This window comes from Giraffa tippelskirchi, chromosome 5, assembly GCF_054371585.1.
Source record: "Giraffa tippelskirchi isolate mGirTip1 chromosome 5, T2T-mGirTip1v1.2.pri, whole genome shotgun sequence".
Lineage (NCBI taxonomy): Eukaryota > Metazoa > Chordata > Mammalia > Artiodactyla > Giraffidae > Giraffa > Giraffa tippelskirchi.
In genome coordinates, this window is record NC_137279.1 from 166845737 (window position 1) to 166950147 (window position 104411).

Here is a 104411-nt window from a genome sequence, read left to right on the forward strand (position 1 = left end):
AAGTATGATTGACAATAAGCTATACATATTTAAAATATACTTTCATAAGTTTTGGGACACATGCATACCCATGAAACTATCACATAATTTCATGTCCATTGTGAACATGTCCATCACCTTCACGAGTCCTTGTGCCACTTGGTAATCCTTCATTCTCACCCCACCCTGATCCTCACTTCCATATTTAGACAACCACTGCAGAGTACATCATGAGAAACGCTGGGCTGGAAGAAGCACAAGCTGGAATCAAGATTGCCGGGAGAAATATCAATAACCTCAGATATGCAGATGACACCACCCTTATGGCAGAAAGTGAAGAGGAACTAAAGAGCCTCTTGATGAAAGTATAAGAGGAGAGTGAAAAAGTTGGCTTAAAGCTCAACATTCAGAAGACTAAGATCATGGCATCAGGTCCCATTACTTCATGGCAAATAGATGGGGAAACAGTGGAAACAGTGGCTGACTTTATTTTGGGGGGCTCCAAAATCACTGCAGATGGTGACTGAAGCCATGAAATTAAAAGACACTTACTCCTTAGAAGGAAAGTTATGACCAACCTAGACAGCATATTAAAAAGCAAAGATATTACTTTGTCAACAAAGGTCCATCTAGTCACGGCTATGATTTTTCCAGTAGTCATGTATGGATGTGAGAGTTGGACTACAAAGAAAGCTGAGTGCAGAATTGATGCTTTTGAACTGTGGTGTTGGAGAAGACTCTTGAGAGTCCCTTGGACTGCAAGGAGATCCAACCAGTCCATCCTAAAGCAGATCAGTCCTGGGTGTTCATTGGAAGGACTGATGTTGAAGCTGAAACTCCAATATTTTGGCCACCTGATGCGAAGAGCTGACTCATTTGAAAAGACCCTGATGCTGGGAAAGATTGAGGGCAGAAGGAGAAGGAGGTGACAGAGGATGAGAAGGTTGAATGGCATCACCGACTCAATGGACATGAGTTTGGGTAAACTCTGGGAGTTGGTGATGGACAGGGAGGCCTGGCGTGCTGTGGTTCATGGGGTCACAAAGAGTTGGACATGACTGGGTGACTGAACTGAACTGATTTTCCATCAGTATAGGTTAGTTTGTACTTTTCTAGAATATTATGTAAGGGAAATCATACTGCATATACTTTTTTTTTTTTTGGTCTCTCTGACTTCTTTCACTCAGAATAGTTCTTATGAGATTCATTCACATTGTAACATGCCCACAGCCACTCCTTTTTATTGCTGAGTAGTATTCCATTGTATGGATGTACCATCATTTGTGAATTCCAGGCAAGAGATGCACTCTCCATTTATCCATTCATTTGCTGATAGATTTTAGGTTATTCTCAGTTTGGGCTATTACAAATGAAGCTGCTCTGAATATTTTTGTATAAATCTTCGTATAGACATATACTTTCATTTATCTTGGAAAATAGAATGGCTGGATGTGGTAGGTGTATGTTTAACTGTTTATGAAACAGTCTGTTTTCCAAAGTGGTTGTATCATATTCTTACCGACACTTGTTAAGATGGGTCTTTATTTAATTTTAGCTGTTCTAATGGGTAGGTGGTAACATCTCATTGTTTTGCTGTTATTTGTGTGGTTTGTGGGTTTTTTGGCTGTGCTACTGGACCTGCAGGATCTTAGTCCCTGACCAGGGATAAACCAGTGCCTCCTGCAGCACAAGTGTGGAGTCTTAACCACTGGACCACCAGGGAAGTCCTAGCAGCATCTCAGTGTGATTTAACTTTGCATTTCCCTAATGACTAATGATGTTGAGTATCTTTTCATGCGCTTATTTGCCATCCATATATCTCCATTGATGAAAAGTTTGTTCAAACAGTTTCTAATTGCTTGTTTTTTCATTACTGGGTTTTTTAATTTTTTTTAAATTTATTTTTGGCTGTGCTGGGTCTTCGTTGCTGCACGGGCTCTTTCTCTACTTGCAATGAGCTGGGGCCACCCTTTGTTGAGGTGCTAGGGCTTCTCATTGCTGCGGCTTCTCCCATTGTGGAGCACAGGCTCCCAGGCATGCAAACTTCAGTAGCTGCGGCACATGGGCTCAGTAACTACAGTTCCCGGGCTCGAGAGCACAGGCTCAGCGGTTGTGGTGCTTGGGCCTAGCCCCTCCACAGCATGTGGGATCTTCCCAGATCAGGGATCAAACTCGTGTCTCCTGCATTGGTGGACTCTACCACTGTGCCAACAGGGAAACCCCATTACTAGGTTTTGAAAGTTCTTTATATACGCGGAACACACACCCTCTATTAGATTATCATTTGCAAATACATCTTCCAGTCTATGGCTTGTCTTTTCATTCCCTTAACAGTGTCTTTCAAAGGGCAAGTTTTTTATTTTGATAAAGTTCAATTTGTCAAATTTTTTCTTTTATGGATCATGCTTCTGGTTGCTGTGTTTAAGAAATAATTACCTAATGCAGGTCACAAAGGTTTTATACTATATGTTATTCTAGGATGTTTATAATTTTAGGGTTTTTTTCTTTCCAAGAAAAACTCCATTTTATAGTGGAATGATAAAAAAGCTCCATTCTTTTGTTTAGACAAATCTCAGTAGTGTCTAAGCTGATTTCTCCACACGGAAAAAAAGATACTCTTTCTTTGAAAAGTCATTGACACAAAAAGATTCAAGTTCAATTTGGTTTCATCCTGAAGGTCTAAAGTAAAACAATTATTTGCAAGGATTTATAAATTAGACATTCATTAGTTAAACTTCAAAATATCACTTTGAAGTGAATAATAGTGAATTCTCTTAACTGCTGGTGCTGCTGCTGCTGCTAAGTCGCTTAAGTCGTGTCCGACTCTGTGCGACCCCATAGACGGCAGCCCAATAGGCTCCGCTGTCCCTGAGATTCTCCAGGCAAGAACACTGGAGTGGGTTGCCATTTCCTTCTCTAGTGCATGAAAATGAAAAGTGAAAGTGAAGTCATTCAGTCGTGTCCGACTCTTAGCGACCTCATGGACTGCAGCCTACCAGGTTCCTCCGTCCATGGGATTTTCCCGGTAAGAGTACTGGAGTGGGGTGCCATTGCCTTCTCCGAACCACTGGTGAGATTCTGGCAAATAAACTGAGCAACTAGACTTGTTCAGTAAAGCCATTTTTAAAGCCTAGAAAAAGAATCCAGGAGTTTCCAACAACTCATCCTCCATGTTGAATTACTCTCAGTTTTGGAATCAAATATTCAGCATGTAGTTGCAGTAAGGGAATTCTGCTGTGACCTAGGTAGAACTGTAAGTATAACTTAGATAACCTACTTCTAGCATCAGTATTTCCTATTTGCAATAGCTATCCAATACATATAACATCTGGAAGAAGAGTCTCCTGGGAAGTCCATGAGTGCTTTCAGAGTTCTTTCACAGAGCTGAACACCTGTCCTGACTTCTTCTCCAGTTCTGAGGCAACCTCAGTGTTTTAGGTTTTATAATTCAGTTCAGTTCAGTCGCTCAGTCGTGTTTGACTCTTTGCGACCCCATGAACCACAGCACGTCAGGCCTCCGTGTCCATCACCAACTCCCTGAGTCCACCCAAACCCATGTCCATCGAGTCGGTGATGCCATCCAGCCATTTCATCCTCTGTCGTCCCCTTCTCCTCCTGCCCCCCAATCTTTCCCAGCATCAGGGTCTTTTCCAATGAGTCAGCTCTTCGTATCAGGTGGCCAAAGTATTGGAGTTTCAGCTTCAACATCAGTCCTTCCAATGAACACCCAGGACTGATCTGCTTTAGGATGGACTGGTTGGATCTCCTTGCAGTCCAAGGGACTCTCAAGAGTCTTCTCCAACACCACAGTTCAAAAGCATCAGTTTAGGTCTACGATTAACTTTGAGTTAAATTTTGTATATGGTGCGAATAATGAATCAAAATTATTTTTGTTTTGTATTCACACATGGGATCCAATTTTTCCAGCACCATTTGTTGAAAAGACAGTTCTTTTCTCTATTTGATTGTTCTTGGTGGTGGTTTAGTCGCTAAGTTGTGTCCGACTCATGTGACCCCGTGGACTATAGCCCACCAGGCTCCTCTGTTCATGGGATTTCCCAGGCAAAAATACTGAAGTGGATTGCCATTCCCTTCTCCAAGGGATCTTCTCAACCCAAGGATCGAACCCAGGTCTCCTGAACTACAGGCAGTCTCCTGCATTGCAGTCTCCTGAATTGCAAGCAGTCTCCTGCATTGTAGGCAATCCCCTGCATTGTAGGCAATCCCCTGCATTGCAGGTAATCTCCTACATTGCAGGTGGCTTCTTTACTGATTAAACCACCAGGGAAGCCCTTGGATTTGTCCTTGCATCTCTGTTAAAATACGGTGATTCATATACTTGTGATCTATTTGTTCCATTGACTTATTTGTCAATCTTGATACCAATACCACATTGTCTTGATTCTGGTTGCTTTACAATAATACTTGAAATCATATCGTCTGTGAATAAAGATAGTTTTCTTTCTTTTTAATCTGGATGGCTTTTATTTCTTCTCATTTCAGGCCATTATAACCTGCCGTTAATGTCAATAATGTATTTTCATTTTATACAATGTTGTTTTCATTCCGAGGAGCTTGATTTGGGTCTTTCCTGTATCCTCCATGCCTCTAGTTAACTCTTCCAACACATAGAACACAATTACTTTTAATGTCCCTCTCTGATGATTCTAATATCTGTCAGTTCTGGGTAAATTTAGACAGATTTTTCTTCTCACTATGCTGTGCTTAGTCAGTTGTGTCTGACTCTTTACGACCCCATTATATTTTCTTTCTTTTCATGCCTGGTAATTTTACTTTTCATATACTGTAACAGCTATATTGTGGTATAATTTACATATCATTCAACTCACTGCTTTAAAATGTGCAATGCTGCTGCTGCTGCTAAGTCGCGTCAGTCGTGTCCGACTCTGTGCAACCCCATAGATGGCAGCCCACCGGGCTCTGCCATCCCTGGGATTCTTCAGGCAAGAACACTGGAGTGGGTTGCCATTTCCTTCTCCAATGCATGAAAGTGAAAAGTGAAAGTGAGGTCGCTCAGTCGTGTCCGACTCTTAGCGACCCCATGGACTGCAGCCTACCAGGCTCCTCCGTCTATGGGATTTTCCAGGCAACAGTACTGGAGTGGGTCGCCAGTGCCTTCTCCTAAAATATGCAATAATCTTTAGTATATTCACAGAGTTGTGTAACCATCAAAGTTGTATAATCACTTTTAAAACATTTTCATTACCCAAAAAAGAATCCTCGCACCCATTAGCTGTCTTTTCTACCCAGCCTCTCTTCCCTAGGCAACCACTACTCTGTCTCTATAGATTTGCCTATTTGGGGCACTCCGTATAAATGAAATCATACAAAATTTGGGGGTTTTTTGGTGGCTAATTTCTTTCACTTAACATATTTTTGAAGTTCATCCATTTAGTACTATGTATCAGGACTTTATTCCTTTTTATTGCTGAGAAATATTCCACTATGTGAGTATATATCACATTTTGTTTATCAGTTCCTCAGTTGATGGACATTCGGGTTGTTTCTACTTTCGAGCTACTGTGAACATTTATGTACGATTTCATATGAACACTTTAATTTCTCTAGGAGTGGGACTGCTGGGTCATATGTTTAACCTTTAAACATATTTATGCTGGGTCATAAATATGTTTAACCTTCTGAGGAAGTGCCAGACTGTTTTCTACAGTGGTTGTACCATATTACATTCCCACCAGTAGTGTATGTACAAAGGTTACAATTTCTCCACCTCCTCACCAACACTTGTTATTGTCTCTTTCTTATTATAACCATCCTAGCGGGTGTGAAGTGGCATCTCATGTGGATTGTGATTTTGATTTGCATTTCCCTGATAACTGATTATGTTGAGCATATTTTAATGTGTTCATTGTCCACCTGCATATCTTATTTGGAGAAATGTCTACTCAGCTACTTTGCCACTTTTTTAGTAATTTATTTTATTGTTGAGTTGTAAGAATTCTTTATATATTCTGGATACTAAAGACCTTATCAAATACACGCTTTGCAAATATTTTCTGCCATTCTATAAGCTGTCTTTTCACTGCTGTCCATAGAAGCATAGATGATTTTAGCTTGGATATAGTCTAACTTTTTGTCTTTAATTTTCATTTTTGGTCAATTGTGCTTTTGGTGTCATAGCTGAAGAGACTTTGCCTAACCCAAAGTCATGAAGATTTATGCCTATACTTTCTTCCAAGAGTTTTATAGTTTTAGCCCTTACATTTAGGTCTATGATCCAATTTTAGATAAATTTTATATTTGGTATAAGGAAAGGGTTTAATTTTATTCTTTGCTTGTGGCTATCAAGATGCCTGGCACCATTTGTAGAAAAGACTATCCTTTCCCCATTGAATTATTTTGGCACCCTTGTCAAAAATCAATTAACTGTCAATTGAGGGTTTATTTCTAGACTTTACCTGCTAAATTTTTATTGGATGCTAGACATTGCGAATTTTAGTTTGTTGAGTGTTCCATTTTTTGATTTCCTGTATTCTTGATATGGCTCTGAAATGTCGTTAAGTTACTTATAACACTTGATTCTTTAAGGTCTTGCTTTTAAGACTTACTGTGCAGGACTAGAGCCATGTTTAGGTGAGTGCACGCTAAGTCGCTTCAGTCATGTTCAACTCTTTGGACTGTAACCCACCAGGTTCCTCTGTCCATGGGATTCTCCAGGCAAGAATACTCAAAAAGGTTGCCATTTCCTCCACCAGGGGATCTTCCCAACTCAGGGAGTGAACCCAGATCTCCTGCACTGCAGGCAGATTCTTTACCGTCTGAGCCACCAAGGAAGCCCAGAGCTATGTTTAGTCTCTGCTAATTACTCTCTGGGACTAATTATTCTCCACTACGGAGGTAAGAATTTTCTGAATTCAATACCGTGGATAATGAGGTTTTTCTACTATTCCTAGTCCTGTGTGGCCATCAAGTACTGCTTCCTCTAATCCTTCTGGGTGGTTCTTTCTCTGGCCTGAAGTAGTTTCCTTACATGCAAGTGCTGATCAGTACTCTCTGGAATTCTTGAGGGGCACTCTCTGCATATCTCCAGAGTTCTCTGTGTCTGTAGCTTTTTCCTCTCTGCTGCTCTGTCCTGTGAACTCTAGCTGCCTTGTTTTCTCCTGAACTCTAACTCAATTCATGGATTGTTAGACTCTGCCTGGATTCCCTGACCCTTTGCTGCAGTCTAGAAAATCTCTCTAGGCAGTAACCTGGAGCAATCATAGGGCTCATGTTGTTTCCTGTCTCTTGGGAGTCACTGTCCTTTATTGCTAGTGTTTCTAAACTGTTGCTTCATATATTCTGTCTGCTTTTTTGGTTGTTTCAGGCAGGAAAGAAAAGCTGGGCCAATTATTGCATTGTGACTGCCTTCTGAACCCTTTGAGTAAGGCAGAGGGATCCCAGAGTTTTTCAGCCCCACCAGGCCAGAGGTCTATACCTCCAGATTTGTCCTACCTCATTCACTGAGAAGACAAGGTCCAACCATCATTGTTTCATTTTACAGGTTGGGAAACTTAGGCAATGACTCAAACTTCCTATTCTTTTCATATGGGAATGAATGAGATTAAGGCCTACAAACTTCTCCCTTTTGGCCTGCACTCTGCTGTGGGGAAATACTGAACCTGAGAATCAATCTGAGATTACATCTTGATCTTCCCAAAAAGGACCTGCCCCCCTCACATCTCTGAGACTAGTTTCCCATCTTCTAAGCACATTGAAATTACAGAGCATTTTACTTAGAAGATCATTGTTACCCTCATCCCATCATCTTCATTCAGTGTCTCAAAAAGGAGTCCTGGGATCTGCCACATCAGAGTCTTGGGAGGGGTGGGAATGTGCTGATTAATTAAAATGCATACTCCTGGGGCCAATTCACTTTCCAGAATCAGAATGGAGGGGTGGAGGTTATCTGCACTTTTTTCAAGATTTTTTTTTTGTGGATCATTTTTAAAGTCTTCATTGAATTTGTTACAATATTGCTTCTGTTTTATGTTCTGGTTTTTTGGCCGCAAGGCATGTGGGATCTTAACTCCTCAACCAAGGATGTAACCTTTACCTCCTGCATTGGAAGGTAAAGTCTTAACCACTGGACTACCAGGGAGATCCCTGCTTTTTTTTTTTCCTACAGGCTCGTTGAGTGATGGTAACCAACTCCAGTACTCTTGCCCGGAAAATTCCACGGACGGAGGAGCCTGGTAGGCTACAGTCCATGGGGTTGCAAAGAGTCGGACACGACTGAGTGACTTCACTTGAGTGATCTCTGGGAACTTCAGGGAACAATGATCCAAACTCTTATGTCAGCAATTTTCCTCCCAAGATGTACAACACTTGGTGGATGTGTTATCTTGTTATCCCTTTCTGTTCCTAACCTCATAAGCATAATGTGACTTGATTTAAAAATATATATATAAATCAAAAGAGTCTTTTTGATTATTTCACAGAATTCTTTGAGATGACCAGGGAAATCTAAGTGTTTGAGATTTCCAAGCCTGGAAAGGACTTTGAAAGTCATCTAATCCAACCCCCACCTGATGTTTGCATTGTCTATGTACCAGTCTTGCCAAATAATCACCCAGCTTTTGCATGCACACTTCAGAGGACCTTGCTATTCCTTCCCATAGCTGTGCTACTGAATCAAATCTCTTTTAATTAGTTCTGGATCCAGAAAAATTATGTTCCCTCTGCCCCAGGGAAGCCCTTCCTCTGAAAACAGTCTTGTATTTATTAATACAAGACTCCAGATGATCAAAGCTGTGTTTAACACTAAAAAGGCAGCGGGGAGAATCTCAAGACCAGAGAAAGAGCTACAAGCTAACTCTGTGAAACTTGTCAAGATGTTAAATTGTCCCAAGCATTTCCATGATTGGAAAGCATTTTTTAAACACTCCCCATGCTTTCTCATTATCATGTATTTTCCCTCTGTCTGGAGGCTTCAGAGGGAGAATCTATTTCTCTGCCTTCATCAGCATCTAGAGGCCACCTGTCCTCCTTGGTTTTTGGTCCCTTCACTGTAATACTCTGACCTCTTGGGTCTGTCTTCACATCTCTCACTTTTGAATCTGATCTTCCTGCCTCCCTCTTAGAATGACCCTTGTGATGACAGGATAATCTCCCTGTCTCAATATTTTTGCTTTCAGCACATCTACAGTCGCTGTTGCCATGTAAAGTAACATTTCCAGAGGTTATGATCTGAACATCTTTGAGGAGGTCATTATTTAGCCTATCACAATGAGTAATGAGTATATGAGGGTTTGTTCTATTCTTTTAAATGTTTGAATGAAAAAACTGAAAGAAAATACTCCTTTGACCATAAGACTCCAATTACTAAAAGAATTTGGAATTTATACTCCTTTATGTAGTACAGATGGAAAAGAGACATGGCTTGGGAATTTCTCCTGTAGTTCTTATTACCACCTTATCTCCCATTCTCTTTAATCTACTCCAGTTGGGTTTTTAATATTCACCTCTCCCCACAACCCAATCAAAGCCACAGACAATCTCCAGCTTGTTAAATAATTTGTCCTCATCCAAACTGAAGTATTCAATTCACTACTCTCTTCTTGTAGCACTTTCACGTCTAGGCTCATACTCTCCTGGTTTTACCTCTGTCTTCAACAACCATTCCTCCTCCTTTGCATGATCTTAAGTGTTGGAAGGATTGGGGGCAGGAGGAGAAGGGGACAACAGAGGATGAGATGGCCTGGATGGCATCACCAACTCGATGGACATGAGTTTGGGTAAACTCCGGGAGTTGGTGATGGACAGGAAGACCTGGCATGCTGCGATTCATGGGGTCTCAAAGAGTCAGACATGACTGAGCGACTGAACTGAAGTGTGGGAAGGCCCTAGGCTGTGTCTCTTTTCTAGCTACACTTCCCCTAGGTAATTCTATACTCTCATGGACTCCAGATGTCAACCCTATACTGTAGAACCCCAACTTTATTTATACCTTCAGTCCTGATGACTTCTCTGAGCTCCAGACCCAAATGTTTGTGACTGCCTAATCGAGCATCTCATTACGCCTCTCAAACTTACCTAAAACAGAACTCTTGATTTCCCCACCCACCCCATATCTATTCCTCTCCTGCATTTTCCCATCCATTCAGATGCTCAGGTAAAACCTTAGGAAGAAGTCACCTTTTATTCCCTCTGTTCTTTCACTATCTGACATTAAATGCATCAACACAACCTATCAGCTCTACCTCCAAAACAGCCTTCTAGCTAACCTTTCATCATCATCATCATCACTGCTATTACTATCATCTGGTCCAAGCTGCCAGAATCTCTCACTTGGGCTCCTTTAATGGTCCTGATTGCACTCCCCTACTCTACTCTTGCCCGCCCGCCCCCCACCCATGATCCATGATCCACACACTGGACCCATCAAGCAGCAAGGATTCACTCTGCAAATTATAAATCAGATGACATGATTTACCTTTAATCAGAGGCTTTCTGTTACACTGAAGTAAAAGCCAAATTCCATGACCACAAGGCCTAGATGATCTGCCACGTGTCTCTCTCACCTTTTACCACTTGTTCACTGTACACAAGCCACCTGGCCTTCACTCTTCTTCTTCTGTCCCTAGAATGTGCCAAGCATTTGCCATCTCAGGCTCCACACTTGTTCTTTCCTCAGAACCCTTTTACCTAGATGTTTGTATCACTAGCTCCTTCTTGTCATACTTCTCAGCTCAAATGTCTCTTCCTCAGAGGCCTTCTGCAATCCCTAATTAAAAACTTAACTCTCGCCGTCTCCCTCCCCTAGTATTTCATTACCAGCTCTACTTGATCACTATGTGAACTTAGCCTGCTGACCTACTTCCTGTTAACTTACAAGTCTGTCTCACTTCCCTTGAGTGGAAGCTCCTTTAAGGCAAATACTGTCTTTTGTCTTGTTCAGTGCTAAATCCCCAGCACTAGGCACAGGTTAAAAGTTCGATGGATACTTCTTCAAATGAATAGCTCAGCATTTTTTGGAGTAAATGTATGAAAGGAAACTTGGCCTAATGTCAGATCATGTAATCCTAACAAACTAAAAAGTTCTGATTCAGTAAATATGGATGGGGTACAGGAATTTTTATTTTAACAAATCCTTAGAAGACTCTGGGGCAGGGAATCCTCACCATAGTTTTGGGGTAACACTGGTTTCCCTGGTGGCTCAGACAGTAAAGAATCCACCCGCAATGCAGGAGACCAGGGTTCAATCGTTGGGTTGGGAAGATCCCCTGAAGAAGGGAATGGCTACCCACTTCAGTATTCTTGCCTGGAGAATTTCATGGACAGAAGAGCCTGGCGGGCTACAGTCTATTGATTTATTCACTCTTGCAAACTTTATGTAGGTAAGATGGCTTAGTTTTAAAGAGTAAGCCAAGTATTAGCAGAACTGAATCACTTGCCAAAAGTTCATAATTAGTCAGCAAGTGAATTCTAGAAACAAGAAAGTCTATAATAAAACGCAAATCTTACAAGTTAAAACACACACAGAGATTACCTCATCTATTTTATGCTAGTCATAATTTCTTGACCTTCCTCATTTCAGTCATTAAAACAAGGGCTAGACTTTCATAACTCTATCTGAAAGACTACAATGAACTGTTTGGATCAAACAAAATATATATATATTTAAAGGACTCACCAGCAAGGGAAAATGAGAAACTTGAAAGGAAAAAAAAGCTGAAGAAAGTGAGATCTTAGTTTCAAAAGTACACTGTGTTTATAAAAGAAAAGTAATCAGATGTTGCTTTGAAAGGTTTGCCCTGCAAAATGATCAGAATAGGTGGGATGTTGGACGAGTAATCAGATGCCACTTCGTGCCATAGCATTACACCACAGCAACAGAAGCCTGGTGATGGTGGGCAGTGATCAAACTAGATTCACGTTTGACTAACAATACATGCTAAGTTTGACAAGTAAAGCTAGTTGTATGTACTAAGAATCTGGCCAGGTATGCTACCGTTCACCCAAGTGATGATACATTGAAGTTCAACTCTACCTCCACAACAAAAAATCTGCACTGAATCTGCCTTTTCACTGGATAAATTTCAGATAGCAGAGCTTTTGATACGACCCTAGGCAATAGGCAGCCACATTTACAAAGGGAGCATCCTGCCTTGCTCTGAATAGCAGATAGAACACGTCAGACCCAAGATCTAATTTGATTAAAATCCTGGTTAAACTCCAGAGCATTTCCAGATGTCAAATCTGTTACACCAAGTTCCTAATTCATTAAGGTATTCTCTCCCTTCCTTTTACTAGCCAGTAGGGCTTGCTTTAAGCTCACCTTTGATGGATAGAATATGGTCTGGAGCAACACTGTCCAACAGAAATACAACGCAAATCACAAAAGCAAGTCATGTAAATTTTCTAGTAGCCACATTAGAAAACTTATCACTTTAACATATAATCAACACTGAAAAATGGAGATATTTTTCATTCATACTTTTAGGCTCTGATTCTGATATCCAGAATGCATTTTACAGAACACTTCAATTTGGACTAGCTGCAATTCAAGTGGTCAAGGGTCACATGTGAGTAGAGGCCACTGTATTGGACAGTGAACGTCTAGAGCCTTGTTACTCCATGTGTAGCCTACAAATTAGAAGCCTTAGCATCATCTGGAAATCTGTTAGAAATGTTGACTGTCAAGTCTAACTCCAGATCTACTGAATCAGAATCTACAGTTTAAAAAGATCCCCAGGCAATTTGCACATACAATAAAGCTTGAGAAATATTGGTTTAAGGAGTCATGGGTCTCAGGTTCTTTACCTGTCAAATGGAGGTGATAATCCTTACTTGCCAGGAGTACTGTGAAGATTCTTGGTTTACTTAATAAACTTTTCATAGTTGAGATTTTAATGAATGGTAACTCTTACTTAAGAAGGCAGTGTAATACAATGGACCTTAGAGCTGGACAGGATGGAATATAAATTCGGGTTCTAAAAAGCTCTGGACCTTCAACAACTTGTTGAACTTGAGGCTGAGTTTTCGTAACTATCTAAATTAGGGTTAATACCTACCTTCAACAACTTACTGTTGCTGTCAGGCTGGGGCATGGCACATAGGAGGCATTCAATAGTGGCAGCTATTCATATACATATTTATATGTATATCCTACTGGCTGGGCCAAACTAGAGTAGTAACAAATGACACTAAGCTGCCTTAGTTCACATGGCCTTCCATCCCAAACCAAAGTGTTACTTCTTGTGGCTTCAGTGTATATTTCACAAGGAGACCCTAAGGACAGCAAAAACGTTTATTTGAAAAAATTACTATGTATTGAAAATATACATTAGAAATTATTACAGACTTCCATAGCATTCCCCTCCCCCACCACAAAAGTAGAAATATCTGCTTGCTATGCTAATGCCATAGGTAAATTCAAACAAAAAGGAAAACATTATCAGCCCCCCTTCCTCATACATTAGCATTGGAGGGGGAGAAGGTCAACTTATATTTGCCAATCAATACGAATTTAACAAGTCCCAGTCTTCAACAGCAAGACACACATATTTCTGCTTTGAAGACTGTGAAGAGCTGCTCTGTTCCTTCTCTGGCTCCTCGAAAGCTCTCTTCTTGCTCTTCTTTGACTCCTGGCTTGAGAGGGCTTCGTGTTTCAACAGTGGCCCATGGCAGTCTGCGGCCTTCTCTTTATAGAACTGGAGCTTCTCAGAAGAGTTCATGTGGGCATCTGTCAGGGGATACTTCCCTAGGGCTTCTGTCCGAGCCCGCTTCCCATCTGTAAGGGTGACAGAGGGAAGGGTGATGAGCTTACTATGCTGGCTGCTAATGCCTGCCCAAGCCCACAAAAATGATCCAATAGAAGTGACAAGAGGCCCAGACAGGGTGAGTTTGGATTTATTTTCCCCCCCTTTTGTGTGCCTTATAAAGTAATTTACAGCATATGCACCAGCACAGGTTGAAGGTATGTACTCACAGAGTATCACAGATTTACAGTCAAATCTCAGATCTGCCACTTCTTGGATAAATGACCATGGGCAAGTGACTTCTCTAAGATTCAGTTTTCTCAGATAGGGATATAAAACCTACTTCATAAGGGTGATGTGAAGATATAGGAAGTAATACATGGTGCTTAGGACAATGCTTAACAGTGAAAGCTCAAAAAATGTCAGCTATTACCTCTCAGAATCTGTACTTGACTCTGTCTTCTAAGACAGCCAAGTTTGCAGCACAATTTTAGCAAATGATACAACTTTATTCTGTATCTTTTGGTATAGAATAAATTTTTCTTATTTTTCTACTTTTATTTTCTCTTCACTTCAATTTTATCCTTTAACTCTTTTCAGAAAAAATTATGGTAAAATACACATAACATAAATTTAGCATTTTAATCGTCTTTGAGTGTATAGTTCTGTGGCATCAAGCACATTCACATTACTATGTAAACATCACCACTATTCATCTGCAGAACTTTTTCAGCTTGGCAAAACTGAAACTTGGTACCTGTTAAACAGTAACTCCCTACCACCCCTCACCTCAGTCCCAGCAACCATCATTCCACTTTCTGTCACTACAAACTTGACTACTCTAGGAACCTCCTAAGACTCACACAACATCTGTCCTTTTTTTTTTTTGGCCACAGCACGCAGCATGTGGAATCTTAGTTCCCTGACCAGGGATTGAATTGTGCTGGCTGCACTGGAAGCGCAGATTTTTAACCACTGGACCACCAGGGAAGTCCCAACATTTGTCTTCTTTGACGGTGTATTTTACTTAGCAGGATGTCTCTATAAATTTCACCCATGTTATAGCAAGTGTTACAATTTCCTTCCTCCTTAAGGCTGAATGATATTCCATTGTATGTAAATACTACATTTTGTTTACCCATTCATCTGTCGGTGGACACTTGGGTTGCTTCTACTTTTGGCTACATTTTAATTCCTTTCTAATGCTCTGTATTCTATTTTTGTATCACTGCAAATCTTTTCTGGAACAAGATGGGATGTATATAAACACATTATGTACATACATACATACGCTTAATAAGTTATTTTCCTGGTGCTGGTGCTCAAAGCTAAGTGTGAACTTACACTATAAGCTATGCTGACAGAGTATAAATCTTGGTGATCTAATTAAGTCAATACCATCATAATTAATCTTCCCACTGAGGGAAGACGAGCTAAGTGCCCAAATAACCTAAGGGCAAAACACTCCAAAAGAAAGGGAATTTCTCACAAAAGTGCTGAGCTGCTGTTCGAGACTCCAAGGTTTCTTGCGGCTTCATAGCTTCCAAAGTCACACGCTCCCACTGCAGAACAATCTAATAAAATGTATTTGGAAAGATGTGAATCCAAACAAAATCTCGAGTTTTTAACCTCAAGCCTTCTTTGTTCCCAACCCCTCTCTTTCCATAAACACAACCCCCCTATGGTAATCTTCAGACTATGATGAGTCTCTATTCCAATCTACAAATAGACTGTATATACTTTACTAAAATTTGAAACCTTAGTCATAATACTTTTCACACATTCTTAGGCCCATTTTCACACCTTAGACTATACCAACCGTAATTCAAACTCTTGGATGTGTGTAAAATAACTACATTTTCATACTCTCAGGATACTTCATGATCAGTTTCCATTTTTTAAGGCTGCTACAAATGTATTAATATTTTTGTTATAAGCTACTACAAATTCTTTTGAAAATTTGACTTAGTAGAAACTACACATAAATAAAGAAAAATCAACAATTATTAATATTTCACATATACCATAAGTAACAAGAACTTTAAATTCCATATCCTCATTATGGTATGCAATGAAATGATCATAAAGACAGACAAACATTTGCAAGACACAGAAGCAGCACAACACATAGTTTAAGAACTCAGTTCCAGAGTTAGCTCTACCGTTTATTAGCCAGGGGACCCTCGGCAAGGGATTTAATGGAGAAATTTTGAGACAGACATGGGGAAGTAAAGGGACTCCTGTTAGATGGCCTTATTTTTCTGTGTCACCTGCTGAGAATGAGGCAGAAGAATGGAGTCAGCCTGAAACAGTTTCAGTAAGAGATCAACAGAAGATAGATAAAGCACCGCTGCCACGTCCTAGGGGCCTAGCTGAGGCTGAATGGTGCGAAGCTGTGTGGAGCCTCAACTTGCTTTCAGTCCAAGCTGCTAGCTATTTTACTTCATCCTGAGCTCTGCAAGAAAGGTCCTGGTTTCTCCATTTTAGAGATGAATAAACAGAGACCCAGAGCTGCCTTAAGTTGTATACCTATTGGGTTGCCAAGCCAGGACCCCAAACTCAGGCTTCTGACTCTCCAGTCTATGCTCTTTCCACCACGTCACCTGCCCCAAGTCCACCGGATGTATCCAGGACTCTTTCAGCGCTACTAACTTAGTCTGACAATGGACGCCTGTAATGATTTCAGCATGCATTTTCTGGACAAACTTCAAAGTACTTCTGAAACACTGACTCACCAGCACTTCTTCTTGCTTACCTATAAGGAAGTGATGCTATCATGAGGTGGCTGGATAGGTCCACCAAGGTCCACCAAGAGTGCAGCCAAGGAAGGATCCAGAACAAAAAGCTCAATGGGTCCTCCAGGCCTCCTCCAATCAAGACTGGTTTAAAGTATCTGAAGGAAACAGGCACCAACCACAGGCAAGCTGGCATCTACTGTTGCTTTACTACTTGGTTACCTTCTGAGTGCCTACTTGAGTCTGTACTTTACCAACTTGAGGAAGACCATCAAGAAGGTAAGATAGCATCAAAGGAAAGTTCAGCAAAGAAGCTGAAAATGGGAGGGCTCAGTCTGCTCAAACTAGCATGGTCAGATCTGAAAATATGGCCTTAATACGTGCCATGAGTGTTTCCACCAATACATGAATGGTATCGGCTTCAATAAGTTGGACTAAGTGAACTTCCCTGAATGGGTCATCCACGACTTCTACCTTCCCAGAAACAATGCTAGCTCTCTGTACATAAAATACAATTTTTAAACTTAAAACAAGAAAGAAAGAAAGAGAATGGGGGTGCTAAGGATACAAAAAAAAAAAAAAAAAAGACATTTCCTTACTAAGGAGAGTTAAGAAATTTGCCCCCTAAATGGGAAAGAGTTAGACTTGAATTTTTATCAGTGCAACTTGTTCTCTTTTTCTGGTACACACACAGCTAAGAGAATCTCTCCTTCTGAAGTTGGATCATACTGTTTTTTTTGCATAGCAAGCAAGAATTCATTTATTTTCTGAGTCACTTATAAGAAGGCATTTTCTTCTAGGTCCAGTAAGGATGAAGCACAGTCTAGCGACTAGAGCATGAGATGTAAGGACTAGCATCTAACAACTTTCCTCAAGTAACTGGGTTAGTTACAAGTCATCAGTGTCTCGAGTTTGACTGAAGATGACAGTTCAGCCAAAGAATACCAAGAGGATTAGCATCTATTCGAATGTTGAGTAAGACACTTGGAATTTATGAAGCCATATTAACTGTAGGGGAGAAAAATCTGCCTTACCTGATCAGCCCAGCCCTCTGTCTTGCAGTTACTGTGATCAAATTCCTTCAAAGGCACTTTGGAGTGAACGAGGCCAATGTGAGTCTGAAGCTTCTGTTTGACAGCTTTGATGTCCTAGTAAGGGAAAAACAGAACATGAATGCACACACATGGTCAACACTTAACTTGCTCTCAGTAGGAAATAAACACTGTCATAGATACCAGCCCTTTCTAAATGTCAATTAGCAGAAGCAAAATATCAAACTGTATGTTTGTGAAAGTAAGAGAAGGGAACAGAAATCCTACCTTGAGTCCCGTCCCAGAGATATCTAAGCAGTTAAGTTTTCTAAAAGAAAAGAGGTATCCAATTCCTGCATCTGTTATCTCAGGGTTACCTAGATGTCAAAAACATAGGCAGTATTCTGTTACAGTTATAAGTACTGTTCAAATGCCAACAACAAGCTCAAGAAAAAAGGCCAAACAATGATAAAATATAAAATATTGAGAGAACAAACTTTTCAGAGTAAATTAAACATGGGAATCTATCTTTCCTATGAAGAGCCACACGAGATGATCCTTAAGATCTTTTATAGCTCTAAACTTTCTAGGAGTTGGGGATTAGCAGAGAAATTAATGAACCAGATAAGCTACTCCAAAGAGTTTAATTTGGAACCACATAAAAACAGTATATTCTAAACATGTATATTTTATATACATTAGACTTTGTTCATAGTCATTTCACCTCCAAAGTAAAAGATTTCAATAAGATTTTCAAGAATATTTAGACACAAAGACTATCACCGTCTTACTAACCTGCATTAAAAAAAAAAAAAAATTTATTTTTGGCTGTGCTGGGTCTTTGTTGCGGCATGGGTTTTTCCCCAGTTGTGGCAAGGTGGGGCTACTCTCCAGTCAGTGTGTGGGCTGCTCAATGCAGTGGCTTCTCTTGCTGTGGAGCACAGGTTCTAGGGCATGCAGGCTTCAGCAACTGTGGTACACGGGCTCAGTAGTTGTGGCCATCGGGCTCCAGAGCACAGGCTCAGTAACTGTGGCACATGGGCTTAGATGCTCAGCAGTATGTGAGATCTCACAAACCCGTATCTCCTGCATTGGCAGGTGGATTCTTTACCACTGGGCCACCAGGGAAGCCCTGCATTTTTTAAAAAAAATCCTCAGGTGGAATCTTCTCATATCAGAGGTACTGCATTTAGCACTGGGTCCTTAAGATCATGAGCACAGTGCTGGCACATTTGCCAATGAATACACTTCCCGGGGAGGAGGGGAGGGCGTTATTATCTTCATCTTACAGAAGCCAAAACCAAGAATCAGCGAGTTTAAAGAACTTGCCCAAGGGCACACAGTAGCAGAGCAAGGAGTGTCCTCTGACCTCAAATGCCTGCTCTTTCTACTCTTTTGACACCAACCAACCAACATCATGCCACATATTCAATACATGCCCAGTTAAATCATAACTGATCTTATAATCTTTTTACTACTGGAATCAGTATCTGGTTCATATTGAATAAGTATCAAAATTGTAAATTTATCCAGATCTTCACCAAGCAATTATTGATAAAAAATGACCTAGTTGACAGACACTATCAATCAACAACTCAAAGATAAGAAAAGATGAGCCAAATGTCCTCTATTCTGTGACTATACAGCGAATATGACCAGAGATCTCTGCAGAGAATAAGCGACATGAGTAAATCCATAAGGGCTTTTACTACCCTACAGAGTGGTACCACATCAGGAAAGACATCTGGCCAGGAGATAACAGCCTCCGGCTTTAGTCCTGCTCTGCCACTAACTTAACTGGGGCACCTAAGAATCACCCCTCAATTTTATCACCTCTCAGACAAAGGGAAAGAACTAGATGATTTCTCAGTCCACTCTTGCAACATTAATTATCTATAACTTCTAACAGAACTTACAGGATAAATCTAATAACGATAGATTTTCAAGGCCTCTCTTCATCACTCGAACTGGTGCCGTCATTTTCCGCACCCCGGCATCAGATAAACAATTATCCTTCAGGCGGAGTTGAGTTACACTAGGAAACAAAGTCCATGAGTAAATTACTTAAAAAGTGTTTGAGAAAATTGAGTTATGAGAACGTTTTCATAAATTTCATTTAAAAATATATCTTCTAACCCTTGCTATTTCACACTTAATGCATTTAACAGCATTAAAGATCCTTTGATGCTATTTCAGTTACTACGTGAGGGTTAACTTGAGACCAAAGAAGCATGTAGTACCAGCCTCAGATGGTAGAGGGCACTAAAGGTATATGGTGGAATAAGGTAAGCAGGGACTTCATTAAGATAGATACACTTATTTCACACAAAAACCACATTCTTGACAAACGTTGTGTAAAAAACATTCTAAATGTTGGGATAGTCTGCTCAAGAACTCCTATGAGAATTCTCCATATAAAGCACAATTCCTTCATTCTAATATTTTATAAACCCAATTTTCAGAATGGATTTATAACTGGAGTGTTAATGTGCTCCACTGTCCCACATGCAAGAAACCCGAACTTTTATCAACCTCACATAAAAATACCTTTCTACAGGGCAGTACGTCGGTGTCACTTTCTAAGCAGGCCTGAGAGAAAAGATTAGACTCAGGTTTGTAGTGCTTTTGTCCTTCTGGGTATTTATGAAACCATAAAGGAATCCATCTGGACTTCTCTTTGCAAGCCAGACTGGGATCAGTCAGACTATTTATGAAGGGTGTGACCTGGGTGATCTCTTTCAATTATGGTTCTTGAAAAGAATTTCTATGGCTGTCTTTTAACAGTTCACTTTTTAAATGATTTATAGCTCATTGACAGTTAAAATAGAAAATGATAATGACTGCAAAAATTATATAACTTCTCATTTCTTGCTAGAATAAATCAGGGCAAAATCATTTTTCAACCCAGGTAGTGTCAAGTACTGTATGTCAAAATAAATTTTATTTAGATAAACGAACCTACTGACTTACTTTCCTGAGATGTCCAGTCAACATTGCTTGTACCAAGTAAATGGAGATTGAAAATGTTTTAGAAAAAAAAGTTAGCAAGTAAACACAGGACTGGGAAGTAATTAACATCCTTCAAGATCATCCCACTGGATCATCCTTTAAAAAACAAAACAATTCATTTACAAATGGTGGCAGGTCAATACCTAGACAGGGCCTCATTGGTGAGATGTTCTAGAAGTTCATGCTCATCTCCAAGCTTGCAACAGGAAAGATCCAGACAGGTCAGCTCCCGGAAAGACTTAATCTCCTCGAGTTTTTCTGAAATCACCAGGTATCTATGGGGCATAGAGAGCAATCAACAGCTTTTCTTTTCCTTCCTTTAAAACATCACCATGTGTGGCTTTGTAATACATCAACATTCCATCAGGACAAGATATTATGTAATAAGCAGACTTTACTGATTACTATGTAGGCACAGGTTATAAAAACTTTAAATAAATACATAAAAACATACAAGCAAAGGCAAGACACAAGAGAAAATAACTGCTTTGTTAGAAGTCAGACCTTAGGGTCAGTGTTGGGACTTTTTCAGAGAATTTCCAAACTTTAGGATACTCATCATTTTAATCACTCATTCTTTTAAGGTTGCTTTTTACTTAATGCTAAATATCTAGTGCTTTGGAGGGGAACAAGGTCGTGAGGTAAGGATCACGCGGTTTGCAGCCGCCATTTCTGCCGTCTTCAGTCTCTGGATCTTTTGTAGAGCTTCCAACAGCGCTATGTTGGGACAGAGCATCCGGAGGTTCACAACCTCTGTGGTTCGTCGGAGCCACTACGAGGAGGGTCCAGGGAAGAATATACCATTTTCAGTGGAAAACAAGTGGAGGTTACTAGCTATGATGACTTTGTTCTTTGGGTCTGGATTTGCTGCACCTTTCTTTATAGTAAGACACCAACTGCTTAAAAAGTAATCCATGAGACAGATAGGAAGAGGAGCATATTAAGAGGTGCAGTCTCTTAAAAGGATCAAACCCTTGAACTCAGCATCCTGGATATGTTTGTAAATAAACTTATGGCATAAATCCTTAAAAAATAAATAAATAAATAAATAAATATCTAGTGCTTTGGAAACTGGAACAAGCCAAGAATTCTGGGTTCTAACATGTACATGCCCAACAACATACCACATCAAAGATTTATTTGTCACATCAGGTTTTATCTTTCCTACTTGTTTAAGTAGCTGCCCACTCCCCAGTGCCACTGTTAGCCTGCTAACTTTACTCCAAAGTTATGTGCAGCATGACTACAACAAGAACTCACTCCAAACTAGATGGTTATTAAGACAAACCTGTGAGCATGAACACTTTAATTACACTGGGCACCAAGCCAGACTGCTATCATGGAGTATCAGAAGGCCTCTGGAGAGGAAGAGAAGATTAAAAAGACACTGCTGTGGTCTCCACCCTGCTTTCTAGTTGTCCATCTATTTCATATGAGGTCAGCAAGAAAAAATGAAAAGGGATTAGAAGTGACAGGAAACAGGAGAGGAGCCTAAAAAAAACAGGGAAAGGGAAACGCTTGTGGAAAGAGCATGCCTTTCTCATCCATTTTCCTCATAGATGCTTATATTTAAAAGTGTTCACATTTCTGTCACCAGGATCGTAATTATCAAAAACAGCACCGAATAATCCAAGGATAAGAAGGGCGTCAGATCTCTTTTCTGCCTACTTCCAATCAGAATAAGATACATTGAAGCTGATCACTGGCCTGATTGCTGGGTACAGATGGCCTGGGGCATTGATACCCCCTCTAAGCTGCCTGGTGACCGAGCTCAGCTGGGTACACAAATGAGCCTTATTTACTCAGACATATTTTAATTACACTGTAAATAGAGCTTCTGTTTTCCATCTTCCAATCACAGAGTTGAAGTGGGTTAATGGGGATTTGGGGGATTAATGGCAATTAGAGAAAGGAAAACACACATCCTTTGATCAATTAACTAAAAGATTTTTAGTAATTGTGAGACACGGGTTATCTGGGAAGGACACAATGATGTATAAAATGATTCACAAACATTACAAAAATCAAGACTAAGAAATGAAATGTGCAAAGCCACAGATACTACTAGATGCTTATCTAGGACATAAATGAAGCTCTACGGTCTTGCTGAAAATTAATCTTCCAACTTCCCCTTTAAAAAGTTCAGAAGAATGTAATGGAGAAGCAACAGAAAGAACACAGTTTAGTGTCAGACCTGAGTTTGGATTTTAGCAAGGCTAATTACTTGTATGACTGTAAGAAAGTTATTTAACCTCTGCAAGTCTTAATTTCTCCACCTAGAAAATGGAGCTGATGATTATTTTCTTTAAGGATTATTAAGAAAATTAGAAAAAAAATGTTTCAAAAGTAAACAGCATCTCATAGGCCCTCATTAAATAGTGTATGGGCTTGTACTCAGTCATGTCCAATTCTTTGTGAGGGTATGCACTGCAGCCTGCCACTTCTCTGTCCAGGGGATTTCCTAGGCAATAATACTGGAGTGGGTTGCCATTTCCACCTCCAGGGGGTTTTCCCTACCTGGGTCGAGCCCAAGTCGCCTGTGTCTCCTGCATTGGCAGGCATATGCTTTATCACTGAGGCACCTGGGAGGCCCCATTAAATGGTAGCTATTATAATGACTTCAGTTACAAAGGGTGATATTTTAAGGAAAACATACTTGCCTCCTGTGACCACCAGTGGGATTAAAAATCAGAGGGAAGAGAGGTTTTATAGGTTGAAACGTGTAGACAGTTTTCTCCTCTTGGCAGGCAGCTTTGTGACCCAACCCCAAACAGCAAGTGCCTGTACTTAACCAATTACCTTCTTTTTCAATTATTTTCTCAAGCTCTGTCCCGTAACTTGAACCCTTTCATGCTGGTAAAACCTTTGCTGCTGCAGCTTCAGCTGGGAATTGCAAATGCAAACCCAAATCTCCTGCCCTCTTCCTATTTCCCTTGGGGGATTCAAAAGGAGAAGGGAAGTTTTCAATCACAACTGAAAATCCTACCCTTATATTTGGATAAGACAGCAATGTCTTATTACATATTTGGAATTGTTGCAATAAAATGAGTGGAAGATTGTTAAAAATGTTTCTTACATTTTTCTGATTATAAGGAAAACATATTCCTTGGAAAAAAACTAAAATCTAGAAAATTATAAAGAAGATTAAAACCAATTTCAATTCCATTATCTAAATTACACTTCAGTGAGCTTCCCTCTTTCCCCCCTATATATACAATGCATATACAATTTTCTATTTTTTCAAAAACAAAATTGGGATCATATATTTTAGTTATTCTTTTTCATTTGCTATATAATGAACATTTTACCACATCATTTTAAATGATCTTTGGATATTATCTTAACAGTTACACGATTAATTTCCTCTTGTTGGATATTCAGCTTCCAGATTTTCACTATTACAAGTAGTACTACAATGAACATCCTTATGTAAAGTATTTGTTCTCATATTTGATTATCACATTAGAAATTAGAACAGACTCTTAATAAATGGAATTACTGAGTCAAACAAATGATATGGATATTTTTAAGGCTTTTGCTACATATTGCCAAGTTGCTTTCCAGAAATGCCACATTATGTGCTCATTAAATGTGAATGAAAGTGCTATTCTCATCCAATTTGACCAGTGGAACAGTATGCAGACATCACATGGGACAAGAAGCATTTTCCCCATTGTGAGGAATACCTAAGCTATAACGGTAAATGAAGGAAAAAGCAGAATACAAGCTTTAGAGTATACTCACAAATGTACAAAGATACATTATTTGAAAATGATTACCATGAATGATCTCCAGTATTCCTGCCTGGGAAATTCCATGGAGAGAGAAGCCTTGCAAGCTACAGTCCCACGGGATTGCAACGAATCTGATACGACTTAGCCAACTAAACCACCACCACCATGAATGATGGAACTATAAACTTTATTAAACAGTTTTATGTTTCTCAAATAGTATGTATTTGCCTTTATAAAATAATTTTAAAACAATTTTTATATCATAACTATTTTTCATTGTTCTAATTTTTCCACAATGAACATAAATAACTTGGAATAAAAAAATGAAGGAGTAAAATGTACTTTTTCCCTTCTATCATATGCCTTTTGGTTCAGTTCAGTCGCTCAGTCATGTCTGACTCTTTGCGACCCCATGAACCGCAGCACGCCAGGCCTGCCTGTCCATCACCAACTCCAAAAGTTCACCCTAACTCATGTCCATTGAGTCGGTGATGCCATTCAACCATCTCATCCTCTGTCGTCTCCTTCACCTCCTGCCCTCAATCTTTCCCAGCATCAGGTGGCCAAAGTATTGGAGTCTCAGCTTCAACATCAGTCCTTCAAATGAACACTCAGGGCTGATCTCCTTTAGGATGGACTGGTTGGATCTCCTTGCAGTCCAAGGGACTCTCAAGAGTCTTCCCCAATACTACAGTTCAAAAGCATCAATTCTTTTGCACTCAGCTTTCTTTAATAGTCCAACTCTCACATCCATACATGACTACTGGAAAGACTACAGCCTTGAATAGACAGACCTTTGTGGACAAAGTAATGTCTCTGCTTTTTAATATGCTGTCTAGGTTGGTCATAACCTTCCTTCCAAGGAGTAAGCGTCTTTTAATTTCATGGCTGCAATCACCATCAGCAGTGATTTTGGAGCCCAAAAAAATAAAGTCTGACACTGTTTCCTCATCTATTTGCCATGAAGTGATGGGACCAGATGCCATGATCATAGTCTTCTGAATGTTGAGTTTTAAGCCAACTTTTTCACTCTCCTCTTTAACTTTCAAGAGGCTCTTTAGTTTTTCACTTTCTGCCATAAGGGTGGTGTCATCTTCATATCTCAGGTTATTGATATTTCTCCTGGCAATCTTGATTCTAGCCTGTGCTTCTTCCAGCCCAGTGTTTCTCATGATGTACTCTGCATATAAGTTAAATAAGCAGGGTGACAATATACAGCCTTGACATACTTTTTCCTATTTGGAACCAGTCTGTTGTTCCATGTCCAGTTCTAACTGTTGCTTCCTGACCTGCATACAGGTTTCTCAAGAGGCAGGTCAGGTGGTCTGGTATTCCCATCTCTTGAAGAATTTTATTGTGATCCACACAGTCAAAGGCTTTGGCATAGTCAATAAAGCAGAAATAGATGTTTTTTTCGGGAACTCTCTTGCTTTTTCGATGATCCAGCGGATGGTGGCAATTTGATCTCTCTCTGGTTCCTCTGCCTTTTCTAAAACCATCTTGAACATCTGGAAGTTCACGAGTCACGTATTGCTGAAGCCTGGCTTGGAAAATTTTGAGCATTACTTTACTAGCATGTGAGATGAGTGCAATTGTGTGGTAGTTTGAGCATTTTTTGGCATTGCCTTTCTTTGGGACTGCAATGAAAACTGACCTTTTCCAGTCCTGTGACCACTGCTGAGTTTTCCAAATTTGCTGACATATTGAGCGCAACACTTTCACAGCATCATCTTTTAGGATTTGAAACAGCTCAACTGGAATTCCATCACCTCCACTAGCTTTGTTTGTGGTAATGCTTCCTAAGGCCCACTTGACTTCACATTCTAGGATGTCTGGCTCCAGGTGAGTGATCACACCATCGTGATTATCTGGGTCGTGAAGATCTTTTTTGTACAGTTCTTCTGTGTATTCTTGTCACCTTTTCTTAATATCTTCTGCTTCTGTTAGGTCCATACCATTTCTGTCCTTTATTGAGCCCATCTTTGCATGAAATGTTCCCTTGGTATCTCTAATTTTCTTGAAGAGATCTCTAGTCTTGCCCATTCTATTGTTTCCTCTATTTCTTTGCATTGATCGCTTTTGGTTAGCCTTGTTTTAATGGTCATATTGATTGTGCATCTGAATAGTAAGCTGCCTTTCCCATTTTCCCATTTTGAATGACAGAAATTCATAACGGTATACTATCCAGCTATTTTAAAAATCTACACATACTGATGGCAAATAATTTTGAAAATATGTGAAAGAGCAAAGTGCTTACGAGTGTGAGCACTGTGCTGCGTTTGTATAACGAAGAGGAGAGCTATACATGCACGGGTACGTACACAGTATTTCTGGAATTATGTAAAAAAAACTGGTAACAGTCGTTGCCTCTGGGAAAGAGCAAAGGAGAGAGATGGGAGGAAGGCTTATGTTTCACTTTACACCCTTTTGTGTTTGTGTTTAAGTCCTTTTCTGTGTAATTTTTTTCAAGTTTTTCTTTTTAATTAGTAGATGCCTTGAAAGTTATTTTACATGATAGTGGTATAAACAATTTAAATAAGTCAATAAAAATATATGAGCAAAGGCAATCATAAGAGAAAACATATGCTCTGTTAGTATTTTCTATTTAATGAAAGAGCTGTGGCAATCAACTAATCCTTACAAAGTGTTTTCAAAATAAATTAATTAAAAAACAAAAACAGTAACAAAAACAAAAAACAAAATAAAGCTAAGTGTTGTCTGGGAGGGTGAGGGAAGGGAGAAAGACAATGATTTTTCTCAAAATGGCCTACCACTTCATGTTTGAAAATTCTAAACTCAAGTGCTGTTTGATGGGGGAAGCCCCCAAGCCCACTAAATCCCAGAAGCTGACAGAATTCACACACACAATAAAACACTCCCTATCCTAATCAGAACACCCACCTGTTTCGCAAACACAAGGAGCAAAGCACCAGACTTCCATAGGCCTCAGTGAATTTCTGTAAAGCCCTCAGCCCCGCACCGGGCTCTGTGAATTTCTGTCTGGCTTCAGCAGCAGAGAACAGCTTTTCAGCAATCTGCTCAGGAAAGCCAATAAGGGAATCAATGTGGTCAACATTGTCAGAGATGAAGCCCAGGACAAGGCTGAACAGGGATTTGGCCGAGTACCGAAGATTTCCCTCCCGGGTGTAGGTGAAGATGAAATGATCAGTCTTCTCCTTCTGTGCAGTGTCATCTTCCCTGTTCATGCAAAGCTCCACAGAAAAGCCTTTGGGAAACAGTCTGAAAGGCCTTGGCTTCTGCAGGCTACTCCTAACGTCATCCAAGGCCAGATTGACCATGTGCAGTTGCCCATTTTCTCGCATGTAGATGGGCCCTGAGTCCAGATGGTTTTCTGAGTTGAGGTAGTAAGACATTGCCTTGGTTGTGACTGTAAAAGCAAAGTACAAGGGAAAAAAACCCAATTAAAATGCCATTTGTTAACTGTAACTTCACCATGCTGTGCCCAGAGCTTTATGAGCCTACCAGGCAGGCCCTCTGGCTGCTTTGGGGAATTGAAGCTTACCAGTTGCCTGTGAACCCTGGCACTGGAGGTTGCCTCTGTTACCTTGACCTGGAATGCCCTTTCCTTGTCTTCCCCTTTTCTTGTCTGTCTGGTAAACTCCTATTCATCTTTCAAAAACCAGCTCAAATCTCATTTCTAAAATTCACTCTAGGGTTTCCCTGGTGGTTCAGTGGTTAAGAAACCGCCTGCAGATGCAGGGGGCATGGTTTTAATCCCTGGTCTAGGAAGATGCCACATGTCTCAGGGCAATTAACCCATACACTGCAACTACTGAGCCCGCATATCCTACAGTCCATGCTTCTCAACAGGAGAAGCCACCACAGTGAGAAGCCTGAGCACCACAACAAGAGAGGAGCCCCAGCTTGCCACAACTGGAGAAAAGTCCACTTAGCAACGAAGACCCAGCACAGCCAAAAATAAATAAGTAAATAAATAAAATTCACTCTAAGAGAGTTATCAGAGAAGTGGAAGACAGTCACTGGTAAGGAAAGTCATGGTAGCACAGCTGACATTAGCAAAACCACTGAAAATAATCCCAGTGTCCAACAAGGGTGTTATTACATAAATGTTATATCCACACCATGGAATGTTATGCATCCATTAAAATGATAAAATTTTTATTGACTTGCAAGTTACAAATATTAATACTAACATGTAGAATTTACTATTTGTATTTTAAAATATGTTTTCACATAGACCAAAGGCTAGAAACTAATAACTCCCTTCCTTGCTACCCTGGCACCTCCCACACATTTTTTTATTACACTTAGCTCCCATTTCTGCTACTGATTTATTTCTAGGCGTGTTCTGCTGATTTGAGCTCCTTGAGAGCAGAGATCATGTTTAATTCATTCACCCTAACATAGTGCTCTGGCATGTAATGGTCCCTGAGTAGATAGTCATGGAACTAAAGTTCACTCTTTCGCAAAACTTTACACAGAACACAAGCAACACATTTTTTTTTTTGGATCCACAAACAAAGACCTCCATCACAAGAGCTAACTAAAAGCTATTAAGCTGAGATGCTAGATCCAAGGGCTAGAATAGTTAGCTCTCATTCCTTAATTTCTTCAGTTAACTGGCACTTCTGAGGTGAGGCAAAATATCAAAAACAGCAGGGTATTTATGCAATCATGTGGATGACATTTTATGCCCAAGTACTAATTGGAATAAATATTTGCTTTCCCGAGGAACCGTGAGTTCAAAATATTTGAGAAATTGCCACGCTAAATAAAATGAAGTATGATTATCACTGCTACAATTTTTAGGTAAAATTTAATGTAATACAGGTCAAATAGCTGCTATTATCTCTAAAAGACTGACTGACTTTTAGAGTGAACCAACCCAGCTTTGTCTGCATTAATGCAGGGCTAGAATGTAGCTCTGAAATCAGCCACTTAAAAGTGTCAATCTATCAAGTCAGTGATCAAAAATGCTGAGGCTGGGAAGATCAAACAGTGATCCTGTTGCAGGCATCAGTATGATCCATGTTTCTCCAGAGGATAATTATGTGTGTAAAAGTACACCAGAAAAGAGGGCCCTGCCACGCCACGCCCAAGAGCCTCATTCTTCCCTGCTCATCTTATGCCTTACTCTCTGGCCAAGCCATACTACCCAGGTTAAGTTGGCTGTGTTCTCTTGTCCCACTGGCCTTTGCACATCCTGCTCCCTTTGGCTGGAACATCCTTCTCAGCTTCCCTGACCTAGCTGATCCCTAGTTCTCACTAACAGCTCAACCACATCCCTCTCCTGGGAAAAATTCCTAACCCCTGCACTAATGCACATGTCTGTCTGGTTTTTCCAGAGCACCAATGTCTCTTTCTATATAGCACTTAGCACTGTGTACTGTCTGTTCACTTGTTAATATTTCCAAAGTTGTGAGCTCTTTGAGGGCAAGGCACTTGTTTGATTCATCTCTTTTTTCAGGCCAACACAATGCCTAGCTTGAGTAAGCCCTCAGTAGATATTTGCTGAACAAAATGAGAGGAAGAGTGAGACCTCAGAAGAACAGACTTAGGGCTCTGAGCTGCAGGGCCTGCTGATACTGTTGCTAGGAGCCAGCTCCTCTTCCAGGCAACAGCTGCAGGCTCCTCCCCCAACTCACCAGACCCTTTTGCAGGTGGTAGAAGCAAAGAGGATGATGGGAGTATATTGTTACTGGTACTACCAGGGAGGGGGAAAAACAGAATAAAAAAAATCCTGTCATGGTGCCAACTCTCATAACCCATACTCTTGGCAGTATTCAGTGCCTCTGCTAAGGTGATAATTTTACTTATTCTAAGCTTTTCTTCCAGGGGTAAGCACGTGGTTCCTTCAATCTCACAGAGTTTAATCCTGATGAGGAGAGAAAGCAGATCCCCTTTGGTCTTCTTCTCTGGACTTGAACATTCATAGTCCTTCTCTACCTGTAGACCTGGAAGTAGATACCAGGCACAGCCCCATGTAAGAATGACCTGATTTTTAAAAGTGGAAAGACAAATTCTGTGGAAGTTAACACACGGAATCAGCACACTATAAACCCCCTGGCAATGAAACAGGGTCTGCTCATATGTAGCACCCCTAGCCATCACTCCTAATAGTGCTGCCCATAGATTCTAGGGTAAAACGGACAAATGGATGAATGGAGGACCACTTCTGGCGAAAACCAGAAAACTGATTCCATCCAGCAGAGGGCACAAGAAGTCGGGGACCAAAGTGAAGATACTAACCCAGGCTGCCCAAAATCTCAGCAGCTTCTGCTTCCACAGATTTTTTTTTGGGGGGGATCTTAGTTCCCTGATGAGGGACTGAACCTGCGCCCCTGCATTGGGAGTGCCGAGTCTTAACCACTGGACTCCCAGCGAAGTCTCACATGGATCATTTTCAAAACAGACATAGTTCTGGCTACATTTTACCTTTTTTACTTAAATTACTCATCAAATGCTAGTTCTCTTTCTAAATGATGAAAAAATCAAATAATTCCTGACGAGTAAAACCTACATCATTTGTCCAGAGATGCCAAGGGCTCTCTGTTCTTCAACTATGGTACCTGAGGAACGGACCATGATCAAGAAATTCCAGTGACCTTTGATTTCTACTACTAAATTTGTGCATCTTGCTCCCAACAAGGAGCAAGCTTCCTAAGAGTTTGTGAGGTACCATAAAATGACCTAAGAATTATGTCAATGTTTAAGCCTTTCAAAGTTAAGAACTGTAAAGGCAAGAAAATTCCAAAGTTTCTGTAACTTGGCTCTGCTTGTTCCTGGCTATTATACAGAGTGGTCTATTATAAGGGAGCCCCTCAAGAGACAGAGCCTGTTCTATATCATGGCAAAAATCCAAATGAACTGGAAAATTAAAGTAATTAGTATGTGAAAGAATAACAATGTTCAGTGAAGGTCTGTATTAGCTATATTTCGTATTAGAGCAACAGAATAACAAGGTAGCCTCTGATAGTTTTCCAGCCTGTCTCTGGAGAGGTGGTTCTGTAACCCATAAAATCTCACAGAAAACTATTACAACAGTACATGTTCCAGTATTTGGTCACCACAAATGAGCCAAAGTTACCATGAACATGTCATTTCATCAAGTGAATAAAATGTAGCCTTACATTAAAAATTCAGTTCTCTACTACCTCTTTGAGTAAGAGGCAAGATAAAATAAGTGATAACTAAACGTGACTTTTTAGAACTTGAAGCCAGTTCACCAAGCAAGAACCATGACTATCCAGTAGAGGGGACTGGAAAGATGGAGTCAGGGAAGCAGACTACAGGAGACAATTAAAATTGTGAGCTGAGCCTACAGTTATGCAATTTGAACAGAAAAAGAAGAAAACACCTAACTTTAGCAAGTAAAATAAGGTAGCAATCTCTCAGAAATAATAAACTATAGTAAGACTATGATGATAATAGCGGGTGTGATAGCTCCCACTGAGTTGCCAAGCACTGTTAGGTACTATATTAAATGCAATTTTCAACAATCCTATGAGGTAAGGTTCTCCATTTAATAGATAATGGGGCTCAGAGACTAAAAGTAACTTACTTAAGAAACAGAACTAGTAAGTGGCAGGGCCAGAATTCAATCTCAAAGCTGTATCACTCCAAAGCTCAAGCTCTTTCCACTGCATGATGCTGTCTCTCAAGAATAAAAATATGACATCAGCTTTAAGGATAAAAAAAATGTTAAAAATTAATCTCACCCACCTGTTTGAGCCCTCTGGCATTCACTGACTCAAGCTGGGGAGGGGGGCTGAGAGAGGGCAGAGATAAAAAAAACAAGTGGACATCTGAGGAAAGAGTTGGTGGGAACTGAGCCAGGACAATAGCTACACTGAAGCTTTACCTCTTTCCTCTGCCAGGGCAGAAATTACCCATATCCACACACCAGGAGAACATCTGTCACCCCATGGCCTTCATCCCAAGGCTGCAGACACCTTCGGTTTATTTGAAAATGCAGTATTCTTAAGCAAATGTCTAACATAAAAACATGATCGGAAACTAGTTCCAAACCACCAATAACCAAGTAACAATCTTAGGTTTATTGTTCTGGATCACCACCATTATTCAATTTTCAATTCATTTCTTTTGTTTTATAACTTGTACTTGCCTACCTGCCTTCTCTCCCATACCTAGCTCCTTATTTGCCTCTTAGGAGAGGCCCATCTCTCCTACATCCTGACATCTGACAGTTTTTCTACCTGCCAACTGTAGAGCTTCTCACACAAAATCCAATCTCTGCACCAAAAATCCTAATCCTCTCCTTTCACCCATTCCCAATTCCCCTGCCCTCAACTCTCAAACCTCACGCCCTTCCAATCTTTCCATGATCCTTCTGAATGTGGCTCCTGGTGGTCCAGATCCAATCACACCTTCACCTGGCTCTCCCTCCTTCCACCGCATCATTCCACCCCCACCCTCCTTAACCCCCCTGCACTCTTTCTCTGTCCTTTATCTTGTCGTCTTCCCTTCCTCCCATTCTCTGAGATTCCCTCTCCTGGGACTCCAAACTCTCCATCTTTTTCCTCGTCTTCTGCCCTCAACCTTCAAAATCTCCTTCCTTCACGACTCACAATGTCCAACTTCACAGTCCACAGCCCCAACTTTTCTCCCCTGCCCCCCAAACCCCACCCCCCTCTTATTCCAATCCTAGATCCTTTACTCCTAGCGCTCCTCAAATCCATCCCCTCTCCCCCTCCCCACGACTGCAATTCTCCATTTCTCCCTAAATTCCCAGGCGTGACCCTCCCCAAGTGCACCCAAGCTAATCCTGCTCCCTCTTCCCACCCAGGCCCCGAACGAACCTCAATTCTCACACGCCCCATACCCTAGCCCAGCATCAACTCCACCCTTAAAAACCCGTCTCTGACACCCCTAGATCCTCACCCTGACATCTTTCACCCAACCACACCCCAGCGCCGACCCTCTCGGTCTTCCCCTCCCCCCACCCCTCCCTCAAACCCCACACCCGCCCCCACTCGTAACCCCGGGCACCGTGAGCGGCCCAGCCCGCGGCCGCCACCTACCTGTGCCCCTGTCTGGGGCAGCCAGCGACAGCTCCTCTGTGGCGGCTCCCTCCTCCTGCCGCGCGGCTGAGGCGGGGAAGCGGTTCCGCGCCCCCGGCACAAAGCTAGGGAGGGTGGGACACAGAGTGGGCGGGAGGAAGGAGGGGGCTGGGGGCGACCTGGCGCCGAGAGACCGCGGGGCCGGCGGGGGCGGAGGGAAGACTGGGCAGGGGAGGCGCGCTTGCGCGAGACCCGGCATGAGGGGCGGGGTCGGGCTTGGAGGCGGGGCCGGGCCCAAGGCCGGCGACCTGGGGACCGAGGGCTCCGAGCTGGGAGATATGAGGCTTGCGCGTGCGTGCTCGCGCGAGGGCGGGTCGCGTGGGTCTCACAGGCCCCAGGGATCTAGCTTTGCTCGAGGAGGGAAGGTTACGCGTGCTTCGGCCCTTGCCTAGGGAAAGGCCCTTGGGCGGGGCTACGGAGCTCAACCCGCGCGGTAAAGAGCACGGGGGCGTGGTCTGGGGGCGGGGCCTGCAGGCGAGGTGGCGCGTAGGAGCCGGGAGTACAGCTGTGCGCGACCGGATCTCGACGGCTAGGCGTGAGGGGGCGGACCGGGGGCGGGGCTGAGGGCGGGTACCCAGCGCAGCGGGGCGGGGGGAGGGCGGAGCCTGTGGGGCGGGGTGGAGCGAAGAGCCGGGAATAGGACTTGCTCGCCAGCGAAGTCCTTGGAGGCCTGCGGAGATGGGGGGGAGGGGGCGGGGCTGAAGGCGGGGCTGTAGGGAGATCCCGACTCTCCGCGTTCCGCGAGCTTGGAGCTAACCGGAAGCTGAGGCGAGTAGGGCGGTGCGGCCAGCACTGGGGGAGGTGGGATCTTGGCTGGACGAGGTCGTAAGAGGGGGATGCTGGTGGGGGAGGGAGCGACCGAGCGTAGCGGGTTATTGTGAGGAGACGCGCGGAGAGGAGGCGGAGGACGGCGGGCGGGTGCTGAGGGGACCCGGATGGTGGAAGCCTGACGCAGGTCTGTTCTCTGAGTCCTGGAGACAGTAGTGGCAGCCCACGAACTTTTTGGAAGGCAGAAATAATGTTTTGACTCCCCGCAAAAGGGGAAATCAATTCCGAATCGAAATTAATAAATGTATCAAGATGTAACCTATCAACTGGAACGTAACCCGTATACTTAAGAGTTATATGTGATGTATTAATAGGATGTGGGCTCGTATATTTCATGTAATTGGGGCTGGGCGTCCAAAAGTATGTGTTTGGGGCTCTTGGAGGTCTTGAAATGGCTTTAAACTAGAGGTGAAAGAGTGGCTAAGTGGCACTGGGTTTAGAGGAGGATAGGCATCAAGGAAGTCCAGGGTCAGGGAATTTTAAAAATGCAAAGGGTGGCATCCCAGAGTTCACCGCCTTTAATGAACTGAGGCCCTGAGTGAACACGAATTAAGTAAGGCCTCCCAGGATGAGAAGTTAGACTACATCCTGAACCTGCATTTTGGAGTTTATGGAAGTAGCATATCTGCTGAGTTCTTTTTTGGGTTTCTTTGGGACTGGTTTGCCTCTTTCTCGTTAACCACAACAAAAAAGCTTTAAAGTGAACCCAAATTCTGCCACTTCTTAACTTGTTATTTGAATAATTCCACACAACAGAGGAAAAAGGAAGGATATTGGTGGCTATAGGAGGTATGAAATGAGTTTTGTATTAAAGTTTGCTTTCTTCAGACAACTTAGGTGGTAAGAATATGAGGTTAGAAGAAAACATTTGGAGATTACACTCTCTTCCTTATTCATCTACTACATGCACATCAATGCTAGATATAATTCCCTAAAATAACGCTTTTGTAAAGCAAGTTCTCTCCTTGCTTTACAAGTCTCCAACCCCCACGTTTCCACCCCCAAATAGATTACCGCAGGGCTTTCCCACCTCTACCCTAGTCACATTTTCAGTCAGATAATTATTTGTTTTGGGGGAGTGTCCTGTGCATTATGGGGTATTTAGTAGCATCATGAAATGCCCAAATGCTACTAGATGACAGTAGCATCACCCCATCCCCCCACTATGGGCTTCCCTGGTGGCTCAGATGTAAAGACTGCCTGCAATGCAAGAGACCAGAGTTTGATTCCTGGGTAGGGAAGATCCCCGAGAAAAGGGAATGGCTGCCGACTCCAGTATTCTTGCCTGGAGAATTCCATGGACCGAGGAGCCTGGCAGAGTACAGTCCATGGGGTCGCAAATAGTTGGACACAACTGAGCGACTAACACACGGCCCCCAGTATGACGGCCAGACTGTCTCCAGAAATGGACAGATGTCCCCTGAGGGGGCTAAATCATGCCCAGTCCAATTGAGAACCGCTGGACAACAGGCTGAAGCCCACCGTCTTTCTCTGGCTTTCAGTTTCATCATCTCCGTGTTCTGGAATTTGGTTCCAGCTGAAGGAACTCCAGTGTGACTTTCTTCCCAGAGAATCACTTAGGCGTCTTGGACACTTTAAAGGGTGGGAAAGATTAAAAATCCACTTTGTAGGAAAGTTCTTATATCTATCATGTCTTCTTAAAATTCATACTAGAGTTGCATTCTAATCCTCGTTCTATTTATGAATCCTTGTGGTATTAAAACTTATAGTCACATTTCTTTCACTAAATTAGCTCTTCTTGAAACAATATTCTTTCAGCTTTCTCCATATTAACATAGTTTATAGATCATCATGAACTTTTTGTTCTGCTCTGAACAATATCAAGCCTGGCAATGTCCTGCTTAAGTTGTACTGTCTAGAACTGAACACAGTGTTCTAGATGTGGATCACACTGTTTGCACATAGCAAATTATTAGTTTCATGTTTGGCCATCTTCCTTGACTCTGAGCTTAAAGGCAAAAACCAAGTCTTAGTCACCATCTTTGTCTTAGGGTTACATAGTGAAAGATTACTACATAGTATCTTTGCATTACTAGCACAGTCCCTGGCCCTTAGTTGGTTCTCTTTCTTTTTTTTTTTTTTGCATTACTTTTTTTTTTTTTTTCATAGCCAAAACAAACTTTATTTATTTTTTTTAATAAATTTATTTATTTCAGTTGGGGGCTAATTACTTTACAATATTGTAATAGTTTTTGCCATACATTGACATGAATCAGCCATGGGTCCACATGTGTTCCCCTTCCTGGACCCCCCACCCACCCCCCTCCCCATCCCATCCCTCTGGGTCATCCCATTGCCCCGGCCCTGAGCCCCCGTCTCATGCATCGAACATGGAATGGTGTTCTGTTTCACATACGATAATATACATGTTTCAATGCTATTCTCCCAGAACGTCCCACCCTCACCTTCTCCCTCAGAGTCCATAAAATTGTTCCATGCATCTGTGTCTCTTATTCTGACTCGCATATAGGGTTATCGTTACCATCTTTCAAATTCCATATATATGCATTAGTATACTGTATTGTTGTTTTTCTTTCTGGCATACTTCACTCTGTATAATGGGCTCCAGTTTCATCCATCTCAGTAGAACCGGTTCTCAAAGATTTTGATAGAATATAGTTCCTTCATAACTCTGTTAATACAATTTAAAGTAACATTCCTTTGCCTTTGGGGGTAGATACAGTACCCTCTTGCCTTATAGTGAGTTTGCAGTCAACTGATCCTCTACCTTTTATACGTATAGGTGAAAGGTTGGCAAACTTTTCCTCTTAACGGGCCAGATAATAAATATTTTAGGTTTTATGAGCCTTATGATTTGTCACAGCTATTCTGCTCTGTCACTATAGCACAAAAGTAGCCACAGACAGTCTACAGATGAATGTGTGTGGCCATTTACAATAAAACTATCCATGGACACTGAACTGTATGCATTTCATATTTCATATAATTTTCATGTGGCACAAAATATTTTTATTTTGAAAAATATTTTAAAATGTAAAAAGCATTCTTAGTTCATGGACCATACAAAAACAGATGTCAGGGTTCTCAGGCAGTAGTCTGCCAATCCCTGATCAAGACCATTCCTGGTGTGATTGACTTTTTTAAGTCTGAGTATAGGCCTTTACTATTCTTATTAAATATCTTATTCATTGCAGTCTATCTTTCTAGCTTGCTCAGATCTTTTTGTGTGCTAATTGTGTCATCTAGCATATTAGCTGACATCCCAGCTTTGTGTCATCTGCAACATTGATAAACATTTTTTCCATCCTTAATGAATAAAAATATTGAATGCGATAAGCATAGAGGTCTTCACAATTCATTCTGTTCCATTAATCATTATTCTTTGAGTATAACCATTCTGAGAAATAAATATCTACCTAAAGTACTGCCTATCACCCATCCATGTTTATTCGTCTAGTCCACAGGGTATCTTGAGATACCTGGTCTGAAGTTTGTTGAAATGTTCAGAAATATCTGTGATAGGTAGTAACTCTATCAAACAAACAAAAAGAAATATATAAGTTTGGTATAACTTTTGAATTAATGTTACTGTTGCTTTCCAGTTTTGCTACTTTCTTGTTTAGATTTTCAAAGCCATGCTTTTAATAGCAATAAAATTTAGTAATTTTAGAATTTTGTTGAAAATATCCAAGTACCTCAATCTTTATTTCCAGGAATTTACCAGATTTCTTGTCCTCAAACTAAGGGTTAACAATGTTCATGCAAACCAGTTCCCTGGTATTAATAGTATTAAAAGCTGTTATAAAGTTGGCAAGAAAAAAGGAAAATAAAAACATATTAGCATATATACCTTTTTTCTTGACCAATCTTACCCCAGTTTTTTAATAGTATCAATACTAGATTTTATCAATAGAATTACAATAGAAAATGAACTTCGTGCCAATAAACAAAACTAGGAAGAAATAGATAATTTTGTCAGAATATAAATTTCAAAATTGACTCAAGAAGGTATAGAAAGCCTGAAAAGAACTGGTGAAATAATAAAAAAAATCTACACACAAACATTACTAGACTTATAGGATCCAATAACCTAGCAAACAGAAAAATAAGGGAAACTTTCTGTGACTTCTTTATGTTAGGGGTACAGTCTAAATTCCAAATCCAGACATGGACTAAATAACAACAACAACAAAAATTATAGGCAAATTTCACTTAGAAATATATTTGCAAAATTTCTAAAAATACTAGCAAACTAAATCCAACTATGGATAAAAATACTAATATTATACCTTGGCCATGTAGATAGATTTTATGCTATAAGCTGGGAACGCTATAACATTAGAAAAATCTTGATTTATCACATTAGCAACATGTATAAACATCTATATGATCACTTTAGTAAATGTTAGAGCATTTGATAAAATCCAGTGTTCATTTGTGTTTAAAAGAAAAAAAAAAACAAACAAACTAAAGGAATTTCTGTAACCCAGTGAACAGTGTCTGACAGAAATCTTCAGTAAGCATCCCATTTAATGGTGAAATGTTAGAAATATTCCTTGTATGGTAAAGAATAAGACTTTTAAAAAAATAGTTTTCTTTTAAGATCCCATTTATGTAATAATGGAAACCATAAGGTGTCTAAGAGTGAAACCTATAATATAGGTGAAGATATGTTTGTAGGAAACTATATAGTTTAAGGACTTAAAAGACGTCTTAATGAAAAGATATTCCAGATCCAAGTATTTGAAAACTCATTATCATAAACATGTCTCTTCTCTCCAATTTAGTCTATAATGGAATTGAATCCACAGCAGATTGAATTTGCTCTATAATGGATGTAATCCACATCTCAAAAAATATTTTAATATAATTTAATAAAACTTTGTAATAATGTATAAAGGAGAGAACCAAAAAACATTTGGTTTTAAATAGGGGAATTTACCTGATGAGATACTAAGATTTTATTCTACCTTATACTGTCCTTTTACTTTCTTATTTAGAGTATGTCTCTTGAAAAGGGTATTTGGTTGTTTTTTTTCCTTCAATCTGATAATACAGTATTTGATTTACTAACATTTAATGGAATAATCTGTGTATTTGTACTTATATCTGTCTTCTAGTAATTTATTTTCAATTTGTCCCATCTTAATTCTTTTTTTCTTTTCTGCCTTTCAGATTTATCAAATATTTGATGGTATTCCAATTTTTCTTCTCTGTTGACCTCCTTCCTATAACTCTTTATGTTTTTTTAGTGGTTGCATTGTCCTAATTCTAGGATTATAACATGTATCCTCACCATATTACTGTACTTTGAATTAATAGCATATCACTTCATGTTCAACATTAGAACTTTACAAAAGTACTTTACAAAAAGTGCAGCCTCATTTGTCTTTCTCTTTTGTGTTATTATTGTATCTATTACTTTCATCTGTTAAATTTCTACTGGTCCTTGATATTATTTTTACTTCAGTCAGTAGTCTTTTATTTTTTTGGCCCCACCACACAGCAGTGCAGGATCTTAATAACCTGACACACAGGGATCAAACCTGTGCCCCCTTGGGACTTCCCTGGCAGTCCAGTGGTTAAGACTCTGTGCTTTCAATGCAGGGCATGGCTTTGATTTCTGGTCAAGGAGCTGAGACCCCACATTCTGTGTAGTACAGCCAACAGATTTTTTAAAAAAAAGGAAAAAAGAATGTTTGAAAAAAGCACTGCACCTCCTGCAGTGGAAGCATGGAGTCTTAACCACTGGACCACCATGGAAGTCCCCTAGTCAGTAGTCTTTTAGAAATTTTAATAATATTCTTTATTTTAGAAATAAATATATTTACCATCTTTAGTGCTCTTCATTCCTTCCCACAGATCCAGAATTCAACTAAGAGTCATCAAGTACTTCATTTAATATTTTTTGTACTGTGGGTCTGCGTGTGTGCTAAGTTACTTCAGTTGTGTCCACCTCTTTGCACTGGTAACAAATATTTTCAGTTTTTGTCTTTATTTTGCTGTCACTTTTAGAGGATATTTTTATTGAATATAAGATTCTATATTTTTTCTTTCGGCACATCAAAGATGTCATTCCATTGTTTTTTGGCTTCCACTGGTAATGATAAGAAGTCAGTTTTGATTCTTCTTGTTGTTTTCCTGCATATAAGATGTTTCTTGCTTGACTGCTTTAAATTTTTTCTCTTTCTTTAATTTTCAGCAGTCAACTAAGGTGTGCCTTGGTGGGATCTTCTTTGTATTTATCCAACTTATGGTTCACTGAACTTCCTGGATCTGTGGGTTTATGTCTTTCATAGATTTTGGGTATTTTTCAGCCATATCACCTTAAATTATTCGTCTATATTATCCTCTTTGTCCTCCTCTTCTGGGATTTTAATTACATGTATTGATATTTCAGACTTGATATTGTTTCACAGGTACATGATGCTCTGTTTTCAGTTTCCCCCTACTCTGTTTCATATTAGATTATTTCTATTGACCTGTCTTTTAAAGTTCACTGACCTTTTCTTGTGTTGTATCTAATATGATGTTAAAACCCATCAAGTGAATTCTTTATTTCAGATATGATATTTTTTCAGTTCTAGAATTTCCATTATGTTTCTTTTAATAGTTTACATTTCTCTGCTAATTCCCTTTCTGTTCACCCATTTTGTCCATCTTATCACTGAATTTGCTAGTCAAGTTATAATTCTAGCACCTGGGTCATCTGTAGATCTGCTTCAAATGACTTTTTTTTGCTAAGTTTTTGTTTTTAGAAAAGGTTTTATTTTTTACTTTTTATTGAAGTATAGTTGATTTACAAAATTATTTTAATCTCAGATGGATAGCATAGTGGTTCAGTATTCTTATAGATTATAAGTTATAACATAACTCCATTAAAAGTTATTAAAAGATAATGGTTATAATTCCCTGTGCTATTCAAGTGACTTTGTGTGTTTGACACTGTGCTTGAGAGCAACAGATACTGAAGTAGGTGATTTTTTTCCCAGAGAGAACACAACATTTTCTTTGTCCAATAGCTAGGATAAGAGATCACATCAGCCCAACTAAGGGTTATACTAGGATTGGATCAAGTTGTAGTTTTATTTTAATAGTTTCAGCTTACCTCGGATTTCACATATTTGAGAGTGAGATCAGTTCCTTCCTTCATCAGAGCTTAATCTAAGTACCCAAGACCATAGAAACCTTTTTTTGCTTTTTAGCTCACGCCCAGTTTCCTGTGAAACTCCACTTAGGGGTTGATTTCCTTGATCTTATTTGGAGTTGAGCTGGGTGGGGACTGGGATACTCAGTTGCACTTCAACTCTGCTACATATGACAACATGGGTAAATCTCAGACACATTATGACGAGTGAAAGAAGCCAGATATAAGTGAGCACCAACTGTATGATTCCATTTACATGAAGTTAAGGCAAAACTTATTGTGTTAGAAATAAGGACCATGCTACCTTTGGGAAGGAGAAAGGGGTAGTGACTAGGAAGGGACATCAGAAGGGCCTGTCTCAAGTGCTTGTGACACTCTGTTCCTTTATCTGGGTGGTGGTTAACTGGGTGTGTTTACCTTGTGAAAATCTATTGGACCATATACTTATGATTTGTGTTCTTTTCTGTATGTATGTTGTAGTTCAAAAACAAAGAAGCTGTGTATGATGGAGGAGGAGCTCTTGCACACACACAAAAAATGACAGCAAAAAACAAAGTTAGAAAGAAAAATCAACCTATAGTATAGAAGATATTTGCAATGCTATAACAATGTATTTGTATCCAGGATATTTTGTTTTAAAATTTTCTACAAATCAAAAAAGGGCAGAAGGAAAAGTAGAAATCCAATAGAAAATGAGCAAAAGATAAGAAAAAGCAAATAAAAAGAGGCCTGAGTGGCCTGTGAACATGAAAAGGTATTCAACCTCATTAGTAATCATGGAAATACAAGTTAAAACCGTGTTGAGATACCACTTCACACCAACGAGATTGACCAAAACTGTCTAACAATACCAAGTTGGTGGGAATATGAGGGAACAGAAACTTTCATACACTGCAAGTGATACTGTATTAGATTTAGAGACCAATCATCAATTATTTACTTGGAGATATACCAATTCTAAACTTCTACAATTTTACTTCTACAAAGAAAAATACGCTTTATTATAAAGATTTTCTCCCACATGTGCCCATGGATACATGCACAAAGATGTGCATGACAAATTTGTTTATAATAGCAAAGAGTTGGAAACAGACCTAAATAACCATCATTAGAAAAATGGAGAAATATCTTATAGCAGTTAAAATGAATAAAGTAGATTTACATCAACATAATAAAATCTTGAAGGCATAATATTGAATGAACAAAGCAAGTAGCAAGGGATATATACACCATGAAAACATCTAAATTTTAAAAGAACAGTCCATACTGATGTATACTCAGTTGCTCAGTCATGTCTCACTCTTTTGACCCTATAGTCTACCAGGCTTCTCTGTCCATGGAATTTTCCAGGCAAGAATACTGGAGTGGGTTGCCATTTCCTTCTCCAGGGGATCTTCTTGACCATATATGATAAAAGTATAAAAATAATAGTCAGGGACTCCCTTGGCGATCCAGTGGTTAAGACTCCACACTTCATGGGGAATTAAGATCCTGCGTGCCACAGAGCATGGCCAATAAATAAATAAAAATATAGTCAGGAAGAATATTCCCCAATTTCAGAATAGCTATTACCACTGGGCAAGGAAAGGAAGAAGGACAATAAAAAGTACATATGGCAAAACACTAACATTTATTAAATCTAGGAAGTTGGTATATAGTTATTTAATATATGTACTATTCACTGTACCCTCTTGTTTATTTGAAATAGTTGTGTTTTTTTTAAAGTTAGACACTTGGGCCAGCATATGAAGTGTATTGGAAGCCTTTCTCTCTTTTCCAAACACTATTCATCTTTTTAATTCTTCACAGATACAGCTTTCACTGTCACTTTGCATCTATATATTGCTCTGTGCCCTATCACCAGCAGATCAAGTAGGAAGGTGAGTTTTGATGTAATCTCCTCTGGTCTTCTGTCTTACCCTCCAGGGTTCATGGAAGAGCTCAACAATATCTTTTCAATATGCTTTTTTATCAAACTTCTAATGTTACTCTCCAACAGAAATGTCTTTAAGTTCATGAACCAAGTGACTGATTTAGAATTTAAAAATAAATGAGAAGTTGCCTTCTCTCTTATTTCACATTTCTGCTAAAAAAATGATGATAGGTATTTTTTAAGATTTAAATAATGTTGCTTACTACTTCAGTTGATAAGTGTATGGATAAATAGCTACAAAGTCTATTTTTATGCTCTGCACTTTTTAAATTTCAGAAATATAACAATACAAATACTTTTTAAAATCTTAACTTACCAAGTCATATTATTCTAGCTTATTAACTGTTTCCAGATAATTATTGAGGATTTTTAATTTTAGAAGCAGAAAAATTATGTCAGTGTCAGGGACTTGTTTCCTGGAGTAGAGTATTGGAAATACTCATATCTTACAGATTATTCCTGGGAGAAGTCAGAAGTTTACTTATGTAAATAAACATGCTAGAATCCCTCCCACTGGTTGAATAACTTGGTTATTAAGCTGTGTGCTAGGCAACAGACTTTCTGTCTCTTCCTTTTCTCAGATGAAGTTCAGAGAATAAAAAAGTTGTTTTTGTTGTTATCGTTTTGTTACTGTTTTACTTGCAGATTAAACACCTTACGATGAGAAAAGTTGATCTTTGTTTGAGCTCTGAAGGGACTGAAGTTATTTTAGCTACATCAAGTGATGAAAAACACCCACCTGAAAATATGATTGATGGGTAAGAGTTACTCTTTTATTCTTTCTTAAAGTCTTAACATTAGGTCAGTGAAGCCTATGAATATTGAGATTACGTATTTTACAACAACTAGCACTGTTAAGCATAGTTTAATAAATGTTTGGTGAACTAAATTACTTGATTACCCACTTTAGTACCATCCTGGAGCTAATTCAGTTGCGTGTATTTAGGTTTTTTATTGTTTTCTTTATAATTCCTAAGCTGAACATTTACTGAAAATAGTTATTTAAAATGTGGTCTGTCAAGGCAAAACTTCAAACAACAGCTATCTCACTTTTTGGAAGTATACATTTTAATATCTGGTTTTATTCCAAATTTTTATTGGTAAATAGGAACGTAAACATTACAACTTCCTACCTACTGCCTGTTTTCTTTCTAGTCTAAGCAATTTTTGCTGAATTGAATGCTTCACTTCTTGCTATCCATCTGCATTTTTCAGTTCTTAGTTTCTTGATATCATTCCAGTTATCACTCTTCACTGTGCTAGAGCTTATTCTAGATAGAGACACATGTCATTCTCAGACTTTTAAGTTCTAAGAAAAAGGTAAATGGAAGAACTCCTTAAAAATAAAAACAAAACTGAGGTATATAGGACTTCCCTCATGGTCCAGTGGTTATTACTCCTTGCTTCCCTATAGGGGCCAAGAGTTTGATCCCTAGCTGGGGAACTAAGACCCCACATGTCATATGGTGCAGCAAAAAACACAAATTTTTAATTTTAATTGAGGTATAATTGATATACAGTATCATGTAAGTTCAGGTGTACAGTGTAGTGATTCACAATTTTAAAGCTTATATTCATGTATAGTTATTATAAAATTTTGGCTATAATTGCCATGTTACACAGTATATCCTTGGAGCTTATTTATTTTATTCATAGTAGTTTGTACCTCTTAGTCCCTACCCTATCTTTCCGCTCCCCAATTTCCTCTCCCCACCAGTTTGTTCTCTTTATCTGTAAGTCTCTTTCTTTTTTGTTATATTCACTAGTTTGTTTTATTTTTTAGATTCCACATGTAAGAGGTTCACAATATTTGTCTTTCTCTGTCTGACTTATTTCACTAAGCAATTAACATCCAAATCCATCCAGGAAGAACTCCTTTTTTAATAGTTCTGTCTACTTTATTACCCTCTTGAGTTCTCTTTCTTGGTATTTGTACAGTGATCTGAGTTTGACTCATAGAATCATATAATTTTAGAGCAGGAAGAAATTATGCATTCATCTTATCTAAACCTTTCATTTAGACTTGTGGTAAGAGAGGTCTAGAGAGGTCAGGTACTAGTGCTAACTATTAAAAGCAGAGCCAGTTGTAACATAGATCTTGTGGCTGTTTGTGTTCTATTGTGAAGCCCATGTATCTGGATAAAATTCTAGTAAATGGACCTGTTCTTTAAGCCCAGTTGTTATCTCCTCTCTGACATCTGTCCCTTCCTTCAGGTAGGCTGCTTTACCTTATTGTTTAGCTCCAGTAGCATTTGATATTTACTTCTATTACCTTATTTATTCTTTTGTTGTATAGTTATTTATTTTTAATGTACCACTCCTCTCTCAACTGGAAGTTTCTAGAAATCATGACACTATGACTTCTTCATCTTTGACTCCACAGTGTCTTAAAATATTTGTTGAGTAGCTTGTGAATTAGATCATCAAAGATTAGTCACATACAGTCACACATACTTACATATATACATCTGTTAATGTACATTTGCACAGAGCTTTATAGTTTCATAGATGTTATGCTGTTTGACCCTCACAGTAAGCTTGGGGAATAAGAGGCCAAAAAAAAAAAAACATTATAAAGACAACAAAAAAATGACTAGAGGTAAAATGGTTTTCTGAAAATCGCACAGATAAGCAAGTGGCAGAATCAAAACTAACACTCATGTCTTCTAACTCCCAATTTCTCAGACTTAAGGTTTGAATAAAAAACTTAATATACATGCCTCTTAATCCTTAACTTTTTACTTTCTGAAATTCAGGTAATAGTTATTTAACCCCGCTCTGCCTTAGAAAAGAGATATAAATGTGGAAACTGCTATGAGGGTCACAGACCTATAGAAATTTACCTTAAGTTGTTTGCCAGAAATGGCGATCTTCCTGAAAACACTTCTTGTCTTTGACTGGAGGTAAATCACATTTACAAGGTAATATTAATTTATCTTACACTTTTTTGTGACCTTTCTTTCTTGGGAGTATGTCTGTAGATCATTTAGATTGGCTATTACACATAATGGATAATATATAGTATAGCTTTATCAATCCATGCTAATGAATAAGTATGTAATATTTTTTAGATTAGACAAAACTCCTTAGTATAGCAGGGTTTTGCCAAGAGAACGCACTGGTCATAGCAAACATGCTCTTCCAACAACACAAGAGTTGATTCTACGTATGGACATCACCAGATGGTCAATACTGAAATCAGATTGATTACATTCTTTGCAGCCAAAGATGGAGAAGCTCTATACAGTCAGCAAAAACAAGACCAGGAGCTGACTGTGGCTCAGATCATGAATTCCTTATTGCCAAATTGAGACTTAAATTGAAGAAAGTAGGGAAAAACCACTAGACCATCCAGGTATGACCTAAATCAAATCCCTTACGATTATGCAGTGGAAGTGACAAACAGATTCAAGGGATTAGATCTGATAGAGTGCCTGAAGAACTATGGGCAGAGATTCGTGACATTGTACAGGAGGCAGTGATCAAGACCATCCCCAAGAAAAAAAAATTCAAAAAGGCAAAATGGCTGTCTGAGGAGACCTTACAAATAACTGAGAAAAGAAGAGAAGCTAAAGGCAAAGGAGAAAAGGAAAGATATACCCATCTGAATGCAGAGTGCCAAAGAATAGCAAAGAGATAAAAAATCCTTCCTCGGTGATCAGTGCAAACAAATAGAGGAAAACAACAGAATGGGAAAGACTAGAGATCTCTTCAAGAAAATTAGAGATACCAAGGGAACATTTCAAGCAAAGATGGGCACAATAAAGGACAGAAATGGTATGGACCTAACAGAAGCAGAAGATATTAAGAAGAGGTGGCAAGAATACACAGAAGAACTATACAAAAAAGATCTTCACAACCCAGATAACCATGATGTTGTGATCATTCACCTAGAGCCAGACATCCTGGAGTCAAATCAAGTGGGCCTTAGAAAGCATCACTGCGAACAAAGCTAGTGGAGGTGATGGAATTCCAGTTGAGCTATTTCACATCCTAGAAGATGATGCTGTTAAAGTGCTGCACTCAGTATGCCAGCAAATTTGAAAAACTCAGCAGTGGCACAAGGATGGAACAGGTCAGTTTTCACTCCAATCCCAAAGAAAGGCAATGCCAAAGAATGTTCAAACTACCACACAATTGCACTCATCTGACATGCTAGCAAAGTAATGCTCAAAAATCTCTAAGCCAGGCTTCAACAGTTCGTGAACCGAGAACTTCCAGATGTTCAAACTGCATTTAGAAAAGGCAGAGGAACCAGAGATCAAATTGCAAACATCTATTGGATCATCGAAAAACCAAGAGAGTTCCAGAAAAACATCTATTTCTGCTTTATTGACTACTCCAAAGCCTTTGACTGAGTTGCTGCTGCTGCTGCTAAGTCGCTTCAGTCGTGTCCGACTCTGTGCGACCCCATAGACGGCAGCCCACCAGGCTCCGCCATCCCTGGGATTCTCCAGGCAAGAACACTGGAGTGGGTTGCCATTTCCTTCTCCAATGCAGGAAAGTGAAAAGTGAAAGTGAAGTCGCTCAGTCGTGTCCGACTCTTCGCGACCCCATGGACTGTAACCTACCAGGCTCTTCCGTCCATAGGATTTTCCAGGCAAGAGTACTGGAGTAGGGTGCCATTGCCTTCTCCGTTTGACTGAGTGGATCACAACAAACTGTGGAAAATTCTTCAAGAGATGGGAATACCAGACCACCTTACCTGCCTCCTGAGAAGTCTGTATGCAGATCAAGAAGTAACAGTTAGAACTGGACATGGAACAACAGACTGGTTCCAAATTGGGAAAGGAGCACGTCAAGGCTATATGTTGTCACCCTGCTTATTTAACTTATATGCAGAGTACATCATGAGAAATGCCAGGCTGCAAGAAGCACAAGATAGAAACAAGATTGCCAGAAGAGATATCAATAACCTTAGATATGCAGATGACACCCCCCCCTTATGGCAGAAAGCTAAGAAGAACTAAAGAGCCTCTTGATGAAAGTGAAAGAGGAGAGTGAAAAAGCTGGCTTAAAGCTCAACATTCAAAAAACTAAGATCATGTCATCGAGTCCCATGACTTCATGGCAAATAGATGGGGAAACAACGGTAACAGTGACAGACTTTATTTTCTTGGGCTCTAGAATCACTGCAGATGGTGACTGCAGATGCAGCCATAAAATTAAAAGATTCTTGCTCCTTGGAAGAAAAGCTATGACAAACCTAGACAGCATATTCAAAAGCAGAGACATTACTTTGCTGACAAAGGTCCGTCTAGTCAAAGCTATGGTTCTTCCAGTAGTTATGTATGGATGTGAGAGTTGGACCATAAAGAAAGCTGAGCACCGAAGAATTGATGCATTTGAACTGTGGTATTGGAGAAGACTCTTGAGAGTCCCTTGGACTGCAAGGAGATCCAACCAGTCCATCCTAAAGGAGATCAGTCCTGGGTGTTCATTGGAATGACTGATGTTGAGGCTGAAACTCCAATACTTTGGCCACCTGATGCTAAGAGCTGACTCATTTGAAAAGTCCCTGATGCTGGGAAGGATTGAGGGCAGGAGGAGAAGGGGATGACAGAGGATGAGATGGTTGGATGGCATTACCAGCCCGATGGACGTGAGTTAGAGCAAGCTGCAGGACTTGGTGATGGACAGGGAAGCCTGGCATGCTGTGGTCCATGGTGTCACAAAGAGTCGGACATGACTGAGCGACTGAACTGAACTGATAGAAAACTATATGGAATAAAGTAGTTACTGACCTGATATCTGAACAGAGCATATCAGAGACTTAATTCATATCCATTTCCAACAAATACAAATAGACTTTATATGGTAGATAGTAAAATTTATTAGAGAAGGCAATGGCAACCCACTCCAGTACTCTTGCCTGGAAAATCCCATGGACTGAGGGGCCTGGTAGGCTGCAGTCCATGGGGTCGCGAAGAGTCAGACATGACTGAGTGACTTCACTTTCACTTTTCATTTTCATGCATTGGAGACGGAAATGGCAACCCACTCCAGTGTTCTTGCCTGGAGAATCCCAGGGATGGCAGAGCCTGGTGGGTTGCCGTCTGTGGGGTCGCACAGAGTCAGACACGACTGAAGCGACTTAGCAGCAGCAGCAGCAGCAGTAAAATTTATTATCTGCTCATAAGTTGATTTATCTAAATGGAAGTAACCATAGAGTTATTTGGAGAAAACAATACTATAAATATGCCCCTAATGGACAGTGTCCCCAATTCTTAATTTCCCCAGAAATAGTTTTTAAAAGTGATTATATTTCTACTTCCTCTTGACTCTATTTTTGACCCTTGGTATTTAACGTATCAATGAAAAGGAGACAAATTCTACACAAGAAACAAATGAGTTAAGAAAAAGTAGGAGAGAGAATTGGTTCCTTTCGCATAATGTAGAAGAATGGTAGATTTGCAGTTAAAATTCCTGAGTGAGTGAACTGTGTGTGTTACTTTGGACTAAGAATATATGTTATTCTTTAAGTCTCAGTTTCCTGGGGTGAAAAATGGGGCTAATAACACCTTTCCTGACTCTGCTGCTGCTGCTGCTGCTAAGTCGCTTCAGTCGTGTCCGACTCTGTGCGACCCCATAGACGGCAGCCCACCAGGCTCCGCCGTCCCTGGGATTCTCCAGGCAAGAATACTGGAGTGGATTGCCATTTCCTTCTCTAGTGCATGAAAGGGAAAAGTGAAAGTGAAGTTGCTCAGTCGTGTCCGACTCTTCGCGACCCCATGGACTGTAGCCTACCAGGCTCCTCCATCCATGGGATTTTCCAGGCAAGAGTGGGGTGCCATTGCCTTCTCCGTCCCTGACTCAGAGTTGTGAAAAAAAATTCCATGACTTTTTTCTTATTATCACATAGAGATAATAGATGTTGAGTAGTCAATAGCCATAAGGCCTTATTTTAAAGGAAACTACTATTTTAAAGACGTCATTATACTTAATTATGGCGATTCAGTTATATGTTATTTTAAAACCCAAGTGCATCTCTATATATCTTTGGTATTATTATATTGATCATGTTCATTAAAAGCACCCAAGAGAAAGCATAGGGCAAATAAAAATTATTAAACTTAACTTAAATGAATAAAATTTTAAACCATTTAAATGTAAATAAAATTAAATTGTAAAATATTAAACATAGTATTAAAAAATCAAGAATTGTGAGTTAGGAGACCCCAATTCTATTCTTTTCTTTTTTGTAATAGCTTTATTGACATACTATTCTCATACCATAAAATTCACCCATTTAGGATATACAATTCAATGGCTTCCAACATATTCAGAATTATGCAGCCATCTGCACAATCCATTTTAGAACATTTCAGCATTCCAAAAGAAAACCTCATACCCCTTCACAACCACCCCCTCTCTCCACCAGCCCTAGGCAACCACTAGTCTACTTTTGTCCCTATATACTTGCTTATACAGACATTTCATGTCAATGGAATAATACATATATGGTCTTTGGATTCACAGTCAAGGTGTTGGAGATTTTAACATCTTTCAGGAATGAAAGAGCAGCTAGACAAAAAAAATAGTAAAAATTAGATGATCCACATAACATTATTGGTTACCTTGACTTTTGCATTTATAGAACATTATAATCAGCAATGATACATGTATATTGAACATTCACTGAAATGAACCAGGCCATTAAATAAATCTCGATAAATTTCAAAAGACTGAAATCTTAAAGAATATATTCTCCCCCAAAATGGTAGTTATGTGAGGTGATGTATGTGTTAACTAACTTTATTGGGTAATCATTTTACAGTATATGTGTTATATCAAATCATAGTGTTTGTTCGGGCTTCCCTTGTGGTTCAGCTGGTGAAGAATCCGCCTGCAATGCAGGAGAGCTGGATTCGATCCCAGGTCTGGGAAGATCACCTGGAGAAGGGATAGGCTGCCCACTCCAGTATTCTGACCTAGAGAATTCCATCGACTATGTAGTCCATGGGGTTGCAAAGAGTCGGACATGACTGAGCGACTTTCACACACAGTGTTTGTACACCTTGAAGTTACATAATGTTACATGTCAATTATATCTCAGTTAAGCTGGGAAGGAAAAGAATATGTTCTCTGACTATTATGTAACTAAATTAGAAAGAAATAACAGAAAGGCATCTAGATACACCGAAAACTTAGAAATTAAACATGGCACTTCAAAATAACCAATGGGTCAAAAAAGAAATCACAAGGGATATTAGAAAATATTTATAACTCAATGATAGTGAAAGATTATATGTAGCCACATTTGTGAGATGTAGCTAAATCAATGCATTAAAGGAAGGTAATAGCATAAATACTTAAATTAAAATGGAGAATGTTTTAAAAACCAATAACTTCTACTTTAGGAAGCTAGGTAACAACAAGCAAATTATACCAAAAGAAAGTAGAAAACAACAATAACAACGATAAGAGCAGAAATCAATGAAATAGAAAATAGATGGAATAGAAAAAATTATCAAAGCCAGAAGTTCATTATGTGAAAAGATTAATAAAAGGTATAAACCTCTAGCAAGACTGACTAAAATAAAAAGAAAAAATGCAAATTACCAGTATCAGAATTGAAACAATCATTAGAGATTCTAAGAGAATAGTAAGTCAATATCAAGAACAAATTTAGGCCAATAAACTTGACAACTTAGATGAAATGGACAGATTCTTTGAAAAACTCCAGCTATAAAAATGACATAAGATGAAATTTAGAAATCTGAATAGCTTATATCAATTATAGAAATTAAATTATATAAAATGTTTAGAGAGAAAATAGTACCAATCTTCCATAGATTCTTTCAAAAACAGAGGAGGAGAAACATTTTCAAAATTGTTTTATGAGAACAACATAACCCTGATCCCAAAACCTTACAAAGATGTTACAAGAAAGGACAATTAAAAAACAATATCCTTTATAAACATAGATATAAAACCATTATAAATTGAATTCAGCAAATGGAGTTTATCATAAAAATGCAAGATTGGCCTATTCACCATATTATCACAGGAGTACAGACTGAGTGTAATTTACCGTATTGCCAGAGCAAGAGAAAAAAATCATATGGTCATTCCAGAAAACCATTAGAATTCAGCATCCAAACATGATAACAATTCTCAAAAAATTAAAAGAGAAGGGAACTTTCTCAGTCTGATAAAGACATCTACTAAAAATTTTCAACTTAATGGTAAGTAGTAAGTGCTTTCCCAATAAAACAAATGAGTGTATATAACAAAACAGAAGTAGACTCACAGATACAGAAGACAAACTAGTGGATTTAAGTGGAGAGAGGGAAGCAGGGAGGGGCATGATAGGGGTATGAGATTAAGAGATACAAACTACTACATATAAAATCGATAAGCAAGGAGAATATTTTGTATAGCACAGGGAAATGTAACCATTATTTTGTAATAACCTGACATGGAGTATAATCTATAAAAATATTGAATCACTATGCTGTATACTTGAAACTAATATAATACTACAAATCACCTGTATTGAATATCAAAAAATGCTTCCTCCCCAAGATTGGAAACAAATCAAGGATGTTCTCACCATTTCTATTCAATATTGTCCTGGAAGTCTTGGCCAATGCAGTAAGGCAAGAAAAGACATAGAAATCAGAAAGGCTGAAAAGAAAGGAAAATTGTTTTTGTTCAGTATAGTTTGATATTACTTATATGTGGAATGTAAAAACTTAGTGGACTAGTGAATATAACAAAATGAGAAGCAGACTCACAGATACAAAGAACAAACTAGTGTTTACCAGTAGGGAGAGAAGAGAGGGGCAAACTATTGGATATAAAATAAGCTCAAGGATATATTGTACAACATGGGTAATATAGCCAATATTTTATAATAACTGTAGATGGAAAATAACCTTTAAAATTAAATAAAAATTTTTAAAAGAAAATTAGTAGATTTATTATAATGAGGATAATGATCAAAATGCACCCGTACAGTATTTCCCCAAAGAGTGTTCCTATTCTTGATTGCAACAAGGAAAATAAGTTTTGGAATGAGGCCTCTTAACATGTATCTTGTGATGAAGTAGCCTTTTAACTATTCATAGTATTTATTTGAGTTTCAGTTTCTCCAGGGGTGTGTGTGTGTGTTTATAAAACAGGGGCTGTTGACTACTTAAAGAAAATCATCTTTGTTCACATATTATATGAATCTACATAACCTTAAGGAATCTACAAATATCTGCTAGAGCTAATAAGTGGATTTAGCAAAATTAATACACAAAAATCAATTGTATTACTATATACTAGCAGGAAACATTTAGACAGTGAAATTTTTTAAAATTCCATTTATATTAGCAGTTAAATAGACATGAAATAGTTAATAAATTTAATAAGACACTCAAGATCTTTACACTCAAAACTATAAAACATTGCTGAGAGAAATGAAAGAACTAAATAAATTAAAAGATATACTGCATTCATGATTGGAAAACTCATTATTGTTACAATGGCAGTTTCTCCCTAAAACGACTCTTTGTTGTTCTTGTAGTAATGTATATGGAAATGCAAACTAATCTTGAAAAAGTAATCTTGTTACATCTTGAAAAAGAAGAAAGTTGCCCCCCTTAAATTATTTGATTTCAAGATAAATACATAGTAATCAAAACAGCATGGCATTTTAGTAAAGATAGACTATATAGATCAGTGCAACAGACTAGAGGGCCCAGAATAGATCCATGCATGTAAAGTCAATTAATTTTCAACAAAAGGCAAAGGATACAGAAACAGATCAGTGGAATAAAATGGAGGGGCAGAAATACATACACCTATAACTAGTCCTTTAATTTTAGAATAAGACACTAAGGTAATTTAATAGGAAAAAGAGTCTTTTAACATGTGATGCTGGAACAACTGAATAAACATATGGATAAAAGTAAACCTCAACCCCTACCTCATACTAAACACAAAAATTAATTCTATATGGATCATAGAACTAAATTCAAAGCTAAAATATTTAAGCTTGTAAAAGAAAACATAAGAAAGTACTTCTGTGACAATGAGGTAGGCAAAGATTTCTTAATAAAGACACAAAAATTATAACCAAAAAAGGGTAATGAAACTGTACTTCATCAAAAATAAGACTAATGCTCATTGAAAAACAAATAAGAAAATGAAAAGGCAAACTGAAGACCGGGAGAAAATGCTCACAATACACATGTCTGACAAAGGACTCCTACAAGTATGTAGTAAAAGTGGAAAGAACATTTAAATTTATTTATTTTTAATTGAAGGATAATTGCTTTACAATATTGTGTTGATTTCTGTCATACATCAACATGAATCAGCCATAGGTGTACATATTTCCCCTCCCTTTTGAATCTCCCACCTCCCACCCCATCCCAACCCTCTAGGTTGTCACCAGTTTGAGCTCCTTGAGTCATACAGCAAATTTCCACTAGCTATCTATTTTACATATCATAGTTTTTATCTTTCCATGCTTCTTCTTCTTCAGTCGCTCAGTCACATCCGACTCTGCGCCCGCATGGACTACAGCATGCCAGGCTTCCCTGTCTTTCACCATTACCTGGAGTTTGCTCATATTGATGTCCATTGAGTAGGTGATGCCATCCAACCATCTCATTCTCTGTCATCCCCTTCTCCTCTTGCTTTCAACCTTTCCCAGCATCAGGGTCTTTTCCAGTGAGTCGGCTCTTTGCATCAGGTGACCAAAGTACTGGAGCTTCAGCTTCAGCATCAATCATCCAATGAATATTCAGGATTGATTTCCTTTAGGATTGACTGGTTTGATCTCCTTGCTGTCCAGCGGACTCTCAAGAGTCTTCTCCAGCACTGCAGTTCAAAGGCATCAATTCTTTGGTGCTCAGCCTTTTTTATTGTCCAGCTCTCTACTCTGTCCATTTGTCCCACCCTCTAAAATGGAAAGAACTTTTTAAAAAATGAGAAAATACTTAGTAGACACTTCACAAAAGAAACTGTACGAATGACCAGAAAGCAGATGAAAACAGGCTTAGCATCATTTGTCATCAGGAAAATGCAAATTAATACCATAGTCAGACACCATTTCACATCCACTAGAATAGCTAAGAAGCCTGACAACAGAATGTTGGCAAGAACGTGGAACAACTAGAATTCCCTTACATTTCTGTTAGGAATGTAAAATGGCACAGCCACTTTGGAAGTCTGACATTTTCTTATAAAATTAAATATACCTCTACCTTATGACTCAGCAATTCCACTCCTAGTAATTATCCAAGAGAAATGAAAACATTTCCACAAAAACACCTGTACAAGAATGTTTATAGAAGTTTTATTCATAATGGTAAAAAACTGAAAACAATTCAGATATTCAACAAAAATATCAAGCAAGCAACTTCCCTGGTGGTCTACTGGTTAAGAATCCACCTTGCAATGCAGGGGACGCTGGTTCAATCCCTGGTCTAGGAAGAACCCATATGCCGTGGGGCAGCTAAGCCCATGCAGCACAACAACTGAGCCTGCACTCTGGAGCCTGCGAGCCACAACTGCTGAGCCCACATGCAGCAACTACTGAGGCCCACACACCCGAGAGCCCATGATCTGCAACAAGAGAAGCCACTGCAGTGAGAAACCCATACACTGCAACTAGAGAAAGCCCCTGCACAGCAGCAAAGACTCAATGCAGCCAAAAATAAATAAATGTTTTTTTAAAAAATCAAACAAAAAATGAATAAACAAATTATAGCATAGTCTATGGTAATAAGAATCAGAGCAGTGGTTGCCTAAAGGAGGTAGGGATTGTCTGGAGAGAAGGAGAAAGGATACTTCTAGAGTAATGGAAGTGTTCTTTATCTTGATTAGGCTATTAGTTACCTTGATGTATTGGTTAGAAAAGCATATACATTTATCAAAACTCATTGAATTGTACATTTAAGAGAAATTTCCCAGTAGGTAAATTTTACCTCCAAATAAGAAATAAAAAATCTTATATAATTAAATGATTATTTATATAGTCAATACTATAAGTGTGTGTGTATGTGTGTGTAATTTTTTATATTATATAGCTAACCCTTGAGTGCATGTTTTGATATTTTTTCAACAAGCGTCTACTGTGTATCTACTGTTGGTCAGCCATTGTGATAGTTGCTGGGGATGTAAAGGTAAGAGAAAGTAACTGGACTTAAAGAAGGCATAGCTGGAGTAATAAAAATACATGAAAAAAGTGCTAATATAAACTGGGTGCTGTTTATGAGGTGAGTGCAAAGGAGGGAGAAAGTGATTGTGGTTTGGTGGGCTTGGAGAGATGTGACCAAAAAGTGAATAAACTTTTGCAAGGGAAGAAAGGCTTTTTAGGTCAAGAGAATCTCATGAACTAAGGCACAGAGGAATGAGTCTGCATGACGTGTTTGCAGAATTTTAATCAGTCCAATGTGACTACAGTAATGAGAGAGGATATCATGATGGGGGACAGTATACTTAATGATGGGACCAGATTGTACAGGATCATTAAATGCCATACTAAGGAGTTTAGATTTATAGGCAATAAGGGATCACTGTAAGATTTTAGACAAGAGTGACATCAATTCCATGTTTTAAAGAATATATCTGGTGGTTGTAAAGAATTGTTAAAGTTGGGGAGAGATACTAGAGGCAGAATAAACAGAAAGGGATTGTAAGAATCCAATGGTGGTTTATTTTTTTTAGTATTTATTCACTAAAATTTGTGATTAAGCATTTCTAAACATTTGGCTGTTCTTTTCTCTTTTTCTTTAAAATTAACAATAGAAATCCAGAAACTTTTTGGACCACCACAGGAATGTTTCCCCAAGAGTTCATTATATGTTTTCACAAACATGTGAGGATTGAAAAGCTTGTAATCCAGAGTTACTTTGGTAAGCATGATATTTTCATTTCATTTCATTAATTTTCATCTTTCAGTTTTTCCATAGGCAGAATGCACATACGTAAACTTTTGGCAAAACACTTGATTGTTTTTACAGCATGGAATCCAGTTTTATTGCTGGGGTTGATGGGTGGAGAGTATGGGTTAACTGTCTTGAGCACAGTTAACTTCTCTGAAACTGCAAATTTGAAACCCTTCCAAAGCACATAATAATTTCCATGCAATTTACTATGTGAAAGCCTTTGGCAAAAGATCCTATGATGAATTTAAGAAGCCAACTTGCCAGAACACTAGGTTTCTTCACATCTTTATTCCAGATTCTTTTGGCTAGGGGTTCTCTGTCAAATTCTTTCTGAAAATCGGACAACCCTGATTATTTGCATTTGGTAACTTTGATTCTTTTATTAATGTGGCCATTTTCTGAGGGATTTAGGAAGAGTATCTTCCACTAGAACATCATCCTAATCCTGTTTTATGTTTGTTTAAGGACAAAGTATATCAGACAAAATCATGGTAGGGAACAGGATACATCCCAGGTGGCTCAAATGAAGAAACATTATGGATGGGACCACTTACAGAATTATGGCCTGGGTTAAGGGAACAAGCTAGGGATGGTAAGACACCCAGAACTGGTTATAGCAGTAAGCCATTACCTCCCTGGGCCAAAGGAAGGAAATAGTATTTGCTGGAGCCCAAGGAGAACTGGAGCCTATACATAAGGGCCTGCCCAATAGGAGCTGTAACCAGGGAGGAGCATAACCACTGCCAAAGACAGAACACTGAAGCAGGAAGGGAATAGAGAAAACACAACCTGATCTCAGTTCCCTACTGCCCTTCAGTTTCCTCCCAGTCCCTGCAGTTGGCCAAATCCAACCAGTAGGCAGTGGGAAAGTAAATCCAGGAGGTTCAGTCCCCAGGGATCCTCCCTCAGGGTGGAGAACAGAGAAGAAGAATGTATTTGGAGTGAAGGGAACTGGTTTAGGGGTAAAGGAGAAAAATCAGTGCAGAAGGAAGATGACTGCATTCTTTTCTTCTCTCCATTAATTGTGAAGGCTCTGGAGTTGGACCTAAAGTTTGAATTCTAGTTCTGGTATTTACTAGCTCTGTATCACTGAACATTTTGCTTGACTTCTCTAAGTTGTCTGATTTATTTAAGCCTGTTTTCTCACCAGTAAAGCAGGTTAATAATACCTTTCTCCTAAGGTTGAAGTCAAGAGTGAATGAATATGTCTGACTTATAGTAGTTTCTGCGTAAAGTTTTATGATCAAGACCACTAATAGTATTATTTACCAGTGTACCAAAAAAAAAATAAACAAAAACAAACCAGATGGTCAAAAAGGCTCTGTTAGCTTTGTGTTATAGGCTTGCAAACACTTGTAGGGTAACAGTTACCCAGACTGTACTTTACCGTAGGGATTTATGGAAAAACGGTGAGTGATTTTCAGAACATGATGTTCCTGATCCCAGTCCTTTGTGCATTCCCACTAATGCCTGCCAGTCTTAGACAGAGGGAAAAAGAAATCAAGGGACAGCAACATAGAATTAAGTAGATAATTTAGATAATTAACACTTTATTTTCGTTTATTTACAATGTCAGTGCGGACCTTGAGGATTGAAAAGAGTACTTCTAAAGAGCCAGTTGATTTTGAGCAGTGGATTGAAAGAGGTATGTGCTTGTTTCACCAGCATTATTTTGATCATGAGCAGGTAGAGAATTGTGCTTTAGTCTATATTTCCAACTGGGCTTCATTTTGGGGAAGAAAGATGGCCTGAATGATTCTTATGACGTATTTAGATAAACCTAGAAAAATTCAAATTTGAGTACCAAGATGCTTCTTCACTTCCTGTTTATGTAATGGTTAACTTGTTACTTAATTTTTCTGAGTTTCAGAATCCTTACCTGAAAAATAGAGATGATATCACCATTTAAAGTTTTTGTGAACACAGTGTCTGGCATATGGTAGACAAGCAATAAATATTAGTTTTTAATCTTTCTTTCCTTCCTGATTAATGGTATTATTTAAATATTATTGGCAGAATTGGTGGCCTCCCATAAAAGACAGCATGTTGCCTTTATGTGTCTATCTCTATTCCTTCCCAAAATACCATGAAAATAATAATAAAGGAGTAAAATGAGTCATAAACCTACAAGGGCAAAAAATAAAAATGAACAGAGAACCAGGAATTCAAAACAGATATGAGAGGTCAATATATATTATGGAAGAAGGGAAGCAGTTGGAGGAGTAGTAACTTCTGTAGCAGAATTGAGTAGATTATAGTTTAAGTACCTGACAAGGAAGTTTTTCCAATAGAATCCCAGAAACTTGAAGGCAAAGGTACCATGGAAAGTTTGAATGAGGCATGGACAAGAAAAGTGATTGGTGGAACATCTATTTACAAAGTGTAAAAGACTTTAGGTACCGTCCTCCCACAAACTACCCCCAAGAGGTGACTAGGAACTTTGAATGCTGAGTCTTAGGACTCAGGGAGACCAGTCATAGTAAAGAGAATGAGTGAGACATCGAGTGGAAAACAGGAGATTGAAGTGGAAGCCTATATAATGAATAGTGGGAACTCTAGCCTCCTTCCTGTGGTCTGCTCAGTGACCAGAAATATAGCCCCAGCCAGAAGATTGGAGGATTCATCTTTGGAGAAACTGAATGGTCCCAAAAGATCTGTGGATACAGAGAAAGGCTAGTTCATTCGTGGTCACCCTATGGAAATCTGGTAGTCAGTGAGTCTGGCTCATGTACTGTTTTCCAGTGATCTATTCATAAGTAGCAAAAGATAGCCCCAAGTCACCAGACATATGGTAAAGACCTAAATATAATCAGGCCTTTAGCTGTAACTCCATCCGTAGGAAAAGAGGGTAGAAAACAAATGAAATCACAAGGAGGCAATATGAGAAAATGTGGGATGTTTTATGATACAACTGACTTGGTCTCTTCAGTAAGTCAATGGTATGGGGGGAAAATGTGTGTGTGGGAGACAAAGAAGTTCAAGATTAAAAGAGGCTTAATTCTGATTTGAATAAACCAACCATAAAAAGACATTTAGAGGGACAATGGGGTTAGAGGGACAATGGGGACCTTTGATGGGGTAGGAAATAGCAACCCACTCCAGTATTCTTGCTTGGAAAATTCCATGGGCAGAGGAGCCTGGCAGGCTACAGTCCATGGGGTTGCAAAGTATCGGAAACAACTGAGTGACTGAGCAGGCACACATGGGGACCTTTGAATATATACTGGGTATATGATATTAAAGCATTTTTAAAATGTCGTATGATAGTAGCATTGCAGTTACACAAGAAAATATTCTTCTTTAGAGATGGATAATCAAATATTTAAAGGTGAAATATCATGATGTCTCAGACTTTCTTTAAAATACCTAAACAAAAAAAATTAGATAAATCAAGTATGGTGAAATGTTAATTGTAAATTCAAGAGAATGGTATATAAGAGTGATATCCTGTCTTTTTTATGTATGTTTGAGAGTTTTCAATTTTTCATAATTAAAAAGAAAACTAAGCAAATGAAAGAAGTTACTAATTTCTAGTGGAGGAGGAGTTGTATAAGAAAGAAAATGTGTCATAATTTATTACTTATTTCAGCAGTAAATAACATATAGACAATAGTGTAACCATCAAGTATTGATTTCAAAATTGAGAGGATGGCAGGAAGGAAAATTTGTAGGAAGAGGAGGAAGAGAATACTGGTCCAAGAGACATAAATTTTCACCTACTATAATATAAAGTCAGTAAAAAATGGATAAATCAAGAAAAGGAGCATGAAACATATTATAATTCCAGGAAAAATAACTTAAACAGTTGAAAACATTTACCTCTGGGGAGCAGGATTGGAGGAAAAGGGGTCAAGCAGGGGATTACTATTTTGCATTACCTCAGAGAAAGGTTAGGAAACAGAAAGAAAGTCATCCATAATTTTACTTCCCAGAGACTTCCCTTTTTGTGCTGCCTGCCTTTTAAAATTATGTACACTATTTTGATATTGGGGCTTCCCTGGTGGCTCAGCTGGTAAAGAATCCGCTGGCAATGCAGGAGATCTGCGTTCAATCCCTGGGTTGGGAAGATCCCCTGGAGAAGGGAAAAGCTACCCACTCTGGTATTCTGGCCTGGAAGAATTCCATGGACTTAATAGTCCATGGGGTTTCAAAGAGTCGGACACAACTGAGCAACTTTCGCTTTTCACATTTTGATGTAAGTAAAATTAATTTCTAAATACTGTCAATATTATTTTTTAAGTTGTGAATTTCTTTTTTTAAAACTTTTTATTTTTTATTGGGGTATAGCTGGTTAACAATGTTGTGATAGTTTCAAGTGAACAGGAAAGGGGGTCAGCTATGCATACACATGCATCCATTCTCCCCCAAACTGCCCTCCCATCCAGGCTGCCACATAACAATACTGTGAATATTATTATATCAATGAAATATTTCATGTTTCCAAAAGAATGTTTGATATGATTAACTCATGACCAAATAAGTTAATCTGTCCTAAAATTACACTAATAAAAGGTTTTCTGAAGCTGGGTACCAGAAAAGATCGATTCATGGGTGGCATAACTCAGCATCATAGTGAAACTTCATTGTGAGAAACTGAGCCCTAATCAGAACCCATGAGAATGGTGAGACAGCTTTCAGGCCTGCAGTACCTGTTAGTAACTTGATCCTTAAAAAGGACTTTCATATTTTATTAATTCTTCACTTGATATTCCTTTACTATAATTTATATTTACTTTTATTTATACTCACAGATATTTTATAGCTCATAAATAGTTTAGCTTTTATATCTTTTTATCAAATATCTCTATTTTTATGTTGGATTTCATATACCAAAACACTGGTATACCTGGTCTAACTACAATTTTATCATATATCACGTTTTGCTAAAAATAAATTTCAATATATCCTGATGCAGTTTGAGCCCTACCTCAATTCTATTAAATTTGTGTTTTAGATCTAGGACATACAGAGGGGCAGCTTCAAAATGAAGAAATTTTGGTAAGTAAATATACTTTGAAGATACATACATTATCTTTAGCCAGCACAATGTATTTAAATTTTAAACCTATCTCCATAGTCGTAAAATTACTAAATACCCTCATAATATTGTAGGTTCTATGTCTAACCAACCAATAGAGGCAGTTATTCTCAGTAATATTATGATCTAAACATAGCTTTCATAAGTTAGGCTCTTTTCTGTCATAGACAGGATGACAGCCAAGCTAAAACAGAATTCACTTATTTTTGTTTTATTTTGTTTGTTCATTATTTTGAAGTATTTATTTGCTTTCCTTTTTTCATTTGATTCTGTAGTCCTTATGGAATAGGAATCAAAACAGGTCGAGATGCCAAAATTGGATGTTAATTTAAGCATGAAGGGACAGGGAGATTCAGATAAGGGAACTGGAGTATAGGATCAGCAACAAATAAGCCAAAGAGAGATGAGGTGAAAAGGGAACCAGCATTTTCTGACAGCATTCCACTGGGCTTTGCTTGTCAAGTGAAATGAATGGCCGCTGATGGGGAAGCTGCTGCCTCATCACGAGTTCCTCTGTCCCTAGCTTGTCAGGCCCTGGTTTTAGACAAACACAGTGAAACAACTGAGAATGTTTTTAAGGTGGTAGTGCTTATTAAGATTTCTCTAAATAAGGGTTAAAGACGTACCTTGTCCATTAAGTTTCACTCTTCACAATTTACTGGCAGCTGCTATGAAATCAGTGTTTCAAAATATTTTGTAGTTTTTGAAGCCTATTAATTATCTTCTCTACCACCCAGTTGTGCCCACTGACTGGGAAGGCTGCGCATGCGTGTTAAGTCACTCCAGTCAGGTCCAGCTCTGTGCAACCCTATGGACTGTAGACCCCGCCAGGCTCCGCGGTCCATGGGAATTCTCTAGGCAAGAAGACTAGAGTGGGTTGCTGTGCCCTCCTCCAGGGGATCTTCCCAACCCAGGGATCAAACCCGTGTCTCTTACGTCTGCTTGCATGGCACTCAGGTTCTTTACCACTAGCACCAGCTGGGAAGCCCAAGGAGGCCAGTATGGAACAGAAAAATGATTAATTAGATTGAATTTTATCTTCCTGTTTTTCTCCATATTGTTTAATTGATTATGGTGAGTAAGCCTCTGCTAAGGATTTTGTTTCAGGAGTCATTGTGTGTCAAGGAGGGTGGCAGCATCATAGAACTTTTGGAGAAGAGTAAGGGGGAATGGAGCCTTCCCTGGGGGCTCAGTGGTCAAGAATGTACCTGCAATACAGGAAAGGCAAATTCGATCCCTGGGTGAGGAAGATCCCCTGGAGAAGGAAATGGCAACCCACTGCAGTATTCTTGCCTGGGAAATCCCATGGAGGAGCCTGGTGGGCTATAGTCCATGGGGGTCAAAAAAAGAGTTGGACATGACTTAGCAACTAAACAACAAGGGAGAATGGAAGGCAGTAAATCATCCATAGTTTTAGCACCTGTCACAATAGCCTTTGCCATACTTATTTTCTTCTAATTGTTAACCAAATGTATTACATAGTTACAATAGTGTACATAAAAAAACTTTGTATTTTTTTTAATTTAATGTTATATCAAATGCTTCATAATTATGATTTAAAAATTAAATGTATTCAGATAGAAGTTAACTGATTTCCTTTTTTCCTCACTCTGTCGTTATAACTACTACTACAGAGGACATCTTATGCCTGTTCCTGCTATCATGGTGTTCACTTTTTTAGTTATTTTCTATAATTAAATTTCAAGAAATGGAAATACTGGGTCCGTGGGTATAGACACATTTATAGCTTCTTACATATATTGCCAGATTGCTTTTCAGAGAAAATATATAAATGTAAAAGTATAATAATGTTTTAGGGTAGTGAATTCTGAGGCATCATCCAACAAATGAAATCTTTTATCATGAAAAATACTTTAGAAAAATACTTTAAAAATTAATCAGAATTGTACAGTGCAGTTTTTAGCTCCACCTGCATTCTTCCTCAAACCAAGGCTGATGTTTGGCTGTTACATGTCACAGCAGCCATATTGTTATATGTGGCTGGCTTCTCTTCTGAACATTGTATCTTATAAATCATTATATACTTAGAATATTATTCTTGTATCAAACCCTTTCATCTGCTAACTGCTTGTTTAGCAGTTAACTAGAATTGCTAAATCACCTGTGTTTATTTTTTCCCTTACAGGCACGTGATGGCCATGTCACTTACTTGAGATTCATTATTGTATCAGCCTTTGATCATTTTGCATCTGTGCATAGCATTTCTGCAGAGGGAATAGCAGTCTCAGATCTTTCTTAGTAATTATAATATACCCATGCACTATTTTTTAACAGTATATTTATTTAAACATGAAGTTGTCATTATTAAAGGAATTTGTATCAATCTGTTTCAGTTTTATTTTTCACTTCAACATTTTGTAGGAATTTGGTTCATCAGACAGCAGTGATGGCCAACATGTAGGTCATAAGAGAGCTTTTGCAAAAAAAAAAAAAGCTTTTGTTTCAGTATACAGCTTAACCAAGTACGTAACTAGACATGAAAACAACTGGTACTACATTGTGACTCCACAGCATCTAACATGGTACCCTTCAGATATCAGTGCATTAACTGTAAAATTTATTGATTGATGCAAAGGGCTAAATGAAAAATATGGACTTTAAACAACATACAAGTTCAAAAAAGAGAAAATATTTATGGGAACATTTCCTTGAGGTCATGGAATTTGAGTTGGACCCTGTGGGACAAATCATTTTATTTTTTTCTTTTAATTTTATTTTGTCTTGATTTGAAGATTTCAGAGAAGAGTTAAGAAACATAATCTTATTTCCCAGAGGCAACCATTATTGATATTATTTGATTTTTTTTTTTTTTACATTTTGAGGATGTAAGAAACAAGACAGGACATTTTGTGGAGATATAAGACATCTCTGAATATATCTTTTTATACAACTTGAAATAAAAAATGTAAATAATATAGCCAAAAGTTAAAATGACAAAGCAATTCTAAAATGTTGAAAATAGAAAGGCATGAACCTACATTTATTACAATTGATCAACTCATAGAAAAAAAATGGCATTAGAATATAGTATTTTATCTGTGCAGTCTATATTAGTTTCCTATGGCTTCTGTAATAAAGTACCACAAACTTGGTGGTTTAAAACAATAAAAATTTATTCTCTCACTGTTCTGGAGACTAGAAGTCAGAAATAGAGGTATTGGTAGGGTTTTTTTCTATTGGAGTTTTTGAGGGAGAATATATTCTTTGCCTTTCTCTTAATTTCTGGTGTTGCTGGCAGTCCTTGGCATTCCTTGACTTGTGGCACCATAGCTCCAGTTTCTGCCTCTATCATCATATGGCATTCTTTCTGTGTTTCTTTGTATCATCTTCCCTCAATGTGTATATTTTTCTGTGTCTTCTCTTCTTATAAGGACATCATATTGAACTAAAGACCCTTACTCCAGCGTTATCTTAACTAATTACATCTGCTGTGACTGTCTCCAAGACAGGTTGCATTCACAGATACCAGGGGGTTATAGACCTTTCAAAGCTCTTTTCTCTCTCCCACAATGACCAGCAGTGATGTTTCTCTACACAGGAACTATTTCATCATTCTGGGTCTGCAGTGAGACTGATGATAACAGGTAGTAGAGCTCTCAGTCAATCCAAGGGAGACATATAGAAGGAGAAATAAAGCTTCATTTAGTTTGGGAGTGGGGTGGGGGTTGCTGCATCACGCCACTTGCAGAATTTTAGTTCCCTAACCAGGGACCAAACCTGGGCACCCTTCAGTGGAAGGCCAGAGTCCTAACCTACTGGACTGTAAAGAGTTCACAAATCAGTGATATTTTAGAGTTGCTTTTTACCCCAGCATAACCTGGCCTATCCTGACTGATATACAGACAAATGTAGAATATAGCTCATCCTAGAGGACAAGTGACCTGGTTTCTTCAACAAGTCAGTGATGCAAAAAATGTTAATTAAGGAAGGGGGTCCACTCTAGATTCAAAGAGATAGAAGAGGCCCCCAAGGGCCCCCAAAATACATGCCACGGGTAAATCTTATTTGGATGCTAATATGAGCAAACGAATTGAAAAAAAAAAAAGACATTTTAAAGATAATTGGGAAAATCTGCTTATGGATTGTGTAGTATTCATTTGCTTTTGCATGGATTAGGTGTGATCCTGGCTTTAAGATTATATAAGAAAAGGCCCATATTTTTCAGAGATATATTTAGTAGATTAAGAGATACAAGTATGTAGGTTTATTACATGGTATCTGGGCTTTGCTTAAAATAATTGAGCATATTTTTTTTTATGGGAGAAAAGTTTAGTTGAAGCAAATGGAGCAGTAAATTGGTGGGTCTCGGTTATAGATATACAGGGCTTCATTGTACTAGTCTTTCTAATGTATGCTTGGAATTCTTCATAATAGACAAAAATAATGCCACAGAGGATATCTTTGTGCAAAAATCTTTGCCTACCCCTCAGATGATTTTTTTTTAGAAGAGATTCCCAGAAGGGAACTAGTCAAAGTTAAGAATAGTTCTAAGAGGCTTCCCTGGTGGCTCAGTGGTAAAGTATCCACCTGCAATGCAGTAGACCTGGGTTCGATCCCTGGGTCAAGAAGATCCCCTGGAGAAGGGAGTGGTAACTCACTCCAGTATTCTTGCCTGGAGAATCCCATGGACAGAAGAGCCTGCAGGCTACAGTCCATAATGTTGCAAAGAGTTGGACATGAACTGAACAACTAAGAATGCATGCATGCACTGGTGGTTCAGTGGTGAAGAATCTACCTTGCAATGCAAGGGATACCAGTTCAATCCCTGGTCCAGGAAGATCCCACATGCTGCAGAGCAACTAAGCCCACTCCCCACAACTACTGAAGCCCCTTTCGCCTAGAGCCTGTGCTCCATAACAGGAGAAGCCACTGCAACGAGAAGACCACCCACCGCAATGAAGGGTAGCCCCTGCTTGTCACAACTAGAGAAAACTCACGTGTAGCAACAAAAATCCACTACAGCAAAAAAAATAAATAAATCTTTTTTTTTTAAGAAAAGTTTTAAGGCTTTTGATATTTTCTGATAATTTGCTCACCAAGATTTGTTGCACAAATTTACTCTTGGAAAGGTTACTTTTAGATAAATGGAGGAAAGTAGAAAAGGTACTTCAGTAGTGACAATGGTGCCATCAGAGACATGAAAGTGTATTTAAGGAGTGATGAATATATATATCTGACTGGGGCAAAGCAGGCTGAAATAGTACATTACAGCCAGATCACAGAGAGCCTTTAATGCTTTCAGATATTTTCCCTATAGTGCAGGAGCTATTTAAGGTTTTTGAAAAGGGAGGTGACCTAGAGCAATTGTGTTCATGTTCAATAAAATGAAACATTGAGTATTTTCTTTTTCCCAAACTTCCTCAACTGGAATGTCAATAATTCTTCATTTAAGGAACATTGAGTTAAGGCTTACAGATCACTGGAAGGCGTTTCCAGAAGTTATCTGAATGATCTCTTTGGCACAGGCCTACTAAATTATCTTTAAGTCTTTTTTCTCTGTTTCTCTCCTGTGAATGCAGAGAACAAGTTCTCAGTGTAGTGCTTGTAATACCACTTCATGGTATTTGAAAACCGCATCCTTCAACCTTTATTTTCCTAGGCTTCAAAAACCCATTTTCACTTGAGAAAACCACTCTCTTAAGTCTCAAGCAGTAGATAGGCCAATATGTGGCTTTATCTTTTTTGTTTTTCACTGCTGAACCTCATTGTAGGAAAGGGGCAATTGGCCAAGATGGCAGTGTTCAGGCTCTCTCACCCCATGTCCTCCTGCTCTCTCCCCACCTTTTGTAAATAATGACTTTACATGGTTATGTAACAGCTGAGATCATTTATAGCACTGCACACATGCATATAAGCACCACCTGAAAAGCTGTTGAGTTGCATTGCAGTGCGTTAGCCACTAGAGAATAAAGCATGTCTGTCTTGCTGCAACGGAGAAGGCAATGGCAAGCCACTCCAGTACTCTTGCCTGGAAAATCCCATGGCTGGAGGAGCCTAGTAGGCTGCAGTCCATGGGGTCGCTAAGAGTCGGACACAGCTGAGCGACTTGACTTTCACTTTTCACTTTCATGCACTGGAGAAGGAAATGGCAACCCACTCCAGTGTTCTTGCTTGGAGAATCCCAGGGACAGTGGAGCCTGGTGGGGTCGCACAGAGTTGGACACGACTGAAGCGACTTAGCAGCAGCAGCAGCAGCCTTGCTGCAAATAAAGCATGTCTGCAGTTCCTACAGCTCCTCGAATCTTCTTCCAGGTTCTTCTTATCTGCTTCCTAGCCTTGCCTAGCCTGGGTTCAGTAATCAGTGAGACAATTGGCAGAGTCGGCAGGGTTCCCAGCATGTAGAGGAGCCTGAGGCTCCAATGGAAGGAGGAAGCCAGTGGCCACCACGTAGCATGTGGTACCCAGTGGCTGGGGTCCTCTCGGCATGGGCCCCAGTGGAAGACTGGGAGGTGGTGGACAGGTTACTGGATGGCACTGAAAAGGCATTACAAGCAGTGAATTCCCATTTGCTGGACAAGGCAGCATGGACTGCTGCTGGTACTGTAATGTGGGTATTACTGACTGCCCTGAAGGCGAATATGAATAGTGCCCTACATGATGCTATGCAGGTCTGTGATGTGCAGAGATGCTTGGAAGAATTAGAGCAATGTATATTGACATAAAGCAAGAAGTACGTGGCCTTGAAGAACCCAGTGTCTCTGACAGCTAGGTGATAAGGGACAGTAACGATGAAGTTATGAGACTAAGGAACGTTATGAGACTGTGGGTCCCTGCTTTTTAGAGAGGCCTGTCCTGCAGCAGAAGGATGGGGCCAACAAGGCATGGAAGTCCCGGGAGGCCTCGGACATCAAGGAGGCCAAAGAGAAGAGGAGCGGCACTGACTCTGCAGCCGGGACAAAGTCCAGGAAGACCAGCAAGGAGCAAGGACCAACCCCAGTGGAGAAAAGGAAAGGAAAGAGGGAAAGTGAAACCACAGTGGAGAGTTTAGAGCTGTATCGGGGCCTGCTGAACCCATACCTGCAGAGCCCCGAGTAGTCTACTGAGTCTGCAGACAGCCAGAAATGCTGTGAAGGACAGCAAGTGAAGTGCAGAAAATACAAGGACCTGGACTTCAAGGTGGTGGATGATGACGGGAAAACTATCCCAGGGCTTGGAGTTGGCCGGACATCTGCCCTCTCAGCTCCTACACTGGCCTGGCAGTACTTTGGAATCATGGTGCTGGAGAATACTCGAGAATCCGTTGGACAGCAAGGAGATCAAACTAGTCAATCCTAAAGGAAATCAATCCTGAACATTCATGAAGGACTGATGCTGAAGCTGAAGCCCCAAACTTTGGCCACCTGATGTGAAGACCCTGATGCTAGGAAGATTAAGGGCAGGAGGAGAAGGGGGCGATAAAGGATGAGATCACTGACTACCTATGACATGAGTTTGAGTAAATTCAAGGAGATAGTGAAGGACAAAGAAGCCTAGTGTACTGCAGTCCATGGGGTCACAAAGAGTCTGACAAGACTTAGTGATTGAACAAGAAGTTCCTGATGGTTCTATCTCCAAATACAGTCCCATTGGGGCTTATGGCTTCAACATCTGAAGGGGGTTGCACAATTAAGTCCAGAGCAGGTGGTGAGAAGGCAGCCAAAGCTGAGTGTGACTGACAGGGATTTCTAGGAGCCCCATTGCAAAGGAAACAATAAACTTAATGAGAGCATTCAAAACAACTAATGTAAATCAAAGTTGCAGGTTGCCCTAGCTTACTCCTCCTCCTTCTGTATTTATGTTTCAACCAACAACTAGCCCTACTAAAGAAAAGTAATCTGAAAAGTCCCAGAAGGGGATTGCTTTAGGTCTAGGTCTCTAGAAACAGAGCTTTAGAGAGGAATTCCTGTAAGAGTTATTTCTTGAGAGAGCACTCTCAGGAAGTGGGATAGATCACGGGAGAAAGTTAACCAAAGACGGTTTTGCTTGAAGTCTGGCCTCAGCCTGAGCCCACAAGGAGCTCTAGAGCATGAATGACACCAGAGAGGTATCCTTCCCACTCTTGAGGCAAGGGACCAGGCCTCTGTGCTCTCAAACCCTTCAGTCAATGGCCATGGGCCACCCGCAGGGGAACATAACCTCTCAGGCATTGCTGAGTAAAGAAGCTTCTGTCACTTAGGGCAATTCTCAGGAGAAGCAACACCTGAGCCATTAGCTGCCAATATCACAGTAGCTGGCATATGGACATAGAGATCTGGAAAAGAGATCTCGGCAGAACACCAATAACATTTATTATAGCGGTAGTTCTCAAAGTGTGGTCCCTGGTACAGCAACCTCCTCCTTTCATGAAACTTGTTAGAAATGCAAATTCCCTAGCCCAACTCCAAATCTATGGAATCAGAAACTCTGATGGTATGACTTTTGAATCCATATTTTGACAAGCCCTCCAGGTGTTTTTGATGCATGTCTAAGTTTGAGAATCATTGTGCTATAGGGACCTATGACTAGAAAGTGAAACAAAAAGAGGGGAGGGGGCCAGAAAAATAAGGCAGTTACAGAACATTCGTTGCAGGAGAACTTACACAAAGAATACATCAAGAATGGAGACCCATGCTGCTGCTGCTGCTGCTGCTGCTGCTAAGTCGCGTCAGTCGTGTCCAACTCTGTGCAACCCCATAGACGGCAGCCCACCAGGCTCCTCCGTCCCTGGGATTCTCCCGGCAAGAATACTGGAGTGGGCTGCCATTTCCTTCTCCAGTGCATGAAAGTGAAAAGTGAAAGTGAAGTCGCTCAGTCGTGTCCAACTCTTAGCAACCCCATGAACTGTAGCCCACCAGGCTCCTCCAGCCATGGGGTTCTCCAGGCAAGAGTACTGGAGTGGGTTGCCATTGCCTTCTCCAATGGAGACCCATAGTTACCTCTCAAATAAGAAAAAAAGAACTCAAAAAAGAGATACAAAAGATTTCAAGAAAAAAGAAGTCACAAAAGATGGAAAGTGATCTGGCAGAGCTAAGAAAAAACATGGAAGAGAAAAAGAAAATTGATTCAGAGGTGAAAGCCATGTAAGAAGCAAAGGGATGATGATGGCAATTGTAGCTGTCAGTGTTCAATTAGGAAAACTGAAATCAGTCTAGATTCAGAACGAAAGCAGGGAGGTAAATAATGCACGGAATCTGTTACAAAGGTATTGAAATGGCTGGGAAAACAAACAGAAGATAGTAGTGTCATCCAGAGTGGGAGCCCATGGGCCACACTCACTGTTGACCAGTGGGAGCAGCATTACTGTCTCTAAATAGAAGCTACTCTACCACCATGGCTGGGGATCCCAAAACAACTGCCGTGCACAGTGTCCTGCAATTCCTACAGCAAGAAGTGGAGAAAATAACTTCTCCCTTCTGTTCACCGTTAATCTCCATCAGGGCTCCCCATCTGCAGAACCTGACGGGAATGCAACGTTCAGGCCTCCAGCTCCTGAAATCCAGAGGACAGTGGAGAGAGTCAGAACCAAGCCATATCTGGAACAATAATAAACCCAACTTAAGGAGAATTGGGATCAGAGGAAAGAGCTTGAGAAAAATCACAGCATGGAATTGAAAAGAACAAAGATTTTTAAAGTTATGGAAAAGATAATAGTTATGGAAGAAAGGACCCAACGTACCCATCACTGTAGTCCCTAAGATAATAGGACAAAATGTAGCAAGAAAGATGTTCAAAGCAATAAAAGATACCCCTGAAATTTAAAAAATAAGAAATCTTAAGATCAAAAGAAGTTTTTGTATTTACCTTAGTCTGTTCAAGCTACTGTAACAAAAATACCATAGAATGGGGTGGCCTAGAGACCACAGAGACAGGCTTGCCTGCTGGCTCAGTGGTAAAGAATCTGCCTGCCAGCACAGGAGATGTGGATTCAATCCCTGGGTCGGGAAGATTCCCCCGGAGTAGGAAATGGCAACCCACTCCAGTATTGTTGCCTGGAGAATCCCAGGGACGGAGGAGCCTGGCGGGCTGCAGTTCATGGGGTCGCTAAGAGTCCGACACGACTGAGCAACTGAGCACACACATAGTTGACAGAAATTTATTTCCTACAGTTCTGGAGGCTGAAAGTCTGAAATTACGGTATCAGCAAGGTTGCATAAGGGCCCTTTTCCAGGGTTTCAGACTTCCTGTATCCTCAAATGGTGGAAGAGGGCAAACCAGCTCACAGGAGCCTCTTTTATAAGGGCACTAATCCCATTCATGAAGACTCCACTCTCATGACCTAATCACCTACCAAAGGCCCCACCTCCTGACACTATCACACTAGGCTGTTTAAGATTCAGCATATGGATTCTGAGAGGACACAAACATTCAGACCACAGCAGTATTCCAAGGAAAGTTCAACACTGGGCTAGGTCTTGGTGAAGTTACTCAATTTCAAACAGCAAGAAAGAATCTGACAAGTTTCCAGGTAGAATGAAGACAATTAAGTGCCAGGGGAAATAAATTAGGCTGGTCTCAGACTTTTCCTCTCATGACTGCTAGATGACTGTAAAACAATGTCCACAAATCTCTGAGGTAAAAGAACTAAACCATAAGATTCTGAAGCCCAGCCGGGTATCCTCCAGGTTTAAAGGACAGCAGTGGGTCATTAGAGGCTTGTAGGACTTCAGGGAATACAGGATCCACATGCCCTTCTTCAGAAAATTGCATACTTGAGACTTTGAATGATGCAATCTATATGGCCGATTGGGTATCCTGGACTCCTTCCTCAATTGAACATGCTGGATAAAATATTTCAATACACCTTTGGAAACTAATGGCTGAGTTTACTCAAATAAAGTTGTCTGTGGCCAGGAGCAATTGAGAACCTGACTATGGGCAGGTGAACAAACATTAAAGTCACTGGGCCTCTCTAAGGACATCTGCCAATTTCTGAATTGGAGCCTGGGTTTCCTGGGCCTCCTGCCAGGCCATAAGGCCAGTCTTGCAGCAGCTAGAATGGACGGTAGGCTCAGAGTCCTACATAAAGCCAGGTACCACAGAGGGCATCACCCTTAGAGCAGGGGTCCCCAGCCTCTGGGATCTAATGTCTAATGATCTGAGGTGAAGCTGATGTAATAATAATAATAGAAACAAAGTGCACAATAAATGTAATGTTCTTGAATCACCCTGAAACCATCCCCCCAACTCCCAGTCCATGGAAAAATTGTCTTCCATGAAACTGGTCTCTAGTGCCAAAAAGGCTGGGAACTGTTAGGGAGCTTAGAGAACAGGTGAACTAAAGATAAATCTTTCCTTTGAAAGCAGACAAACAGGTGGTTTTGAAAAATCTTCAAATCAGTTGATATTCTGAATGCAACCTGTACTTGGAGTGAAACAAGATATACTAACAAGCTTCTTTTACTTTACTCGTACTTTCCAATGCTAGTCAAGCAGAGTCAGTTCATTCTTGGTAACCACACCCAGAGAGGTCACCTTCTAAGAGAAAAGATCTTTCTTCATCATAAATTAAAACTGGGCTCAAACCTTTTGCAGTCTCCTGGGCAGGTTTTCCCCCCGCCTTTGCCCACATTGTTTTGTCCACTTGAAGGCTATTCTCCCTTCTCTTGTTCTTTGGGCTTGCATCCCAGATTATAGACTTCCTGGGCATCTTTGAAGACCAGGCTCAAAGGTCACCACTTCCACAAAGCTTTCCTAGAGGCACCCAGCTCAGATAGACTGCTTTCTCCTCTGTGCTCTCTGAGCTTTAGCCTTCCCCTCAGCTCTAACCGACTTCCCTGGTGGCTCAGAGGTTAAAGCGTCTGCCTCCAATGCGAGAGACCTGGGTTCGATCCCTGGGTCGGGAAGATCCCCTGGAGAAGGAAATGTCAAACCACTCCAGTATTCTTGCCTGGAGAATCCCATGGGCGGAGGAGCCTGGTAGGCTACAGTCCACGGGGTCGCAAAGAGTCGGACATGACTGAGCGACTTCCCTTTCAGCTCTAACCTGGGCTTTCCTGGTAGCTGGTAAAGAATCTGTCTGCAATGCAGGAGATCCTGATTCAATTCCTGGATTGGGAAGATCTGCTAGAGAAGGGATAGGCAACCCACTCCAGTATTCTTGGGTTTCCCTGGCAGCTCAGATGGTAAAGAATCTGCCTGCAATTCTGGAGGCCTGGGTTTGATCTCTGGGTTGGAAAATCCCCTGGAGGAGAGCATGGAAACCCACTCCAGTATTCTTGCCTGGAGAATCCCCATGGACAGAGGAGCCTGATGGGCTACAGTCCATGGGGTTGCAAAGAGTCAGACACGACTAAGCACAACACAGTACAACTCTAACCTGTCATATTTGACCTTGAATTATGTTTATTGCAGTGTATGTCCACCCCTGTCCCCCCTGCCCCAGGCGGTTAAGCTGCTGGAGGACCAAAGTTGGACTTTGTCATCTTTGCATCATCTCTCAGCACCCAGAGAAGAAATCAGGGCTCAATTAATGTCTGAAGCATTACATTGAGGAAAATTTAATTGGATTGTTTGGGATCTATTTTAGCTTTCTGAAAACTCCTCCGTTCCAGCTATTATTATTTGTTTAAAACTGGGAGATTTCTAGGCATTTATAGGCGTGAGTTGAAGGACCACCTGAGAAGTGATTCAGAGGAGCACAGCTTTATACGCTGCCTCTTTTTGTGGAATTTAGTGTTTAGGAAGGGCTTCCCTGATGGTTCAGTGTATCTGAATGCTGTAATGAATCTGCCTGCGATGCAGGAGGCTTGGGTTTGATCCCTGGGTCAGGAAGATTCCCTGGAGGAGGAATGGCAACCCACTCCAGTATTCTTGCCTGGAAAAAAATCCCATGGACAGAGGAGGCTGGTGGGCTACAGTCCTTGGGGTCATACAGAATCAAATACTATTGAGAGACTAAGCAACACTGCTTACAAAGGACAGTGCTCAGCTGTGCTTTATACCCACTGTTTCACAGCTACTCGTCCTCCGTATCCTCTTACAAACTCACGCCAGTATCGGTCAGTTGCTTTGGCAGGATGAAGAGTTTCATTCAGTGTCTCTACTATCCTGTATTTTTTTCCCATCTCCCAGCACCTAAAAAGGGAGCACAAGGAGGCAGTTGTAGAGCAGTAATGCTGGTAATAATAGTAGCCAACATTTCGATGGCATTTTTTCCCAGCCAGGCACAGTTCTGAGTGCTTTACTCATGAGTCCTCTGTAGGGTAGTCACTGTTGATACCTTGTTTTGTAGTTCAAGATACCAATGCAGCTTTAACCAAAATCACACAGCCAGCAGGGAGCAGAGCTGGGATTCTGGTTTGAAGTTAGGGATGAGGTTTGAATCTCAGCTTGTTGCTTACTGGGTCTGAGGCCTTCCATAAGTTACTTAATTCTGAGCCTTTGTTTCCTCATCTGTAAAATGGGTCTAATAATCTCCTCTTTGAGCTGTGAAAGTGAAGTCGCTCAGTCGTGTCCGACTCTGCGACCCCATGGACTGTAGCCTACCAGGCTCCTCAGTCCATGGAATTTTCCAGGCAAGAGTACTGGAGTGGGTTGCCATTTCCTTCTCCGGGGGATCTTCCCAACCCAAGGACTGAACCAGAGATTAAATAAGACTGCATATCTAAAAGTGCCTGTGCCTGATAAATGATTAACAACTATTTTTAAAAGTTCCTTGGCAGGTAAGACAGAGACAAGAAAAATATGTTTTCATGTTAGAAAAATGCCTCCCAAGTCTTTTCTGTCATGTCATGTTGTGAAGGTAATTTGATTTGATTTCAATGTGGACATTCTCTGGCAAGGAGTTTATGAGACAGAACCAGGTTAGACAGGTAACACATAGAGACTGAGTATTCTTCCCACCAAAGGAGGGCCTTCCAGCATATGGTATTTTTTGCTCATCAGATTACGTTGGTCTACAATAAAAAATAGAACAAGCTGACACACATTAGAAAAGACAATGTAAAGATCACACTGAAGCCATCCAAAATAGCCTGATAGTTTTTAATCATTCTATGTTAGCTTGCTGCATCTTAAAACATTTTCTTTCAAATCAAGTCACAGCTGTGTGTACTTTAGGCTGTGGCCGTCATGAACAAATATGAAAAGAGGCAGAGTTAAAACAGCTCAATACCAATGGTTATCCATTAGTCTGAGGTAATCTAACGCAAATGACCTTTTAGGAGACTTGTGAAGAAATCAGAGAAACAGGATTTCAGATATGAGTTTCTGCATAAGTGAATGACAGCTCTGTAGTATCTGTTGTCCAGTTTGGTCACAGTTATAGTGGTTTTAGGAAGCCAGTCCTCCCACCAAGTGACTCGTTATAATTGAAAATAGAAGAAGATTCCCAGGTACGGAGAGCAAGACGTCTATGAAATATATTCAAAGATGGTAAAGTGAGCACCCTCCTCTTCTACTGTAGAACTGAAAATATATTACTGTGGAAACTCACCCATCACTGCCATCATCCTTTTTTAAATGTTTTGGCAAGAAAAGGATTACCATCTGTACTGTCTGCTCCCATTCTCTTTGAATTCCTTTGAAAACCTGGAGTTCTCCCCATGCTTAGTTCTAAAAGCCAATTTAGTGTCTTAAATTATCAATTCTTTAAATGGCAAGTTTGGTACAGTGAATTTACTTCATTTAAGGAATGCCATATTAGAGTGGCTGGATACTCAGAAGGAAACGCAGAGTGTACCTGATCTCATTCTTAGAATGCTGCGCAGTGAACACGGTCTCCATGGTGGGAGCAGAATGGAATTATACCTTCTTTAATACTCGGCTTATTTGTGGCTTCATTTGCTCATTGCAACCATTGTTTGCTTGGATCAGAAGAATCCAGGCTAGTGATTCAACTGGGAACACAGGTCAAGAGGTAAATGTCAGCTGGGATGGGAGTCAAACCAAGCCTTAAGGGGCCCTCATGTTGGGCACCTAGAACTGGGCAATCCGTCCAGATTAACTGTGGAGCTTTTCCAGAACAGCACGAACTTCCTCTGGATGGTAGTTCCAAGGACCAGGTTTACCCTGCAAGAGAAATGAGTCAGCATTTCCAGATTTCCAACTTGCGGGAATATGTAGGTCTAGAGCTGAGCTGAGCTGAGAGATTTGAGCTGGTGACATCTGTGTGGAAGTCATCAGGATGGTGCAGTCAAGGGCAGATGTCCATGAGATAGATGAGAGCACCCAGGGAAAGCATGTGGAATGGCACCAACATGTAATGGGAAGACTGGACAAAGAAGCAGGAGGAAAACCAGAGCAGGTAAAGAGGATAGTTTCAAAAGGCGAAAGGGTCTAGACAAATAAGCTTCTCTTCCACAGCTGGACCTTCAGACCAGCCACCTCTCACATCAAGTTCTGCTCACTTTACATCAAACCACCTCTGCTTGTCTAATCCCACAGCCTCAGTTCAGCCCTCTTCATCTCCTGTTTGGGCAACTACCACCCCAGCTCCTTCAGTCCTTTCTTTTTTTTTTTTGGAGTATATTTGCTTTACAGTGTTGTGTTTGTTTCCTCCAGTCTGTTCTTTACCTAGTAGTCCACGATCTTTCTAAAGTATAGATCTGATTTGTGCTTCTCCCTGGCTCACAACTCTTCAGTGGCTCTTTGCTCTCAGATGTAGGCTGAACTCCTCCATCCAGAATGAACCTTTTATAATGGAAATGGCCCAACCCTCCACACCCTGCCCGAACATAACCTCAGTGCTTCTGTCTCTCCTTCCTGTATTTGCAAAAGGTTTTACTCACCATGTTCACCTGGCAGCCTCCTTATCCTTTACGGCCTAAGCAGGTGTCACCTCCTCTGAAAAGCCTGCCCTTCCTCAGGGTTCAGGAAATTTATCTCTGAGAGCCAAATCTATCCTGATGTCTCACATCCTTTCCTCTACATATTGTCTATGCTGGTTTTGTGCTATAATAGCAAAACTGAAGCGTTTCAGCAGGATTATTTGGCCCACGGAGTCATATTTCCTATCTGGCTCTCTGCACAACAGCTTTGCTAATCCCTGCCCTGGAGTCTCACAGCACCCAGGAAGCTGTAACACTCTGTTTATGCCTTCCTTATTCCCTGCTCCTCCAATCGTGAGTACTTTGAAGTAAGTTGTGGCTCCTTTTAAACTTGCGCTTATGTTTCTAGTACTTGCACAGGGCCTAACCCCAGGTAGGGAATCGGTACCCAGCTTGTCTCAACCAGGCCACCTCAGTACTGTGTCACAGGGGACGGGAAAGGAAGAAGGACTCGAATCCTCGTGCTGTGACCCTTAGCATTCTATGAATTCATGAGCAGGTTGTTGCTTGTTTCACCGGCATGCGTGAGGCCCGCCTGACCCACAGACAGAGAGGCACGGCAGAGCTGGGCTTCATATGCTCCCCCAGGTTTGAATACCTTCAGCAGATGTAAAACCTAATTTCTATCCTCTCAGGGGAGGCTAGTGATTCCCAGGTGGCACTAGTGGTAAAGAATCTGCCTGCCAACACAGAAACCACAGGAGACACAGTTTTGATCCCTGGGTTGGGAAGATCCGCTGGAGAAGAAAATGGCAACCCACTCCAGTATTCTTGCTTGGAAAATCCCATGGACCGAGGAGCCTGGCAGGCTACAGTCCACGGGGCTTTAGAGAGTCAGACAAGACTGAGTGACTGAGCACCGCACAGCACACAGCAGGGGAGGCTCACAGTGCCCCCAGGATCAGAAGTTGTGCTCCCTTCCTTCACCCTCACCAAGCCGGAAGCATGGAAGGGGTATATGATCACCAGGAAAGCAGACTGGGCTCAGTTCCTGCCTCAGCATTTCCCTCTCCAAACTACACAGGAGATGGTCTTCTAGCCTCTACACCCATTTCCAGGTTCAGGCCTGTCTCAGGAATTAGCAGCTTCAGACCCTCCCACTCCCATCCCATCCCAGAGGATTTAGAATTGAAATAGGAGCCTTGTGCAACTTGGCCTTAGACAAGTCCATTTCCTCCTCTGAGCACTGTTCACGAAATAGAAACATTGTCTCTCAAAGCAAACCAGGCCTGGGCCAGTCTTCTGGATTCAGAAGGCACCCGGGAAGCTGCAACTCCAGTCCAAACGCTAGGGCCTTTCTTGTGCATTATTTCATACCCTGTGAGGTGCGGATCCATGTCTCCATTTTAGAGAAGAAACTGAAGCTCCAAGAGGGGAAAGGACTTGCCTGTGGTCACGTGGCTGGTAAATGACCAGGCAGCGATTTGACACATGGTCCTCCCTCTGCCCTTACCCTGCCCTCCCTGGATCCCCTGCTGCAAGTCCCCACCTTGTACAGGATCCTGCCCTCCTGGAGCACATAGAGCCGCTCTGGCAGTGCTGCGTAGCGCGAGCTGCTGTGGTTCTTCATTGTGTCTACCACCACGGGGCACTGGGGGCTCCTGTCCAGCAGCAGGTGGGCTGCCCGCAGGCGGTCCTGGAGATTCCGGTGATTCTTGATGTCCATGTTGTTCTTGAAAGCCCAGCCATCTGTAACAGAAAGCCTGGGCAGTGGACCCTACAGGCATGGGACATATTTCCTGCAGGTCAGATACCTCCCCCACTTTTAACTGAGGGTGCCAGATGGAGAACTTCTCAACTTTGGCACTACTGACAATTTGGGCTGGATAATTCTTTGTTGTGGGTGCTGTTTTGTGTGTTGTAAGGTGTTAAGCAGCATCTTTGGCCACTACACACTAGATGTCAGTAGTGTCACCTTTCCTTCAGCTTGTGGCAACCAAAAATGTCTCAGACATTGCCAAATGCCCTCTGCGGGACAAAAATTACCCTTGGTTGAGAATCACTGTTGTCACACCATCTCCTCCAGGAAGCCTTCTTTGATACACTCAGCTGTGTGATACTGGGCAGGCTCTTTAAATCTTTTTAAATTCTCAGTTTTCCCATCTGCTACATGGATTAATAGAACCCACATTTCAGTTGGCTGTAAGGCTTACCTGAGATAATTCTGTAGAATTCCCAGTATTCCACCTGGTTCATTGTAGCTGCTTAAAAACTATTGACTTACCTTACCTGATTGCCCCCAAATATCAGATAAGTAGAGAAGAAGCCAGTTTTCATTCTTTTTTTTTTTTCTTCAGTTTTCATTCTATGCTACAGGTATTCTACTATTTTCCTCTGGAGATGCCCCACCCCCACCCCAAACGAAATCTATTTAAGATTGCTTCACTTTAAGTCAGCAGTCCCCAACATTTTTGGCACTAGGGACCGGATTTTGGAAGGCAGTTTTTCCATGGACTGGGTGGTGGGTGGGGGGATGATTTGGGGATGATTCAAGTGCATAACATTAATTGTGCACTTTATTTCTATTATTATTATATCAGCTACACCTCAGATCATCAGGCATTAGATCCTAGAGGTTGGGGACCCCTGCTTTAAAGGGAAGGGGATTTTCAATTGGCTTCATTGGTTGAGATGCCCATCTGCCAACTTAAAAGAGTTGGTACTCATTAGTGAATGGGCCCACAGGTTGAAAAAATATCCATAAACTGGTACTGGCCTTGCCCTTCTACTTTCCCCATATCTGGGGAGATTGGAACCCAGATAATGTGGTATGGGTTCTTTCAGAAGCCATGGGGCCTGCATTTATAATAGTTGCCTCCCAGGGTAATGTAAGTTGCTGAAGTCGACCAGCAAAACTGGCTCCTCCTTCTTGTGCTTCAAAGTCCTCTCAAAGTACTCTTCCCCTAGGAAAACCCAGGATCAGAAGAAATTCACATCCAGTTACAACAGCCTGGACTCAGTTTAAAGTATTTATTAACTGCTCCAAGACAGCTAAACTTTGTTGATGACAGTAACACCAACTTATACGTGTGTCATGTCTAGGCGGGCAGTCTTTTCCACCCATTAGCTCCCTGGCGCTTCATAGGATGTTCTTCTCATCCCCACCCTGCAGCTGGGAATGTGGAGGCCCAGAGAGCAGCAGCAGTGACCTGCCTCCCACCTTTAACTGTGAGTGCTTTAGAGACAGGCGCTGCATGTACCTTTCATCTCTATGTATCCCTTGGCCCAGCACAGGGCTGGACACATAGTAGGTACTCAGTAAATTCTGTTGAGTGGGTTATTCTGGGAGACATGTGCGTGCGTGCTTAGTCATGTCTGACTCTTTGCAAACCTATGGACCATAGGCTGCCAGGCTCCTCTGTCCATGGGATTCTCCAGGGAAGAATACTGGAGTAGGTTGCCATGCCCTCCTCCAGGGGATCTTCCCGACCCAGGGACTGAATGTCTCTTATGTCTCCTGCATTGGCAGGCGAGTTCTTAACCACTAATGCCACGTGGGGAGACTTGTTCTGGGAGATAGGTGCTATTATTCTATTTTAGTGGCACAGAAGTGGGCATGGAAAGTAAGCTGTCCAGGTCACACGGCCAGTACATGATGCAGCTAGGGCACTCTACCTACCACAACTCATGTCTCCCTGTAATTTACCTGGACAGACACGTGGTATGTGGGGGAAAAGGAAGTCAACTCATTGGCTCAGACCTCCTAGGATTGGTGGACACCGGCTCTGTGCATTTTAGTTCTGGGATTCAGGCCTTACCTACTTCTGACTGATGGAGTTAGTACCTTGGGGAAGGAGTTGGGGAGGAAGAAGAAATGCTTGAACTAGGAGTGGCACAGCACAGAGGGTACACAGCACAGAAACCAGTGTGGGTCAGGGCTGGAATAGGAAGCCTTTCCCTCAGTGGCTTGAGATGGACAGCCCTGGGTCCAGGAAAGGGTTAAACCTGCTCAGTCGGATTCCAGGAGAAAGCAGGGGAGGAGACAGGTATCAGGAAAGTTCTGTGATGATCCAACCGCTCTTGTTGCACTTTGCAACTTGTTCTTTTAGAGATTAAAGCTGGATTCTCTACGACCTTATTACTCCAAGCATGGTCCCTGGACCAGCAGGCTCAACATTACCTGGGGGCATGATTTAAAGTGCCAAGTCTCAGGCCGCCCCTCTGCTGCCCTGTGATCCAGAACCTGTATCTTAATAAGATCACCAGGTGACTCGAGTGCACGGTAAAGACTGAGCAGCACTGCCCCCAGAGTTCAATCAGCTTTGGCAGAGCTTCCACCATCAACTGTGCGAACATCAAGGCATCGCCTCCTCTCAGCCATGGAGACCGCTGACACCTGCAGGTGCCCGAGTTCTCTTTTCTTTCATTGATGGCTGCTGCTCTCCCAAAGGGTATTTAACAAAGAAACACATGGTGCTTGACTTTGCTCTCCTGTTGCCTATGCTGTTTGTTTTGAATTTTATTTTGGAAATGTTCAAATATACATAAAAGTAGAGAGAACAGTTTAATGAACCTCCATGTAACTGTTACCCTGTGCTAATATTTTTAATTGCCCCAAAGTCTTCAATGAAGATAGAAGCTGCCAGTTAAATGAGCACTGTGTTAGGCTGAAAGCAGTTCTCCAACCTCTGGGTACCTATAAATTAAGATGCAATGGGCCTAGGGTGGGCCCTGAAATAGGCATTTTCAACAAGCAACCCACATGGCTCAGACACGAGGGATCTAGGGACCACTCTTGGGGGGAAGGGGCTAATGGAACAGCTTTGCTGATAATTAATAACAATCTCTAAACACACGGATAAGCCAGCAAGGCTAATACTGGTCTAAATGCTCACTTATTCACCCAACTTTCATTGAGCTCTGACTCTGTAACATGGACTCTGCCAGGTGCTGAGTGACAGCCTCTTGTCTTGTGGGGTGATGGGATGAGTAAATAACTCTAGTTCCACTCAACCACATGAGCCTTCTTGCCTTCTCCAACCTCTGAGTTTGAGGCTTGGGCTTAACTCTTGGGTTCAGTTCCCATAAAAATCAGGAAGACAGGGATGTGTCTGATTATCCTGTAAAGTTCAAGAGGCTTCGACCAATCTGTAGAAGTTTCAGGGAGGGATATGTGTGCCCGTGGTAAGGCAGGACTTTCTCACAAACAGCTGTTCAGCAAAGGAACAAGATTTCCCATTAAATAATGAAGATAAGCCATCACCTACTAGGAGCTGAAACAAGGACTGCAGCCTCAGCTAAAAGCTGGCCCAGAGCAGGGGTTCTCAAAGTGTGGTCTCCCAATCCACAGCTTCAGCATCATTCAGAGATGGTTAGAAACGTAAATTATTAGGCCCCACCCCAGGTTTAACTCCAACTCTGGGGTGGCATCCAGCAGTCTGCTTTCACAAGCCCTGGTGCTTCTGGTGCTTGCAATGCTTGGGGACCATGGATGGAAATGAACCACCAAGTCCCATTGAGCTTGGAGAGCCTTAGGATGGATCTCACACGCTGCTAGAGAGCCGCCGTTTCACTCGTGACATTTCACAAGGTCTAAGTTCCTTGTGATTGTGCTCAGATGAGCTCCTCCCCTTGATTCCCCTACTTACCCACACAGAATGTTAGAAGCTCTCCCAGCTAGACCTGTCACTCCAGTTTTCTGCTCTGTGTGACTACCGGAGAGCACAGACTGTGGAGTTAGCAAGTAGGGGGTAAACCTAGCAGCGATTGAGTTAGGTCCTAAACAAACAGTGACTCTTTCCTTCTCTCTTCCTCTTCTTCCCACCCCCAACCATGAGCAAAGCGGAGAGGGAGGGACATCTTTTTTTACCTGATGCATGTGCTTCTTCGATGTAAATGATGAGAAAATCTGCTATGGAACCAAAATCTTCAATAAGTCTCTTGAATTGGTCAAATTTGAAAATAAATGAAGGTCAGGTGCAACTTCCAAAATTCAGCACCAAGGGTCTGTTGGCTAAAACAAATGGAACCATCATCAACCAATAACTGACACATAGCGTTTCTTTTGCAAGCACCGTCTTCACTCCTGGTTTCATTGTTACCTTTATTTCCTGTCTAAGATGGAGACAGGGCACAGTGGGGGGATGGGCAGAAGCTTAGAACACATGATTTAGCAGAGGCTAGAGCCAGTTGACTCCTCTCCAGAATGAAGGGATTCTATCAGGCAGTCTCAGTGGATCACCTGCACTCACTGGGAAGAAAATAAAATAATGACAAAGAGAGTCCCTTTTATGCAGTAATAAGGCAGGCACGCATCTGTTCTCTCATTGATGTGATTAGTGTACTACAAGGTGGGTGACTTTTATCCTCTGGCTTATAGGCTTGTTCCATGTCACACAGCAGGTCAATGGTGGCGTTAAACCCAACATTCTGGCTTCTGGACTCTCAATCTGATGCTCTTTCTATTCAAAGCACCTCAGGTTCCTCACCCACAAATGGACATAGTAACAATACTTACCTGATAGGATTGTTCTAAGGATTAGGTAAGTTAAAGCAGATAAGGGCTTAGAATAGTGCCTACCCATTGTAGGTACCTAATAAGTGTAAGCTCTTATCTCCTCCCTGAGCTGTGAAGTGGCAGCAGTGGAGAAAGCTCCAGAAAGAGGAGTGAAATGTGGGGACTGGTCACATAATCGGCTGGGCCGGGGCAAAATGAAAATTCAAGGCCCTTCATTCAAAAAGTGGGGGAAAGTGCCAATAAACATATTAAAACATAGTTTTCTGGTACAGTATCTCTTTTCCCCTGGCATGCTGCTTTTTAGTTGCTATTTAACATCAGGTTCCCCTGGGCACAGAAATATTCATAGGGTGAATGTAGACTCTCACAGTCACCCAGGAGCCCCCTAACTCTGCACACATGTATGTGTGCTTGTGGCTGCTGGCTAGCAGCTTTCCTTTCCCTCCAGCCACCAATGTACCATGCCCCGGCCAGGAGCACAGAAACTGAGCCAGATATGTCATCTTCCCACCTGCCATCTCCCAAACCCACAGGGTATTGCAACTTCCATGCGGGGACATGCTAGGTACCTTGAGGAAAGGAGTAGGGGCAAACGCCTTCTCCTACTAAGTCACCCCAATCACTTGCCAAATGGATTCGTGGCACTGTCAGCCCAGGCTGGGGATGGCCACCTCCATGCCCTCCTGTGAGATGCTGCAGGATGCCCACACCTGACCCTAGCCTTTCCTTTTCCTGGGTCCAGACCTTCTCTGGGCCTGAAGGTGGCAGCAGCCACTGGGTGGGAGCAAGGGGGTTGGATAGCTGGGGCCCTGGGAGTAGAGGAGTGGTCCTGGGAGAAGGGGCAGGGAGGCTGTAGGAAACAGGAACCTGTGTGAGCCAAGGCTCCAAGTCCCTGAGGCATGTCCAATTGTCCAAAAAGTCTTCTCTTACAAAATACAAATTAAAGATAAAACTGTCAAGAATTTCAAGACACTTCCAGCGGAACACTCAGCCCCTTCTGAATAAGCACCCTGCATGATTCACTGGTCCCATATCCAGGAAGACAGCCCTGGGGGAGAGCCTTCTGTAACTCCTCCAGCAGGTCCTGCACTGTGACATGGCCAGTTTAAGTGTCTGCATCCCACAGGCTACTCACTGCCCCTGAGGGCAGGGCCTATTCCTTATTCTTCCTCACATCCCCAACACTGAGTATACCCTCATCGCAATACAAGCATTCATTCAGTGCTAATAAGGTGCAAGTTCTCCGCCACACACTGGGGATTCAGCAAAGAGCAGAAGCAGCAGGTCTCTGCCTGTGTGCAATTAGAATGTGAAAGTGTTATTTGCTCAGAAGTGTCAGACTCTTTGCGACCCCGTGGACTGTAGCCCACCAGGCTCCTCTGTCCATGGAATTCTCCAGGCAAGAATACTGGAGTGGACTGCCATTTCCTTCTCCAGGGGATCTTCTCCACCCAGGGATCGAACCTGGGTCTCCCGCATTGCAGGCAGATTCTTTACCGTCTGAGCCACCAGGGAAGCCCCTGGACAACTGAAGATCTGTTTAATAGGGAGACAGGCAGGAAACAAGAAAATGCATGAAAGAAGTCATTTCAAGTTGTGATAAGAGTCAGAAAAGAGACTATAAAGAAGTGGCTTGACATTGGTAGGTCAGGGGAGGCCTCTGAGGAGATGCCATTTACCCTGAGAAATAGGAAAGAGCCAGCCATGGGCAAAGGAAGAAGAGGGTCGTTCCAGGAAAAGGGGCACCACGACCAAAGGCCCAAGAGGGACAGAGCTTCGTGTATTGAAAGATCTGCAAGGCCACTGCGACTGGAACCAGGCCAAGGGCAATGAGAGATGTGACTGGAGAGGGAGGTAGGGCCAAAGCAGGCAGGCTCTCCTATGCCATGGATTTTCTTCCAGGTCTTCCACATCATGGAGATAAAGCAAGGATGGTGGACATTTGTTGCAATTTTGGCTGCCCAGCCTGTAGCTCTCTTTCCTGCTTGGAATTCCCTATTTTTTGTACTAGTGATAGGGGATTGTGCCCAGCCTTGCTCTATGGAAGAGAGACAGGCCAGGTCCATTCTCACTCCCAGCAGCCAGGGCACGGGCAGTCACCCAGGCTGGGCTGGTTGGACCCTCCCACATAGTTCTTTGATTCTGGAGTGATTGAGATGGTAGAACTCATCCACGCCCCAGTGGTAGAGCCCCAAGGGGATGAAGTCCCTACAGTAGAGAGGGATTGCCCATGGCAACCACAGTGTCAGCAGCTTCCAGGTCCAACTGCTGAAACTAAAAGATTGTTCAGACACAGTGCTCCTGCTGTGATTGATTCTGAGGAGCCTGTAACATTTTTCTAACACACTTGGCATTTATACATGTGGAAATGTGTGTGACTAAGAAAACCCAAGTGAGTTTCTGTTGCTTACAAGCCAAAATTCTGATTGCTACTGTAGGCTATGAGATGAAAAATGATCGGTTGACCCTTTAAAATGGGTCTGGCTGCTCAGTGGAGAAAGGACTGAGAGTGAGAACAGAAGAGGGGCAGAAGCAGTTAGGAGTAGTTGGGGAAATCCACAAGGGAGTTAATAGGAGTCTAGGCTAGTACGTGTGTGCAAGGGGAAGGGGAAAAGGTAGAACTGATGGGGCTTGTTGATGGATGGGGAGTGGAGGACATTTTAACTTGCTTATGGTTTCTTTGGTTAGTTATTTCTTTAACTCATTCCACAAAGGATTTAAAGCAGCTTACACATATAATAAAATATTAAATAAAAAATTTTGAAAGTCATGGCCCTCCGGGAGGCTCGGATCTCATGCATTTGTTGTGCTGCTGCTGTTGTGCTAAGTCGTGGCTGACTCTTTGTGACCGCATGGACTGTAGTCCGCCAGGCTCCTCTGTCCATGTGATCTCCCAGGCAAGAATACTGCAGTGGGTTGCCATTTCCTTCTCCAGGGGATCTTCCTGACCCAGGGATTGAACTATAATCTCCTGCATTGGCAGAAGAATTCTTTACCACTGAGCCACCTGGGAAACCCACGCATTCATTGTAACTGAGCTAATATTTGACTCTGAGTTTCCAGATGGCCAAGGGAAAGGAGAAACATGATTGCTTGTATATTCCTCATTTTTCAGTACTTGAGGAGAAAGCAGGCCTGTTTCACTGGAGATACAAAGTTCTTGTCATCCTTGCCTCGAAGATGACCTCACAGGAGGCCCTAGGAGGCACTGGGAGGGCCTCAGCTGGTTGCCTCCTCACCCCATGTGACAGCTTTGCTCAGGTCACAGCAGGGGAGGCTCAGAGGCCAGTCATAGCCAAATGGCTAGCTACTGGCCTCCAATGACCCCAGGGAGTCACCCTTCAGATAAGAACTGAGGAGATTTAAGGTCAGGATCAGAGCCAAATACGAGCTGTCTGGAAATTTGTTTTTAATGGGATAAAAAATTTCAACATCCACTGATTAAGACATGAAGAAACACAGCCATTTGTTTAATTATTTATAGTGTGGCTGGGTGCAGTGATCACTATTGAGGGCAAAGTTTAAACTTAGTTCCCTGCTTTTCTGGTAGCAGACAGAAAATGGATGGAGGCGAGGGAGTGGCCGTACTGGGGACTGGCACCCTGCCCATGTCCACAGGCCACAGTGCAGAGGACATCAGTTCAAGAACATCAAGCAAGGACTGTCTGTCAAGTCCAGCTTGTTTGTATAAGTGGAGAGAGAGCTTTGTGGTAGCACTAGACTCAAACCCATCATTGGTTAACTTACTGGTCAGCCCCCAAACCAGTAAATTAATCCCCACACCAGGCTCAGCAGACAAAGCCAGCTCGTTTGTAGTTACTAGGTGACCCCTTATAAATACACTTGGAGAGATTTTAGAAAATTTTAAATGGGGGGTGAAATAAATATAGTTTCAGATTAACGGCCAGGTTCCAAGAAACACCATCATCCAGATTTGCCTTCTACCCCAACATGGCAGTTCTCAGTGTCGTGTGGTGTGTGTGTGTCTTGTGTATGCAGGTGCATGTACTTGCAAAGGATAAGGGGCGGCTGAGAGTTTCTCTGAGCTTCTGTTTTTTTTTATCCAACAATAGAAACACACCAGCTGAGAATCAGAAGTCTCAAGTTCTTGTTTGGACTTTCCGAGAACTCTCTGTGTGACTCTGAGCAAGTCCTTTACCTCTTTGGGCTTTTGTGTCTGAAAAAGTGAAAGGGTTGCTTTAGATGATCTGTAAAGAGTCTTCCAGACCTTCCAGTCTGGGGCTCCAAAATGAGTTTGGATTTATACCTAAAGCATACAGCAGAGCTTTTTAGTGGACTGATGGGTTTTCCAAAGCTCTTACAGAATGTCTTTCTTTCTTTTTTATTTTTTTCCTTTCTAAAATTTTTATTTATTTTTCAATTGAAGAATAATTGCTTTACAGAATTGTGTTGGTTTCTGCCAAACATCAGCACAGAATGTCTTTCTAATAAACAGAACTGATCGTGTTAACTCTGCTTGAAGATCCTTCTAAGAACTCACCAATACATTCAGAGTAAAGGCTACCCTCTATGCTAAGACACAGAGGCCCCACAAGCTCTGATCCCTGATGATATCTCCAGCCTCCTTCTTTACTCCTTCATGCCTCTCACACCCCACTTCTACCAAACTGACTGATACCTCTCCATGTATCAGACCTCTACTGCCCCTCCCCTTCACCCTTCTCTGTTCACCACTCGCCTCTTCCTCACCCATCTCGAGGCTTCAGTCCTTACACCATCAGCTCACCATCTTCTTCTCCAGGAAGCCCTCCCCTGACCATCTTCCCACCTGACCCTACTCCTTCCTGAACTCGTTGGTTCCCTCTCCCCCTCCATCATCTCCTTCCTTGAGTAATGAGATCTTCCACTTGTGTTGATTTCTGTATCATCAGTACCTATTACTTCAGGGGACTCTGGACCAATGTGCTTAAATTCTATTTTATAAAAGTTTTCTTTCATTGCTCAGACTCCTCTCTCCATCATCAATTTCAGGTGCAGCAGCAGGGAGCAGAAACAAATAGAACAGTATTGAAAATGCACTGAGGCCTTCCCTGGTGATTCAGTGGCTAAGACTGCACTCCCAATGCGGGGGACCTGGATTCGATCCCTAGTCAGGAAACTAGATTGCACGTGCCTCAACTAAGCATTCACATGCTGCAACAAAGACTGGTGCAGCCAAATAAATAAATATTTTTAAAAATAAAATGTACACTGGCCCACTGGAAAGTAAGCAGTTAAAATAAGCAAGTAAATGCTGTGAATTGGCCATGAGGCATATTGGCTTTCATGGAGCTGATCACTAGACCATCAAAAGTCAGCAAATTGGCATGGTTCTATCACAGGAGTTGGCACAAGGTAGACTCGTCCTATCACAGGAGTTGGCATGAGGAGTTGGCATCACAGTAAACATGAGCTGATTCTCATTGCTCTTATCATCAGTGGTCACTTAGTGAATGTTTGCTGAATAAACCAAGGTCATGTCTGCACTGCAGTTTAAGATCAGGAGCAAAAAAACTCTTACCCTTCCCTCTGATTGAAACACTCTTCCCTTTTCAAGCTACCAAAATCTTACTTATTTTTCAAAGCTTAACTCCAATGCCACCTCCTCCAGGAAACCTTCCAAGCCCTGCAGGTGAAGTTCATACCTTTATAGTCTCCCCTCAGCCTCATGGAACTGTATGGATTTGTTATTGCTTCTGTCTGTACCATGAAACCATAAATTCCTCAAACAAAAGAGCAGGCTCTTACTTAGCTCTGAGTAGACCCTGGCGTCTAGCTGAAGATCTAGCTCAAGGGAGGTGTTCGTGAATGTCTGTTGAGGTACACTGGAAAACAGGATGAAGAAGCCCGGATCCTGGGTCTGACTTGGTCACTCACTGGCTCTGTTACCTTTGCTCTCAGTTTCCTCCACTTCCCTTTTAAAATGAGAGCACTGGATCAGGCCAACATCTCCCAGAGTGTGTTCTTTGGAACTAATATGACGATGATAGGATATCCCTCCAGTGGAGAATGGGAAGTTGTATGTGTGTGTTAGGAAAATTAGTCAGTGCTGTGTTAAAGTTTTTCAAGTTTTTTTTTTTTTTTTTTTAAGCTTCAGGGCCTCTCAGAGACTCTTATGTTCATGGGCATGATGAATTTCCAGGAGGAGAGGATGTACTGTGCTTAGTCGCTCAGTCGTGTCTGACTCTTTGCTACCACATGGACTGTAGCCCGCCAGGCTCCTCTGTCCACGGAGATTCTTCAAGCAAGAATACTGGAGTAGTTGCCATTTCCTTCTCCAGAGGATCTTCCCAACCCAGGGATCAAACCCAGGCCTCCCGTATTGCAGGCGGATTCTTTACCATCTGAGCCACCAGGGAAGCCCAAGAATACTGGAGTGGGTAGCCTATCCTTTCTCCAGGGGGTCTTCTGGACCCAGGAATCGAACTGGGATCTCCTGCATTGCAGGCGGATTCTTTCCCAGCTGAGCTACCAGGGAAGCCCAGAGGAGAGTATAGTATGCAGGATTTCCCAAACTATTTTGACCAGGGAACACTATCTAGTAAAGCATATATATGGGATTTGGTTTCCAAAGAACACACTTTGAAAAACACTAGATTAGTCAATAACCTCAGGGACCTTCTCTCCTCTGTTTGCTGTGTTCATGCCCTGGGGTTTCCACAGCCGTGTCCCAAGGTGCCCCCGCCTGGGCAGGAGGATAGCACTTGTGCTTGGGCAGCCAAGTGCTGGGTAGGAAGGATCAGTGCCCAGGAGAGGTACAGGCAGAGATCCAGGAGTTCAGAAGGGAGGGAGAGCGGGAGAGCTGTAGGGATCTGAGCTGGTGTCACAGGGGAGGCCTGAGGGCAGGACCCTGCTGATGAGGAATGGTGGTGATGGAGGGGAAGGGCATCAGCAAAGACAGAGAAGGGAAAGCACAAGGGATATGCAAGAACCAGCAGTTCATCTGGAGGCAGTGTGCTGAGGGGAAGCCTGCAGGTAAAGCTGGGAAGAAAAACTGGAGTCAGTCCAGAGAGGACATGGAGAACAAGGCAGAGCCCGGGCTTCATCCCGGATGCAGACAGGGCTGCTGAAGGTTGGTGAGCTGGGGTATCAGTCAGCCAGGGATACGTTTGTGGAAGGGTCATCTGGTGACCATCCTCAAGTTAAGTGGGAAGAGAGGGCAAGATGAGGAGGAGGAAGACCTGGCAGAAAGAGCAGCTGTGAGGACAAAAGAGAAATCTGACCAGAGAGGCCTTTAAAAACCCAAATAGATAGAGCTGGTTTGTCTGGGAGAGGGAGAGAGAGAGATTTTCAACAAATATTTACTGGGCAACTACCATGAGCCAGCAGCAGCCAGGGGGACCCAACAGTGCATTAGAGCACAGCCTCCACTTGCATAGAGCTTGCAGGCTAGTGAAGAGGACAGACAATAATCAAACACCCACACATATTAATAATTATAAACCATGACAGGTGTGTAAAGAGAAGTTTAGGATATGAAGCATAGAAGAGGGGATTAACTGAGATCAGGGGACCGGGATCAGGGGGTGTCACTGAGCAAGAGTCTGAAGGACGAACCAGAGTGGACCAGATGGGGGCAGGGAGGTGGGGAGGGGATGGTGAAGACATCCCAGGCAGAGCAACCGTGCAGTAAGAGCAGTGCTCAAGCAGCTGACGGCCAGTGTGACTGGTTTGCCGTTTGATTGCCTGGGAAGGTGGTGATGCCACTTAGAAGAACAGAACCCAGGAGAAGTCCTTGTTTTCAGGAAGCGGGAAGAGGACAAGAAGCCAGAAAAGGAGCAGCTGGAGTAGTGGCATTCAGGCTTTCCATCCCATCTGCCCACCGCCCTCAAACACCCCCATCCAAGCACCTCTCAAGCTTGGACCAGCAGTCTGACCTTGCATGAAGTCCCAGATGCTGCACCTCTCTCCTGACAGGCGGACTACAGGGCAGTCTGGGGCCAGACCCCCTTGTTCAGTCATGTCCTCCAGACGCTGCCAACGGACCTTCAGGATAAACCGGAAATACTGGGCGCTGAAGAAGGTAGGGATCCAGTTTTCATGAGAGAAGTGAGGGTTCCTGGTCATGCCAGTCTTCTCACCCATGGCCAGGATGTTCTGCTTGACCCTCCTGGGAAACAGCGTCAGGAGCACTTTGCCTATGGCCACATGCAGGGCCACCTGAAGGAGGACCCAGAGCCTCTTCAGCCATAGCCCTGGCGGGGGCAGCCCCATTATAACACAGCCAGAGCTGGCTCTGAGGCCGGTGGACAGAGAGGAAACCTCCTGGCCATACAGGGCGGAGCTGGACAAAGGTGACGGATGGCGGCAGCCAACCCAGACAGGGGGAAGGTGCCAGGACAGAAGGGGTTTGCCTTCCGGTCAACGGAATGGAAAATTTCAAGCCAAGGGCTAAAAGTCTGTTCTAATGACCATTTCAGATCTTTTGCCTTACTTAACCTTTGAGAGATAGCTGGATTGGAAGATTTCAGGTCCTAAATTCTCCCTCTGATAAAGTTAAAAAACAAAGCTTTAAACCAGCACACTTAAAGGGACTCTGTGATTCTTTAGAAAGGCTCTGTTGCAGTAAGTTCTACTGTTAATTATTTGTTTAATGTAAATTGTCCTTTTACTGCTGAAGGATGTTTTCTCACTCACAGCTTCTAGCTGGTGGTTGCAAGTTTCTGGAGGCATAGCCCTCTCCAGAGGATTTGGGTCTAGAAGCTCTCCAGGTAGAGACTGAGCTGGGGACATCCCCAAGGAAACCTGGGCCCGCTCCTTCCCTCAGCACGGAGAGTAGAGTAATAAATACAACGCTGCTCTCAGCTGGGTGCGGTGTAGAGCAGGGAAGGGTCAAATGGACAGAAAAGTATCTTCCGTGTACTAAGCACAGAGAGGAAGGTTAATTGGGGCACTGGGAGCATGGAGAGGGGGCAGCTAATTCTGTTTAGAGAGGTCAAGAGGAATTCCCCCAAGCAAGCGATGTCTATGCTGAAACCAGAAAGACAGAAGAGCAAGCAGTAAACCAGGCCAGTGGGGTCAGTGGTCCTGGTGGAAAGAACCACGCATCCAGAGAACTTCAAGCCAGAGAGTGCATGGCTCATGAGAGAAAGAGAAGAATCATAGAAGCTCAGAACTGTGGAGTGTTTTAGAAAACATTTTGGGCTCCAAAATCACTGCTGATGGTGATTGCAGCCATGAAATTAAAAGACGCTTACTCCTTGGAAGGAAAGTTATGACCAACCTAGATAGCATATTTAAAAGCAGAGACATTACTTTGCCAACAAAAGTCCGTCTAGTCAAGGCTATGGTTTTTCCAGTGGTCGTGTATGGATGTGAGAGTTGGACGGTGAAGAAAGCTGAGCACTGAAGATTCGATGCTTTTGAACTGTGGTGTTGGAGAAGACTCGTGAGAGTCCCTTGGACTGCAAGGAGATCCAACCAATCCATCCTAAAGGAGATCAGTCCTGGGTGTTCATTGGAAAGACTGATGTTGAAGCTGAAACTCCAATACTTTGGCCACCTCATGCGAAGGGTTGACTCATTGGAAAAGACCCTAATGCTGGGAAGGGTTGGAGGCAGGAGGAGAAGGGGACGACAGAGGATGAGATGGTTGGATGGCATCACTGACACGATGGACATGAGTTTGGGTAAACTCCGGGAGTTGATGATGGACAGGGAGGCCTGGCGTGCTGCGATTCATTGGGTTGCAAAGAGTTGGACACAAATGAGCGACTGAACTGAACTGAAACCACTTTCTTTTTTAAGTGGGGAAACTGAGACCCAGAGAAGGGAAGTGGCCTCAGGTCCATTCTGCTGTTAGTAATCTCTAAGGAGTTAATTCACAAAGCTTAAGTTTACACCTCCTGAGGCCTTTATGTACCTGTGTGTTAGGATAGAAGGGAGAACGACATGAAAGTGTCAACCTTGGCCAGCAGCCCACTAACTTTATTTAGAGAAAGAAAAACCGGCTCCAAAAGATGTTCTCTTTCTGAGCTGCTGCTGCTGCTAAGTTGCTTCAGTCTTGTCCAACTCCTAGCAACCCCATGGACTGCAGCCCACCAGGCTCCTCCGTCCATGGGATTTTCCAGGCAAGAGTACTGGAGTGGGTTGCCATTGCCTTCTCCATCTCTTTCTGAGCATCTCAGTGCAAATGCCACATGCTGTGCCCACAAAGTGCAAACACTTGCCTCTTCAAGCCATGATAACCCTCCTCTGTATACAGCATTTTGCCAGGTACAAAGCAACCTTTATCCCTGCTGTCAGTTGTTTTTTCTTATTGTTGTTTGTTTTAAATGGGCTATTTTGGGAGCAGTTTTAGATTCACAGTAAAATTAAACAGAAAGTACAGTGAGTTCCCATATACCTCCTGCTCCCACATATTCACAGCCTTCTGCAATAGCCATATCCCACCAGAGTGGTATGTCTGTTACATGGATGAACCTATATTAACAAATCCTTGTCACCCAAAGTCCATAGCTTACTTTAGAGTTCACTCTTGGTGCCGTATACTCTATGGGTTTTGACAAATATGTGATGTATGTATCCATCATTATGATATCATAAAAAGTAGTTTTGTTGCCCTAAAATCTGTGCTCCACCTGTTCATTTCTCTCTCTCCACTGGCAACCATTCATCTTTTGAGTATTTCCATAATTTTGCCTTTTCTAAAACATCATATAGTTCTAGAATCATATAGCATGTAGTCTTTTCAGATTGATTTCTTTCACTTAGGAATATGCATGTAAGAAAAGTTCGTGTCTTTTCAAGACTTGATAGCTCATTTCTTTTTAGCATCGGAGAATATTCCATCATCTGGATATATACCACAGTTTATTTATCTGTTCATCTAGTAAAGGATATCTTGGTTGCTTCCAAATTTTTGCAGTTATGAATAAATAACTGAATGTTTGCATCCCCACAAAGTTCATATGATGAAACCTAATCCCTAATGATGGTATTTGGAGGTGGTGTTGTTGTGAGGTGATTAGGTAATTATAGTAGGGCCCTTTGAAAAATCAGATGACTATATTTGTGTGGATCTGTTTCTGGACTTTCCCTTCTTTTTATTGATCTATTTGTCTATTCTTTTGTCAATATCATATTCTTTTGATTACTATGTGTCTATATTAAGTCTTGAAGTCGAGTAGTATCAGTCCTTCAACTTTGTTTTTCTCCTTCAATATTGGGCAGGCTATTCTGGGCCTTTTCCATCTTTGTATAAGCTTTGAAATCAGTTTGTCAATATCCACAAAATAACTTGCTGGGATTTCGGTTGAGATTGTGTTGAATCTGCAGATTAAGTTAGGAAGTATCAGCATCTTAACAATATTGAATTTTCCTATTCATGAACATGGAATATCTCTCTATTTAGCTCTTCCTTGATTTCTTTCCATCAGAGTTTTATAGGTTTCCTTGTATAAATCTTCAACATATTTTATTATTTTTATACCTACGTATTTCATTTTGGGGAGTGCTAATGTAAATGGTATTCTGATTTTAATTTCAGATTCCAATTGTTCATTGCTGCTATCAGTTCAGTTCAGTTCAGTTGCCCAGTCATGTCTGACTCTTTGCGACCCCATGGACTGCAGCATGCCAGGCCTCCCTGTCCATCACCAACTCCCAGAGTTTACTCAAACTCATGCCCATTGAGACAGTGATGCCATCCAACCATCTCATCCTCTGTCGTCCCCTTCTCCTCCTGCCCCCAATCGTTCCCAGCATCAGGGTCTTTTCAAATGAGTCAGCTCTTTGCATCAGGTGGCCAAAGTATTGGAGTTTCAGCTTCAGTATCAGTCCTTCCAATGAACACCCAGGACTAATTTCCTTTAGGATGGACTGGTTGGATCTCCTTGCAGTCCAAGGGACTCTCAAGAGTCTTCTTCAACACCACAGTTCAAAAGCATCAATTCTTCAGTGCTCAGCTTTCTTTATACTCCAACTCTCACATCCATACATGACTACTGGAAAAACGATAGCTTTGATTATAAGGACCTTTGTCGACAAAGTAACGTCTCTGCTTTTTAATATGCTGTCTGTGTTTGTCATAACTTTCTTCCAAGGAGCAAGCGTCTTTCAATTTCATGGCTGCAGTCACCATCTGCAGTGCTTTTGGAGCCCCCTCAAAATAAAGTCTGCCACTGTTTCCACTGTTTCCCCATCTATTTGCCATGAAGTAATGGGACCAGATGCCATGATCTTTGTTTTCTGAATGTTGAGCTTTAAGCCAACTTTTTCACTCTCCTCTTTCACTTTCATCAAGAGGCTCTTTAGTTCTTCTTCACTTTCTGCCATAAGGGTAGTGTCACCTGCATATCTGAGGTTATTGATATTCCTTCTGGCAATCTTGATTCCAGCTTGTGCTTCATCCAGCCCAGCATTGCTCATGATGTACTCTGCATGTAAGTAAAATAAGCAGGGTGACAATACACAGCCTTGACGTACTCCTTATCCTATTTGAAACCAGTCTGTTGTTCCATGACCAGTTCTAACTGTTGCTTCCTGACCTGCATACAGATTTCTCAAGAGGCAAGTCAGGTGCTGTGGTATGCCCATCTCTTTCAGAATTTTCCACAGTTTATTGCGATCCACACAGTCAAAGGCTTTGGCATAGTCAATAAAGCAGAAATAGATGTTTTTCTGGAACTCTCTTGCTTTTTTGATGATCTAGCGGATATGGGCAATTGCTGGTGTATAGGAAAGCAATTGGCTTTTGTGTAGTAACCTTGTATCTTGCAAACTTGCTATAATCATTTATTAGTTCCAGTAGCTTTATGGTCAGTTCATTCAGATCTTCTACATAAACAACTGTGTAACCTACAAACAAAGACAGCTTTATTTATTTTTCCCTATCTGTACATACTTATTCCCTTTTCTTTCATTGCATTAGCTACGACTTTTGGTATGATGTTGAAAGAGTGGTGAGAGGAGATATTGCAGAAGATCACTGAGAGGGCATGACAACTGGTTAACCTGTAAGCTGGACTTGGGCAATCAGATGCTCCTCACCTTCTCCCCTGTCCTTGGAACGTGTGCTCTGCTTGCCTTCTCCATGATAGAATCTACCCTAGTATGCAGCCTGAGACAGTAATGTAGTGTTGAGACCATCCAGATGGTCCCTACATCATACAGCAAATTCCCACTGGCTATCTGTTTTACATATGGTAATGTTCATGTTTCACTGCTACTCTCTCAATTTGTCCCACCCTTCTCTTGAGGTTTCTTATTTAGCCTTGCATTATTTAGAAGTGTTTTGTTTAATCTACAGGTATCCTGGAGTTTTCCAAGTATTTTTCTGCTTGATTCCACTGTGGTCTGAAAGCATATATGACTTTTTTAAAGATTTGTTAATGTATGTTTTATGACCCCAGATGCTGTCTATCTTGGTGAATATTCCATGCAAGCTTGACAAGAATGTATATTCCACTATTGTTAGGTAAAGTGGTCTACAGGTGTCAATTACATCTAGTTGACCAATGGTGCTATTGAGTTCGCCTATTTCCTTCTGGTTTTCTGCCTGCTAGATCCATCCATTTCTGATAGTCTCCAAATATGAGAGTGGATTCCTCTCTTTCTCCTTTCAGTTATATCAGTTTTTGCCTCATGTATGTTGATGTTCTATTGTTAGGCACATACACGTAAAGACTTCTTGGAAATTGACTCTTTTATCATTATGAAATGCCTTTATCCCTGATAGTTTTCCTTACTCTGAGGTTTGCACTGTCTGAAATTAATATAGCCATTCCAGCTTTCTTTTGACTAGTATTAGCATAACGTGTCTTTTTCCTATTCCTTTACTTTTTTTTTTTTTTGGAAAGAGTTGTTATGTAAACAGTTAATAGAATTACATGATCTACATCGACAATCACTGGTCCTATTACTTTTTACGTTTTTTATTGTAATAAAATACACAAAACATAAAATTTACCATTATAACTATTTTAACTGTATAATTCAGTGGCATTAATTTACCTTCATGTTGTTTTCCTACCAGTCATTGCCATAACTCTTTTCATCTTGTGAAACTGAAACAATACTCATTAAACAATATCTCTCAATTCCCCTCTCTTGCTAGCTCCTAGCAACCACCATTACATTTTCTGTCTTTATGATTTTGACTTCTCTAAGTGCTTCATGTAAGTGTAACCATTATAGCATTTTTCTGTTTATGACTGTCTTATTTCACTTAGCATAGTCCTCAAGTTTCTTCCATGTTGTGGTGTGTTATGGAATTTCCTTCTTTTTTTGGATGAATAATATTCCATTGTATGTATATAACACATTTTGCTTATCCCTTCATCTGTTAATAGACACTTGGTTTCCTTCCACATTTTAGGTATTTTGAAAAACCTGCTTTCCTTCTGGGAATCTGAAATTTAGGTACATGCTAGACAGGGTATGACCAACCTCCACTGGAAATCTTGGGCACTGATCTCCGATAGACGATATTTCACGTGTGTTGTTACAACTTGTTGCTGGAAGAGTTAAGTGTGTCCTGTGTGACTCCGCTGGGAGAGGACCCTGGGAAGTTTTTCCTGTTTTTCTCTGGACTTTGACCTCATCCTTTTCCCTTTACTGATTTTGTCTTGTATACTTTCACTGTTAAAGCACAGCTATATGAGTATGGCTATATGATAAGTTCTCTGAGACTTCCTACAAATTGCTGAACCTTGGGGTGGATCGCCAATACACCATGTTACACAAGCGGCCTATAAAAGTTTCAAACCTTCAGTAATTCTGTTATTTTCAGTGGTATATCAACCAACACTTTGGAAGCTGACAATCGTTTATACCTACAAAGTAGGTATGTGCTTAGTCACTCAGTTGTGTCCAACTCTTTGCGACCCCATGGTGTGTAGCCTGCCAGGCTGCTCTGTCCATGGGGTCCTCCAGGCAAGAATACTGGAGTGGATTGCCATGCCTTCTTCCAGGGGATCTTCCCAACTCAAGGATCAAACCCAGGTCTCCTGCATTGCAGCTGGATTCCTTACCAGCTGAGCTACCAGGGAAGCCCAGAGGAGAGTATAGTATGCAGGATTTCCCAAACTATTTTGACCAGGGAACACTATCTAGTAAAGCATATATATGGGATTTGGTTTCCAAAGAACACACTTTGAAAAACACTAGATTAGTCAATAACCTCAGGGACCTTCTCTCCTCTGTTTGCTGTGTTCATGCCCTGGGGTTTCCACAGCCGTGTCCCAAGGTGCCCCCGCCTGGGCAGGAGGATAGCACTTGTGCTTGGGCAGCCAAGTGCTGGGTAGGAAGGATCAGTGCCCAGGAGAGGTACAGGCAGAGATCCAGGAGTTCAGAAGGGAGGGAGAGCGGGAGAGCTGTAGGGATCTGAGCTGGTGTCACAGGGGAGGCCTGAGGGCAGGACCCTGCTGATGAGGAATGGTGGTGATGGAGGGGAAGGGCATCAGCAAAGACAGAGAAGGGAAAGCACAAGGGATATGCAAGAACCAGCAGTTCATCTGGAGCCAGATTATACTATACTAAAGGTATAAATTTATACTAAAGGTATAAATATGCATAATTGAAATCTAGAAAGTGGTTAAGTATGTTTTGCCCTTCCTTTCCAATTGCAGATATGTGTTAGGAATTGGGATTCTTGGTGCTATAACATCAACACCAGAAGACAGAATCATTTTATTATTCTACAGACTAATCCTTATTTTAAATGAAGAGCAATGAGTTTGATATATCTTCATTACTGATTGATCACAAGTTGTTCCTTTAACCTCACTGGAAAACTTCTACGTATGTATTTGTATAAGTCAATTCATTATTAATTTTATATCTTATTATTTATTTCTTAATTTTTAATAACTTTGATTTTCATTTTATTATCATAGTTACATTCTATTACTGGCAAAAGATCATTGTTTTCCATTCCATGGAGTCAGTGCAAGTTTCTCTTCAAAACAAATGTGTTTAAGTTTTAAAAGTGACCTCACAAAATCATAAAAAGAAAGAAGAAAAGGGGAGATCAATGGAAAAATTGCAGTAAGTAAATACGGGTGATGGTATGTGGGATTTCATCATATTGTTCTTATTTTGTGTGGGCATACTTGGAATTTTGAATAATAGAAAAGTTAGATGAGACTCTCATTCCTGGCAGCATGTCAGACTTTTGCTCACTAAACAATTAGCTATTCCATGAAATAACTATTTTAATGTACTGCTTTCATAAGAGTTAAAGGAAGATCCCCAAGCATTTACACATATGTATATACATGCACAGAGAAGGCAATGGCACCCCACTCCAGTACTCTTGCCTGGGAAACCCTATGGACGGAGGAGCCTGGTAGGCTGAAGCCCATGGGGTCGCAAAGAGTTGGACACGACTGAGCGACTTCACTTTCCCTTTTCACTTTCATGCACTGGAGGAGGAAATAGCAACCCACTCCAGTATTCTTGCCTGGAGAATCCCAGGGACGGCAGAGCCTGGTGGGCTGCCATCTATGGGGTCGCACAGAGTCGGACACGACTGAAGCGACTTAGCAGCAGCAGCATATACATGCACATAAATAATATCATTGGGTAAAACCAAAACAGGGAACTGGGTAAAACAGTCCTGGGCAAATAGTTTAACAAAAGTTAAAGAAGCCCTGAGGGGAAGCACCGTTGTAAGCTCTGTGTTGGTGAATCTATGCTCTGAACCAGCTGTAGAACAGGGCAGCTGATTCTGAGATTCCTGTGTTAAGATGGAGACTCCTAAAAGGATGTCAAAGTGATCCCTTATCAGCAGTGACTCTAGAAGATTCTCTTGCTTCTGGAAGATGCAAGAGCAATGCATCTCTGAAGTATCCCCTGTATCTTGGTATCAAAAATGGCCATGTACTTTTGATAAAAGAGCCAGAACTTCACTGGCAGTCCAGTGGTTAAGACTCCATGCTTCCAATGCAGGGGGCATAGTTCCATTCCTGGTTGGTGAACTAAAATCCCACATGCCTTGCAGCACAGCCAAAAAAGTATTTTAAAAGAGAGTCAAGTAGAACTTTTTAGAAAAGACAACATATTTAGATGCTGAGAATTTCCACAGATGAGGATGAAACTAATATGAGCTCACAAAAATTATCAACACACAAACAAACCGCCATGAGTGAGAATCAACAGAAACAGCAATATTTAGATCCTCAGGAATTTCAGACATTAGAATTACCAATAAAAACTATTTAAATAACTACAACTATATATTAAAGGTTTAAAGCATTCATGGGCTTCCCTGGTGGCTCAGACGATAAAGAATCCACCTGCAATGCGGGAGACCTGGGTTTGATCCCTGGGTTGGGAAGATCCCATGGAGAAGGAAATGGCAACCCACTCCAGTAGTTTTGCCTGGATAATCCCCATGGACAGAGAAGCCTGTTGGGCTACAGTCCACTGGGTCTCAAAGAGTCAGATGTGACTGAACGGCTAAGCACAGGCACCAGGGTACCCTGACAGCAAAGACCAGCTTCCAGTAGCAAGTTATTAAATCATTTGCTTTCCTGGATTAAAAAAAAAAGCATTAATAGGCTATCCAGAATGATTTTTTTAAAGAGTCAAATGGAAGTTTTAGGAAACAAATACACAATTGTTGAATTAAAGACTGGGGGAATATGTTAAACAGCAGATTAAGAGCTACTTGTTCAACAGGGTGGTGTATATATATATATATATATATATATATATATCAGTCAGTTCAGTCGCTCAGTCATGTCCAACTCTTTGCAACCCCATGAACCACAGCACACCAGGCTTCCCTGTCTGTCCATCACCAACTCCCAGAGTTTACCCATACTCATGCCCATCGAGTCGGTGATGCCATCCAACCATCTCATCCTCTGTCGTCCCCTTCTCCTCCTGCCCCTAATCCTTCCCAGCATCAGGGTCTTTTCCAATGAGTCAACTCTTCACATCAGGTGGCCAAAGTATTGGAGTTTCAGCTTCAACATCAGTCCTTCCAATGAACACCCAGGACTGATCTTTAGGATGGACTGGTTGGATCTCCTTGCAATCCAAGGGACTCTCACGAGTCTTCTCCAACACCACAGTTCAAAAGCATCAATTCTATGGCTTTCAACCTTCTTTATGGTCCAACTCTCACATCCATACATGACCACTGGAAAAACCATAGCCTTGACTAGACAGACCTTTGTTGGCAAAGTAATGTCTCTGCTTTTTAATACACTGTCTGTGTTTGTCATAACTTTTCTTCCAAGGAGCAAGCGTCTTTTAATTTCATGGCTGCAGTCACCATCTGCAGTGATTTTGGAGCCCCCCAAAATAAAGTCTGACATTGTTTCCACTGTTTTCCCATCTATTTGCCATGAAGTGATGGGACCAGATGCCATGATCTTAGTTTTCTGAATGTTGAGCTATAAGCCAACTTTTTCACTCTCATCTTTCACTTTCATCAAGAGGCTTTTTAGTCCCTCTTCACTTTCTGCCATAAGGGTGATGTCATGAGCATATCTAAGGTTATTGATATTTCTCCCGGAAATCTTGATTTCAGCTTGTGCTTCTTCCAGCCCAGCATTGCTCATAATGTACTCTGCATGTAAGTTAAATAAGCATGGTGACAATACACAGACTCGACGTACTCCTTTTCCTATTTGGAACCAGTCTGTTGTTCCATGTCCAGTTCTAACTGTTGCTTTCTGACCTGCATACAGGTTTCTCAAGAGATAGGTCAGGTGGTCTGGTATTCCCATCTCTTTCAGAATTTTCCAGTTTATTGTGATCCACACAGTCAAAGGCTTTGGCATAGTCAATAAAGCAGAAATAGATGTTTTTAATAAGCTTAAAAAGCTGATAAGAAAAAAATAAAATGAGTTAAAAGCAACAACCAAAATAAAATTAAATGAATATATAACTTTGAACTAGCAAGAAAAAGTAGCTAGTGAAAGAAAGGAAAGAAGATATAAAGGAGTCATGGAGGTAATTAAAATGAAAAAAAGATGACCGAAGTGTCTACATATAAAAAATAAATGCACTTAATATAAATGAGTTAGAAGCCCTTCTGAAATAGAAGAGTAAGAATCTCTGAAAATCCACTTCTTCATAAAAGCATGAGAACACTGGCAGAAATTGTCAAAATCAACTTCTTTCAGTGTTCTGTAAATTAACCAAAGAAAGGTTTTTTGATAACCAGACAAGTGTCTATTTAATAAGAACTGCTGAATCTTCGTAAGAACAGTGAGCTTCGTGGTGTTTTAATTTGCTCTAGTCCTATTCTCCTCTCCCAGCTCCAAGGCAGCCTTGAAAAGTTTAGATTTGCAACCATGGTTGTTGTGAAAGTTAAGAATTTAGTAACCACTGGAAGGGGAAGAATAGGTTTGGAGCCCTACAAAAAGTTTCAGTTCCAGAGAACTGTCATTATGTGACTAGTCTGATACCTCCTTTGGAAAGCTCCATTCGCAGGTCTTGATTTTATTTGACCTGACTCAGAGCTCACTCTACAAAAACAGTGCATTTGCCAAAATAATGAGTGGCAATTCTGTAACACTGCATCATCCTGAGATAATAACGCAAGGGCCAGCAGCTTTCTCCCTGGGATGGGTGTCACTCAGGGGTGTTGGAGACACTTTGGGAGCATGGCTTAGTTGTGTGGTTGCCAGCTTTCCTCTTTGTGGAAAATCAGGGGACTCTGTCAGGAGGAGAAGGGGTCGACAGAGGATGAGATGGTTGGATGGATCACCAACTCAATGCACATGAATTTGAGCAAGTTTCCAGAGTTGGCGATGGTCAGGGAAGCAGGAAGTGCTGCAGTCTATGGGATCACAATGAGTCGGACATGACTGAGCAACTGAACTGAACTGAACGGACTCTGTTGGGATCATGTGGAGCAACTAGCAAGGCTCATACTTTTCAGACTGTCCCTCCACCCTAGATCTCGTCCATCAAAGCAAGGCTGTCTCCTCAGTTTCCCTTCTTCCCTCATTCTTCCTCCATTCTATCTAGGTGAGGGTGGGGTGGGTTCTATCTCTCACTGGTTCATTCCCCCCTCAGAGCACTGTGTATGTCCATGGCTCAGTTGTGTTTGACTCTTTGCAACCCCATGGACTGTAGCCCACCAGTCTCCTCTGTCCATGGGATTTCCCAGGCAAGAATACTGGAGTGGGTTGCCATTTCCTTTTCCAGGGAATCTTCTC

General features: G+C 41.2%; 4 protein-coding genes and 1 long non-coding RNA gene across 12 annotated transcripts; 3 read left to right on the top strand and 2 right to left on the bottom strand.

Annotated features, from left to right (window-relative positions):
* Positions 1-13373: 13373 nt before the first annotated feature.
* LRRC42 (leucine rich repeat containing 42) lies at positions 13374-33417 on the bottom strand. The gene is made up of 8 exons (XM_081485202.1): positions 33233-33417; positions 27111-27597; positions 20619-20750; positions 19383-19501; positions 17755-17843; positions 17470-17583; positions 15190-15274; positions 13374-13732 (listed from the first exon to the last, which is right to left on the bottom strand). The coding sequence occupies exons 2-8, from the start codon at positions 27581-27583 to the stop codon at positions 13458-13460; spliced, it is 1287 nt and encodes a 428-aa protein (XP_081341328.1). The 5' UTR covers positions 27584-27597; positions 33233-33417; the 3' UTR covers positions 13374-13457.
* LOC145504436 (cytochrome c oxidase subunit 7C, mitochondrial) lies at positions 21100-21528 on the top strand. Its single transcript, XM_081485209.1, has one exon. The coding sequence runs from the start codon at positions 21195-21197 to the stop codon at positions 21384-21386; it is 192 nt and encodes a 63-aa protein (XP_081341335.1). The 5' UTR covers positions 21100-21194; the 3' UTR covers positions 21387-21528.
* A 78-nt stretch (positions 33418-33495) lies between the features above and the next one.
* IFT25 (intraflagellar transport 25) lies at positions 33496-64432 on the top strand. Of its 6 annotated transcripts, none has more exons than XM_081485203.1 (7): positions 33496-33562; positions 43038-43108; positions 43807-43919; positions 56911-57017; positions 58627-58695; positions 62005-62048; positions 64235-64432. In XM_081485203.1, exons 1-7 carry the CDS (start codon positions 33550-33552, stop codon positions 64346-64348), a joined length of 531 nt encoding a protein of 176 aa, XP_081341329.1. In that variant the 5' UTR covers positions 33496-33549; the 3' UTR covers positions 64349-64432. The 6 variants fall into 6 exon arrangements, with proteins under 6 accessions (XP_081341329.1, XP_081341333.1, XP_081341332.1 ...); XM_081485207.1 differs by lacking the exon at positions 33496-33562 and adding an exon at positions 33579-33704; XM_081485206.1 differs by lacking the exon at positions 33496-33562 and adding an exon at positions 33728-33806.
* LOC145504437 (uncharacterized) lies at positions 34020-38548 on the top strand. The gene is made up of 2 exons (XR_014052203.1): positions 34020-36178; positions 36708-38548. It is a non-coding gene; the product is annotated as an uncharacterized LOC145504437 (long non-coding RNA).
* Positions 64433-76026: 11594 nt separating the features above from the next.
* DIO1 (iodothyronine deiodinase 1) lies at positions 76027-92529 on the bottom strand. Of its 3 annotated transcripts, none has more exons than XM_081485210.1 (4): positions 92169-92529; positions 83644-83787; positions 79324-79523; positions 76027-77076 (listed from the first exon to the last, which is right to left on the bottom strand). In XM_081485210.1, exons 1-4 carry the CDS (start codon positions 92503-92505, stop codon positions 77008-77010), a joined length of 750 nt encoding a protein of 249 aa, XP_081341336.1. In that variant the 5' UTR covers positions 92506-92529; the 3' UTR covers positions 76027-77007. The 3 variants fall into 3 exon arrangements, with proteins under 3 accessions (XP_081341336.1, XP_081341338.1, XP_081341337.1); XM_081485212.1 differs by having other exon boundaries at positions 92361-92505; XM_081485211.1 differs by lacking the exon at positions 83644-83787 and having other exon boundaries at positions 92169-92505.
* Between the last annotated feature and the right edge of the window lie 11882 nt (positions 92530-104411).

Coding starts and splice junctions, on each gene's coding strand:
- LOC145504436 (XM_081485209.1), top strand. CDS start 21,195: ATGTTGGGACAGAGCATCCGGAGGTTCACAACCTCTGTGGTTCGTCGG.
- LRRC42 (XM_081485202.1), bottom strand. CDS start 27,583: ATGTCTTACTACCTCAACTCAGAAAACCATCTGGACTCAGGGCCCATC. Junction 20,751..27,110: donor TCCTTGTGTTTGCGAAACAG/GTGGGTGTTCTG, acceptor TATGCCCCATAG/ATACCTGGTGATTTCAGAAA. Junction 15,275..17,469: donor CAGAGGGCTGGGCTGATCAG/GTAAGGCAGATT, acceptor ACATTTTATTAG/ATTGTTCTGCAGTGGGAGCG.
- IFT25 (XM_081485203.1), top strand. Junction 43,920..56,910: donor CCTGAAAATATGATTGATGG/GTAAGAGTTACT, acceptor AATTAACAATAG/AAATCCAGAAACTTTTTGGA. Junction 62,049..64,234: donor TTCAAAATGAAGAAATTTTG/GTAAGTAAATAT, acceptor TTTCCCTTACAG/GCACGTGATGGCCATGTCAC.
- DIO1 (XM_081485211.1), bottom strand. CDS start 92,505: ATGGGGCTGCCCCCGCCAGGGCTATGGCTGAAGAGGCTCTGGGTCCTC. Junction 79,524..92,168: donor CATCTGGGACTTCATGCAAG/GTCAGACTGCTG, acceptor TTTCTGTTACAG/ATGGCTGGGCTTTCAAGAAC. Junction 77,077..79,323: donor AGGGCAGGATCCTGTACAAG/GTGGGGACTTGC, acceptor TTTCTCTTGCAG/GGTAAACCTGGTCCTTGGAA.